The 144,179-nt window shown below is 40.2% G+C and overlaps 4 protein-coding genes, 1 long non-coding RNA gene and 1 pseudogene across 13 annotated transcripts in view; 3 read left to right on the top strand and 3 right to left on the bottom strand.

Moving 5' to 3' along the window:
- RTF1 (RTF1 homolog, Paf1/RNA polymerase II complex component) overlaps window positions 1-33,268 on the bottom strand; it is a 50,610-nt gene extending 17,342 nt beyond the window's left edge. Inside the window, exons 1-5 of the mRNA XM_049613401.1 lie at window positions 33,057-33,268; window positions 21,300-21,410; window positions 7,673-7,820; window positions 5,168-5,372; window positions 112-226 (exon numbers count right to left, since the gene is read on the bottom strand). Of these exons, the coding sequence (XP_049469358.1) occupies window positions 112-226; window positions 5,168-5,372; window positions 7,673-7,820; window positions 21,300-21,410; window positions 33,057-33,254 (777 nt within the window). The 5' untranslated portion in view covers window positions 33,255-33,268. The remainder of the gene's footprint in view (window positions 1-111; window positions 227-5,167; window positions 5,373-7,672; window positions 7,821-21,299; window positions 21,411-33,056) is intronic.
- Window positions 33,269-48,075: 14,807 nt separating this feature from the next.
- Window positions 48,076-99,241, top strand: NDUFAF1 (NADH:ubiquinone oxidoreductase complex assembly factor 1). 4 transcript variants are annotated; one of them, XM_049613395.1, is made up of 6 exons: window positions 48,076-48,239; window positions 52,904-53,549; window positions 57,826-58,011; window positions 71,512-71,586; window positions 72,339-72,496; window positions 99,153-99,241. In XM_049613395.1, the coding sequence occupies exons 2-5, from the start codon at window positions 52,974-52,976 to the stop codon at window positions 72,486-72,488; spliced, it is 987 nt and encodes a 328-aa protein (XP_049469352.1). In that variant the 5' UTR covers window positions 48,076-48,239; window positions 52,904-52,973; the 3' UTR covers window positions 72,489-72,496; window positions 99,153-99,241. The 4 variants fall into 4 exon arrangements, with proteins under 4 accessions (XP_049469352.1, XP_049469351.1, XP_049469354.1 ...); XM_049613394.1 differs by lacking the exon at window positions 99,153-99,241 and having other exon boundaries at window positions 72,339-73,153; XM_049613396.1 differs by lacking the exons at window positions 48,076-48,239; window positions 99,153-99,241 and adding an exon at window positions 51,978-52,071 and having other exon boundaries at window positions 72,339-73,153.
- Window positions 73,654-117,728, bottom strand: NUSAP1 (nucleolar and spindle associated protein 1). 5 transcript variants are annotated; one of them, XM_049613389.1, is made up of 11 exons: window positions 117,536-117,728; window positions 107,992-108,060; window positions 102,089-102,232; window positions 101,176-101,332; window positions 99,117-99,218; window positions 92,201-92,310; window positions 87,848-88,023; window positions 83,829-83,986; window positions 80,854-80,970; window positions 75,740-75,848; window positions 73,654-74,589 (listed from the first exon to the last, which is right to left on the bottom strand). In XM_049613389.1, the coding sequence occupies exons 1-11, from the start codon at window positions 117,638-117,640 to the stop codon at window positions 74,496-74,498; spliced, it is 1,341 nt and encodes a 446-aa protein (XP_049469346.1). In that variant the 5' UTR covers window positions 117,641-117,728; the 3' UTR covers window positions 73,654-74,495. The 5 variants fall into 5 exon arrangements, with proteins under 5 accessions (XP_049469346.1, XP_049469347.1, XP_049469348.1 ...); XM_049613390.1 differs by having other exon boundaries at window positions 101,188-101,332; XM_049613391.1 differs by having other exon boundaries at window positions 101,176-101,290.
- Window positions 117,729-117,865: 137 nt separating this feature from the next.
- OIP5 (Opa interacting protein 5) lies at window positions 117,866-129,643 on the top strand. 2 transcript variants are annotated; one of them, XR_007453794.1, is made up of 6 exons: window positions 117,986-118,326; window positions 118,576-118,642; window positions 122,851-122,973; window positions 126,542-126,623; window positions 127,383-127,503; window positions 127,832-127,998. XR_007453794.1 is itself a non-coding variant. In XM_049613400.1 (5 exons), exons 1-5 carry the CDS (start codon window positions 118,002-118,004, stop codon window positions 127,925-127,927), a joined length of 693 nt encoding a protein of 230 aa, XP_049469357.1. In that variant the 5' UTR covers window positions 117,866-118,001; the 3' UTR covers window positions 127,928-129,643. The 2 variants fall into 2 exon arrangements, 1 of the variants encoding a protein (XP_049469357.1); XM_049613400.1 differs by lacking the exon at window positions 127,383-127,503 and having other exon boundaries at window positions 117,866-118,326; window positions 127,832-129,643.
- Window positions 129,644-130,239: 596 nt separating this feature from the next.
- On the top strand, window positions 130,240-130,789 carry LOC125909886 (60S ribosomal protein L34-like; annotated as a pseudogene).
- Window positions 130,790-139,800: 9,011 nt separating this feature from the next.
- The window catches only part of LOC125909887 (uncharacterized), a 10,988-nt gene continuing 6,609 nt past the window's right edge, over window positions 139,801-144,179 (bottom strand). Inside the window, exon 3 of the long non-coding RNA XR_007453795.1 lies at window positions 139,801-140,065. This is a non-coding gene — a long non-coding RNA (uncharacterized LOC125909887). The remainder of the gene's footprint in view (window positions 140,066-144,179) is intronic.

Below are 144,179 nucleotides of genomic sequence, written 5' to 3'. Positions count from 1 at the left end.
TAGGCTGATTTATATAAAACCATTAAAAAAAATAAAACCATCTTTTACATACACACACACTCAAAGCAGAGGTTTATTTTTTGGGTAAGCAAGAACCACTGAATTTCCTACCTGAGATTCTTGAATCTGTGTCAGCTTTTTCTTTTCCTGCTCCTCTTCTTGTTTTTTCTTTTTTTCTTTCTTTTCTTTCTTTTTGGCTGTTTTTAGTTTTTTCCTGATTTCAAATCTGGTTAAAAGGTATTTGGTTTTTAGATGGCAATGAAATATTTACAAAAACTGATTTCTATTAGATACGAGAAAGGAACTACTAAGGGGGAAGGAGTTAAACTTTCGGTTTCCTCCAAGAAAACTCCAATGTTCCTCATAAGTACATTAAAAATATTGAACCTAAGTACACCAAACATAGTTCAAAGCATTAAGTTGGAATAGACTTAAAATCAGAGAAAATATTTAGGATACTGTTGTATCCTGTTGGTAACACATAGCTCTTCTTCAACCTTCACATAACAGTTGATTTCTGGATAAGTGTAATGATGTCCTATTGGAAACAGAATGAAACCACAGAGAGCCACTGTCTAATTTTAAAGGTGTTCAGGAAAAGGCTGTATCTTAAAAACACCATTCTTGGGATGCCTGGCTGGCCTAGTCAGTAGAGCGTGAGACTCTTGATCTCCGGGTTGTAAGTTCAAGCCCTATGTTGAGTATGAAGATTACTTAAAAACAAAATCTTTAAACAAAAACAAAAGCAAGGGGTGCTTTGGTGGCTCATTTGGTTGAGTGTCCACCCCTTTATTTTGGCTCAGGTCTGGTTGTCACAGTTTGTGAGTTCGAGGCCCCACATTGCGTTCTGTGCTGACAGTGCAGAACGCTGCTTGGGATTGTCTGTCTGTCTCTCTCTCTCAAAAATAAGTAAACCTTAAAAAGGGGGGGCACAAAAAAACCCCACCACTTTCCATCTTTCATTAGGAAAAATGCCACAATGCCACCTCCATACCAGCAAACATAATGAATAAACATCCTGTTGTCTTTAACAAATGGTAATCTAGGCTCCTTTCCTATAACAAAAATCAGGCTTTTATAAAACAAAACTATTTTTTTGTACGTAAATGTAAGGAACATTATGGAAGGAATAAAGGAATATAAAAAACACTAAACTCTTTCCATAACCCTTTAAAATAACCCCGTCAATTTTTTAACTTAATTTTTAACACAGTACACAAATTTCTTTTGTTATGTCCTTTTCATTCATAATTAAGGCTGTTAATGTACTTTTATAAGGGAATATAAAAGAGAACTGTTAATGAATTTACTGCTTAAGATTCTCTTTCTCTCTTCCTCTGCCCCTCCTGCACTCATACACTCTGAGGTGTGTGTACACATGCTCTCTCTCAAAAAAATAAATTAAAAAAATTAAAAAAAAAAAAGAAGATGGTGGCCGGCTGGCTCAATTGGTAGAGCACGTGACTCCTATCTCAGGGTTGTGAGGTCAAGCCCCATGTTGGGTATAGAGCTTACTTGAAGAGGAAGAAGAGGAGGAGGAAGAGGAGGAAGAGGAGGAGGAGGAAGAGGAGGAGAAAGAGGATGAGAATGAGGAAGAGGAAGAGGAAGAGGAAGAGGAAGAGGAGGAGGAGGAGGAGGAGGAGGAGGAGGAGGAGAAAGATTTCAAATCAGTAACTTAACCTGTACCTTAACAGAGTGGAAAAAGAAGAGCAAACTAAATGTAAACCAGGCAGAAAAAAAGAATTAATAAAGATTATGGCAGGAATTAATGAAACATGGAATTGGAGTACAATAGAGATAATCAATGAAACCAGAAGTTGACTATTTGAAAAGATCAACAAAACTGATAAACCTTTATCTAAATTGGCGCAGATAAAACGACAGAAGATTCAAATTACTAAAATCAGGTATGAAACAAGAGACAACACCATCAACCATACAGAAATAAAAAAGATACCATAAGGGAACACTATGCACAACTGTATGGCAACAGTAGGTAATTTGGATGGAATGGGAAAAATCTCTAGAAAGCCAAAAACCATCAAAACCGATTCAAGAACAAAACAGAAAAATCTAGACTAATCTGTAATAAGAGATTGAAATAGTAATTTTAAAACTTCCCACAAAGAAAAGCTTATGCCCACATGGTGTCCCTGAAGAATCCTCCTAAACATTTAAAAAAAGAATTAACACCAATTCTTCACAAACTCTTTCAAAAAAAAAAGAGGAAACACTTCTCAAATCATTCTGTGAGGCCGGTATTACCCTGACACCAAAACGAGACAATGACATTAAAAGAAAAGTATAGCTTAATATCTCTTACGAATACTGACATAAAACCAGCAGAAAATGAAACCCAGCAACTTATAAAAAGGATGACATACCATGACCAAGTGGGATTTATCCCAGATATGCAAGGTTGATTCAACATAAGAAAATCAATCATTGTAATATATCGATTATTAATAAAGCACAAAAATTTCGCAACTATCTCAACAGACCCAGAAAATATTTTTGACAAAATCCAACAACCTGTCTTGATAAAAACTCTCAACAAACTAGGAGTAGAAGGAAACTTCCTCAAATGGACAAAAGCCATCTATGAGAAACCCACAGGTAATATAACACTTAATGATGAAACACTGAACGCTTTCCACCATAGATCAGGAATAAGACAAGGATGCTCTCACACTTCCTCCACAACATGATACAGGAGGACAAGAAAAATAAAAGGAATTCATATTTGAAAGGAAGAAATAAAATTTATTTTTAAAAATTAATTTTAATGTCTTAATATTTATTTTTGAGAGAGAGAGAGAGAGAGAGAGATAGAGAGGGAGAGAGAGGGATAAAGTGTGAGCAGGGGAGGGGCAGAGAGACAGAGAGACAGAGAATCCAAAGCAGGTTCCAGGCTCGCAGCTGTCAGCACAGAGCCTGACTCAGGGCTGAAACTCACAAACTGTGAGATCATGACCTAAGCTGAAATTGGACCGTTAACCAACTGAGCCACCCAGAAGCCCCCAAATTTATCTTTTTTTGCAGATAACATGATCTTATGTATAGAAAACCTAAAGGAATCTACTAAAAACTAATAAATGATCTCAGCAAGTTTGGAAGGGGAAGGATCAATATACAATAATTAACTGTATTTCTATATATTACAAGGAGCAATCTGAAAATGAAACAAAGAAAACAATTCAATTTATAATAGCATCCAAAAGAATACAACATTTAGGAATAAACTTAACAAGTGCTAGCCTTCTACACCAAAAACTGTAAAACAGTGTTTAAAGAAATTAAAGAATACCTAAATAAGTAGAAAGATACCAGGTTCATGGAAAGAGTTAATATTGTTAGGATGGCAACATTTCCAAATTTGATATATATACAGATTCAACACAATTTCCCAACTGTAAAAATCCCAACTGCTTTTTTCACTTTTGCAGAAATGGACAAGCTGATATTACATATTTCATATGGAAATGCAAAGGGCCCCACATAGCCAAAACAATTTTGAAAAAGAAAAGCAAAGTTGGAGGACTCACACTTCCCAAGTTAAAAATGGACCACACGGCTATGGCTACAGTAAACAAAACCATGTAAGACAGACATATAGATAAAAAGAATAGAACTGAGAGGTAACAAATAAACCTATATATGTAAGGACTGATTTTTGAAAAGTGTGTCAAGACTGTGGAAAGGAAGAGTCTCTTCAAGTGGTATTGAGACTAACTGGATGCCTAGATGCCAAAGAATAAAACTGGATGCCTACCTCACAACACATAAAAAAATGATCTAAAAATGGATCAATGATCTAAAACTCTAAGACTCTTGGGGCGCCTGGGTGGCTCAGTCCGTTGAGCGTCCGAGTTTGGCTTGGGTCATTGTCTCACAGTTTATGAGTTCAAGCCCCACACTCGGGCTCCCTGCTGTCAGCACAGAGCCTTTTATGCTACCTACACACCCTTAAAAATTTTTTTAAAAGAGGCAGCCCTACAATAGGTGAAGAACCTAACAAGGATCTCATTACTGAACAGAGGATCTCACTACTGGTGCTGTTGGTTATAAAGTGGGATGCTAATGGTGTTTACATATAAAGATCATTATTAAGATTAAATGAGATCCACATAAAAACTTATTAAGTGAAAAGGAGAAAGTTACTGAGTTACACCACTGCACTGTCATATAGCTAAACAAATGAACTACAAAAAAAAAAATCTCAATTTTCTGTGTATGGCTCTGAGCTTCCATCTTATTTATCATTTCTGTAAACATTTCCTCTAGTCACTAAAAAAAGGCACTGACTCAGTCAATTGCCTCATTCATATAAGGTGAAAAATATAAAAACCAAGCTGGAGATAAGCCACCCCTTACTCTCGAGTTACTATGTGATTTTAATATAGGGCTTTGATGGCCTTATAGAAGACCCTCTGCTCTCTACTGTAAAGAAATACAAACTTTAAGTCATCCCTAACCATCTGGGCAATTCCAGCAGTTTCTTCTGTCCTGTTTGTTCCAAAACAGGTAACCTCAGAAGCATTTATACTCAAAACAAATGTCTATTACTTGCAGCTGACTGAAAGCCAAACATTCTTGCTTAGGATAACTTACTATACTTAATATGGTCTCCACAAGGGAACCCAGGCTCCCAGATGAAATGGAACTAACTGCTATCAGAACAAATTCTGTTTTTCTTTCATGACATTAAGTAGGCAGAAAAGGTTCCTACTTCTGAGGACAATTTTATCTCTAGAGACAAAAAGCACGTTTATTTCTTTAAAAAAATTTTTTTTAAGTAATCTCTACACCCAACATGGGGCTTGAACTCACAACCCCGAGATCAAGAGTCACATGCTCCACTGACTGAGACAGCCAGGTGCCCCAAAGCATGTTTATTTTTACCGTGAGATTCTTTTATGAGATAAGGAAGAACTTTTACCATTTAAATAAGGCAAAAGTAATTCAGAAAACAACGAAGCAGCTTTTGACTATCAAAAAGCAATTTAATGTTTGAGACTTTAAACAAAAATACATAAACCATGCTGAAAAGATGATCAGATATGTAACTCACAAATCATAAGAAGTTCTAAGTCTTGAATCCTGGGATGATGGGCTGCAAATGTGAATTTTGGAGAATTATTTTATCATTAAGAAGTCACAACCTTACCTTTTTTTCAACACCTCCCTCTTCTCTATGCGGTTGAACAGTTCTTGCTCTCGCTCCTTCTCTGTCATCTGCTCCAGACGGGCCCTGTCTTCCTCATCACCCATGAGGTCTTCTCCATAGCCATCATGGAACTCTTCATCTTCTGAAGAAGAGTCTGAATCTGAACTGGAGGAGGAGCTGTTGCTATCAGAGTCTGACACTTCACCTACAAGGCCGAAACGCAAGATTAGGTTATGCTACAGAAGACTAGGGCCACACAGGGGAACCCCCCCCCCCAACCCAGTGTTGATAATCACTATCACCTCTGCTTTCTTCTTTTTTTTTTTTAATGATTTTTTTTTAACGTTTATTTTTATTTTTGAGACAGAGAGAGACAGAGCATGAACGGGGGAGGGTCAGAGAGAGAGGGAGACACAGAATTCAAAACAGGCTCCAGGCTCTGAGCTGTCAGCACAGAGCCCGACGCGGGGCTCGAACTCACGGACCGCGAGATCATGACCCGAGCTGAAGTCGGACGTTTAACCAACTAAGCCAGACAGGTGCCTCATATGCCATTGAATCTTTGAAGAGTATAAGCCTGAACTATCTAAGAAAATTCTGTGAGGTGATAACGAAAATACTGTCTATCTGAACAGAAGCCACGTGTGGCTACTGAGCAATTGAAATATGGCTAGTACAACTCATTGAAAAACTCAATTTTAAATTTTATTTAATTTTTAACTAATTCAAATTTAAATAAATTCTGTTGTCAAATGTTCTCCAACTTGGGCTGGCTGGTTTCAACAACACACTATTCAGGTTACGAATTTTTGGCAATAATCCATAAGTGATTTTTAAAGTATCTTTTTAAAATATTTCATCAGGAAGCACCTGACATATGTTTGTTCTATTAGTAGTGGCAGTAATTTGGATTACTTGGTTAGGTAGTATCCTCCAGATTTTTTCCTTTGTAAAGGCACCCTTTTCTCCTTTGAGGTTAAGAAGATACTTTGAGACTGTGTAAACAGCTTGTTCTCCAACAAACTTTCATCCAGTGGTTTTAATACTCACAATTCTTAAGTAAAGCAATTGTTACCATGATGGTTGAAAAACAGTGATCTTCTATCATTTCTTCTACATCTATTAGTTAGTATTAAAAAAATTCAGTGTTTTAATGAGTCATGACACTGACTGGTGAATTCCCAATGAAACTGGATCTTGACAGGATAAGTGGTGATGGAAAAAGGCAGTATACATTACAAATGAGTATAAAGTTAAACTAGCAATTTAATAAGAACTCTGCTTGACTCAATTTGATCAAACCTTCACAGGCATGTGCTTAAAACCAGGTTGGACTAATTCTATACAAGCCAGTTTGTACATACATGTTATTTCTTAAAAGAAATGTAAAGTTTATCATTCTAGTCTTGGAACAAGTTCACCTTCATTCTAGTATTAGCAAAAATTCTGCACTTGATTTCAAAATAAGAACATTAAAAAAATTTTTTTTTAATCTTTATTTATTTTTTAGAGAGAAAGAGAGAGAAAGCAGGGGAGGGGCAGAGAGAGAGGGAGACAGAATCTGAAGCAGGCTCCAGGCTCTAAGCTATCAGCACAGAACCCAACACAGGGCTTGAACTCATGGACTGTGAGATCTTGACCTGAGCTGAAGTAGGACACTCAACCAACTGAGCCACCCAGGTGCCTCAAGAACATTTTTTTTTTTTTTTTTTCAAACAGAGTTTGTATCTGGTTCAGGGATTTTTCTCCCTGGCCAGACTATGCATGTGTAAAGGAAAAGAAATGAAAGGGGCGCCTGGGAGGCTCAGTCGGTTAAGTGTCTGACTTCAGCTCAGGTCATGATCTCGCTGTCTGTGGGTTCAAGCCCCGCATTGGGCTCTGTGCAGACAGCTCAGAGCCTGGAGCCTGCTTTGGATTCTATGTCTCCCATTCTCTCTGCCCTCTCCCGCTCTGCTCTGTCTCTGTCTCTCAAAAATAAAAAACATTAGAAAGGGGAATACACTCAGGGTAAAGTGGGTTGAGACTCTAATGCAGGAAGTCCTCATAGGTTTCCTGAATGGGCTTCAGGGGTCTCACTAACCCTTTGGAATTGTATCTGTTTTCCTTGCTTCATTCAGATTCTCAAAGGATCCATGACCACTGAAAAGGTTATGGACCACTGCAATAAAGACAGGGGCGATGAGGGGCGCCTGGGTGGCTCAGTCGGTTAAGCGTTCAACTTTGGCTCAGGTCACGATCTTGCGGTCTGTGAGTTCGAGCCCCGCGTCGGGCTCTGTGCTGACAGCTCAGAGCCTGGAGCCTGCTTCGGATTCTGTGTCTTCCTCTCTCTCTGACCCTTCCCTGTTCATGCTCTGTCTCTGTCTCAAAAATAAATAAACGTTTAAAAAAAAAAAAAAGACAGGGGCGATGCTGTAATGCAGGCCCCTTCCCCCCCCATTTCTGACTCTGTAGCTTCAACCTGGCAAGAGTGGGGGTTCACTCCCAGGTCTGGGCTGCTTGGCTCACCTTCCTCAGGGGCTGAGCTCTCAGCAGAACTGTCTTTATCCGAACTGCCCGAGGAAGCAGTTTTGTTGGCTTGTTTCTTCATGGTTCCTTTCTTCTCTATTTTTCTGGCCTTTCCTTTCTTCTTATTTTTATTGCTCCCAAATGTCCACTACAAGCAGAAAAGAAAAAGGAAAACTGAAACAGGCACTTTATTGGGAAAAGCTAGAAAAGTCAAGAGTTGAGTCTCTGATATTCATCAAAATGATTACAAGAGTCTCTACTATTTTTGACCCAAAACAAATATACTTTATATGAAGAACGGTATGGATTTTTGAAACCCTGGTTTTAAAACTTCAGAACTCCCAATTTGTAATTTCTGAGAGATAGTAGATAACGGATATAATCAACATAAAATTTAAGTAATGTTATTTTTTTTAAATCACAACAGAAATACAAAGATGTGAAACTTAGGGCAAATCAACTGAACTAAGTTGGTACAAAACACAGCTTCTAATGCTTCCTGTGGCAGAGAGGGAAGTAATTGCTAGGGGCTGGTATGTGCGGGTTTTATACACAGGATGGTTTAATTCTGGAATGGGTCCCAGGAAGGCAGGGAATAAAGCTTGTTAGCAGGAGAAAACTGTACAAAGCACAGAAAGGATAAGGGCCGATCCCTGGCATGGATGGGAGCACTGGTACCAAGTGCAAGGAGGCAGAGAGTAGATTGTTAAATATATATACATGTGTTTATTTTTCTTTTTTCAACCTCAATATATAACACTACAACATGATGTTTAAATTGTATCATCCACAGGAGATGTTACGTCTAAATAGAAGGATCTTGAAATTTGTGTTATCAAATAACAGGCAGGTAATACACAATTACCACAAGGCCAATAAAATTGCCTTCATCAAGCACTTTAATTATAAAAGGACTATGTGATTACTTTAAAAATTCACAAATACTATTTGGTTATGTTAAACCATACCTCTTTATTTTATGTACTACAAAAAATAATCCTTGTCTTTCCAGCATCACATTGAATAGATCCGGTATTAATATAAAATGTCTACGTTTACTATTTAACAAAGTCTTTGCTTCTTCTATAATGTAATCATAAATTAATCTCCTACCTCACAACAGTTAAGATCAGAAGTAAATTTATTTTCGAGGTGTATTTTGGGGGCAGGGGGAGGGATAGTTCTGATGGTGTTTCCATCTTAGAAATATTGCTGTGGGTGCCTGGGTGGCTCAGCTGGTTAAGCACTGGACTCCTGATTTCAGCTCAGGACATGATCTCATGGTTTGTGAGACAGAAACCAGCACTGGGCTTTGAGCTGAAAGCGCATGTGTTTGCTCTCGCTCTCAAAAATAAACAAACTTAAAAAGAAAGAAAGAAAGAAAGAAAGAAAGAAAGAAAGAAAGAAAGGAAGAAAGAAAGGAAGAAAGAAAGAAAAACGTTCCTTCTGAGCTATTCTTTTTTTTTTTTTTTAATATGTATTTATTTTTGGGAGAGTGCAAGTGGGGGAGGGGCAGAGAGAAAGGGATAGAGGATCAGAAGCGAGCTCTGTACTGACAAGGTGACAGCAGTGAGCTGGGTGTGAGCCTCGAACTCATGAACTGTGAAATCATGACCTGAGCCAAAGTCGGATGCCCAACTGACTAAGCCACCCAGGTGCCTCCTTTATGAGCTATTCGTAAGAACCCACACACGGCCAGACTAAAATATTGTGAAGGGGATTTTAATCTTTTGATTTTTTGTTTTAATTTACCCTCATTTTAACTGCTACTTATTTGTGTACTTAAGAGTTAGGAAGAAGGGAAAAGTGGGGGTAAAAAACCCAGCCACATGTTCTAGAATGATATATTAAACGAATGGACAGCAACTCTCCTTTAGAAGTGAATTTACCTCTCAAGCTTTAACATTTCAACACCTACATCACTATTTAGAAAGAAATCCCAATGCTTCTCCTCTGAAGCCTACTTTTCAACCATTTCACATTTTAATCACTCAAGGAAGATAATTTTTAGGTCAGTGTGAAAGAATCCAAAAGAGGCCAAAGGGTTCAATTTCTTAGTTAACTGAGTTAAAATGTATCAACTTCCTATGCTGACAATATGTATCTTTCTACAGGCAATAATGCATAAAACACCTTTTGTACTGTCTTTGGTTATAAGAAATAGCACAACAACAAACATAATAGGTAGTCAATATTTATTGGTTAGTTATGAAACCTCTTCCAGTGTCTTGGCCCTTTGTACTTCTACCACTGAGAATATGAAGAGGCTGAGAGGGTAAAGGTTAGCTACCAACATCACACATGTGTTAAGGGTGGCTAGGTCTTGGGGCACCTGGGTGGCTCAATCAGTTAAGTAACCAACTCTTGATTTCAGCTCAGGTCATAATGTCGTGGTTCATGAGAGCAAACCCCCTATTGGGCTCTGCACTGACACCGTGCAGCCTTCTTGGGATTCTCTCTCCCCCTGCCTCACTCTACCCCTCCCTGGCTTGAGCACACGTGCACATTCTCTCAAAAATAAAAAAGTAAATATTACCAAAAAAAATAGAAGAAAATAAAATGTTTTCACTTAAAAAGGGCTTTCCTGACCTGGCTAAACCTGAGCAAGCAAAGGGAACCTCGTTTTTTTCCTTCCTACAATTTCAAAAGAAGTGAGACAATAAAGCAACCTCATCTCCCATGACGCTGACTCAACAGGGTCTGTCATGCCACTGGCGAACAACCAAGTTCATTTATATGTGACAGGGTTTTAGGGGAACTGTAATAACATAGGTGACTTTACTTTAAAAGGTACAAATTCTAGGGGCGCCTGAGTGGCTCAGTTGGTTAAGATCTGGCTCTTGATTTCAGCTCAGGTCATGATCTCACAGTCATGAGATTAAGCCTGTCAGGCTCCGTGCTGATAGCATGAAGCCTGCTTAAGATTCTCTCTCTCCCTTTCCCTATGCTCCTCCCCTGCCGATGTGTGTGCAAGCTCTCTCTCACAAAAAAAAAAAAAAAAGAAAAAAAGAGAGATTTTTTTTTCAAAGAACACAAATTCTTACAAATGTGCCTTTCAGGACTGAGAGGCTGGACTAAGGTGTTTGTATATTTACTTTCTAAAAAAGTATCCAATTTTCGATAAATCTTTAAAATCGAATTTTAGGGGCACCTGGGTGGCTCAGTCGGTTAAGCGTCCGACTTCGGCTCAGGTCATGATCTCACGGTTCATGGGTTCGAGCCCCGTGTCGGGCTCTGTGCTGACAGCTCAGAGTCTGGAAAATGTTTCAGATTCTGTGTCTCCCTCTCTCTGTGCCCTTCCCCCGCTTGCACTCTGTCTCTCTCTGTCTCAAAAATAAATAAACATTAAAAAAATTTTTTTAATTAAAATAAAATAAAATAAAATAAAATCGAATTTTATTTTGGGGTACCTGGGTGGCTCAGTCAGTTAAGTGTCTGACTTCAGCTCAGGTCATGATGTCACGGTTTGTGAGTTTGAGCCCCGCATCAGGTTCTGTGCTGACAGCTCAGAGCCTGAAGCCTACTTCGGATTCTGTGTCTCCCTCTCTCTCTGCCCCTCCCCCGTTCATGCTCTGTCTCTCAAAAATAAATAAAGATTAATAAGAAAAAAATTTTTAAACCTATTTATTTTATTTGAGAAAGAGAGACAGCACGAGTGGGGAAAAGGCGGAGGTGTGGGGGAGGAGAGAGAGGGAGAGAATCCTAAGCAGGCTCCATGCCACCTGGCCAGCACAGAGCCTGACTGGGGCTCAAACCCAAAAAAACCACAAGATCATGACCTGAGCTGAAACCAAGAGTCCAACCCTCAACTGACTGAGCCACTTAGGAGCCCCAAAATCTAATTTTAAAAACAATGTATGTTCATTATATGAACCTTTGAATACATAGGAAAGCATTTTTAAAGTTAAAAAAAAAAAAGAAAAAAAACAACAAAAAACACTTGTAGTTCACCACCCAAAGATAAACAATCACTTAAAATCTGGGGGCCAGTCTCATTATTACTCATGTATTATTATTTCATAGAGAAAGACTTCAAATGAGTTCCAATAATCTTCCAAAGATTTTTTTTTTTTTTCTGGAGAATAGATCACATTTATTTTTGTTATTTTATTTTATTTTGATTCCAGTATAGTTAACATACAGTGGTATATTAGTTTCAGATCACATTTGTCATATTTTACATTTACTCTCATAAACCACAGGTTCCTGAATGTTTCTGGTCTAAGCACCTATTTAAAATATTTACTCAGCATCTCTTCTCCCAAGATCACAGTCTCTGATAAACCATAAAGGACAGTGTCAAGGCTTATGGCAAACAACATCAACAACAGCAACATCTGTATTTTTTTAATACAGAAATATCTTAATCCAGTTATATCGCCCAGAGATTGCTCCCCTGTCCCTGCAAAAGCCTTACTCTGTTGACTCTAAGACAGAAGGAATATTCTTTCACTGTCAGAGTGTGGTAGGTAGTAAATGGAAGTCTAAAGAGTAAAGGACAGGATTAAAAGGGATACTTTTAGGCTTTCCCCATCCAGCAGAGAGTACAGGAAATGATGAGGCATTTTAAAATTTGTTTTGGGAACTGTGACTCTACTGAAAGGCAGGCTCTGCTCTGACCCTAAAAATGCCCTAAAATGCACCACACAGAAGGCAAGAACAAGAAGATGAATTCCTGCTGATGGGCATCTGAGTACAAAGGCCAGGGCACCCCCCCAGTGACAGGTGTTCAGAAACAATCTGGGAAAGGGCAAGGATATATATGTTACCAGTCAGGACTGTCATATACATGACTTCCTGTTCTCTCAGGCATTCTACATGGAGGTGGGCTGACACACACCACCAAGAAAGCATCATGTATGCAGGCAGTCAAGAAAACCTAAAACAGAGACTGGAATGAAGGTGTTTTCTTAACTATTGAAAGAGATTAGCACTTTGACTCTCACTGATGTAATAACTACTATAATGGCAGCATTATCTAATGATATAAGGGAGGTTAGTACTACAACCCTGTGCCAGCCTGAGTATGTGAGGGTGGTATAAGCAGGTCCTACTCTGAGAAGCAGCTGACCTCATTGGCACCCAGCTGACAGACAGGAAAGAACATGAGATGGCAAGTGGTTGCTTTTGACTTGGATAGATGGAGAGGCTGAGGACTTTGAACATCCTGAGGCAGAAAAGCAAAGAAACTTCAAGATTTCAGAGAGGCTGGGTACCTGGATGGCTCAGTTGGTTAAGCACTTGACTCTTGATTTTGGCTCAGGTCATGATCTCGTGGTTCGAGAGCTCGAGCCCTGCATCAGGCTCTGCACTGACGGTGCGGAGACTGCTTGGGATTTTCTCTCCCTCTCTCTGCCCCTCCCCTGCTCTCGTTCTCTCAAATTAAATAAATTAAATAAATTAACTTAAAAAATAAATATATTTCAGAGAGGTTATCTCTAACGGGCAAGGAAGATCATATTCTAGGTCTCAGAATCCAGAGTAGAAACCACTGCAGGCCAGTTACTCTGAAATGAATTTACAAGTAAAATGAAATACACTGAGGTGAGTAGTATTCAAGAACAGTTGGGCTAGTGATAAACCACACTGAAATTGGGGGTAAATGGAATTCAGCCCTAACCCTCAACCTGAGACTACTTATCTCTAAAGTAGAAATAATAATACTGCCTTGACCACCTATCAGGGTGGTTTGAGACTCAAAGGAGACAGAATAAGAGAAGTACACAGCACACTCCAGAATCCAGGAAGTTCTGTATTAAGGCAGGATACTACTATTTTATGATGGGAAAAGGAAATCAGAACTTCTGTTAGCCTGTTTTCATAAGTGAAATAGGGGAATCCAGATCTCTATGACTGTGTGGGTTTTTAAAGGTGTAGGATTCTTCATAAACTGAGTGTTATACTAAGTCAAAGCAACTGTCTAAAGGATTCTGTAATCATTATTCTAGACCTTGACAATGGCCAGCAAAGAGGTATATGGGGAGGACATGGTTCCTGATTTATGTTTTTTTTTCCCCTGAAGGTAGATAAGGGTCAGCAGAGTTGAAAAGTAAATGCAATGTAACAGAATATTGAAGAGTATGAAAGATATAAAGAATATGAAGGATAGCTCGGCTTTCTTTTTCCTTCTACTGTGTAATTAATCCGACAAAGTACAAAAGATACTACTGTATTCTGTAATCAGGCATCACATGTATTTAACTGGAAAACAGAGAATCCCTAAATGCAGTCACAAAAACTTACAGTCTGGTATAGAGACAAAAACAAAAGTGAAACAGAAGTCATAAAAAAAAAAAATGTGAAAGATAATCAGTACCTCCATTCCACTGTTTGGTGGAAGTGCCAGAATGTAAACAAGTCTGAGCAAGTGGTCCATGAAAATCACTTCATTTTTCCAAATTCTAATGATGAGATTTTATGGTGTGTAGATAAAAGAGGTGCTACTGTCTGGTTATCTACATAGCCGAGAACCAAGAAGTATGTTTAAGGGAGGAAAAAAAAAAAAAAAAAAGGGTGTAAGCAATCCAAATAGCTGTCGCTAAATTCAAACACTAAAGCAGAGTTTTCCAACCTAAACTCTAGAGGGTCATCTGGTCTCCTGACCCCAGAGCAGATCAGATGCAGGAAGATGGGAGCAGAGAGACTACCAAGAGGGGAGAACGATAGCCACTTCTTACCTACGTTAACAGAGGAGAAAGATAAGGCATAAAATGCATAAACTACACAGCTCAGTTATTTTGGAAGTCCATATTTCACAATACAACTGCCATTCATAATAGTTGACTAAATCAGCAAGAAAAACTTATATACTAATACCTATCAAAAATTTCTTCCTGATCATGGTATCTCCCCTGCCAGGTAAGTATTCAAAAATTTCTTCAAGTATAGTGATTTTATATTTTAAATTTTCAAAGATTTAGTTTCAGTACTGGGGTAATTCGTCTATGTGGAGCATCTTGTTCCAGAGATATGCTGTGTACCAAAACTTCAATAAACCAATGTACACACAGGGAAATATTAGCTTAGCAGTGAAGGCCTTTCTTGAGAGCATGTGCTAATTAGGTATTACCTGTATGGTAAAGCGATCACAAAATGCTCTTGGATAGCTAAGTCAACTTCCTAGAGGAGCTGTTACTAAATGAATTTAAAAGTAAATAGTTCATCGTATAGGTAAAAGAACATCATGGGATGCTTGGGTGGCTCAGCTGGTTAAGCATGTGACTCTTGGTTTCGGCTCAAGTCATGATCTTGTGGTTTTGTGAGTTTGAGCCCCGAGTCAGGATCTGTGCTGGCGGCGTGGAGCCTGCTTGGGATTCTCTCTCCCCTACTCACACGGTCTCTGTCTCCCTCAAAATAAATAAATAAATAATTTAAAAAAAAGTAAAAGAACATCAAACTGTTATAGTATAAAAATACTGGAGGGGCACCTGGGTAGCTCAGTCAGTTAAGCGTCGAACTCTTGATTTAGGGTCAGGTCGGAGCTTGCGGGTCATGGGATCGAGCCCCATATCAGGCTCTAGGCTGAGAACACTCTCCCTCGCTCTCTGCCCCTATCCTGTGCACATGCTTTCTCTCTCTCAAAATACATAAACTTAAAAAAAAAAAAAAAAAAAACTGGAGGAGCACCTGGGTGGCTCAGGAGGTTGAATGTCCAACTCTCAATTGTGGCTCAGGTCATGATTTCATGGTTTGTGGGATCAAGCCCCACATCAGGCTCTGGGCTGACAGCTCAGAGCCTGCTTGGGATTCTCTCTCTTCCCCTCTCTCATGCGTGTGTGCGCTCATGTGTGCTCTCTCAAAATAAACAAGTGTTAAAAAAAAAATACTGGAACCAGCCAAGAGATAACAGAGTGGGGAAAAAGAGCAAAACTAAATCCAAATGAAAGAACCTGAAAGATCAGATAAGAAAAAAAGAGAAGGAAGAAGCTTCAGAAAGAAATACAGTAGAGCAAAATGAAATGGGAGAAAAGCAAGAAGAGCAAAGTCTTCCAAAAGGCAAGTGGGGGCATAACCACCAGCAGGAAGATGGACAGAAGTTCTGGGGAATAAAAAACAGGTGTGACAAGTACTGAACTACAGGGCTGAGCCAAATGCTTTTATTTCTCAAAAATGTTGAAAACAAGACTATACATGAAACTTTTAAAAATAATTCTTGCTTAGGCAGAGGGTATTAGAAGATAATTCAGCTATCTCCTTACTTTGACTAATGTAGTTTTATTCAACTCTGAATAAAAAAGGATTTTCTTGGTTTTTGATGTGATTTTTACAAGCAAGAAAATTGAAGCTTCCTTATCTAGTTTCAGCTGTTTCTAGGAGATCCACTGTGCTTTTTTAAGATTTTTAAGTAATCTCTACACCCAGTATGGGGCTTGAACTTACAACCTCAAGATGAAGAATCACACGCTCCACCAACTGAGCCAGCCAGGCGCCCCAAGATCCACTATGTTTTTAAAAAGGATTCTGAACTACTTGATTTAGGACTCAGTTCCTCCTAACAAATGGACTTTTTTGTTTGGGCCTTTTTTTTTTTTTTTTAAACCTCATCTTGTCAATGAGCAATTGCTAGCTCTCTCCTCCTGACCTTGTTATTTTTCCTCTCTGCCACTCCTGTTTGCACCCTTACTGGCTCTTTCCCTATCAAATGCTTTCAGGGACAGGAAATGACAGCACCCAAACATCACACTATAGCACTGTGACCTACCTACCACTGAGCTGTGCGTTCCAATTTCTCAGCTTGGTCAATATAAACCTTACATAAAGAGTCCTGCTTCTTATTTTTACACGTGCCCCCAAGATATCACTGAGAATAATCTCTTCACCAAAAAATAATACACAAGTATATTCTCTTTCATTAAATTTAGGTTTTCCTCCCTGCAAAGATACTGTATGCGAAACATCTACTACTCCCTCCCTACTTGCACCTTGCACTTAATGTACAACGTGCCCACTTTTTTCTGCATAGGAAATGTCCATAACTTCTCTTTATCCCCCCCGCCCCCACACCTTCCCCTGCCCCAGGTCAATTAGGTAGATACTTTCAGGCTCTAAAGTCAGGGCATGTCTCTTCTTATAACAAACCACCCATTAACCTTCTAACTCAGTTGTTCTTGACCAGTTTTCTGTCTTAGCAAATCTGAGGGGACCAACATACTTCTATCTGTATTCATGGCTTACTAATGACAAGAAATAATAAAAGAGATGGAAGGGGAGAAAGGATGGGAGATGTATTTAAAAAAAAAAACTCCAGAGTAGCCTCTGGTACAGAGTTCAGATCATAGGCTCCCCACCTGAGAAATGCCACTCTAACAATCAAATTTCAAAAAAGCTAGGTCATAAGGATATAAGTGCCATAGCAGAAATCAGAAGACATAGAAAATTAGTTTAGTATGTGAAGTAATACAAAGATGTATAAATATTTATTGTGAGAGAGGGAAAAATAAGAGGCTCCATCTCAAACTTCACATTCTAAGGATCTCTCAGAAGTCCCCTACCGACCTTAGAATATCTTTAAGGCAGCCATAAATCTGAGTTCACAGTAATACCACTGAGTTTTCCAGTAGTTGTCAGGATTTTAAAAATATATATTTTAATCTTTTTGGACAGTTCGCTTAACTGTCCAAAATAACGAAATACTCACCCTAACTTTGAGGTGATCTGTGCTAAGCTATTAGCTTGGGTGAAAGACTGATGATAATGCAAACCAAAGTGGCACCTTTCAGAATGACTATGTTATAGAGGCTGCTATTCCCAGTGGGGTGGGGGAGAAAGTGAATGGAGTAGAGTTGCCAGCAGCAGGTGGGCCTGGGACCCGGAGGCAACAGCAAGAATTAAGAACTTTGTGAGGGAAAGTCACTCAAAGTTTCATTCCCCACTGAGCAGGGTGCAGCTTGTGTCTCGGCTTTTTCTCTAATAAGTGCATAAATTGTTGGGTAGCATTCTAAGGTGAGGACATTCAGACTTGGTTAAGGAGCTATGAATGACAAAGGGAACCATAAGCTGTAAAGGTTTTTATAGACGCTGGATGACTCTAGTAAACGTTTTGGACTCCTCTAATGCAGTGGGGTTGACACAGACTCTACCCTCCCGGTAGAAGCAGTTAAAAAGGATAAGGGGACTCCCTACAATAAGTGCATACCTGGGACTCTGATCTAAGACAGGAATATGGAGAACCAAATACCTCAAAGGATAGTTATTGCTTGTATCTTAAGAAAATGCAAAGACCAAAAACATATTACAGGGTATTCCAGACTCAACACGAGTTCAAACTTCACAGGATATTGTCAGGGGGGTGGGGAGTGGAGGTGGGGGACAGACTCACAGAAGCTGACTTTTGAAACATGAAAAATAAAACTAGTTGATGTAGGAATAGTGGGAAAGGGAATTATTTCAGGATTTTCCTGTACTATCTAAATATTTTTTAAGAAAAATGAAAAAGCAAAAACTTATTTCAAAGAGCCCACTGCTTTTCTAACAGATTTATTTTACCAATTTGAGAGGAATTATAGTTCCACCATTAAAAATAAACAGAAAAAAACTCACACTCACTACCTCTTGCTGTGGAAAACAATTTTAGGTCTATTAAATTATTTAAGATTAAGAGAACTTAACTACAGTCGACCAGAATGCAATCATTCCTAATTTAACATATGCAGGGCACTGGTAAACACTGTTCTGTTAATTAAACTTCATTATAATAAAAACATGTTTTACTTTAGTGGAACTTTAAAACAAAGTAAGTACTCCATTAAAAATATTTCCTAGCAGAAAGCAGGAAAAAATCTCTCTGACCTCAGCCGCAGCAATTTCTTACTTGACACATCTCCAAAGGCAATGGAATTAAAAGCAAAAATGAACTATTGGGACCTCATGAAGATAAAAAAGCTTCTGCACTGCAAAGGAAACAATAAAAACTAAAAGGCAGCCGACAGAATGGGAAAAGATATTTGCAAATGACATATCAGACACAGGGCTAGTATCCAAAATCTATAAAGAGCTCACCAAACTCCACACCGAAAAAACAAATAATCCAGTGAAGAAATGGGCAGAAAACATGAATAGACACTTCTCTAAAGAAGACAACCAGATGGCCAACAGGCACATGAAGAGATGCTCAACGTCGCTCATCAGGGAAATACAAATCAAAACCACACTGAGATATCACCTCACGCCAGTCAGAGTGGCTAAAATGAGCAAATCAGGAGACTATAGATGCTGGAGAGGATGTGGACAAACGGAAACCCTCTTGCACTGTTGGTGGGAATGCAAACTGGTGCAGCCGCTCTGGAACACAGTGTGGAGGTTCCTCAAAAAATGAAAAATAGAACTACCCTATGACCCAGCAATAGCATTGCTAGGAATTTACCCAAGGGATACAGGAGGACTGATGCATAGGGGCACTTGTACCCCAATGTTTACAGCAGCACTCTCAACAATAGCCAAATTATGGAAAGAGCCTAAATGTCCATCAACTGATGAATGGATAAAGAAATTGTGGTTTATATACACAATGGAATACTACTTGGCAATGAGAAAGAATGAAATCTGGCCTTTTGTAGCAACGTGGATGGAACTGGAGAGTGTTAGGCTAAGTGAAATAAGTCATACAGAGAAAGACAGATACCATATGTTTTCACTCCTATGTGGATCCTGAGAAACTTAACAGAAGACCATGGGGGAGGGGAAGGGGAAAAAGAAAAGTTAGAGAAGGAGGGAGCCAAACCTTAAGAGACTTTTTTTTTTTTTTAATTTTTTTTTTAACGTTTATTTACTTTTGAGACAGAGAGAGACAGAGCATGAATGGGGGGAGGGTCAGAGAGAGAGGGAAACACAGAATCAGAAGCAGGCTCCAGGCTCTGAGCTGTCAGCACAGAGCCCGACACGGGGCCTGAACTAGTGAACCACGAGATCATGACCTGAGCCAAAGTCGGACACCTAACTGACTGAGCCACCCAGGCGCCCCCATAAGAGACTCTTAAAAACTGAGAATAAACTGAGGGCTGATGGTGGGTGGGAGGGAGGGTAAAGTGGGTGATGGGCATTGAGGAGGACACCTGTTGGGATGAGCACTGGGTGTTGCATGGAAACCAATCTGACAATAAACTTCATATTAAAAAAAAATATTTCCTGGGGTGCCTGGTGGTTCAGTCCGTTAAGCGTCTGACTCTTGATTTCAACTTAGGTTATGATCTCATGGTTCAGCAGATTAAGTGCTGAGTCTGCATCTGCGCTGAAAGTATGCAGCCTGCTTGGGATTCTCTCCCTCCCTCTCTCTCTGCCCCTCCCTTGTGCTCTCTCTAGTTCTCGCTCTCTCCCAAAATAAATAAGTAAACTTAAAAAATATATACATTTTCCTAGACTGCAGGGTTTGAGATTCAACAGAAAGGGGGTATCTGGCCTCTCTCCAGGAAATTACTAAAAGGAACAAAGTACTTACTTACTTTATTTATTTATTATGATAGAGACAGAGCGTGCACATGCAAGTAGGGGAGAGGGGCAGAGGGACAGAGAATCTTAAGCAGGCTCCACACTCATCATGGAACCAGATGCAGGGCTCAATCCCACGACTCTGGGATCATGACCTGAGCCACACTCAAGAGATGGGACACTCAACCAAATGACATACCCAAGGACGCCTGAAAAAAAATATTTTAAATCAAAAGAGGAACATGTAGGAGGGCTTCAAAGAACTTTCCCCTTGTCTCTCTCTTCCATTAAAGTTCTAGATCTTTTAGGGCTTTTTTTGGTGGTAGACAGTTTGGGAAAGTCACCTTGGTTTAAACAATGAACAGCTGGATTTTCTTCCTTAAAAGTTACAACCACCACTCTGAGGGCATCAATTCAATCCATCCAAAGAAAACTTATCTTGCTAAAGTATTTCCCACTAACATATGGCATTCTTTTTTTTCTTTTTTTTAACTTTTTTAAGTAGGCTCCACACCCAACGTGAGGCTCAAACTCACAACCCTAGGATTAAGAGTTGCATGTTCTGCCAACTGAGCAAGCCAGGTGCTCCTAACATATGGCATTCTTGACAGAATTTCTCTTCCAAGGGGGCTCAGTCAGTTAAACGTCCAACTCTCGATTTTGGTTCAGGTCATGATCCCACGATTAGTGAGACTGAGCCTTACACTGGGTTCTGAGAGCACAGAGGCTGCTTGGGATTTTCCATCTCTCTCTGCCCCTCCCCTGCTTGCAAGCTGGCGCATGTGTGCATTCTCTCTCTCTCAAAATAAATGAACACCTAAAAAAAAAATAATTTCTTTTCTAACACGAACATGGAAAGAAAAAGTTGAAATAAATAAATAAATATAAATAATAAAATAATAAATAAAATAAAATAAAACAAAGAGATGAAGACTAACAGGCTGTGCCTCTTCTTTTGCAACAGGGCTAGAAATAAGCAAGTAAACAATGGCCACATGTGCTCTGTAGAGGGGCCCACTAGGTAAATGACAGTACAAGGTAACATGACAATTCAAGAGCTTTCTTTACACCATTTTCTTTCCCTAAGTTCTCGCAGATCTTAGGTAGTAAAATCTCAGGTTAAGGAACAGCGGCTGTCAGAAGCCACCAGATCAGGACCCTCAAATACCACTCAGTCCCTGGGGCCAAGCCCCTGCACACCCACCTCATCATCGCTGTTGGACGTCTCAGAGTCTGAGGAGGCTGCAGGCTGACTCACAGGTGGCTCTTTCTCCTCGGAATCACTGCGCTTCCGCTTTGCCAGGGACAAAAGCTCCTAACAGGGCAGAAGTAGACACATGAATTTTGTTCAACAGAGAAAAACATTCAAGGACAAGAAATGCCCACCTTCCCTAGATCTCTTCTACCTTTTTGTGCTTTCCATCGAAAAATGTCACCATGGGAACTTTTACCACACAAACAGACTAAGTGCCAGTATTCCTAAGCATTAAAGAAATGTTTTCAAAAATCTGCCCCTTTCTTCTTAATGGGAAATGTATGTCTGAAATGGAAAAGTGACTAGAAAACTGAACTGGAGGGTACCCCCAAATTGCAACCTGCTACATAAGCACCAATTCTGAGGAAATGATAGAAGAACCATGTTTTCAAAGGTAATCTGCTCATTGATCTTACTGGTATAGCTAACTAATACTCAAAGCATCCTCTTACTGTAATTCATGCGAAAATTAGCATTTGTGGGCTGTTCTGAATAAGCTGACAAACTCCAAGGTTCTAAGATCATTTCTTATTTTGAATGCTTGAATCAGAAAAAACGAGGTATATTTTTGGTGTTTAACCCCAAGTCTGATAACAAGCAGTAAGTGTGCTGGCTTCTACATGAGAATCCTAATTTGATAACCCAAATGTTTCCATTCACCACCTCTGCCTTGTCCTGGTCATTGTGACAGATTAGAAGGGGAAGGATGTGCCAATAAGTGTCATGACTACAACCAGAATTTGCTCTCTTACATGGTTCCTTTCTCCAGTTACTTCTTGCCAACTCAGACCAGTCACCCAAAAATGCCACGAAAGGAAACTTCTCTGTTTCTTGATCTCTGTAATATCAGTACCAGTCCAATGTTATACTGTACTTACTTGGCGTCAGGTGCTTTTCTAAGTATCTAACATTTAATACTCACGACAACCTTGAGGTAAGTTCTTTTATCATTCCCATTTGAAGATAAAGAAACCAAGCAACAGGAAGGGTTAAGTAACTTACCCAGGTAACACAGCTAGTACATGAGAGAGCCAAGATTCAAACTAGTGGAAGATAGAATCCTAGCTCCTAATTCAGTCAAGGTCTACCAGTCTAAAACATTTTTTCCCTTCTGCCAAAAAAGAGAAAAATACAACTAATAAATACTAGCAGTATTATTTCTTGATGATGATGGTGCTATACAATTATACGTCAAGTGCAAAGATGGATTTTAAAATAATAGACTGCTACAAAGTATCTATTTTCTTCTTCCAGTCTCTTTCTATTTTAGGAGTATACTCTCCTTGGCCAGAATGAGAAAATGACCTTCTCAGATTAACAGCCGACCCGCTCTCTTCTTCATATGCAGTCATGAAATGTTACTCTTCTCATTTCATTAACGAGAGCTAGCATACCAACTTTATGAAAAGGCTGAAGATCGTAAGCACATTCTACTTATTCACTCCAAAACAATAACTTCTATTTACCAAATGCAAATTACAGCAATATGTGTATGTGTTTATGGTCTTTTAAAAAACTTGAGGGGGTGCCTGGCTGGCTCAGTCATTGGAGCAAGTGACTCTTGATCTCGGGGTTGTAAGTTCGAGCTCCACATTGGGTGTAGAGATTACTTAAAAATAAAATCTTTAAAAAAATTATAAACTTGAGATATAATTTACATAAAGTACACTTTATCCTTTCTTAGGTATACTATGAATTTTGACAAATACAGTTTAACCACTCCCACAATCAAGATATAGGGCAGTTCCATCATCCTCACAAATACCACTGTAATTTGCATTTGGTCAACTGGAGTTACAGTTTTGGTGTTAAAAAAAAAAAAAGACTGTTCTTTCAGGAAATTACTGCTCCTCATATCCTTTCCTCCATCCCACAACAACCACAGACCTGTTTTCTGACCCTACAGACAGATCTACCCATTGTAGAATATCATATAAATAGAATCATATAGTATGTAGCCTTTCGAGTCTGGCTTCTTTACTTAGCAAAATGCATTTGATATTCACCCATGGGGCGGTATATATCAATAGTTTATTTCTTTTTATTGTTAAGGAGTATTCCATCATGTGGATGTACCACAGTTTATTTACCAGCTGAAAAACATTTGGGTTGTTTCCATTTTGGCGCAATTCATGTTCATATACAGGTTTTTGTGTAAATGTAAGTTTTTATTTTACTTGGGTATATACCTAGAAGGGGGATTTCTGAGTTATATGGTAATTGGCAGATGGCCTCTACTATTATCTCCCTTGCCACATTACCTTAATGCAAGTTTATAAAATTCAGAAAGATTTCTGATACGTTATCTCTTTCCTGAGGTTCACAAATGCCCTAGAAATCTGTTTTAACACCAACTCACTATAACAGGGATTTGGATACCTAGCAATCAAATCCTACCCTGAAACATTAACTATTACAAGCGGCAGGCATCCATTAAAAGTTACTGTAACTAAAGTGTTAAAATGTTAATACTGCCTTCCTGTTAAAGAAGTTCCACTCTAGAGGCGCCTGGGTGGCTCAGTAGGTTGGGCGGCCGACTCTTGGTTTTGACTTGGGTCATGATCTCATGGTTCGTGAGTTCAAGCCTGGCATCAGGCTCTGTGCTGTCAGTGTGGAGCCTGCTTGGGATTTCTCTCTCTCCCTCACTCTCTGCCAATTCCATGGTAGAGTTTATGCTCTTTCATCAACAAACAATTGCATCTGATAGACACAGTCCCTCTTCTCCTAAGACATTCAATACCATATTAACAATAGTATGGTGACAGCAAAGACCTTCCTAACAGTGTGAAAGACACCCTTTCCACAAGTTAAGAATTGCACAAGAAGTTAATGGGGGAGCACATGGCAAGGCTACTCTACAATTAAGTCCCTTAGTCTACTGAGGGCTTGTCAAGTACAGCTCAACAGACCAAGGTGCAACGGAAAGTCTTTCCAACATGCATACGTGAAGAAACCATCATCAGATTTACTACTTGTAGGGGATGACGGATCCAACACATGGACTTAAAAAGCCAATCTAAAACTGACTCATGCACATGCATGGGTCCAGCTGCAGCTCTCTCCTGCCAGCCCGATTCAACTGTACCACGCTGGTTGAGATGTTTCTGTGTGTCCAGTGGTTCTTTCTCACCACTGCCCCTGTGTTTCATCTCATCCAGTGAAAACCTTCCGACTTATCGCAGTATTTGTCTAAGGGGATGGCAGTCACGGGTGCTAGCATGTAATATCAAGTTTAAGATGAACTAAAGATCTGCTTAAATTAAGGCCAATGCCCAACATAGTATACGTATGGCTGTGCAGGATACCACATCTGGCCTCTAGAGCAGTTTCCTCAACTTTGCTTAAAAGCGATATTTAACATTAAATCAGATTGCCAAAACCACGACACTAAAATAAGGTAAGTCTAACTGCACTAACGTAATGTTTATTAAAATAGCACCATTCCGGTTAAGATTAGAATTCTAATCCACCAATACATGAAGACTCGTAAACCTTAAGATTTCATTCCCCAACCCCATCACTCACACTGCATGTTTTGTGATGTTATGCTGGGATCGATCAGTAATAAAGCAACTTAGCTCTCTCTTACTTACTTAAAGGAAATTAAATCTCCTCTTTTTAATCAAATCTCCCATGATCACATGAAAGTGGGATACATAGTCTGCACCCCACAAGTGAGAATAAAAGCCTACAGGGATAAGCCTCAGAGGTTTTTATGGCTAATTAGCATGCTGAACTCTTTCTCACTTATTCATTCCACAAATATAACTACTGTAAACAATTACTACCGGCTAGTGTGACCAAACATCTTGGTTTGTTCAGGACTGTCGTGGTTTTAGCACTGCAAATCCTGAAAACTCAATTCCTCAGTCCAGGCAAACAGGGACACCCTATTACGAGTACCTATTATGTACCACCAAGCCCTGTAGACAGTCATCAAAAAAGAGGGGGCACTTGGATGGCTCAGTCGGTTAAGCGTCCAACTCTGGCTCAAGTCATGACCTCGTGGTTCCTGAGTTCGTGTCTTACATCGGGCTCTCTGTTGTCAGCACAGAGCCTATTTCAGATCTTCTGTCCCCCTCTCTGCACCTCCCCTGCTCTCTCTCTCAAAAATAAGTAAACATGAAAAAAAATTTTTTTAAGATATATAGTCCTTGACCTCATGGAATTTAAAATTGAGTGAGGGAGACAGACAATAAACAAGAAACAATTCACTATATCTTATGATAAGTGCTAAGAAGGAAGTGAATCAAGTGAATGAGGAATGTATCAAGATACGGTGATCTGTGGAGGCTTCTCTGAGGCAATGGTATTTAGGCTGAGACTAGAAACTCTGAAAGAGGAAACAGAGGGGCAGTTTTCTGGACAGAGATCTCCAGATGGAATAGCTAAGGCCCTGAAGCTGGCAACAGCTTGGTGTATTTGAAGAACTGAAAGAGAACCAGTGTGACTGGAGCTTAGCAGGCAACGGGGAGAATGGAGTAGGACTGGTGAGAGGTAAAAAGAAACCAGATCATTTCAAGGTTTATAAAGCAGTATCAGGAGCATGCATCTTATCTGAAGGCAATGGGGAGCCATCAAATTGTTTCAGGGGGAGTAACCATCTTCAGACGGTTTTTAAAAGAGCACTCTAACAGAGTGGATGGTGACCTGGATAAGGACAGGGAGAAGAGGGAGGACTAGAAAGATACTGAGGGAAGAGTGGTAATTCACACAGGTTTAAATTTGCGATGTTAATTCTTATTCTTTCTTTCCTATCAAAACTGTAGGTAGAATAAGATTCCAATGGTGACACTGGTTTACTTTTCAGGAGTAAGAAATGGAGCCATTGTGTGTATGTATGTTTTTGAGGCAGGGAGGTATTTCTGGTTTGTTGGAAGTGTCTCAACAAGCATCTACCATTTTTTTTTTAAGCATCTACTATTTTTATTGAAAGAAAACAAATTAAAACAATGAACATATACACCAAAACCCTTCTGAAGTAATTCCAAAGTGGGAGTATAAAAATCCTTTATGTTTCTCATGATTGGCACTAAATGTGGCAACGTATCCTTCATATTTCCAGCCAAGTAATTATAACTGTAGATAAAATACTGAGTTCCATATATGTCCACAATGTTATAAAACTAACAAAATCACTTTTCAGCCTGTTCAAAATGTACATTAAAAAAATTCTATTGTTACTTGTTCTTATCTAGTTCCCTCTTCTAATATACTTTCTAAGTAATGCACATTTCTTCTACCCCTTAAAGGGATATTAGTATTAAATCAGAGGGGTTGGAGCAAGAACTCCCAAACTGACACTATCTCCTGTCTCTAACTCTTCTGTAACCAGAAAAGTCAAAAAACTTTCCACTGTGGATATGCCAAGAAGCATTTGCATATTCAACAAAGGTTTATTAAGTGCCTACTCTGTGTCAGGCAGGCATTAATATTATTATTTTTAAAAACCTTCTCTTTAGTGGCACCTGGGTGGCACAGGTGGTTGAGCGTCTGACTCTTGATTTCAGCTCAGGTCATGTATCTCATTTCGTGGGTTCGAGCTCCACATCAGGCTCTGTGCTGACAGTGCAGAGTCTGCTTGGGATTCTCTCTCTCCCCCTCCCTGCCAGCCGGTGTACATGCTCTCTCTCTCAAAACAAATAAACTAAAAAAACAAAAACAAAACAAAAACCCAAAAACCTGGAGAGACGGGAATATAGACAAGATTTTTTAAAATGTTTATTTATTTATTTATTATGAGAGTGGGGGAGGGGCAGAAAGAGAGGGAGAGACAATCCCAAGCAGGCCCCACGCTGTCAGCACAGAGCCCAACGCAGAGCTGGAACCCATGAACCTCAAGATCATGACCTGAGCTGAAGTTGGACGCTTAACTTACTGAGCCACCCAGTTGCCCCTCCAGCTTTTTTTTTAACGTAGGCTCCATGCCCAACATGGGGTGTGAACTCATCACCCCAAGATCAAGAGTCGCATGCTCTACCGACTGAGCCAGTCAGGCCCCAAGCACACATTATTTTCAACTACCCACTTGACATTTCCACTTAAATATCTCACAACTTTAATCTCTACATCCAAGAGTGAATCCATTTCTTCACCTTTTTTTTTTTTAACGTTTATTTATTTTGAGAGAAATAGAGAGAGAAAGAGTGTGCCCACGCAAGTTGGGAGAGGGGCAGAGAAGGGGAGAGGATCCAAAGTGGGCTCTGCACTGACAGCGGAGCGTCCCATGCGGGGCTCAAACTCACAAACTGTGAGATCATGACCTGAGCCAAAGTTGGACGCTTAACCAACTGAGCCACCCAGGCACCCCCCATGCTCTTTACCTTTAAACCTGCTCTTTCCCAAGGTTCCCCATCTCAGGCCAGAACCTCCTCTTCCTCACCTTCAACATTCAATCATCAAGTCCTCTCATTTTATCCTTAATATTATGTCCAATCAAATCTCCTTTCTGCTGTCTCTGTAAGTACCATACCAGTACAAGTCAAGCATTCATTTAACAAACATTGACAGGGTATCTGCTGCATACCAGGCACTGTCCTAGGTGCAGGAATACTACAGTGAACAAACCACCTTGCCTACCTGGAACTTCCATTCTAATTGAACTTCTGCTCTACACCATCTCTCACCTGAACTCCTCTCTCTACCACCTAACTGGTGTCCCTTCTCTAGGTTACTCTCCACGTAACAGCCTGAGGAAACTTTTTAAAAGACGAATCTGAACACCTCTTCTGGCTTAAAATCCTTCAGTGATTTCTCATTACATCCTCAGAAGCAAGTCCAAAGTCCTTAAAGTTGCCAACATGGCCCTACCAACAACTTTAAAACTTTTTAACCTGTAAGATCAATGATACCTCATGAGCCAGTATACAAGAAACATAGGTTTCAGAAAACAATACTCCTTTTTACTAAGTCTGACACATGATGTTTTCTTTTTAAAAAATTTTTAGTTTTTAAAAGTTAGTATCTATACCCAACATAGGGCTCAAACTCACAGCCCCAAGATCAAGAGTCATGTGCTCTACTGACTGAGACAGCTAGGTAACCCTGATGTTTTCCATTTGATTCAATTTCATTTTCATTTTTAATGCTGGTTGTGATTCATTAAACTGACTTTTCCATCTTCAAAGGGTCCAAATAGAGACTACTGCAGCTTCATTTGTACCTTCTCTCTCCAACTTGTTATATTCCAGTCACTGTGTGTTTCTTTCAGTTTCATTAGGGTGCTAGGTCCTTCCTGCCCCAGTGCTTCTGTGCATGCTGGTCCCTCAACCATGAACACTCAACATGTCTCTGTGCTCTTTGGTCTCCTAATCTTTTCCTTAACACATATTCCAGGTTTCAATTTAACTGTTACTCCCTCCAGGGTCACACTCTCACAATATCCTCGCTCTTCCCTCATAGCCTCTAGCAAAACTGAGGAAGTGACTCTCTGAGTGAGCAGTGTTTGCTCTGCCACAGGCTCAGCCCTGCCCTCTCCTCTCCTCTCCTCTCCTCTCCTCTCCTCTCCTCTCCTCTCCTCCCCCCCATCCCCCCACCCCTCCCACCCCCCACCTTTCTCTAAGCTCCCTGAAGGTGGAAACTGTTTCCATTTTGTTCACCCAGTAATTGCTCTGGTGCCTAGCACTGTCTAGCACATTTATTGAAAGATAAACAATCTCTGCCCTTGAGGAACTTATAGTCTAGGAAGGGAGCAATAAGTGGTACGCCAACAGATTTGGGGGTGAAAGATCTGTTTTGAATTTTTCTTAAAAGCCTCTCTGTTAAAGCTCCCATGGGACTCTATCTTCTCTGCACAGAAAAGGTGAGTGAAATTAGCAAAGGAGTTACATCAAGCTGAATGCAACACTATGACACAAATTAAAAAACTTCAGTAGTCAACAATGACACGTCTCACAAGTTCTTCATCCTAGACTTCTACCAAATTCTGCTCTAATATAAAGAAGACTATATGAGAGGCACAACTTTTAAAGTTCCCAACTTTTATGGGGAAGGTTTACGGAAGGATACTTTATAACAATGGTATTTTTTACATATGTCTAAAGATAACTCCTTAGAAAATACTTAGGGGCCTATTCTTTCAAAGACAAACTTAATTATTGCTACTTCAAGTATCATGAGCAGAGAAAAAGAGGACATGACAACATAATCACCATTTGAAACAAGAAAGGAAATTATGAAATAAAGCGTTCTAGTATGCATGTAGCTCAATTTTTTTTTCTTGAGAAAGGCAGAGTAAAGTTTTTATAAATACTGAGTAGTATTGATCTGAATAAAGAACTCTTATTACTTTATTACCTTTGGATACTTTCCATTTTCTAAGACCCACTGCATAAATATTATTCCATTAAGAGTGACACACATTATTTCCATGGAAGTACATGATGGGGTAAACAAACAAACTAGGTTTGTCTCAAACTCTTTTCCAAGAGGTGCCAAAACCAAGTATCTTCAGGATTTGCAATTCTAAAATGTTGAAGAAAGGGTGTGCCCAACATAAAAAAAATAAGGTCACTAACAGGTCATATGTTAAAAGAAATCCTTCAAATTCTCAAAGGTCTGAGTTTTTAAAATCTTTTAAAGTTAAAACAATTTTAAACTACTTCGATTCAGTTACTACACACCTTCCTTCCCATCATGAAGAAAGGAAAAAGAAACAGGCCTCAACAAAAAGTATCCCAACAATTCAAATAGCTTCAGAGATTTATAAAAGCCAACAGCTTTGCCATCTCAAACATCTCTGTTGAGTTTCTTCGGTTCTGCACACACTATGGCCGGGAGAGGAAGCTATTTCTCTCCCAAACAAACTACTTAGAGTGTCTTATTAAAAAGATTAACTGCACGTAGACAGCGGTCTCAATCATTCACAAAAATAAGTACCTGGGCTGTTCCTAGTAAAAATGCAGAGTCAAGGGCTCTATCCAAAGAGGGTCTGATGGGAGCCCCTGCAAAGTACATTTTAAATAAGTAACTCAGGCAGCTTCTGACACAGGTGGTCCTCCTCCCACCACCAGGAAGAACCTGTATAGAAGGCTCACCTGCCTCAGTTTCAGCAAGGACTAAGACGGATGTAATATTTCTAACATAATGGCTTAGGTTCCCACCGGGAAAACCCAGGGACAAAGGACCTCCTTTCTAACTGTGCTTCACTCACACTAGACCTCAGATTTGTAGCAGTATGGTCTTTTCCACAAGAACCTTACACTAGACAGCAAACATGATGTTACACCCCCAATGAAGAGCCAGAACCAGATGGAGCAGCCCAAGGTTATCTTGGTTATAAAGGCCCAGGATGCATTAATTTTGTTCTGAGGATTCCAAAGACCCCCAAACCAGCCTGACTTGGGACTTCTGCTAAAGGTCTCTGGTGATAACTTATGGAAGGCAGAGATCTTTGTTTTTGATTCCTCTGAGAGTCTGACACAGCACTGAATAGATAGATACAAGGCACTGGTGCCTCTGTTAGGATGTGCAGGGAAAGGGAATTTTGATCTGGTTCCCATCTGATAAAAGAATGCCAATGAGAGTGGTTGCAGAGGAAAAAGTTGAAATTGCTGTTAAATTGTATTAGGTATTACTTAGAAATGTTACGCTAATTTCTTTTTATAAATAGATAAAGCTGGATTTAAAGTTGCAATCCCTTCCAGTGTCCACTACGGATAGGCTCTTTGTGGATCAGGTAGAACCTCTCTATCAGAAAAGGAAACTCTCAATTCATTTCATTTGTTAGAATTCTGTGGAAAATCACTACGGACAGAGTAATTTGCAGCTTAGTTCATTCATCATCAGTCTCAGAGCGCTTTACTAAGGAAGTGCCCAAATAATCTTTTTAAGTGATGTAACAATATCCTCCAAACTATTCAATGGACTTTACAAACATGGATTCTAGCAACATGGAAAATGATCATGAAACATCATTCTCATTTTGCACTATAAAAAATTAAAAGACTAACAGATTAAGTTGGTATAGTGAAGAGTATGGGCTTTGCAGTCATGCGGATACAGAGTTCAAATTTCAACTCTACCATTGACAAGTTGTGTGAATCTAGGTAAATTACTTCTTCAATCTCCATTTTCTTCATATGTAAAATTGAAAATATGGTACCAACTTCACCATCATTTGAAAACGTGACAATGTAAATAAACTACTCAATTGAGGTTGACTAGTTCACCCCAAACACTATGTAAATGGTAGCTGATGTTATTATTAGAAATACCTACATTTCTAGATCAGGAAAAAAAAAGTTCTAATCCTAAGTGCCAGTCTAAAATTATCAACCAAACTTTTCCAAACCAAGAATATATTTTTTTCCAAGAATATATTTTTTATATTTTTGTAAATTTCAGGAGCCTTTCAGTTCCTACCCCCAAACAGGTTTTCCTCCTTTGATAAAGCCCCACTACTTTCCCACCTCCTTACCACCATTTTCAAAACAGTCCTCTTTTCAATACATTTTCAGCCCCCCCCCTCAAAAGTCCACCCCTTTCATGCCTTAATACTTCAGTCCTGAGACCTGTGGCCTAATACAAACCCCCCAACAAGCCATTTATACAAAAGCCTTAGTTTGCAAGTGCTTGTACCAATATTAATTCTTACAAATACTTGATCCTTGTAATAGCCCAATTAGATACTCAAGGTTAATGTTGTATCTAGATTTTACAGTTACAGCCAAAAGATACATAGCTAAAAAATAGCATGGCCAGCCTGGAACTCAAAATTTCAGATTCTAAATTCACTACTCTCTCTACTCAACTTATAAAGCTACTACTTCTTGAATATTCTTTCTTCATACCATTTGTTCACAAAACATGGCAAGAATCCTCTTTGAATCTTCTAGTATCACTAGAGCACTGCTATAAAGGACAGCTCCTCCCTACAGTATTTTCTAGGATATAAAAACAATTCAACCTTAAGACAGTGAGACCAAAAGTTACTTTCAATGGCTCCTGCACAATCTTCAAATAAGAAAGAATTCTGGGATGTTCCATGAAAAGAGCCCGGAGACCTCAGCCATAGTCCTTCCATATCCTTCTATATATTTCTCCACTTCTGCCCACTTTCCTCCTCCCAAGAGTTTTCTTCGGTCTGACATCTCAACAAGAACCCTTCTCAACTACAAACGACCCTAGTTGCCAAATAGATTTGTGCCTACAGCTAAGTCTTTCTCGTCAAGCACGGCAGAGGTTCCCCGGAAGGTTTAAGAGTGTCTCTACTCTCGGTCTACACCCCTTGTCTGAAAAACTTCATCTTCCAGAGCCCACACCTTCTCTCCCCCCACCCCCACCACCCCACACTCACCCTTGCACCTCCTCCCAAATCTCCCAGGCTCCTGGGTTGGCGGGCAATACTTCCTATCTCTCCGGGCTCGGATCGCCCGGCCTGCAGCCCGCCGCCCGCCGCTCCGATCTGGCCCCAGCAGATCACGGACCGGTCTGGTTCCCCAAGCCAGAGGCCCACCAGCCTGGTCCCTGCCCCGCCTCCCGGCCCAAGGCGCCAAGTCCTCGGGGCTCCTTCTCCAGGCCCCGGCCGGACTCCGAGGGCCCCGGGCGCTGCGGGGAACACAAGAAGGAGGTGGCAGCGGAGGTCAGGGCACGGGGCGGGCCGGGAGCTCGGGCCGGGAGGCCCCGGGCCCGGCCAGCTCCCGGCTCCCGTGGCCCGGACTCAGCCCTCCCGCTCCGCCGGCCCGCGCCTCCGCGGCCTGCCCTCACCTGATCGAGGTTCTCATCGCTGCCGCTGTCCTCCGTGTCCGAGTCGATCACGACGCGGCCTTTCCGCTTCTTTACCATGGTGGTCCCCCGGCTCCCACGCCGGACGCCGCCCGGACTCCCCTCTTGCCCGCCTGCCAGTGGGACCGCCACTGCCGCCGCCACCGCCGCCGCTCGACCCACACAAAGGCGACCGCGCATGCGCGCTCCGCTCCGCCCCTGGCCCCGCCCCCCGCTCGTCGCACGCCGTTCGCCGGCGCCCGGCACCCCGCCCTACCCCACCCCCGACGCAGCGTGGGAGGCGGAGCCCCGTACAGGGCTGGGTTCCGGGCAGTGGACAGCGGTCCCATACCCTGCGCGGGCGCCGGGAAATCTTGGGTGTGTCTCTTCTACCCGCCCGAAGATTGGTGTGCTACGTACCTATCGTGGACGGGGCCTGCGAGCATCTGGGTCCTCTCTGACAAGTCTTTCAACTGGCCCACACTGATTGAATGTCGGGGCGATGTCAGGGACCTCCCGCCTGTTAGACACAAGTTGGCTGGACCATCTAGAAGGCATCCGTCGGGGATTAAGCCTGCCTACCTGGGTTGTGCAAATGACACCTGTGCTGGAACCTGGAGGATGCATCCGAGTTACCCAAAAGAAGACTAGAAGGAAAGATGTTCCAAGCAGAGAACCGCGTGGGCAAAGGCCCGTAGATAATTGAAAAAAAAATTGGGTTCAGGGATAAAGTTCATTATGGAACACAGAATATGATGTATGTGGAGGAACGCAGCGGCCACATTATTCAGTGCCGAATAAGCTATGATCAGAATCCTGAACTTCAGTATTGAAAAATTTTAAACTGAAGGATGACGTTATTAGATTTGTGTTTTAAAAAGATTACTCTGAACGCAGTTTGATGAATGAATTAGAAGAGAGGGAGCCTAAGGGCTAGGAGACCACTTAGGCTGTTGGCATTATGGCAAGAGATGATGGTGCCCCAAACTAAGGAAGAGGCAGTGGAAATGGAGAGAAGTGGATGGATTCTGGATAATTTGGAAGACAGAATTCCCAGGAATTGAATATTAGTTGGAAGAGGGGTAAGACGAAGTCCAAAACAAATAATGCTTAGAATTTGGCTTAGGAATCTAATCTTATTGGTGGTGAGTGGGTGCTTCATCAAGATAAGTAACATAAGTGTAAAGGAAGTTTGGAAGACTGGTGTATGCAGGAAATAAGTTCAGTTTTTTACCTGTTGAGGTCAGCTGATTAAAAGGACAACTTCAGAGACACCTGGCTAGATCAGTAGATAGAGCATGCGACTCTTGATCTTGGGGTTATAAGTTTGAGCCCCATGTTGGGCAGAGAGATCACTTAACAAAAAAGGGCAATTTCAGAAGTGATTTCTTTGTGGGATTTTGAATATAGGGTAGAGAGCATAAGCAATAAGAATTTGAAAATGTTCTCAAAACTTTTTGGGAGACCATTAATTCTTTATTCTGGTAGTGAATTTAGGAAGTAGACCCCAGTCTTTTCTAGGCATTACTGGGCACAGGCAGGTTGATGAATCCTTGCTCTCTGGCTCCCTTTTTCTTTTCCCTTATACTGTATAAATTTTATTTTCTCCCATAAGCTACAATACATGTCACAAACATGCATGCCGTAAAGTGATAGTAAAAGAAAATATACCAGACTTAGAGGAATCCCTGGAAGTAAACACATACCTAAATGTCCAATTTGCTTCCAGTTAGCTTGAAAATGTGTTCAGGATTAAGGTAGAGAAAACAACCTAGGGTCCAATTACCTCTTTACTCCAAAAGATTTTGAATAAGATATAACCCCTAGGCCACTCTCCTCCAACATATCCTTGGAACTGAGCCCATGGCCAGAATGACTCAAAATGACCAGGCTAGTTTCTAGCCACCCTGAATTTCGGTGGCTTTCTGTGAGGACCCTCTTTAAATGTGTTAATAGAAGAAGACCAGGAGCGCCTGGGTGGCTCAGTTGGTTAAGCATCCAGACTTCTGCTCAAGTCATGATCTCATGGTTCATGACTTTGAGCCCCACACTCAGTATGGAGCAGGGCTCCATACTGACAGTGGGGACCCTGCTTGGGATTCTTTCTCTGCCCCCCTCTCTTTCTCTCTCTCAAAAAAATAAACTTAAAAAAAAAGTCAATGTCCCTTGACTGCAATTAACAAACATATGTTCTAGGGCACCTGGCTGGCTTAGTTGGGATAACCTGTGGCTCCAATCTTGAGTTCATGAGTTCAGGCCCCATGTTGAGTGTAGAGATTACTTAAAAACTCAAGAAAAAAGGGTATGTTCTTTCTTTGAGTGAAATCTGTTGATTTCAATCTTTCTGTAAGGGATCTTCTTTTTTTTTTTTCTTTTAATTTTTTTAATGCTTATTTATTTTAGAGAGGGAGGGGAGGGGCAGAAGAAGAGGGAGGCAGAGAATCTGAAGCAGGCTCGGTGCTGACAGCAGAGGCTCAGCGGGACTCAAACTCAGGAACTGTGAGGTTACAACCTGAGCTAAAGTTGGATGCTTAACCAACTGAACCACCCAGGTAGCCCTTCTAATAATTCATGGGCTGGAGTTGGTCCATATTGAGCCTAGACGGTGTCTAAATTGAATGAATAAATATGCTGTGCTCTAAACTTCCTCTTCATTTGGTTCCTGGAGAACCCAACCTGTGAAAGTTTTCCCTCAGTAAATGAGAATAATGATAATACCTGCCTCTTTGGGTTGTAATAAGGTTTAGGTTAGTTAACATATGTAAAAAAGTGCTGAGAATACTTCCTTGCATCAAGTAAGCCCTGGCATAGAGTAAGCCCTCAATAGATGTCAGCTAGAATATTTTTTCCTGATTGTAAAAATTATTCCTACTGGGGAACCTGGCTGGTTCAGTCCATAGAGCATGCAAATCTTGATCTCGGGGTCATGATTTCAAGCCCCATGTTGCGTGTAGAGATTACTTTTAAAAAAAGTATTCCTACTGGGGTGCCTCGGTGGCTCAGTCAGTTAAGCATCCTGAACTCCGCTCAGGTTATAATCTTACAGTTGGTGAGGTCAAACTCCACATCAGGCTCTCTGCTGTCAGCACAGAGCTTGCTTTGAATCTTGTGCTCCCTGTGCTTGCTGCCTCTTCCCACTCATTCTTTCTCTCTCTGCCTCCCTCAGATAAATAGATTAAAAAAAAAAAAAAAGCAAAAAACTTAGGGGCACCTGGGTGGCTCAGTCAGTTAAGCAACCAACTTTGGCTCAGGTCATGGTCTCGTGGTTTGTGTATTTGAGCCTCACACTGGCCTCTGTGCTGACAGCTTGGAGCCTCGGGCCTGCTTCAGATTCTGTGTCTCCCTCTCTCTCTGCCCCTACTCTGCTTGTGCTCTCTTTCTCTCTCTCTCTCAAAAATAAGTAAACATTAAGAAAAAATTTTAATAAAATAAAAAAAAATTTACTTAAAATATTCCTATTTATTGTAAATAAATTGAAGGACAGAAAAGTATAAAGGAGGGGTGCCTGGATGGTTCAGTCAGTTAAGAGTCCGACTCAGGCTCAGGTCATGATCTCATGGTTCGTAAGTTCGAGTACTGCATCTGTGCTGACAGCTCAGAGCCTAGAGCCTACTTTGAATTCCATCTCTGTCTCTCTGCCCCTCCACTGTTTGTGCCCTCTCTCTCTCTCTCTCTCCCTCTCTCTATGTATATCTATATCTATATCTATCTATCTATCTATATATATATCTAGATATAGATATAGATATATAGGTATATAGATATATAGATAGATAGATATCTCAAAAATAAACATTTAAAGAAAAATTTTAAATAAAAGTTAAAGAAAAGTATAAAGGAAAAAGAACTATGTAAAATTCTACATCCCAAGATATCCGCCCACTCTACCAAAACAACTGTTTGCATGTGCATATATTTATTCAACACATACTTACCAAGTACCTACTATATGCCTTACCTCAGGCACTGAGCTAGATACTGAACAAGATGAATAAGTGATCAAGACAAGATCCTTGCTCTCAAGAGCTTACCTTTATACACACGCACACACATTACAAAAGGCATGCACTTAAAAAAATATTTTTTTAATGTTTATTTATTTTTGAGAGACAGAGACAGAGCATGAGCGAGGAAGGGGCAGAGAGAGAGGGAGACAGAATCCGAAGTAGGCTCCAGTCTCTGAGCTCTCAGCACAGAGCCTGACACAGGGCTCAAACTCAAAAACCGTGAGATCATGACCTGAGCTGAAGCTGGACACTTAGGGGTGCCTGGGTGGCTCAGTCGGTTAAGTGTCCAATGTTGGCTCAGATCATGATCTTGCAGTCCTGTGAGTTCGAGCCCTGTGTCAGGCTCTGTGCTGACAGCTCAGAGCCTGGAGCCTGCTTCGGATTCTGTGTCTCCCTCTCTCTCTCTGCCCCTCCCCAGCTCACACTGTCTCTTTCTCAAAAATAAACATTAGAAAACAAACAAAAAAGAATACTGAAGTTGGACACTTAACTGACAGAGCAACCCAGGCGTCCCAGGCATGCACTTTTAAAATGCTCGGAGAACCTCCCTTTTTATGGAGACCACATCAGAGCACAAAAGACATTTTTAACATCTGTTGTTTAAGAAAATGCATAATGACAAAAACTATGGATTCACTAACAATTTTAAATGAACTTGTATTCTGTTCCTTACAACCATATCTAAAAATATACTTGAAAATGGTGATACATAGGGTGCTTGGTTGGCAAAGTCAGTGTGACCCTTGATCTTAGGGTTGTGGGTTCGAATCCCACATTGGTTGTAGAGATTACTTAAAAATAAAATCTTTAAGGGGTGCCTGGGTGGCTCAGTCGGTTAAGCGTCCGACTTGGGCTAAGGTCATGATCTCACAGTTCATGGACTCAAACCCCGTGTCAGACTCTACACTGACAGCTTAAAGCCTGCTTGAGATTCTTTTCTTCTCTCTCTCTCCCTATTCCCTGCTCTCTCTCTCTCTGTCTCTCTCTCAAAATAAATAAATAAATAATAAATAAAATCTTTTTAAAGAAAAGAAAGACAGAAAATGGCCATGTATGTATGTGAACGTTGAGAGAAGGACGGGGGAAACCATTACTGGATATGTTTGCTATGGTGTTGCAAGGTCCTCCTTTTGGTTACCTGACCATCTCTTAATTAATGAGTTCAGGGTCTGAAAACTGGCTCAGATCCAAAGATGGGCAGGAGTGTCACTTTTCTTTGGAGCAACTGCCCTCAGCCTCTGATCACCCAATCTTGATTTCTTCTGATTGGAAATTGAGGAGAACCCCTGATAGTCCTTGCAGATGCTGTATTCTGTTAACCATCTCCATAGTTCTTTGAGGCTCAGGACTCCCTGGCTGGCACTGCACCCTTTCTGCTTATTATAACAATTGCATCTGCCTGGTTTCTGGTAGTTAAGTGCTGCCATATGCCCTCTTGTTTCAAGTTCCTATCACCCCATTGCTGTTAGTGAGCCTAGTTTTCTAACAGTCTCTTCTGTCAGTGCTGGCCTGCATTTTTAGTATGACTGAACTTTCAGTGATGCCCGTGCACCTTTTTACCATCCCATTCCCTATGGCCTTGGTAAGTGGAGTATCCTCTTAATCTTCCCATGGAACGTCATCATTCAGTGGGATTTCCAATCTTCTCCAGTACATCTACTTCACTGTTGTTCTCTAAGTTTTTAAATCCCTTTCTACACTATCTTGTGTTAGCTTTTTTTTTTTTACTTCGTGTGGACTGTAGTTTTCCATGTTTCTATAGAGTCATTCTCGTAGCACATTTGCACCATTTCCTGGGTCCTTGGCAGAGTGATAAATGCTGTAACTCAGGAGAATGCTCCCTAATCAATAAACTCTCCCTAATCCAATTTTATGATCTGGTCCTCGTGATCAAGCACCTGCAGAATCCAGTCCCTTGCTACCCTCCTAGCTCCTGCCATTACATGCTTGGCTAGTTCTTGCAACTTCTTTGGGGGATAGTGCCTTAATGTGTTCCTCCCTTATGAGGCCCAATATGTCCCCCACTGGGTTATGTAGTGTTTAACCCTGGTTATCTACCTAGTATCCCTGAGGGAGGTGAGAGCAGATTTTGAGAAGGGTACATGCAGTCTTACATGTACAGGGTATAGTCTTCTGCATTGTCTACAAACAAGAGGGTAGTGCTGGGTGATGGACTATTTTTGCATGTTCAGAGGGTTCAGGAGAATCTAGGAATTCAAGATCTTCAGGGGCACCAATCAGATATCTCCATCCCATATATCATGTCCCATTATTTCCCATTGTGGGTCTTTAGCCAAATTACCTTACTTGGGAGTTTAACATTATTGGATCTTAGACTATTTTGATGATTATTCTGGGCCTCAGCTTTCCCTGCCCTCCCACTATAGGTGTTGAAGCCCTCTTCATACGCCATTAAAGAGGCCCTCTGGCTTTCACACTTGGCTTTCCATAACAGTGACCCAATTTCATTATTCTTATAGTTAGTATGGCCCCCATATTTTATCTGATACCTCAAACCAGCTAGCACATTCCCTTCTGCCAGCATAGTATCCCTATTCAACAATGATAAAATATTTAACAATTGGACCACCAGATGTTCACTTCCAGCTGTGTGGTAAGTGACCCTGTTTCTAAACATTTTATTGCCTGCTTTCTCAGATCACCCCTACCAATCATTGTAAGTTGGGTTCTCCGAAAAGAAGACTCTGAGATGGAGTTTAGTGTGCAGAATATTTATTAGGGAGTGTACCTAGGACTGACAACCATAGAAGGAGGGAAAAGTGGGAGAAGTATAGCTGCAGTGTGTACCTGACAAGTGTCAACCAATCACATGGGCAATCCGAAGCCAAAACAGATGGTCAGTTGTCCCACACTGGGTTGAAATGGCCAGAACTTTATAGCCCTGCTTTAGTCATTCATTAGATGTAGGCCATGTGGAAAGGCTGTGACCTTGAATACAGGGTCTTTCTGGAGCATAGCCAAATGCTGAAGTATCTGAAAGCTACAGGCCATTTTTGGGCCAGCAAGTCCCTCCTTACTGGATATCAAATCTCTGTGTCCTTCCAGAAACTGAGGCATGGAGAGGTTCCCAAAGCCACACAGTTAGTAAGTAATGGAACAAGTCTGACTCTAGGATGGTGCTCTTAAAATTTTTTTTAACATTTTTATTCATTTTCAAGATACAGACACTAAGCGCCAGGTGGGGAGGGGCAGAGAGAGAGGGAGACATAGAATCTGGCTCTAGGTTCCAGGCTCTGAGCTGTTAGCACAGAGCCGGACGTGGGGCTCGAACCCACAAATCATGAGATCATGACCTGAGCCAAAGTCGGACGCTTAACCAACTGAGCCACCCAGGCACCACACTAGGATGGTGCTCTTAACCACCGTCAGCAGTTCTGTGCCTCTCCCTGGTCGGGTAGACAAGCAACTACAGCCTGCTTACCTAAGGCAATCAGAACCAGCACAGTGGAAATAACTTTAGTGTAAAACAGGTGGAGGAGTGAGATCATACTTGTGGTCAAGACGGGGTAGGGAGGTATAAACATAGTAGCCAAAAGTGGGTCTAGGGATGGGAGAGTTTTCTAATGCCTTCCCAGGGCCGCAGGAGAGGGGCCCTGAGCCCCTAGTCACATTCTCCTGCAAGCCCGCGAGTGACATTCTAGACTTTCATAGTTTGGAGAAAATGTCACTTCACAGCCTCCAAATCCATCTGCATCGAAGCCCCTGTTCTCTAAGCAGCCCCCTAATCCAAGAAGGCTTTCCCTCATGGGGATAGACATACTTGGCAGACTTGGCAGACAGACATACTGCTCATGGTAAATTGTTAGTCAATATTATAAATCATTCTGTCTTTGGTTAGTAGGACTGGTTTACCAGAGCCTGATCACTTTTCAGTGATAAAATGAGCAGGCAGACTTTGAGGAGAGGTGGCCATCTGGGGAGACTCTGAGCTCAGTGTTCCCTTCAGCATAATGCCATGCTTTTCTCTCATGGCTCCTTCCTCTTTCTCCCCTCTTACTTCTCTGCCTTGGACTGGACGACTGTCTTTTTCAACCTGAAATCATCCTCCAATACCCCATTGTGTGAATTAAATCATATTTTCCTACCCACTCCTCTCATGTACTTCCGTGTTTCTGTATTACTCCAGGAGTGTGGCATGGTAAAACTCTTTTGCTGCACTGTGGATTGATTGATTGATTTAGAAGAAGAAGAAGAAGAAGAAGAAGAAGAAGAAGAAGAAGAAGAAGAAGAAGGAGGAGGAGGAGGAGGAGGAGGAGGAGGAGGAGGAGGGTGATGAGGAGGAGCGGGAGGAGGAAGGAGAAGAAGGAGGAGGAGGAGAAGAAGAAGAAGAAGAAGAAGAAGAAGAAGAAGAAGAAGAAGAGCCTAAAAGAGGAGGAGAGAGAAAAGAGGAAAAGATGAAATCAAAAGGGAAGGAAGAAGGTAAATTCCTGCTGTATTGAGGGCAGAGCTTAAGTGTCTCCTCTAAGCTCTTTCTTTATTCATTCAACAAGTGTTTTTTTTGTTTTTTTGTTTTTGTTTTTTTTGTTTTTTGATATTTTTTTAACGTTTATTTATTTTTGAGGCAGAGAGAGGCAGAGCATGAACGGGGGAGGGTCAGAGAGAGAGGGAGACACAGAATCGGAAGCAGGCTCCAGGCTCTGGGCCATCATCAGCCCAGAGCCCGACGCGGGGCTCGAACTCACGGACCGCGAGATGGTGACCTGAGCTGAAGTTGGACGCTTAACCGACTGAGCCACCCAGGCGCCCCAACAAGTGTTTTTTTGGATGCCAGGAAGTGCTACATCTGTTTCTAGGTTTTGTTCCCTTGAGTAAAATATAATTTGGAGAGTTGCGGGAGAATGTGAGCCAGTTTCAACCACTCCCAGGCCGTTTAAAATTTTTTTTTTTAATTTTTTTAATGTTTACTTTTGAGAGAGAGAAACAGAGAGACAGAGCATGAACAAGGGAGGGAGGGCAGAGAGAGAGACAGACAGACAGACAGACAGAATCTGAAACAGGCTCCAGACTCTGCACTGTCAACACAGAGCCCAATGCAGGGCTTGAACTCACAAACCGTGATATCATGAGGTGAGCCGAAGTCGGATGCTCAACCAACTGAGCCACCCAAGCACCCCTAAATTTATTTTTTGAAATAAAAAATTAATGTATATCGATTATAAATAAGAAATATAAATACAGAAGTTTATAAAGTAAAAAAGAAGCTCTCATCCTCATTCCCCTTCTCTTCCAATCTCATTCCCCAAGAATAACCCCTAGGACCAGTTTGGTATATATTGTTCCAGGCCTTTTAGGACACATATGTAAGCACATCCAAAAACAGGATCATGCAACATGTACTATCCTATAATGTAACCTCTCCCAGCAGTGTTAGTCTGGCCTGACAGCCAGGCCAAGGGGGCATAAAGGAATCAGAAAACACTATGTGAGACTACAAGTTAACGTCTACCTCCGTCAGCCTGAGCACATGACTAAGTTGTACATATCCAATGAACCTGGGACTTCCTTGCATGTAAGTGTTCCCTCTGGTGAGTGAGAACTGATTTTAAGATGTTATGAGTCCAGCCCTCTCTCTGGCCTCTCTCAGTATAGCTGCATGATTAATAACCTTTTGTTCCTACCTTAGCACACATAACAGATGTGTATATTTGGTATGTACATACCCTGATGGGTCCTTTGTACTCAAAAAACCCCCACAAAACCCTCTAGAAGGCATGTCAGAATGCCAGGAAGTGAACAGTATGTTTCCATAAGGATAACCTTATATCTTTAAATTTTTTTAAATGTTTATTTATTTTTGAGAGAGAGAGAAAGAGAGAGCACGAGTGGGGGAGGGGCAGAGACAGAGAGATACAGAATCTGAAACAGGCTCCAGGCCTGTCAGCTGTCAGCACAGAGCCTGACATCGGGCTCGAACTTGGGAAGAGTGAGATCATGACCTGAACCGAAGGGGGATGCTCAACTGACTGAGCCACCGGGGTGCCCAAACCTTGTATCTTTAAAATTATTTTTATAGGGGTACCTGGATAGCTCAGTTGGTTGAGCATCTGACTCTTGATTTCAGCTCAGGTCATGATCCCAGGGTCATGGGATCAATCCCTGCATCAGGCTCATGCTGAACATGGAGCTTGCTTAAGATATTCTCTCTCTCTCTCTGCACCTGGGTGGCTCAGTCAGTTAAGCATCAAACTCTTGATTTCAGCTCAGGTCATGATTTCGTGGTTCCTGACATGGAGCCCCATGTCAGGCTCTGTGTGACAGCATGGAGTCTGCTTGGGATTCTCACTATCCCTCTTTCTTTGTCCCTCCCCTCCATGCACATGTGCTCTCTCTCTCTCTCTCTCAAAATAAATAAATAAACTTAAAAAAAAAAAGATTCTGTCTCTCCCTCTGCCCCTCTCCCCCATTTGTGCTGTCTCTAAAAAATTTAAAAAATAAAATTATTTTTGTAATTATTTGCCAACTTTTTTTAGTATGATTATTCTTGAGACCTATATCATAAGTGTAATTCAGAAACACTAATACAAATGAATTCCATAATTTAAATTCTTTATCAAAAGCCAAACTTGTGGCTTATTTAGCAACAACCAGGATTCCCTGACTTATTACATTCTGGTGTCAATCATTCAATTGAGCACCTGCTCTGTGCCAAGCACTGAACTGGGTGCCAAGGAAACAAAGACGAACAACACATTATCCCCATTTATGATCTAATAGAGTGGTTACTGAACTTTACTGAGAAGCACAGCCAAGCTTACTTTCACTCGTGCAAAGTCTGCTGTGGATCTCAGAGACGCTCTGGGGCAACCGTCCTCTTCTTGTTGGATTAATGATGCGGGTTGTTTCGATGCTATGGTGCATCAATCTCAGTATACACTTTCACAGTAACTGCAGCAGGGGAAGAGAACGTTGGATAGTCTTAAAACTGAAATGAAACACTGGCCTGAAATTGATAAATGTCATGTCTGTTCACAATCCATTGGCTAGAACTAGTTGTATAGTATGGCTGCCTAATTGTAAGGAGGCTGACAGGTATAATCCTCCAATATGCCTGGAGGGGTAGAAAACCTGGATGGAAAACCCTGGAAAATTCTACCTTATTAATATGTGTGTATACACTCACTCATAACAAATTTAATTTCTTTTTTTTTTTAAGTTTTAAAATTTATTTATTTATTTTGAGAGAGACAGAGACAACACTAGTGGGGAGGGGCCGAGAGAGAGGGATACAGAGAATCTCAAGCAAGCTCTGTGCTACCGGCACAGAACCTGATGTTGGGCTTGAACTCATGAAACCATGAGATCATGACCTGAGCCGAAACCCAGTGTTGGACACTTAACTGATGGAGCCACCCAGGCGCCCCGACAAATTTCATTTCTTACTGTGGGTCACAGTAAAAAAAATCTTTGAGAAACTACTTTACTGCTTCCTTCCCTCTGCAGGGTCCTCACCACACCCTGCAATCCAAAGAAGTGCATAGAGTTGCCAAACTTGCATTCAGAGGCCAGTTCTACCACCTCTCTGCTTCTGTGGACTTAGTCGGGTCACCTAACTTCTCTGAGCTTCATTCTCCTCAGAGGTGAAAAAGTATCTGCCTTACAATATTGTGGTAAGGCATAAAAGACATGATATAGTAAATATCTGGGTCTAGGCTTGACTGTGGGTGTTAATTTAGTCAATAGAAATTGTCACCGTTCTGCCAAGCAGAATTCTTACATTTCTCCAGATATAATGTCTGTTGCATAATGCCATGCCTTTGCGCATGTGTGCTTCCTTCTCTGGGTTGATTTTCCTCCTCTCTGCCTGTTAAATGCTTTATCATTCAACACTCATCATGTCCTTCCCCTCAGAACTGTTCCTTAAGGTGAGCAAATAAGCAGATGTGATACAAAGTAGTGGATAATGAGCATGTACCCTGGAGATAACTGGCAGTCATGGTGTGAATCCCAGCTCCACCATTTCACCAGCTATGACAGGCCTGCGACCAGCAAGTTACTTAACATCTTTAAGACTCAGTTTACTCACCTGTGAAGCAGGTTTAATATTAGTACCTACTTTGCAGGACCACCGTGAGGATTAAGAGGGAAAATGCCCCCAAAATGTTAACTTCAATGTCTGGCCCATAAGTGTTCATTACACTCTTCATGACCCCGTCCCTGTATCTGGTACCTGCCTCTGCTAGAACTCCTCTCAAACTGTGCTGTTATTATTCGTTTGGTGCCATGCCCTATACTAGACTATGTCTTGCTGAGACTGTCCCAGAGTTCAACAATAATAGCTAGGGTTTTTTTTTTTTTTGAACACTAATAAAAAATCCTAAGAAATATGCTAAACACTTTACATATATTATGTCAATTAATGTTAATTGGAAAGTATATCAAGGTCCTCCTACCTACTAAGGTTGGCCAGGACCGGACAACACTTTTGCCTCTTTTCTCTCTGCAACATAGGTAACTGCAGGGCTTTACTCATTCATGTCCTGATGCACAGCAGCTACAATGTCCTCTGGTTCCACGTCTCCAGATGATACTTTTAAGGTCCATCTCACTTTGAGTGAGAAGGTCTCTCTTTGCAATGGCTGTTCTTGGTCTGCTTCACTGTGTTTCTTTTGTCATGTTATCATTTCAAGGCATTTGGCTGCCTTATGTCTATAAAAAGACCGTCCTCTGTTGGCTCCATTTCTAATTTGGATGGGTTTTAGTTTTGTTATGAACAAAGCTACAGTTAAGTTCTGGTAAAGCCCACTACCTGGGAGCTCCTGGGAGGCTAAGAAAGAAGGCAGCACAGACCTGGCTGGATTAACCAAAATAATAATTTCTCTCAACCCTTTGTCTTTATTCTCTCCCATAATGCCTCCACCCTCTCTTTTGCCTGCCATTCTCACATCCTTCCTTCTTGATTTGATCAATTTCCCTCCCTTCAGCCTCTCTTTCCCCACTGCTAAGGAATACCCATGGGGTTTCATACACTTAAACAGTTAATGAATAGGGAAATGCAAATCAGAACCACCATGAGATATCACTGCACATACTTTAGGATGGCCCTTCTAAAAAAAGAAACACAAACAGAAAATAACAAGTGTTGCTGAAGAGGTAGAGAAAATGATTCTTGTGCATTGCTGGTGGAAATGTAAGATGGTGATTTCTCAAAAAATTTTTAAGTAGGCTCCATGCCCAGTGTGTGGCTTGAACTCATGACCCTGAGATCAAGAGCCTCATGGGGCACCTGGGTGGCTCAGTCGGTTAAGCGTCCGACTTCAGCTCAGGTCACGAACTCACGGTCCGTGAGTTCGAGCCCCGCGTCTGGCTCTGGGCTGATGGCTTCCGATTCTGTGTCTCCCTCTCTCTCTGCCCCTCCCCTGTTCATGCTCTGTCTCTCTCTGTCTCAAAAATAAACGTTAAAAAAAAAATTAAAAAAAAAAAAAGAGCCTCATGCTCTACTCACTGAGCCAGCCAGGTGCCCCGATTCCTCACATCTTAAACATTAGAATTACCATATGGGTTTAATAACCAAAAGAGTGAAAGCAGAGGCTTGAACAGATATTTGTACACGTATGTTCACAGTAACATTGTTCACAATGCGCAAAAGGTGGAAATAAGCCAAGTTGCCATCAATAATGAATAGAAAAACAAAATGTGGTAAGTACATGCAATGGAATATTATTCACCCTTAAAAAGGAAGAGAATTCTGGCACATGCTACAGTACGGTTGAACCTTGAATATATTATACCAAATGAAGTAAGTCAGACACAGAAGAGCAAATATTGTATGACAAGGCACCCCTGTCATATACTTTAAAATATAGATCTTTGGGGCCCTTGGATGGCTCAGTCTGTTATGTATCCAACTCTTGATTTCGGCTCAGGTCATGATCTAATGGTTCATGAGATCGAGCCCTGTGTCTGGCTCTGTGTGGACAGCACAGAGCCTGCTTGGGATACTCTCTGCTCTTCTTTCTCTCCCTCTCCCTCTCCCTCTCCCTCTCCCTCTCCCTCTCCCTCTCCCTCTCTCTCAAAATAAATAAATTTTATAAAAATATAAATAAAAAATAAAAAAAACTCTTAACAAAAAGAGGTTGGAAATATATTCTGGGATTTAGGGAAGATGAAATTGTACATAACTTATATCTGAAACTAAAAAGAGTCAGTGGTGGAGGCAGCTGTGGAAGGTTCAAGGCGGTAGGATAACCAGGCAAGTGTCAGTCTAGAAAAGTCAAAAGCAGAATTTCAAGAAGTAAGAGGTGGTGGAATGGAAACAAGTGGTAGGGGAAACTTGGAAAAGCCAATTGTATTCGGTGAGGCCTTTCGGAACCTTGGAAAAGACTGGAATTAATTGCCGGGGGTTACAATTCATTCGAATACTTGCTAAGAGCTTAATTCCTGCTAGCACAGTGCTAATTGCTGAGGACAGAAGAACAGCATAAGTCTGGACCCAAGAAGCTCACAGAGTGGCAGAGGCAGTGAGAAGTGAATACTTAAGACACAATGTTGAAAGTGCTTAAACAGCGGTGTGCAATAGATACAGAAGTTCTGGAGAGTGGGCGGCCCCATTGTGCAGGATTTGGGTAGGACTGGTAGGACGGTTTGCTGTCCAGGTGCGTGGTGGGTCTCCAAAGATTCCGGGGGCGGGGGGGGGGGCGATTCCAAGGAGATCCAGTCCTCTGAGGCCATGGGCAGCTTTTAGGTGCTTGCGGGGAGAGGCGGCAAGAGGGGACCCTGGCGCCCGGGGGCGAAAGGACGTTAGCAGTATTTGGGTCCTGTTTGAAAGATGCGAGGTGGAATTTGCAGCCTGAAGCAGGGATGCATAAAGGGAAGGAGAAAAGCGTCTCTAAACTCTCCGCCACTTTCTCACACAGGGCAGAAAAGATCAGGAGGGGGTAAGCGGAGCCCTTTGGGAGGCTGTTCGACCAAAAGCCTGAATTCGCCGGGCTCCGGAAATCTCTTCCCCGGACTGCGCCTCGGCCGGAACTCTAGTGCCCTAGGGTCTGGTTTGGCGCCGGACTGGAAAAGCAGACGGACGCACACGAAGAAAGTGGAGTACCCGGTCGGGAAAAGCGGAGATCCGGGTGGAAGTCACTCGCGCGCTCCGGCGGGGAGGCCAGCAAGCACCGGCAAGCTGTTAGCGCGTCCGGGACGTGGGAGGGCCACACAGCCCCAGCAGGTGAGGCCTGACGGGGCTGCCTCTTCGTGGCACGGTCCCGACCGTTCCCCCCGAATCAGATCCGGAGTTAAAACACAGGGGTCGAGGGTTAGTTTTGCCACTTACTAGCTGTATGACCTCGGTTAATTTATTCTTGGAACCTCCGTTTCCTCGTCTTTGTAATGGGAACAGTTATAGCACCTCTCTCAGGGTTGTTGTGAGGAGTCAATGAAATATACTTAGAACAGTTTCTGGCACATGGTAAACCCTGGGTATATAATCTTTACTAAGACTACTCTCTTTTAGCTCAGTGGGTTCCGTTGCCGTCAGAATTCATCAACTTCGGCATCGGACCATCCATTTGATGGGTTTTACTTTATGTTTATTGGTAAAAATACAAAGCAAAATTTTATAATTAAATTTATGTTATTAGAGAAGTAACAGCACTATTAAGAGTGTGGAAAATAGGGTGAATAATGTTACTCATAATCCCATCCTATATACAGCTTTAAGCCTTTTTTCGCCACCCAAAACTTTTTTGTCTCTGCATTTTTATGCTTGCAATATTTGTATATATGCAGTTTGGATTTCTCCTTATTTGCCACTTAGTAGTGTAGCCTATGGTTGGGGTTCTCGAGAATCTTTTATGGTTGTACAAATTCCATTTTGTAGGATTATCATTTGTTTCCCAAATTCCTTAATATATGGAGATAAAATTATTTAAGCACAATCGGTGAGGGAAATTGAAATATTACCTGTGATTCCAGGACCTCAGATCAACTGTTTTTAATTTCCTGGTTCCCTTCTTTTTTTAGTCCATGTGAAAATATACTGTTTGCGTGGTTTTCATTTATTCAGCAAACATCATTGGGCATCAGTTATGTTTAAGCCATGGTCCTTATGATTAAGGAGGTCACACTAGTGAGGTAGACAGATAAAAGTGATATTCTAACATTATGTAAGGGCAAAAGAGGGGTATGCACGGATTGTCAGGAGAATATGGAGGAAGAGTAATGTCATTGCCCCCTGATGGAAGGCAACCAGGAACATGACTATAGTTGAACATGAGCTTATTACTTCTTACAGTGAGAAAAAACACATACCATAGGAAACCATGTAACATCTAAGTAAGAGAGTGTTAAAAGGGATTTATTATTGGATTTAGGTTTGTGTTAAGTGATTTGGGGGAAAGTAGTCTGGAAGTGGAGGTAATTCTATGACTGGGAATGTGAAGTCTTATCTATCTAGTGTTAGGCTAATGCCATGATTGGTCAACATATACCAGTCATTCAGGGCACCTGGGTGGCTCTCGGTTAAGTGCCCAGACTCTTAACTTTGGCTCAGGTCATAATCTGTTTGTGGGATCGAACCCTGCATCAGGCTCTGCACTGACAGTGAGGAGCCTGCTTGGGATTGTCTCATTTCTTGCTCTCTGCCCTGCCCCCCTCACTCACAGACTCTCTCTCTCTCAAAATAAATAAACTTAAAAAAGATATGTTAGTCATTCATATTAGCCAAGATAGTAGAATATTTGGTCATTTTTGTGGTTTCAACAGTGGTTTTTTTTTTTTTTTTTTGTATGTATTCAGACAGGATTATAGTTGGTCTTTTTAAAAAATTATTATTTTTTTAATTTTAGAGAGACTGTACACAAGCGGGGGAGAGGGGCAGAGGGAGGGAAACTGAGAATCTTAAGCAGACCCCACACTCAACACAGAACCTCACAAGGGGCTTGATCCCATGACCTGAGCCAAAATCAAGAGCTGGACGCTCAGCTGACTGAGCCACCTAGGTGCCCCTACAGTTGGTCTTGATGGAGCTGAGGTTATTGCCCATAGATATGAGTCAATAGATCGGGACTTGGGCACATTTTGGAGGGCCTTGTGTACTATTTTAGGAGTTTGAATTTCTGGGGAGGAATTGCTGACTTATTATAAGGGGAGTGCAGTCAGATTTAGACAAATCCCTTTTGTTGCCTGTCAAAGGATAGATTGGGAGAAGTAGAGGAGATCAGAGTCAAGGAGATGTGTTAGAATTTTGCTACTTAAAGAGTATCCTATGGACCAATGACAAGGGCATCGTTTGGGGGCTTGTTAGAAATACAGAATCTCAGGCCTTATCCTATACCTACTAAATCAGAATCTGCATTTTAAAGTGATTTAAGAAAAAAATTTTAATGCTTATTTTTGAGAGAGAGAGAGAGAGAGAGACAGAGCACAAGTGGGGGAGAGGCAGAGAGAGAGAGAGAGAGAGAGACAGAGAGACAGAATCTGAAGCAGGCTCCAGGCTTTTAGCTGTCAGCACAGAGCCTGATGCGGGGCTCAAACTAATGAATCGCAACATCATGACCTGAGCCAAAGTCAAAAGCTGGATGCTTAACCCACTGAGCTACTGAGACGCTCCAATTCATAGGCACTTAAAGTTTGAGAAGCCCTTTGTTGGGAAGTTACAGTAGTCCTGGTAAGAAGCAATAAGACCCTGAACCAAGACACTGGTTGAGAAAGTGGGGAATTGTGGAGGTATTATTTAACATATATTACAAGTCTCCTGCATGCCTGGCACCATCCTGGGAGCTGGAAGTGCCACAGTGAGGATGGTCTCCCTCGCCAGACTGGAAGTGTCTTGATGGAAGAGACTAATGAAGAAATTGCAGTAAACTGTAGTAGGGAAAGTATAAGCCCAGGATGCAGTAAGATTACATCAGAGGGTTGCAGGTGCTGGTGAAGTTGAATCGTCAAGGAAGGGTTCTTGGAGGGGTAAGGAATGTTGAAGCTGAGTTCCAAAGGATAAGGTAGCTAGGCAAAATCTGTGGAGGGCATTCCTGGCCTAGGAACAGCAATCAGCCAAAGACTGAAGCCCAGAGAAGGGAGTACTGGTTGGCACTTGGTGGAGCACAGGTGTTTAGCCAGGATTGGAGTAGAGAGTGGGATGTGACTAGAGGTGAGGTTGGGGAGATGAATGGAGGCCAGATGTGGAGTCTTCTAGACCCTGTGGAGAAAGTTGGCCTTTATTCTGAAGACCATGAGGGAGCCCCACATGTGTTTTAATCAGAGAAGATAAATGATCAGTTTTATGTTTTAGGCCCTTCTAGATGCTGAGAGGTGGGATGAGGTAGAGGTGGTGGCAGCAAGCCTGGAGGCAGGGAGCAGAGTGCAGTGTTCTAGAAGAAAGAAAGTGGTGATTCCCCTGATGTGAGGAGTGAGGGAGGAGGGGCACTCTAGAAGATTGACCACTCCTTGGTTGTAGTTAGGGTGGTCTGGGCGCCATTTAGTTGTAGACTACTAGGCAGTTGAAGCAGGTGAGCCAGATTGTTGGATTTTGGCATTTTTGAGGCTTTTTTTTTTCTTTTAAGTTTTTAGTGTTCTGTTTATTTCCTCATTCAGCACCATCTTCTGACTAGTGGATGAATTTTTGTTTTTGTTTTTCCTTTCTCCTGGTCTTTGGGCCAAGATAGGAGAAAGACAAAGAAATTGGCATTGCATCTTTTATTTCCTCTTAGGGGTAGCTGGAGTAAGTAGGAGAGAGAACTGTTTAGCCAAAGTTGTTATTTTACTAGAGCTATAGAACTTGTGTTGCTGATGTTTTTACTAGAAGCAGCAGCATCTAGTGGAAGGACTCAAGGCTAGGGTTCTAGTTCTAGCTTCCATGCTGATTAGCAGTGTGAGCTTAGGCAAATCATTTCACCTGTTGGTGTCTGTTTCCTAGAGAAAGGAAATATCTCCCTGGCTTGTCTTACAGGAGCCTTGTGTGCCTTAAATGAGATAATATATGCCAGGTGGTTTGAAAACCTTACTGGATCAGAGAATGCTCTTGTAGCCTTCATTCCATCTGATCTTCAGAAGAATACCTTATGGTAAGTAGAGGAGGTGTTAACACAGCCTTACCCCTGAGGAAATGGAGGCTTCAAAAGATTAATAGCTTTACCAGAGGATAAAGAGCTTTATTAGGTTTAGCCGTATGAAATTGCCAATATTCACAATGTTCATAACCTAATAAGTGGGCATGTTTTCTGACTCCACATACAATGTACACTGTAGTCCCTGTTTGTATAGATGAAGTGCTAAAATGTTTTCAGTTATCCTAGGTCCTGGAGTGAATTAGTTGAGTATTTTATTTTAGGTGTCAATGATTTCTTTAAAAATCCAGCATAAGAGCACCTGGGTGGCTCAGTCAGTTAAGCATCCGACTTTGGCTCAGGTTGTGATCTCAGGTTTGTGAGTTTGAGCCCCACGTCGGGCTTTGTGGTGACAGCTCAGAGCCTGGAGCCTGCTTTGGATTCTGTATCTCCCTGTCTTTCTGCCCCTCCCCCACTCATGCTCTGTCTCTCAAAAAGTAAATAATCTTTAAAAAATTAAAAAAATAAAAATAAAATAAGAATCAGCATAAAAATTTGGTTTAAGGTCAACACAACCTTTTGAAGTACATACTTGAATTATTTTGAGGTAATAATTAACTCCATGAAGGGGGCCTGTGTTTCTCTTCCTCTTCTCATTTTTTCACTAGGCAGGGGGATACTTTCTTTACATACTGCGTAAACAGGCTTATGTTCATAGTAGGCCCTGGGGAAGTGTTTATAGAATTAGAAAATAAGTTCATGAATTTCACAACACGTGTCTTTGTTGAATTTGAAATTGTGATGCAGTCATTGCTACCCTGGTAACTCTTCAATGTCTTTTCCTTTCTAGGTGGAATTGAGCTATTTGCTGAAGCTTCTTTCCTTTGTAGCCCAGGGAGAAATTTACATTTTATCTTACTATGGCTTTGGTTCACAAGTTTCTGAGTAGCGCTTATATTTTCAGAAAATGCCTGAAGCCAAGTGTTTCCTCATGTCCATTTTTGGGTAATCGCTTTGCAGACTATTGTTCTAGTAGTCTTCAGAAACCTGTGGCTGCTCCTGGCAAAACGTCCTCTCAAAGGAATACTGAAGGGGATTTGCAAGGACATCACCAGAGAGAAGTTGCTTTGGATATAACCTCTCCAGAGGAAAAGCCGGAAGTTAGTTTTGATAAGGCAATTAAAGATGAAATAAAGAACCACTGTAGGCGTTTGAAGGATGATATTGTGAATTATTGTATCGGCCCTGAAGGCCGCCCTCTGCATGAGGTCTTGCTGGAACAAGCCAAGGTTGTCTGGCAATTCCGTGGAAAAGAGGACTTAGATAAGTGGATGGTGACTTCTGATAAGACAATTGGAGGCAGAAGTGAAGTGTTCCTGAAAATGGGCAAGAATAATCAGAGTGCACTGCTGTATGGAACTCTGAGCTCTGAGGCGCCTAAAGATGGGGAAAGTGGCCACAGTGGGTACTGTGCAATGATATCCAGGATTCCAAGGGTAAGTGAAGTCCCAGAGCCTCAGTTTCCCAGTGAACGGGGGTGAATTTCATTGTAGTATGAACTGTAGCAGATAGCTTTTTTTGTTTTTTAAACAAAATACTTTTTTTTTTGAAGTTTATTTATTTTGAGAGACTGAGAATATGGGTGGGGGAGGGACAGAGAGAAAGGGAGGGAAAGAGAATCCTATTGCGCCGCTTGAACTCAGGAGCTGTGAGACCATGAACTGAGCCGAAATCAAGAGTTGGACGCTTAACTGAGTCACTCAGTTGCCCCTACAGATAGCTTTTGTTTGTATGAATGAAAACACCTGGTGGGTCATCTGTGTCAGTGGGGTTAAGTAACTACGGGGCACAGGTGTAAAAAGCAAAAGCATAAGGGGGAAGTGGTTCCTGAGGAGGGGGCACTTGTTTCTGGGCATCACTTTGGGTCAGGGTGGGACATTCTTATGTTTGAGGAGCTCTGAGAAGTCAGACATTTGAACAATGATCTCGGGAGATATGCATCTTCTCTAATAGACCACAGACCCTGTGATGACCAGAGGTTCATTAGGGTGGATGTAGGGTCACCATGTAGTTTTTATTTGGTTTTTTAAGTAAACTTTTTTATTTTAGAAAAGTTTTAGTTTTACTGAAAAATTGTGCAGATAGTACAGAAGACTCCATATGCCCCTCACCCACCTTCTCCAAATGTTGCTATCTTAGATTGCTTTCGTACATTTGTCACAATTAGGAAACCAACATTGGTACATTACTATTAACTAATTCCAGACACTATTTGTATTCCAGTAGTTTTTCCACTTGTACTTTTTCTGTCCCAGGATCCCAGCCGGGACACCACATTATATCTAGTTGTCATGTCTCCTTAGGCTCCTCTACCATGTAATAGTTTCTTAGTCTTTCCTTATTTTTCCTGAGGATTTGAGAAATCCTGGTCAGGTAGTTTGTGGAATAATCCTCAATTTGGGATTTTCAGATGTTTTTTCTCCTTGTAAGACTGGGTTTTTGGTTTTTTAGGAAGAATACCACAGAGCTGAAGTACTGTTTTCATCACATCATATCAGGAGTACATGCTAGCAATGTGACTTATCATTGATGTGTTAACCTTGATCCCCTGGTCAGGATAGTGTTTGCCAGATTACTCTGTTGTTACTATTTGTTTTTCTTCTTTCCATACTCTTCTTTGGAAGCAAGTCACTAAGAGCATCCTACATTCAAGGCATGGGAGCAGGGCATGGGGTTAAGTTCTGTCTCCTTAAAGGGATGGTATTTTCATATATTATTGGGTATTCTTCAGAGAAGAAGTTTTGTTTTTCTCCCACTTTATTTAGTCAGCCAGTCATTTTGTATGGACTCATACTTCGGGTTATAATCCAGTGCTATGTTATTTATTTTGTTGCTCAAATTGTTCCAGCTTTGGCCATTGGAAGCTCTTTCAAGTTGGTTTTTGTCCTTTTGACATGCCTCCATTTTTTTGTTTTTTAGAACTTTTTGGCACTATAAGATGCTCTAAGCACATTTTGTATTTTCTCTGTCTCAAACCTAGAACTAGCCATTTCCCAAAAGAGCCCTGGTGCCTTTTTTTGGAGAATGGTATTAGAAACCCAGATCTGGGTGCTGAGTATGCTTGTTGCTACTGGGTTGACAGTACTTCAAGGACCTCTCAACGGACACAGCAGGAAATACAGGGATGTATACCAATCGTGGAAACACGTCTGTAACTATTTCTGTACAAGCCAAATAGGAGTTCATACCGTGCTGACTCTAATATAGTACCATGTGGTTCATTTTCAGCTTCTCCCTCTTCTTATCTATAACTTCGTACTGTAATAATGTGAGAAACCTGTCTCCCATTATTTACCATCAACTTACCTGTTAATTCAGCCCCGTGTACATGCAAAACAGTTTCAGAACTTTTAAATTTTTTTAATTAAAAATTTTTTTAAAATTTATTTATTTTTAATGTTTATTTTTGACAGAGAAAGAGAGTGTGAACAGGGGAGGGGCAGAGAGGGAAGGAGACAACAGAATCTGAAGCAGGCTTCAGGCTCTGAGCTGTCAGCACAGAGTCTGATGCAGGGCTCAAAATCATAAACTATGGGATCATGACCTGAGTCAAAATCGGATGCTTAACCAACTGAGCCACCCAGGCGCCCCAGCAGTTTCAGAACTTTTAACCCATAACCCTGTAAGAAACAACTTTACCAACTAGAGTACACTGGGTATATATAGTTTCCTTTGTCTTTAGTTTTACAGTTTACCATCAGAACATTATTTTCTAGAGTTACTTAGGTTAGCTTCTTTGTCTCACAACCAGTCTATGGCTTTTTGCAAATTTGCTGACTGGATGTTGTTTCAGGGCTACCTGGACAGGCTCTCATGCCTGGCCTTGGCCATAGCCTCTGGATGTTTGCTTGGCTATTGTACTCTAAGGAGAAAGGCAAATGTTAGTTACAAGGGTCCCTCTCTCCAGAGAATGATGAGAAAGAAAGGTATGTGTTCTTTCAGAGACAAGTATGCATACAAAGATTTTTTTTTCTTTCTAGTGCCTGAAATCCACAGAATGGATTTGGTCATTCCACAGTAGAAAATAATTCTATGGCTGGATAAACACTGTGGAGTAATGAAAATAGGTGATAAAATTTATTAAGTGTGCCTTGCCAGTCCTCTTGCTACTTTCTGTGTGTGTGTGTGTGTGTGTGTGTGTGTGTATACATATATACATACATAAATACAGATATATACGTATATATACATATATATGTATACATATATATGTATACATGTACATATACATATATACATGTATATACATATATCCCTTTAATTCCTCACAACAATCCTGTAAAGTGTGGTCATCCTAATTATACAGATGAGGAAACTGAGGCTTTGGGAGAGTTAACAACTTGTCTAAAGTTACACAGCTAGTAAATAAGATAGTTCATATCTGAGCACTGCTATTCTCAAAATCAGGTTACATTTGAGAATGCTGTAAATAAACAGCATTTTTAAATGTTTAAAACAGTTTTTAAATTAACACTAAATTCCATTTTCCATGAGAGACAGTATAGGTAGTTATTAAAAATACAGGTTTTGGAGGGGCACCTGAGTGGCTCAGTTGGTTGAGTGACTGCAGCTCAGGTCATGATCTCACAATTCGTGAATTCGAGCCCTGCATCGGGCTGTTTGCTGCCTGCTTCAGATTCTGTGTCTTCCTCTCTCACTCTCAAAAATAAATAAACATTAAAAATTTTTTTTCTGGGGCGCCTGGGTGGCTCAGTCGGTTGAGCATCCGACTTCAGCTCAGGTCACGATCTCGCGGTCCATGAGTTCGAGCCCCGCGTCAGGCTCTGGGCTGATGGCTCAGAGCCTGGAGCCTGCTTCCGATTCTGTGTCTCCCTCTTTCTCTGCCCCTCCCCCATTCATGCTCTGTCTCTCTCTGTCTCAAAAATAAATAAATGTTAAAAAAAAAAAATTAAAAAAAAATTTTTTTTTTTTCTTTTTAAATATAGATTTTGGAATTAAATGGCACTGGATCTACCATTTCCTAGTTGAGTGCTCAGTTTCTTCATTTGTAAGCTGGAACACAATGATAGTATCTATCTCAGAGGGCTGTGAGGGATGAAATTATGCATTCACAGTGCTTACTGTAGGTTTTCAGTGGATGGTAGCTATTGTTATAAAACAGCAATTTTAAAACTTGAGCTCTTTCATAGTTTTCTGATTTATAGGAAGGCAGCTGTCGCTGCCCACTCAGAATCCATTACTTGATAGGACCAGGGGAAAAAAAGGTACATACAGCAATTCATTTCCATTCATTGATACATATGAGTGCCTACCACATATCAACACTGTCCTGGGCCAATCATGTCCTGAACATTACCTTTGAAACATAAATACGGGGCGCCTGGGGGGTGCATTTGGTTAAGTGTCTAACTCTTGATTTCGGCTCAGGTTAAGAGTTTGAGCCCTGCGTTGGGCTTTGTGCTGACTGTGTGGAACCTACTTGGGATTCTCTCTCTTTCTGCCTGTCCCCCAATTGTGCATGCATACATGCTTTCTATCTCAAAATAAGTGACCATTAAAAAAAAGAGAAACATAAATACTATGTCAGTATTTTATGCTAAAAAAATAATCCCCAGATTTATCTGCCTCCTTATGGTAGAAAGCCAAACTAGGTAGAAAAATGCCAGTGGATCCTTTTGATACTTCAAAAGATGACTAATTTTGCTAGTAGTGGAAAATGAGATGAACTTAATTTTCCTTTCTGCACCTTAGGGCCCTTTTGAGAGAAAGAGGTCTTATGATTGGTCCCAGTTCAACACTCTGTATCTCCGTGTACGTGGAGATGGTCGGCCTTGGATGGTGAATATTAGACAGGACACGGATATAATCCAGAGGAAGGATCAAATGTACAGTTACTTCATGTTCACCCGTGGGGGGCCCTACTGGCAGGAGGTCAAGGTAACAGCATAAGTCTTTATTGTGTATGAAAATGAAGTCTTTTGAAATCATGGCTATCCTGTAGTTTTTTTTTGTTTTTTTTTTTTTCCTTATTAATCCCTTTTGGAAGGTGTGGAAAGAGAAAGAAGGAAGATGATCTAGGGGTGAGATTTATATAAGTGATTTTTTTCTTTAATTAATATAAATGTTAGTTTCCTAACCAGTAAATATTTCTCATAAGGATATGGCCAGGTCCATGGTAAATCATGGGTACATCTCTGCTCTGTGCCCAAGTAGATGTTTCTTCTTAAGTTTCCACCACATCCCCTCTTCCAGGCAACTCTATTAAGCTAGTATCCCTAGCTTAGGAGAAAGTCTTCTTAGGAGCAATAAATACTTCATATTTTACAATCATCAAAATTTTTATTCATTTTTTGGTAATATAAGGCACTGTTACTTTGTGAGAGTAAGCTTTAAGAAGGTAAAAATGTTCACCCAGAGGAAAAGAGGTAGAAATTAAGGGAATGAATTTCAATTTCCCATTCTTTTCTTCTGTCTACTGAAGGTTTTTAATACATAAACTCCAAAGAAAGTTCCTCTTTTGCTTATACTTAAACCTAAGGGTCATTCTAGATTGCTTTCTCCCTTACCCCACATATAGTCTGTTTAGCACATCCTGTCACCTGTACTGTACCCAGAGTCTGACCATTCTAGCCATCTCTCCCACTCACCCTATTCCAGGCCCTTGGATTTACTACAGCAGCCTCTTCATGGTTTTGCCCCCTAAAATTCACTTTCCACTCAGCTGTCAGAGTGATCTAACACAAAGTGCAGACTACATCAGTCACATGCTTAAAACCCTCCAGTGGCTTCTCAATGCAATTAGAATAAAGCCCAAACTCCTTAACATGGTCTACTGGGCCTATAGTATCAGACCCCTATCTTTATCCTCAGTCTCCCTGCCTACCTTCTTCCTCCATATTGGCCCCTTTTCTGTGTATCACACCCAACAAGCTCACCTCTATCTCAGAGCCTGTGTACTTGATGTTGTATCTGCTTGGTATGCTTTTCACCTGCTTGTTCTTCCTTATCACTCACCTCTCAGCTCAAAAGGCCTCAGAGATGCCTGACCCCTGTAGCTAGAGTTGTATCCTCTAACCCAGTCACTAACACTACCCTGTTTACTTTTTTCATAGAACTTATCACTAAGTAAAATTATTTTGTTCATTCACTTGTCTCTTTATTATCACTTTCTACCCTGTGCCCCTGGAACATAAATTCTGTAAATTTGGAGAGCAGGGACCTTGTCTGTATTGTCTCCCCTGCTGTCTCCCCTGCACCTGAACAGTGCCTAGCATATAACAGACACTTGATGCATATTTCTGCATTAATATAGTTACATAAGCAAAAAATTACTACATGTGTAACACTTGTATACGAATAGTATATATAACAAGTTATTATTACTTTAAAATGTTTAGTTTTGAGAAAGAGAAAGAACACGTGAGCAGGAAAGAGGCAGAGAGAGAGGGTGACAGGATCTGAAGCAGGCTCTGTGCTGTTAGCCCAGAGCCCAAATAAGGGGTCAAACCCACGAACCATAAGATCATGACCTGAGCCAAAGTTGGATGCTTAACTGACTGAGCCACACAGGCGCTCCAATATAATGAATTATTAAAACTAGGATTTCATATAGAAAATTTGGAAAATCCCGAAAAGGAAAAAAAAATTAACCACTACCCAAAGGTAAAATACTTTTGGTGTGTACCTTCCAGATCTATTTTTTTTTTCTTTCTTTCTTTCTTTCTTTCTTTCTTTCTTTCTTTCTTTCTTTCTTTAATTTATATTAAAGGTTAATATAAATAATTTATATTATTTATATATTTAATTTATATTATTTATAAATAATAATTTAATTTAATTTATATTAAAGGTTAGTTAGCATATAGTGCAACAATGATTTCAGGAGTAGATTCCTTAATGCCCCTTACCCATTTAGCCCATCCCACCCCCTCCTACAACTCCTCCAGCAACCCTCTGTTTGTTCTCTATATTCAAGAGTCTCTTATGTTTTGACCCCCTCCCTGTTTTTATATGATTTTTTTTTAATGTTTATTTATTTTTGAGAAGAGAGAGACAGAGCATGAGCGGGGGAGGAGAGAGAAAGAGGGAGACACAGAATCTGAAACAGACTCCAGGCTCTGAGCTGGAGCCCCCCGATGCGGGGCTCAAACTCATGGACTGTGAGATCATGACCTGAGCCGAAGTCCGACGCTTAACCGACTGAGCAACCCAGGCACCCCTGTTTTTATATGATTTTTGCTTCCCTTTCCTTGTGTTCATCTGTTAAATTCCTCATATGAGTGAAGTCATATGATATTTGTCTATCTCTGACTAATTTCGCATAATACCCTCTAGTTCCATCCATGTAGTTACAAATGGCAAGATTTCATTCATTTTGATTGCCAAGTAATACTCCATTGTGTGTGTGTGTGTGTGTGTGTGTGTGTGTAGATACATATACACACACACACGCATGCTCATACACATATATTACCGCTTCTCCTTTATCCATTCACTCATCGATGGACATTTGGGCTCTTTCCATGCTTTGGCTATTGTTGATAGCCAATGTTTACTGCTGTAAACATTGGGGCGAATGTGCCCCTTCAAATCAGCATATCTGTATCCCTTGGGTAAATACCTAGTGTAATTGCTGGGTCATAGGGTAGTTCTATTTTAATTTTTGAGGAACTTGCATACTGTTTTCCAGAGTGGCTGGACCAGTTTGCATTCCCACCAGCAGTGCAAAAGAGATCCTCTTTCTCTACATCCTCGCCAACATCTGTTGTTGCCTGAGTTGTTAATGTTAGCCATTCTGACAGGTGTGAGGTGGTATCTCATTGTGGTTTTGAGTTGTATTTCCCTGGTGATGAGTGATTTGGGCATTTTTTCATGTGTCGGTTGGCCATCTGGATGTCTTCTGTAGAGAAGTTTGTCTTTTGCCCATTTCTTCACTGGATGATTTGGTTTTTGGTTGTTGAGTTTGATAAGTGCTTTATAGATTTTGGGATACTAACCCTTTTTGATAGGTCATTTGCAAATATCTTCTCCTATTGCCTTGGTTGCCTTTTAGTTTTGCTGATTGTTTCTTTCCCTGTGCAGAAGCTTTTTATCTTGATGAGATCCCAATAGTTCATTTTTGCTTTTGTTTCCCTTGCCTCTGGAGACATATTGAGTATGAAGTTGCTGTGGCCGAGATCCAAGAGGTTTTTCCTTGCTTTCCCCTCTAGGATTTTGATGGTTTCCTGTCTTACATTTAGGTCTTTCATCCATTTTGAGTTTGTTTTTGTGTATGGTGTATGACAGTGGTCCAGGTTCATTTTTCTGCATGTCGCTGTCCAGTTTCCCAGCACCATTTGCTGAACAGACTGTCTATTCCATTGGATATTCTTTCCTGCTTTGTCAAAGATTAGTTGACCATACTTTTGTGGGTCCATTTCTGGGTTCTCTATTCTATTCCATTGATCTGAATGTCTGTTTTTGTGCCAGTATCATACTGTCTTGATGATTACAGCTTTGTAATACGTCTTGAAGTCTGGAATTATGATGCCTCCAGCTTCAGTTTTCTTTTTCAAGACTGCTTTGGCTATTTGGGATCTTTTCTGGTTCCATACAAATTTTAGGATCATTTGTTCTAGCTCTGTGAAGAATGCTGGTATTGTTTTGATAGGTATTGCATTGAATATATAGATTGCTTTGGGTAGTATTGACATTTTAACAATGTTTGTTCTTCCAATCCAGGAGCATGGAATGTTTTTCCATTTTTTGTGTGTGTTCCTCAATTTCTTTCATAGGCTTTCTGTAGTTTTTAGCGTATAGATTTTTCACCTCTTTGGTTAGATTTATTCCTAGGTATTTTATGGTTTTTGGTGCAATTGTAAATGGGATTGATTCCATGATTTTTCTTTCTGTTGCTTCATTATTGGTGTATAGGAATGCAAGTGATTTCTGTGCATTGATTTTATATCCTGCAACTTTGCTGAATTCATGGATCAGTTCCAGCAGTTTTTTGGTGGAATCTTTTGGGTTTTCCAAATAGAGTATCATGTCATCTGTGAAGAGTGAAAGTTTGACCTTCTCCTGGCTGATTTGGATGCATTTTATTTCTTTGTGTTGTCTGATTGCTGAGGCTAAGACTTCCAATACTATGTTGAATAACAGTGGTGAGAGTGAACATCCCTGTCTTGTTGCTGACCTTAGGGGAAAAGCTCCCAGTTTTTCCCCATTGAGGATGATGTTAGCATTGGGTCTTTCATATACGGCTTTTATGATCTCGAGGTGATCCTTCTATCCCTACTTTCTTGACGGTTTTTATCAAGAAAGGATGCTGTATTTTGTCAAATACTTTCTCTGGATCTATTGAGAGGATTCTGTGGTTCTTGTCCTTTCTTTTATTGATGTGATGTATCACATTGATTATTTTACAGATCTTGAACCAGCTCTGCATCCCAGGTATAAATCCCACTTGGTTGTGGTGAATAATTCTTTACTGTATTGTTGGATCCAGTTGGCTAGTATCTTGTTGAGAATTTTTTATCCATGTTCATCAGGGAAATTTGTCTATAGTTCTCCTTTTTAGTGAGGTCTTTGTCTGCTTTTGGAATCAAGGTAATGCTGGCTTCATAGAAGGAGTTTGTAAGTTTTCCTTCCATTTCTATTTTTTGGAACAGCTTCAAGAGAATAGGTGTTAACTCTTCTTTAAATGTTTGGTAGAATTCCCCTGGAAAGCCATCTGGCCCTGGACTGTTGTTTTTTGGGAGATTTTTGATTACTAATTCTATTTCTTTGGTGGTTATGGGTTGGTTCAGATTTTCTATTTCTGCCTGTTTCAGTTTTGGTAGCTTATATGTTTCTAGGAATTTGTCCCTTTCTTCCAGATTGCCCATCTTATTGGCATATAATTGCTCATAATATTCTCATATTAATGTTTGCATTTTTGCAGTGTTGGTTGTGATCTCTCCCCTTTCATTCTTGATTTTATTTATGTGGGTCCTTTCCTTTTTCTTTTTGATTAAACTGGCTAGGGGTTTATCAATTTTGTTAATTCTTTCAAAGAACCAGCTCCTGGCTTCATTGATCTGTTCTACTGTTTTTTGGGGGAGTTCGATAGCATTTCCTGTCTTGTGCTGGGTTTGGGTTTTATTTGCTGTTCTTTTTCCAGCTCTTTGAGGTGTAAGGTTAGGTTGTGTATCTGAGACCTTTCTTCCTTCCTTAGGAAGGCGTGGATGCTATATACTTGCCTCTTATGACCATCTTTGCTGCATCCCACAGGTTTTGGGCTGTGGTGTTATCATTTTCATTGGCTTCCATGTACTTTTTAATTTCTATTTTAACTTCTTGCTTAGCCCATTCATTCTTTAGTAGGATGTTCTTTAGTCTCCAAGTATTTGTTATCTTTCCAAATTTTTTCTTGTGGTTGATTTCAAATTTCATAGCATTGTGGTGTGAAAATATGCATGGTATGATCTCAGCTCTTTTTGTACTTGTTGAGGGTGATCTATTCTGGAGAATGTTCCATGTGCACTTGAGAAAAATGTGTATTCTGCTTTAGGGTGAAATATTCTGAATATATCTGTTAAGTCCATCCAGTCTAGTGTGTCATTCAAAGCCATTGTTTCCTTGTTGATTTTCTGTTTAAATTATCTGTCCATTGCTGTAAGTGGGGTGTTGAAGTCCCCTGCTATTATGGCAATGAGTTTGTTTGTGATTAATTGATTTATATATTTGGGTGCTCACACGTTTGGAACATAAATGTTTACAATTGTTAGGTCTTCTTAGTGGATAGACCCCTTAATTATGATATAATGACTTTCTTCATTTCTTATTACAGTCTTTATTTTAAAATCTAGATTATCTGTTATAATTATGGCTACTCCACCTTTCTTTTGGTGACCATTAGCATGATAGATGGTTCTCCATCCCCTTATTTTCAATCTGTCTAAAATGGGTCTCTTGTAAACAGCACATAGATGGATCTTGTCTTCTTATCCATTCTGTTGCCCTGTGTCTTTTGATTGGAGCATTTAGACCATTGATGTTTAGAGTGAGTAGTGAAAGATATGAATTTATTGCCATTGTGTTGCCTGTAGAGTTGGAGTTTCTGGTGGTATTCTCTGGTCCTTTCTTTTCTTTTTTTTTTAAATTTTGTTTAATGTTTGTTTATTTTTGAGACAGAGAGAGAGCATGAATGGGGGGAGGGTTAGAGAGAGAAGGAGACATAGACTCTGAAGCAGGCTCCAGGCTCTGAGCTGTCAGCACAGAGCCCAACGCGGGGCTCGAACTCACGGACTGCGAGATCGTGACCTGAGCCGAAGTCGGACGCTTAACCGACCGAGCCACCCAGGCGCCCCTCTGGTCCTTTCTAGTCTTTGTTGCTTTTGGTCACTTTTTGTTTTGTTCTGTTTTGTTTTGTTTCATCTTTCCTCCCATCAGAGAGTCCCCCTTAAAATTTCTTGCTGGGCTGGTTTAGTAGTCGAACTCCTTTAATTTTTGTTTGCCTGGGAAACTTTTTATCTCTCCTTCTATTTTGAATGACAGTCTTGCTGGATAAAGAATTCTTGGCTGCCACTCTTTTCTGGCCTGCCAAGTTTCTGTGGATAGACCTGCTGTGAACCTGATCTGTCTTCCCTTGTAGGTTAAGGACTTCTTTTTCCCTTGCTGCTTTCATGGTTCTTTCCTTGCCTGAGTATTTCGTGAATTTGTCTATGATAGGCCTTGTTGGTGGTCAGTTTTTGTTGAATCTAATGGGAGTTCTTTGTGCTTCCTGGATTTTGATGTCTGTGTCTTTCCCCCAGGTTAGGAAAGTTTTCCGCTATGATTTGCTCACATAAATTTCCCTTTTTCTCTCTGTTCGTCTTTTAGGAGCCCTAGGATTCTGATGTTACTCCTTTTTTTTTTTTTTTTAATTTTTAAAAAAATGTTTATTTTTGAGAGAGAGAGACAGAGAGCGTGAGAGCATGAGCGGGGGAGGGGCAGGGAGAGAGGGAGACACAGAATCCAAAGCAGCCTCTAGACTCTGAGCTGTCAGCACAAAGCCTGATGCGGGGCTTGAACTCATGAATTGTGAGGTCATGACCTGAGTGGAAGTCAGATGCTTAACCTTAACACTGAGGTACCCAGGTGCTCCTGATGTTATACCTTTTTAATGAGTCACTGAATTCTGTAATTCTTATTTTGTCCTCTTTTGCCTAGCTGCCTCCTTTTTTTCTACGTCATTATTCTCCATAAGTTTGTTCTCTATATCACTGATTCACTGCTCTGCCTCATGCGTCCTTGCCACCATGCCATCCATTCACGATTGCAGCTCAGTTATAGCATTTTTTTATTAGATCCTGACTAGCTTTTACTTCTTTTATCTTCGCAGAAAAGGATTCTAATCTATTTTCAACTCCAGCTAGTATTCTTATTATTGTGATTCTAAATTCTGGTTCAAACATCTTGCTTGTATCTGTGTTAAGTCCCTGGCTCTCATTTCTTCCTGTTCTTTCTTTTGGAGTTTTGTCATTTTGAAGGAAGAAAAGGAATTAATAAAGTAAAAAAAAGAAAAAAATTTAAAAACAACACAAAGAAATCAAATGAAGGATGGTAGATCTTAGGTGTGTTTTTGTTTGGTTGTTGAAAGAGCTTGATAGAGAAAAAAGGGAAAGATAAGAAAAAAATGGGAAAGAAAAAAGGAAAACGTTTGAAAATTTGAAAAAATGAATACAATAAAATAGAATAAAATGAAATGATGAAAGTAAAATAGAATTTTAAAAATTTACAAAAAAGTAAAAAATATCATAGAAAAAATTAAAAATATTTTTAATAAAAATGGAAAATAAGTTCTTTCTCTTGTATTCAAGAAAAGAAAAAAAAATTGAATAAAAGGGCCAGCGAACAGAATAAAATACTATTGAAATTACATCTGGTTTCCTGTAGAAGTCAAACGATGAAGCACTTTATAATCTGTAAACTAAGCTGGTGGAGAGACTTGTGTTCCTGAAGAGCACGGTTGGCCTAGTTAGGTGGGGCTTAGTGAATGACTCTGTTCTCCACTAGATGGCGCTGCTTGCCTTACTGGGGTGGATTGTTGTGGTGTGTGCAGGTGTGTGGGGTGAAAATGGCATCACCCATTTCTCCCCAACCAGCAATCAAGCATCCCTCCTTTGACTAGGGATTCTGTCCACTCCCCACTTCTACACTGTCCATGACCAAGCTGTCAGGCTGCTAGGTGGCACCTTCCTCCTGAGTTTTATTTCAGATGGGGCTGTGTTTCCCAACACCTCACTTCTAAGGGACTGCAGCTTTGACCTGCTCAGACCCTCTGGGGGAGGGTCTCGCTGAGCAATGGCTGGGTTCCAGCCTGCTCCTAGGAATGTTCTACAGACTGTGCTGCTGTTGATGCCCAGAGACTGCAGCTGGGTGCCAGCCCATCCCAGAAAGTTTGCATGATTGTGTAGCAGCAGTGTTTTAGGGATTATGGTAAATAACAACACACATCTGGCACCAGGCTTCACCCTTAATGACCTTGTTCCAGCACCAGGGAATGTGGTTATTCTCTGGGGTCCTTTGGGACCCCTTTGGGACCTTTGCCTGTGGGGAGGCTGCACAGCCTCTACCAAATGTCCTCCCAGCAGGGGAACCACCTCTCCTCGTGTGGCCTGAGGACCCCTTGGACCTCACTCTGCTCCTGGGGATTTGCTCTTCCAGGTATCCAGAGCTCCACCAGGTATCCAGCTATGAAGTTTCAGACTCTGCACTCCAGCTGTTTAGAGTCTTAATGGAATTTAAGCCCTCTCCTTTCTCCCTTTTTTGTTTAGACTCTTGTGGCTGTTTCCACTCTTCCTTTTTCTCTGCAGCTGCTTTTGGAGGGGGGTGCTTTTCCTATACTCTCCCCCTGTCTTTGTGCTCTCTCTGCCAGCAAAAACAGCTCCCTGCCCTTGGTGGTTTCTCTCTCCTCCATTTTACCTCTCCGCACTGCATACCTTGCAGTTCTGTGGTTCAGGTTGTGCAGATTGTTGTGTTAATCCTCAAATCAGTTTTCTAGGTGTGCAAGATGGTTTATGGTTGATTTGGCTGCATTTCAGGGATGAGAGATACAAAAAAAACTTCCATGCTCTTCCGCCATCTTGGCCCCTCCCCCCAGATTTTTCTGTTTCCGCTTCAAAAAATTTTTTTAACAAAAATGTTATTGTGTCAGTGCTGTTTTATAACATATATTGTTCACTGAATTTCATATACAATTTCCTGCTGAGATACATTTTTATATCATTTTAAATTTCTTTATGATATTTTACTATATAAATAGAAGACAGTTTAGTTAGTTGTTCCCCTATTACTGGACATTTAGATTGTTTTCAGAGATTTTCACTGTTGTGCCAAACTCTGAAGTAAATATCCTTAATTATTTTCTTGGGGTATATTCTCGGAAATAACATACCTAGAATAAATGGTATGTACATTTTTTAGGGCTTGCACACTGACAAATTATTCTCTGGTATTATTGCTATTTAATTGTTAACAATTACTTTCTTTCCTGAAAATACATGTAGTCCTAACTTTGGCCAGAAGGAATAGTTGTTTGCAACAGCTCTCTTTAAATTATTAAGGGAAAGTGTTGGGGAAGAGATTTTTTTTTTTTAATCGAAGTGTTATTGACCTACAATGTTAAATTAGTTTCAGGTATACAACATAGTGATTCACCATTTATATACATTACTCAGTGCTCATTACAATAGGTGTAGTCACAAGAGGTTTTTAATTAAATGTTACTAATTGCTGTTAACTTCTGCATGAATAATTATCCTTTAGTAAATAGAAGTGAGATGCTTAAGTACTTACTCTGATTACAGGGAGAAAACAGAGGAAAATGATGGAAAAATTATAAAATTTAGCTTACTGTCCCTTGGAAAGAGAGAACAACTGTTCATCCTTTTCTTTTTATGCAAGCTTTTAATGCAAGATTTAATGTTTCCTCTTAGCTTTTTTATCCAGCTAAAAAAAATCCAGTTCCTTTGATGTAGACAGTGTTCTTAGAGAATTGTGTGTCAAAAAGATAGAAGAGATTAGTTTGAGGGGACAGTAGGGTGGATGACACATGTTCCTTGAATGGCAACCAGGTAGCCTTGATTCCATTTCCAAAATATGTTTTGAATAATGAGGTAGATGAAGTGTGAAACTAGGGTGCAAAATGAAAAATTGATGGGGGGGTTCCCCCCAGGTTTGTCTGACAGGAATGAAGAGAGCAGGTGAAATAGGATGTGACTGCATTTAAATCTGCTATGTGAGCAGTGTGATCTACTGCAGTGGTGGGTTGGAATCTGAGCTTTGAATTGAGACTTTTATGTCCACAAGTGTTTTTGGTGATAAGTAATCTGAACAGCACATTAATTTTTTGGTTCAAAAGTCAAAAATCTAAAATGATGTACAGTGAGAAGCCTCACTCCCACTCATGTCCCTGTTGACTCTTCCTGCCCACCCGCTCTAGGGAGCCGCTCTGTAGTTTCTTGTGTAGTTGGCATTTTTGTTATGCAAATATAAGCAAATGTGAATACATGTTCTTATTTTGTCTAATTTTACTCAAAAGTATAAATAACAAACTTTGTACATCTTTAGTGTTTTTTTTTTTTTTAATTTAAATCCTAGAGAGCTTCCCTGTCGCTTTGTGGAGTTATTTTTCATTATTGTTATTTTGTTTGACATTAAAAAAATTTATTTTTTAACGTTTATTTATTTTTGAAAGAGAGAGAGAGTGGGAGGGAGCATGAGCAGGGGAGGGGCAGAGAGAGAGGGAGACAGAATCTGAAGGAGGCTCCACGCTCTGAGCTGTTAGCACAGAGCCCAATGCGGGGCTCGAACCCACAAACTGTGGGATCATGACCTGAACCAAATTTGGACTCTTAACCGACTGAACCACCCAGGCACCCCTGGCATTTTCTGTTAAATGGAATTCCCATAGTTGATGCCTGTATTAATAGACACTGGGTTGTTCCCATTTGCTGTGGTAAATTGTTTTGTTTTAAGTTTATTTTGAGAGGGAGACAAACATGAGTGGGCAAGGGGCAGAAAGAGAGGGGTAGAGAGAGAATCCCAAGAGGGCTCCACACTCTCCACACAGAGCCTGGTGTGGGGCTTGAATCTGTAAACCGTGAGATCATGACCTGAGCTGAAATCAAGAGTCGGATGCTCAACCTACTGAGCCATCCAGGAACTCTCCAGTTGCTCTAGCAAATTTTTTATTATTATTTTTTTGAGGCTTTTTAAAAATTTATTTTTATACTGTGTATTCTGTCTAGATTTTTCTTAATTAAAAAAATTTTTTTAAACATTTATTATTGAGAGACAGAGACAGAGCATGAGCATGGGAGGGACAGAGAGAACGGGAGACACAGAACCTGAACTAGGCTCCAGGCCCTGAGCTATCAGCACAGAGCCTGATGTGGGGCAAAGTCTCACACCGCAAGATCATGACCTGAGCCTAATTTGGATGCTTAACCGACTGAGCCAGCCATGCGCCCCTTAATTTTTTTTAATGTTTTTATTTTTGAGAGAGAGAGACAGACAGACAGACAGAGACAGAGCACAAGCGGGGAAGGGGCAAAGGGAGAGGGAGAGACAGACTCTGAAGCAGGCTCCAGGCTCTGAACTGTCAGCACAGAGACCGACGTGGGGCTTGAACTCACAAACTATGAGATAATGACCTGAGCCGATGTCGGACCCCCAACCGACTGAGCCACCCAGGCGCCCTAGATTTTTTTTCCTAATACATTGTAGAGGTCTGCCATTGCATCCTGTGTAGATCTACATGAAAAGAAACAGCTGTACAGTATTGAATTGTGTGGATGCAATGTAATCTTTTAACCATTCCCCTATTTTTCCTTTTTTTTTTTTTAATTAGAAAAAGCTGTACCATTACATATTTGTCAGAGTCTATCTGTAACATAAATTCCTAAAAGTGAAGTTGGTAGGTCAAAGTTACAGCATTTCAAATTTCGCTAAATATTGCTGTTTTCTATTGCTGTGAGTGATTACCATAAACTTAGCAGCTTCAAAAGACCCACATTAGCTCACAATTTGATGGGTCATGAGTTGGGACTTGGTGTGGCAGAGTTCAATGCTCAGGGCCTTAGAAGGCTAAAATTAAGGTGTCTCCTGGGCTGTATTCCTTTCTGGAGGCTCTGGGGAAAAATCCACTTACAAGCTCATTAAGGTTATTGGGCAAATTCAGTTCCTATGATTGCAGGACTAATGTCCTGGTTTCTTGACTGGTTGTCAGCTGAGGACCACTCTCAGCTCCAGGGAGCTGCCTGCATTCCTTGCCATTTTGTTTCCTCCACCTTTAGAACAAAAAGTGGAGGATCTCCCCCACTGAATCGCTCATGCTTTTAGGCTCTTTCACCAGTCCCTCCTATAGGCTCAAGTGATTAAATCGGGCCTACAGTGGATAATCTTCCCTACATTAAGGTCTGCTGCTTTAGGACCTTACTTGTGCACAGTCCCTTCTCAGCAACAGAGGTTAGCATGAATACCTGGAAGAGGGTGTGTGTATACAGAAGGGGGCTTCTTGGAGTCCTCTTAGACTCTTGCCTCCCAGTTGCCGGCCACTCTAAGAGTTGTACCAATCTGCACACCTACCCGCTGTATACAAGTGGGCCCGTTTCCCCTCTTCCCCGTGTTTCTATTGGTTATTAAACCTTAGTTATTTGTGAAAGTTTTGTGTTTAAGATATTAGAATTTTGTTCATAAATGTTACACATATTTATCCTTTGTCTTTGCTGTCAGAAGGTTAAATTGTACTCTACTGTATCATTTTTCCTTTGGGATTTCTGGCTTAGAAAGGTTTTTATCTGTTTTCTTCTAATACTTCATTTTTTAAAAAAATGTTGGTTTATTCTTGAGAGAGAGACAGAGACACAGAGCCTGGGGGGGGGGGCAGAGAGAGAGGAGGAGATACAGAATCTGAAGCAGGTTCCAGTCCAGGCTCTGAGCTGTCAGCACAGAGCGCAACCCGGGGCTCGAACCCCCACCAATTGTGAGATCATGACCTGAGCTGAACCGATGGAACCACCCAGGAGCCATCTAAAGTTTTTAAAAATTTTTTTTAAAGATTTATTTTTGAGACAGAGACAGAGTGCAAGTGGGGGAGGGGCAGAGAGAGGGAGACACAGTTCAAAGCAGGCTCCCAGGCTGTGGGCTGTCAGCACAGAGCCTGATGTGGGGCTCAAATTCACGAACCGTGAGATCATGACCTGAGCCCAAAGTCAGATACTTAACTGAGCCACCCAGGCGCCCAACTAATACTTCATTTTTAAAAAATGTATATCTATGATCAAAATGACAAGCCACTTGTCATAACTGCATGTATTAGAATTATAACGTTAGAATTAAATAACATTAGCATTAAACTATTATCGTTGCAATTCCATACAACTGCCTCACTTGCTGACATTTGAGATGTTAAGTATATGGTTTCTTTTTCAGATTCCTTTCTCCAAATTTTTCTTCTCTAATCAAGGAAGAATCCGGGATGCCCAGTACCAGCTTCTGCTTGATAAGGTAACATTTTCCTGTACTTTCACTCAGAACTGTTCCCTTTAGTGAAACAGAACTCCTGTGAGGATCATTTCAGTTCATTTTTGAGGGCTGGCAAATGAAAGCTAAAAATTCTTGAGGCCATCCCTGTTACTCCCATATGGAGGTTGACTCAGACATATCTTGTGAGCCAAACCTCCATCCTGCAGGAATTTCCTATGGTCGTCATCACTTCAGCCTGCTCACATTTTATTTTAGCTCCAAAATAGTGAAAAGTATTGAAGTATAGGAGGGCTACAAGGAACCCCCATTAGACATCCATGCTCACCTTACCAGTCTGAAGTGGCACTACTTTGGAGAGGGAAGAGAAAGTAGAAGGTAGAAAATCAGCCCTGCACTTAGGATTTGCTACAGCATTTGAGAACTCTGGTGTACTTGCTAAGGGCTGATAGTGTAAAGACCCAGCTATGTTAAATTCTTTTTTTTAAACGTTTTTGAGAGAGTGGAGAGTGAGCCCTGTGCATCCATGCTAGCAGAGAGAGACGGAGCCGTAGAATCCAAAGCAGGCTACAGGCTCTGGGCTGTTAGCACAGGGCCATGTGGGGCTTGAACCCATGAGCTGAGAGATCATGACCCGAGCCGAAGTCGGACGCTTAACTGACTGAGCCACCCAGGTGCCCCAAGACCTAGTTATATTAATCACCTCAGGAACTTCAAAACTCCAGGAATGGTATCAGTATATGAGATTTTGATCAATTTCTGTATTTTCAATGTAGATCTCTTCTGTTGGATTCACCCTAGCTGATAAAGTGGATGGTCCATTCTTCCTGGAAATAGATTTTATTGGAGTTTTTGCTGATCCAGCCCACACAGAAGAATTTGCTTATGAAAATTCTCCAGAGCTTAACCCAAGACTTTTTAAGTAGTAGAGATGGTATGGTAATTTTGTACTACCAAACTGCATAGTATCATCCATGATGACAGAGACAAAATATTTAACAGCTTCCCATTAACGGCTGGGATGTATTCCCTGAGACAAAGCTAAATGCTATTGCCAAGAAAGGCCCCATAGTGGGAGACACAGCATGAAACCAGGTTCTAAGCTGTACTTCAGCTTAAAGAATGCAAGTCCCGATGTGGAGATAATAGGTAAAGAACTTAACTGTTTTGGGTTAGAATGATTCCTGTTAGGAACTATTCCTGCCCAAGTTGGTATTGTCAAAGCAGGGTGTCTCTAAGATGATTGTTGATGTCTTTGTCTCTCTCTGTTCCTCATAGGTTTCTTGTGTTTTCTAATCCATCATTTAAGGAGACTGTTAAAGATTGCTATACAATTTAGTGATTTTTTAGTATATTCACAGAATTGTCAATCCTTACCATAAGCTAATTTTAGAAAATTCTATCAAGCCTAAAAAGCAACCTTAATTGAGTGCCCTTTGCAGGCACTCATTCTCCCAGCCCAGGTATCTATGGATCTACTATCTTCATGGGTTTATCTTCTCTGGATATGTCTCCTACAAATAGAATCCAATAATATGTGATCTTTTATGTCTGGTGGTTTTTCATTTAGCATAAATGTCTTTGAGATTTATCCATGTTGTATCATGTTATGGTGTACTAAAAAAGAATGAGGTGCTAATAATTTTTAATCCATTCATCCATTAATGGACAGCTGCATTTTCTCTACTTTTTGGCTACAATGAATAATACTGGTGTAAATAGTGCATACAAATTCTTGTCTGGACATGTGATTCTACTTCTCCTGGGTGTGTGTGTGTGTGTGTGTGTATATATATATATATATATATATATACACACACCTAGGAAAATTGCTGGCTCATATGATAGACATGTATTTAACAAAATACCAATCTGTTTTCCAATGATCTCTACCTTAATAGCAAAATCTGAATATATTCAGCACCCAGGAATATATCAGTGTTCTCTGGGCTCACATATCTAACGGTAAGTATAACAGAATTGGTATGTGCTGTGAAAAAATACAGAAGGAAGACATGGTCATTTCTTAGGGTGGGAAGAGGTGGTCAGGAAAGAATGCACAAGGAGTACAAGTAGACACCTGTTAACATCTTAGCTGGTCAACTCAATCTTGGAAGCCAATTTATTTACAAACAATCCATCTACCACCATGAGAAAACAACTATGAAAATCTTAATTAGTACAAAGCTCAGAAGCTCCAGTTAGGTTCAACAAGCATGGCTATGGTGCTAAGCAAGTCGTCTTTTTCCATAAAGTGAGTAAAAGGTCTGTTTCACAGAGCATAATGATCCTCGAAGCAGCAATCCTCAGATTTCAGTATGGCCCTGTATGTTTTTAAATAAGGCTAGAATGAGCAATAGAGTTTTTAAGAGTATGTTGAGTGACAGATGCCAATTATATTAAGTGATCTGAACTAATGTGCATAGGTAACCAGATACTTCACATACGTAGAATATTAATGCCATAACCAACCCAAATGGCCCCCAGTTTGATCAAGACTACTAGATTCTCTAGAGGAGCAAGAAGTGAACTTTCTCAACTTACCCTATTCATAACTTTTTATTGGTGCAATTTCTACTAAAGCTTGTGGTAGAACTACCTACCATCAGGGTAAATGCTGTTGGCTAGAACAGGATTGCAATTAATATTAGAATCAGCACACAGAACTTGACATGAAAAATCTAGGTCAAGAATCTATAGGAGTCTCAGTTCAAAAGTGAATTGTACAGAGACTTAAGTAAAAACCACGTCAAAGAATATGTGAGCCTTAAAGTTAATGTCTTCGGAGATGTAGCATGTTAAGAACGCACTGACACTACATAAATAGTGAACAAAGAACAGAAAAAGGTTTTTTGACTAAAGCAGGGAAGACAGTAGAAAAATATTTACAAAAAGTGTTCAGAATAAGGTAATATTTACAAGACATCAAAAAATTAATCTTCAGCCATAATGAGGCCTCTTCGAGCTCCCAAAACCTTTGCTTTCTTCTCCTTTCGTTTTTGCTCATGTTGCTTCCGTTGTTCTTCCCTAAAGAGGGACAGGTACCCATTAGGCTCTAGTGAAGCTCAAGAATCCACCTGTTGTCACACTCCTGTCCAAGCTTACACTGACCTCCTGCACACTTGCACAGAACACACTCTCATCGGACACTGTCCTCTATCTAGTGGCTTGTCTGATAGAAGCCATATCTGTAAGTCATTTGTGTTAAAGGGCTACCAACTGGTATTTTTCCTTTTATGTTAATGCAGCACCCTACAATTAAGCATGAAACTGGGACAGAAGGCACCTTGGTGCCTTAATTTGTTTTAAATGAGAAATCTCTACTTTTGGAAGTTAGAGGTCAGGTTCAAAATCATATAGTGTGGTGAAAATATTTGAACTAGAACCATAGTCTACTGAATTAAGCCATTGTACTTTTCTGTAAGGAACTGGGGATTCAGACAGGGAGAGTCAGGATTATATTAATGATTTTTTTTTTTAAGTTTTATTAAAGTAATCTGTACACCCAATGTGGGGCTTGAACTCACAACCTGGAGATCAAGCGTTGCATGCTCTTCTGACTGAGCCTGCCAGGTGTTCCTATGTTAACAATCTTAACAGCAAAGTGAGTAAAGGTCTTAGTGGCAGCTGGCTATAGGCAACTCAGATGATGGGCAACCCTGCATCAGTAGAGTTTTATTTGGGGAAAGGACTCCACCAGCACCTGCCACAGCCCACTGCAAGCTCTGGCTTTAACTTGGTTTTCAAGCAGAAGGAAGCCGCTTAGGATCATCCTGGGATCTCCCCAGGTGTAGCCTAGTAACCCAGGTTTCCCTGGGAGTGAAGAATTACATCTATCTGTATACTTAGATGCTCTGGGCACTTGGATTAGGGGCTGGAGGGTTGTCCAGGTGTCCTGTTGGGGCCAATAGGTCATGTGAGAGAACAGTGTCCCCTTCTGTATCACCTACAGAGCTTTGTAAACAGTGCAGTTACTTGGGCCCCACCTCCCACTTACCAAATTAGAAACCATTGTGGTGGGGCTTAGGCACCCATACTGTTAGGCAGTTCTATATGTGATTCTACTCCTACTCTTCCTAAATACCACTATTATCAAAACTTTCTGTCCCTCAGAGGCTTTTTATCTATAGTCTTTCAACATTAAAAGAACTATAGACCTGCATAATTATGTACTCACCTAGTCTGGAGAGGAGGTTGTTTGTAAGTTTTCTTGTGGAAGCTAACTCTGTTTACATGCTCCTTCAGAGAATTATTTTCTTTAGATTGTCCCCATGGTTTCAGTTTTCCTAGTTTAGGAAAGACAAAGAGTTAGGAAGATTCCTGTATTTATAGTCCCAATTTTATTCTCTATCTGGGACTACTCCTTTTCAGTATTTACACTTCGTTTTTATAGGTATTTGCCAGCATAGTTCTATTAGCTTTAATTTCATATTCCACGGATCCAATTTGCATTTTTTTCTCCTAAAAATAAAAGTATGTCCTACTTTTTAATCCTTGGAAAGTCACAGATAGTCCTCATACTACAAAAAAAAATCTTAATACTAAATCCAATTACATAGCACATTAAAAAAAGCCATCACAACCAAGTAGTTTATCCCAAGGTTAAACGTATTTAATATTATAAAGTAGTATTTCATCTAGGCAGTATGTTATTACTGTTAGCCAATAAAAAGTATTTGGAATGGAATGAATGGGAATACTTTGTTAGCTTTAGAACTGGGACCAAATTTCCAGAGGTGTATGTTTTACTTTATTTGTATAGTTAATGACCTATCTTTGAGTGCTGAAGATTATTATTTGCAGTTTCTTTCTTTCTTTTTTTTTTTTTTTTTTAAGTTTGTTTGTTTATTTTCAGAGACAGGGAGGAAAAGAGAGAGACTCCCAAGCAGGCTCCCCACTGTCAGCACAGAACCCCACTTGGGGCTCTAACCCACAAATCCCAAGATCACGACCTGAGCCGAAACCAAGATTTGGACGCTTAACTGACTGAGCCACTCAGACGACCGTGTAGTTTCCCATTTTATGAAAAGGAGTTTCACAACCATCTAATCATTTGATCCTTCAAAAAAAAATGTAAAGTTTTTTATAAAATTTTTTTTTAATGTTTCTTTATTTTTGAGAGAGCGAGCAAGCAGAGGAAGGGCAGAGATAGAGGGAGACAGAATCCAAAGCAGGCTCCAGGCTCTGAGCTCTCAGCACAGAGACCAATACTGGACTCAAACTCAAAAATCGTGAGTGAGATTAGGACCTGAGCCCAAGTCGGAGACTTAACTGCCTGAGGCACCCAGGCACCCCTCATTTGATCCTTTTAGTAACTGATGATGTAATATTTATTTTTCCTTTCCTTAAGGAACTAAATGACTTGTCTAGGGTATAAAAATAATAAGCAGCACAGATGAAGCTCTAAGCCAGGTTTTCTATTGTTAGTGGAAGTTACTGGAGGCCAGAATCATTCCTTAAACACTTTCTGAGCACCTGGTATGTGCCAGGAACTTTTCTAGGTGTTGGGGACATAGCAGTGAAGTGAGAGCAAGGATTTTTGACTGCTTAATCGAATTCAACAGCATATAAAAAGAATTATTCACCATTATCAAGTGGGATTCATTCCTGGGCTGCAGGGCTGGTTCAGTATTCGCAAATCAATGTGATTCATCACATTAATAAAAGAACAGAACCACATGATCCTGTCAATCGATGCAGAAAAAGCATTTGATAAAATACAGCATCTTTCTTAATAAAAACCCTCAAGAAAGTCGGGATAGAAGGAACATACTTCACATATAAAAGCCATTTATGAAAAGCCCACAGCTAATATCATCCTCAATGGGGGAAAAACAGAGAGCTTTCCCCCTGAGATCAGGAGCACAACAGGGATCTCCACTATCACCACTGTTGTTTAACCTAGTGTTGGAAGTCCTAGCATCAGCAATCAGACAACAAAATGAAAGAAAAGGCATCAAAATTGGCAAAGATGAAGTCAAACTTTCACTTTTCACAGATGGCATGATACTCTACATGGAAAGCCAAACAGACTCCACCAAAAGTCTGCTAGAACAACTGAGGCATGAATTCAGCAAAGTTGCAGGGTACAAAATCAATTCCATTTAAAAGAATTTTTTTTATATTTTTACATTTATTTTTGAAAGAGTGAGACAGCATGAGTGGAGGACGGGCAGAGAGAGAATGAGACACAGAATCTGAAGCAGGCTCTAGGCTCTGAGCAAGTGTTCAGCACAGAGCCCAATGCGGGGCTTGAACCCACCAACTGTGAGATCATGACCCGAGCCGAAGTTGGACACTTAACTGACTGAGCCACCTAGGCGCTCCAGAAATCGGTTGCATTTTTATACACCAATAATGAAGCAACAGAAAGAGAAATAAACTGATCCCATTCACAACTGCACCAAGAACCATCAAATACCTAGGAATAAACCTAACCAAAGATGTAAAAGATCTGTATGCTGAAACTATAGCAAATCTTATGAAGGAAATTGAAGAAGACACAAAGAAATGGAAAAATATTCCATGCTCATCGACTGCAAGAATAAATATTGTTAAAATGTCAATACTACCCAAAACAATCTACACATTGAACGTAATCCCAATCAAAACTGCACCAGCATTCTTCTCAAAGATAGGAACCAACAATCCTAAAATTTGTATGGAACCACGTAAGACCCTGAATAGCCAAAGTAATAATGAAGAAAAAAACCAAAGCAGGAGGCATCACAATCCCAGACTTTAGCCTCTTCTACAAAGCTGTAATCATGTAGACAGTATGGTATTGGCACAAAAAGAGACACATCGACCAGTGGAATAGAAAACCCAGAATTGGACCCACAAATGTATGACTAAATAATCTATGACAAAGCAGGAAAGAGTATCCAATGGAAAAAAGACAGTCTGTTTAACAAATGGTGCTGGGAGAACTGGACAGCAACATGCATAAGAATGAAACTAGACCACTTTCTTACACCATTCACAAAAATAAACTCAAAATGGATGAAAGAGGATAGGAAACCATCAAAACCCTTGAGGGAAGGGGAAGGCAAGGGAATTAAAAGCAAATATGAACTATTGGGACCTCATCAAAATAAAAAGCTTCTACACTGCAAAGAAAACAACAAAACTAAAAGGCATCCGATGGAATGGGAAAAGATATTTGCAAATAATATATCAGATAAAGGCCTACTATCCAAAATCTATAAAGAACTCACCAAACTCCATACCCGAAAAACAAGTAATCCAGTGAAGAAATGGGCAGAAGACACGAACAGACACTTCCAAAGAAGACATCCAGATGGCCAATAGACGCATGAAACGATGCTCAAGGTCACTCCTCATCAGGGAAATACAAATCAAAACCACACTGAGATACCACCTCATAATGGTCAGAGTGGCTAAAATTAACACATCAGGAGACTATAGATGCTGAAGAAGATGTGGAGAAACGGGAACCCTCTTGCACTGTTGGTGGGAATGCAAACTGGTGCAGCTGCTCTGGAAAACTGTGGAGGTTCCTCAAAAAATTAAAAATAGACCTACCCTATGACCTAGCAATAGCACTGCTAGGAATTTACCCAAGGGATACAGGAGTACTGATGCATAGGGGCACTTGTACCCCAATGTTTATAGCAGCACTTTCAACAATAGCCAAATTATGGAAAGAGCCTAAATGTCCATCAGCTGACCAATGGATAAAGAAGATGTGGTTTATATATACAGTGGAATACTACTTGGCAATGAGAAAGAATGAAATCTGGCTATTTGCAGCAACATGGATGGAACTGGAGGGTATTATACTAAGTGAAAAAAGTCAGTCAGAGAAAGACAGATACCTTATGTTTTCACTCATATGTGGATCCTGAGAAACTTAACAGAAGACCATGGGAGAAGGGAAGAGGAAAAAAAAAAGTTACAGAGAGGGAGGGAGGCAAACCATAAGAGACTCTTGGATACTGAGAACAAACTGAGGGCTGATGGGAGTTGGGGGAGAGGGGAAAGTGGGTGATGGGCACTGAGGAGGGCACTTGTTGGGATGAGCACTGGGTGTTGTATGGAAACCAATTTGACAATAAATTTTAAATAATCCTTGCTCTCTCGGGCTTACTTTTCAGTGGTAGAGATGGATTATAGTCAGGTAACATGTATCAGGTGAAAGTAACATGCTATGAAGAAACAGAAAACAGCAGTGTGTGAGGCAGGGAAGGGAGGAAAGCCCTCTGAGTTGGTGACAGTTGAGTGAATGCTGCATTAAAACAAGGGAGGGAGCTGTGCAAAAGGGTGTGGGACTAGTATTCTAGGTGGACCAGAGGGATAACAAGTTCAAAGACCTGGAGGTGGGAATGAGCTCAGTCTGTTTGAGGGGGTGAAACACCAGTGTTATTGGCACAAAGTCAGGGGAGAAGGTGATGAAATCAACTTGGGGGAGAGATGAGAACTCTTAGGAGGTTCTGAGCAAATCAGTGACATGCTCTGATCTGTTTTTCAGGTTGGAGTGGGGCCTAGAGGCTATTCCAAAAGTCTAGGAGAGATGATGATGACCCGGATGAAAGGGAGTTGCAGTGGAGGGTGAAAATAGTTGGGGTCAAAGATCTATATCAAAGGTAGAGCTCAGGACCAGCTGATGCACTAGGTATGGGTTCTAAGAGAGCGAGGAGCCAGAGGACTCCTAGGTTTCTCCCTGACAACTCAATGAATAGAGGTGCCAGGGCCACATATGGGAAAAAGAGGGGAGGGCTGCGGGGTGAGAGGAAAGTAGTTGTTTTGCTTTTGGACTACAAATGACTTACCTCTAAATAAGATTTGTTTACTAATTTAAAGATAAACACTATTGGACATGATTTGTGGGAAGTCTTCATGTTTAAAGTAATTTTAGAATCACTGAAAGATACAGATACTTTAACATATGCCCAATTGATATGGGCATTTATATGGCCAGTAAAGGTCCCAGGTTGTTGGACTGGCAGATTCCAGTCTGGAATCACTTGAAAGTTGTAAAAAAAAACCATTCATTTACCCACAGGCCAATTTCCAAGTTTCTTGATTTTGCCTGAAATTTTCTTTGCCCTAACAATGATTACAAGTTATGTCTTTGGATTAACAAAAATGTAGGTCAATCAATTATTTAGTATTTGCTTACTGGACAGTCTTTTAATCATGGGTCATGTGGGCCCAAGGGGAAGGAATTCTAGGGGGTCAAGTGTGAGAATCTTTCACATCCTCAGATCAGCAGAACTATTTAATCTTAAGTCTATTGCATGTCTTGTATCTCAGAACATTCCCACATACCTTTGTGTGGCTCGTAGTTGAGGGGACGAGACAGACTTGCTTTGAGATCAAATATTGGTTTCTTGTTGGAGACTGGAGTCTGTGCTGCTTCAGTTGTCAACTTGAATGGGGTAACAACTACAAAACCAAAGAACAACCCCCCCAGGGCTTAATTAGAAAAAAGATCTATAAAGTTCTTTATTGAAGTACCACTTCTCAATATTAGGAATATCATCTATAGATCATCAGTTTGGTTAAAAAGCAAAAGGGGGAAAAAAGAATAACCAAGGAAAGCTAACCACTGAGATTTGCTTGTGACCAGCTCCCCAAATAGTCTCAATATTATGGTATTTCCTAGGGTCAGCTGGGTGTTGAAAATCCTATTTAAAGAAGTGGGTAAATTTTCAACCTGTGTCCCTGATATTATTTATCCTTTAAAAATATTATACATTAGGTGTATATTATACATTGAGGTGCCTGGGTGGCTCAGTCGATTGAGTGTCTGACTTCAGTCGTGATCTCGAGGTCTGTGAGTTTGAGCCCTGTGTCGGGCTCTGTGCTGATGGCTCAGAGCCTGGAGCCTGCTTTGGATTCTGTGTCTCGCTCTCTCTCTCTGCCCCTCCCCTGCTCATGCTCTGTCTCTGTCTCAAAAATAAATAAAACATTAAAAAAAAAATAAAAAATATTATACATTAGTAGTAACGTTTTCTTTCACACAAATAGATATAAAGCCTGCAAGGAACCTTATCACATATAGATGAAAAGATCCGTGGCTCCGGTTGTTTTTAATAAAACTTATTAAAAAATGTGAATTCTTTAAAAAAATTTTTTTTTCTTTAACATTTATTTTTGAGATAGAGTGTGAGTGGGGGAGGGGCAGAGAGAGAGGGAGACACCGAATCCGAAGCAGGCTCCAGGCTCTGAGCTGTCAGCACAGAGCTTGACACGGGGCTTGAACTCGAACTGTGAGATCATGACCTGAGCCAAAGTCGGACGCTTAACTGACTGAGCCACCCAGGCGCCATAAAATGTGAATTCTTGTACCATAAAGTTAATATACAAAGATGGTAGGACTCAGCCCAATTTATACTAGAGTTGGGCACATTTTATAATTCTTTTCCATCACAGGCTGCACTTGGCTATTGTCCTATGTTAGCACTTGCGTGTATACATGAATAAGCCACCAGCGTCTAGGACCACTCAGTTAAATCCAAAAATCACAAAACCCCTGTGCTTAAGAGATCTCATTGTGTCACTATCAGGTGCCAGTGGTGGTGGGAAACACTGGGGCTGCCCACAATGCTGATGAGAGTTTAAATGGGTACAATTTGACCTGTACAGTAGCCATCTGCAGCCCTGCTAACAGCAGTCCATCCTAGGTCTACAGAAGCTCTTATATGTGTATGGGAGACATGGTTAATAAGAATGGTCCTAACACTATACATAACAACAAAAGCTGGAAATATCCACATGTCCATGAGGAGTAAAACAGATACATTGAAATACATCCGTACCAGTGACGATGAATAAACTTTAGCTCATTTATCAATATGAATGGTTCTTGAACATTATGCTGAGTGAAAGAAGCAAATCACAGGGAAAAGAAATCATACAATTTTATTTCCTTTACATAAAACTCATATCTGATAGTTGGGGAAAAAACTATCCCATCTTAACTGGGCACACCCCTGAATTACCATGAGGAGAAAGCTCTGAATATGGTAAACATTTAGTTTCTGCCTCATGTCCTTATCTGTGACCATTTCTGAGTCCTTTCTCATTATGAGGTAAGGGCTGCTACTCTGTGACCCCAGCTCTCTGTAAAATAACACAGTCATATCTTAGCCAAGTCCACTCCATTTTTAGTACTGCCCTCTGCCCAGTCCCCTTTCTCCCATACTGTAAGATTTAGAATGTTATATGGACTGGTGCCTAGATGGCTCAGTCAGTTGAGCATCTGACTTCGGCTCAGGTCATGATTTTGTGGTTCGTGAGCTCGAGCCCCACATCAGGCTTGCTGCTGGCAGCACAAAACTTGCTTTGTATCCTCTGTCCCCCTTTCTCTGCCCTCCCCCTATGTGTGCTATCAAAAATAAACATTTAACAACAACAACAACAACAACAACAACAAAATATAATGTTATATGGAATGTCTGCTTGCTGGTGTAAATTAAAGGTTAGAATGGGAATTAGCTCATTTAAGGAGGAATCATAAACTTACTGTTCCCACCATTTTGGACCCTTTTAAAATATAGTTGTCAGTCTCATTATTCTATCTTTAAGGTATGACGAAATTCTCAACAGTCTCCACACTGATTATTAACGACACTGTACTCTCCTTTGGTCTGAAGCTCCAGCTGGATTGCTCTAGTCTTGGGCAAGCTGGCAACCCTTTCTATGTGACCAAGGCTCTCTCCTGACACATTCAGTAGGACTCTCCGGAGAATCTTGACATACTTAATTCTAATACAAGCCTCAATCTGCTGGTGGGACTTTTTTAAACTTCATACCACTATTGCAGTATTCTTTTGAAAACCAACTGGTCAATGTAGGTACTAATTAAGTAGACTTTGTGTAGAAGAGTATCCATATGGCTTATTCTGGCTTACACAATCTACTGGTCCATAGTGCGGCATTTATTCTATGAACTCTGGAATCCTGTTTCAGAGTCCCAAAGGACCAAACAGAGGCTATAATGCATACTCTGATCCTCCTTCTCATCCCTGAGTTCGAGAAGGAGCTGAATGCTCTTCAGGGAGGGTTACCATCTTAGGACTCCTCCTAGACAGGATGGAGTCCTCTCAGGTGGTAATCACTTTTTTTGTTTGTTTGTGTGTCTGGCATTTTCCTCACCAATATAAAATGAAAAATATGCTATGGTCTAATTTTTGCTTTTGATTTTATGGATATGGAGTAGCTTTAAGTAAACAGATATAATACTTAATTTCAGGAAGTTACATGCTTAAAGATGAACCAGAGTTTTTGTTCTGTTTTACCAGAAGCAGAATTCCCCTTTGTGGTCTTCAGCTTGCATGTCTGAAGCACAGCCTGGCCTTTTGGGGTACTCCCAGACACAGTCACATGCGGAGACTTCCTGGCTGGAGTCTTGGTCAGTGACCGTTTATGCTCATTATCTTTGGTAGCAGCTGAAAACCTAAACAGGACAGTGGGGTACAAGACATTAGTGCTTATGTCAAGAGTAACTTGTATCAAACACACACCTGTCACCAAGTAGCAAAAGGACTCAATAAATATTTATGTGAATGAACCTCGTTTGCAGAGTAAACATTTTAAAACACTGATACTAAAGCAAATCATTTATCAACTTTTCTGGTAAAATATGGTTTTGTATTCTCTGCTCTCCTTGCCTTGACCAATACAGGACAAAGCAAAGCTCAAAGGAGCTGCCGGGGGGTTCAAGTTACAGTTTAGGAAGTACTTTCTCCTCCTGATGATGTCAAGTCAGAGGGAACAGGAGACTGCTATGCCAAATAAGTAACGGGAACAGATCTTACATCTTCCTAGAAGAATGCCATTTATTTGAAATGTACATAAGCCCATTGTCTACTCTTGGCAAATTGCCATAAAGACATTTCACTGTTTCTATGATGCACAGTTTTTCTACATTTTAATGTCTGAACTTGGGATGTGTTTAATAATTTGTAACACATCATAGCTGGCAGTGATTTTATTTTTTAACGTTTATTTTGAAAGGAAGAGAGCACAAGATGGGGAGAGGAAGAGAGAGAGGGTGATAGAGAATATCAAGCAAGCTCCACACCATCAGCACTGAGACCACTGTGGGGCTTGAACTCACAACCGTGAGATCACGACCTGAGCTAAGAACAAGAGTTGGACACTCAACCAACTGAGCCACCCAGGTACCCTGGCAGTGATTTTTTTTAGTGGTCCCTATGATAATGGTGAATCTCTGGTTGATGGGGTCCTTAGATTCAGTGAAATTCAGAAAGGACAGATATTAATATACATGGTGGTGATGGTAGAATTAACAGATGAGAACTTCTGGACTTCTACTAAAGATGTAGCGGTAATCCTGAATCAACCCTCAAAATTATTACAAAACATTTTACAACACAGTTAAGAAAACTGAATGTTAGGAGAAGTGCCGTGAAATCCAGGCTGCTCCGTATACTGCAGTGTAGCAACAATTTACCCCTGACCATGGTGTCCTTAAGTAGTATTAAATACAATCCAAACTGCCAACTATAGCTACCTCATATTCCAAGCTAACTCAATAAATAGAATTCTAAACTTCAGGGCATTTTTAAACTCTAAAAACTACGTCAGGGGTGCCTGGGTGGCTCAGTCAGTTAAGCGTCCGACTTTGGCTTGGGTCATGATCTCACTGTTCATGGGTTCAAGCCCCGCGTCGGGCTCTGTGCTGACAGCTCGGAGCCTAGAACCTGCTTTGGATTCTGTGTCTCCCTCTCTCTCTGTTCCCCCCCTGCTCTCACTCTGTCTCTCTCAAAAATAAATATTTTTAAAAAATTAAAAAAATTAAAAACTATGTCAAATAACTGCATGTGTTGGGGGAAGTGTTACCAGGCACCACCTCTATTAGATGCTGCAAATGCCCTTGAAAAAGGAGAGAACCAGGGATACGTGGCTGACTCAGTTGGTAGAGCATGCAGCTCTCAATCTCAGGGTGTGGGTTTGAGGCCCACATTGGGTGCGGAGATTAAGAATTAAAAAAAAAAAAAAAAAAAAAACAAAACAACAACAACCTAGGAATAAATTTAACCAAAGAGGTGAAATATCTATACAATGAAAACTATAGAAAGCTTATGAAAGAAACTGAAGAAGACACAAAAAAATGGAAAAAGATTCAATGCTCCTGGGTAAGATGAACAAATATTGTTAAAATGTCAATACTACCCAAAGCAATCCACATATTCAATGCAATACCTATCAAAATAACACCAGCATTCTTCACAGAGCTAGAACAAACAATCCTAAAAATTTGTATGGAACCAGGTAAGACCCCAAATAGCCAAAACAATCTTGAAAAAGAAAACCAAAGCTGGAGGCATCATAATTCCGCACCTAAGATGTATTACAAAACTGTAATCATTAAGACAGTATGGTACTGGCACAAAAACAGACCTTCAGATTAATGGAATAGAATAGAGAACCCAGAAATGGACCCACAAATGTATGGCCAACTATCTTTGTCAAAGCAGGAAAGAATATCCAATGGAATAAAGAGAGTACCTTCAGCAAGTGGTGCCGGAAAAACTGGACAGCAACTAGCAGAAAAATGAACCTGGACCACTTTCTTATACTATATGCAAAAATAAACTCAAAATGGATGAAAGACCTAAATGCAAGACAGGAAGCCATCAAAATCCTCGAGAAAGCAGGCAAAAAACTCTTTGACCTTGGCTACAGCAACTTCTTAACACGCCTCCAGAGGCAAGAGAAACAAGAGCAAAAATGAACTATTGGTACCTCATCAAAATAAAAAGCTTCTGCACCACGAAGGAAACAATCAGCAAAACTAAAAGGCAACCGATGGAATGGGAGAAGATATTTGCAAACGACCTACCAGGTAAAGGGTTATTATCCAAAATCCATAAACAACTTGTCAAACTCAACACCCAAAAACCAAATCATCCAGTGAAAAAACAGGCAAAAGACATGAATAGACACTTCTCCACAGAAGACATCCAGATGGCCAACTGACATATGAAAAAATGCTCAACATCACTCATCATCAGGGAAACACAACTCAAAACCACAATGAGATACCACCTCAAACCTGTCAGATGACCAACATTAACAACTCAGGCAACAACAGATGTTGGCGAGGATGAGGAGAAGAGGATCTCTTTTGCACTGCTGGTGGGAATGCAAACTGGTGCAGCCACTCTGGAAAACAGTATGGAGGTTCCTCAAAAAATTAAAAATACAACTACCCTATGACCCAGCAATTACAGTACGAGGTATTTACCCAAGGGATACAGATACGCTGTTTTGAAGGGGCGTAAGCACCCCGATGTTTATAGCAGCACTACTGACAGTAGCCAAAGTATGGAAAGAGCCCAAATGTCCATTGATGGATGGATAAAGAAGACGTGGTATATATATACACATATATGTATATAATGGAGTATTACTAGGCAATCAAAGAGAATGAAATCTTGCCATTTGCAACTATGTGGATGGAACTAGAGGGTATTATGCTAAGCGAAATTAAAGAAAGACAAATATCATATGACTTCACTCATATGAGGACTTTAAGACATAGAACAGATGAACACAGGGGAAGGGAAGCAAAAATAATATAAAAACAGGGAGGGGGACAAACATAAGAGACTCTTAAATATGGAGAACAAACTGAGGGTTGCTGGAGGGGTTGTGGGAGGGGGGATGGGCTAAATGGGTAAGGGGCATTAAGGAATCTACTCCTGAAATCATAATCATTGTTGCACCATGTGCTAACTAACTTGGATGTAAATTAAAGAAAAAAAAAGTTTCAGTATTAAACAAAAGGGGCCTGAACATCTTCATCTCTGTGATGCTTATACTTGATGGCTATCTTGCTATCAGGAAAGGCACAAGAAACAAGAGGGATCAATGAGGCATGATGGCCATGACACTAGTACCCAATGGGTTATAATATTTCTACTTTAGGACGAGTCAATTTAGTTCACTGCATTGAGAGATTTTCTGTAGGAATTTAGCTTCAACTTTACATTTAAGTCAATGGAAAAATTTTATGTATCTTTGCAGGCATGCATTAAACTAATAAAATGAATATCCATATATATTTTCTATCTTATGAACCAAATATGAGCTTAGAGAAATTTGATAAAATAAGAAAACAGAACACAAATTTAAAGAAAGAAAGATTAGAATTTATAAAAACCATCTGTTGATCTTTCTGTTCTGATCCTCTTTGCCTTCTTTTTCACCAACATTGAAACACATTTGATGTCATCTACCTGAAATGTACAGGAAGCAGTAAAGCTTTGAGATCTCGTCCTCTTCTTACCTGACGTTCATTTTAGTTGCTGACAGAACAGGACGCTTGGTGGACCCCTTCCCGCACAAGGTGCTGCGGCCTGCGGCCCCCTGCGAGCGTTGCTGGCTGGTGGGAGTACAAGCCACAGGGAGTCTTCCCCTGAGAGGAACTGGGGTCGCCACTTTTCCCTTAGTGACAGGAGGCTTCTGAAGAAAGACACCCACAACCTTGTTCAAGTTTGGCTTCTTAGAGGATACTGTCTCCAGAACACCCCCATTCATCCCCTTGTTCTATCCCAATTTTAACCCCACTTGTTATCTTTCCTTCTCACCACCTCATCCTATTCCTACCTGCCAGGTGGGCAGTGCCTTGCAACTTGCCTTGGTATGGTAACTGAGTTAGGAGTATGGTAACTGAGTTAGGAGTAACTTCTGGTTGTGCTGAGTCATGTGTGACAGAAAGCCTTTCCAAGCTGCCATGAACCCAGGTATTTTCTGACTGGAGGATGTGGCTATACAATCCCCTGTGGCCAGAAAGGAGGATAAGTAGCTTCCCTTGGACATATGGTATCTTTGAGAAGGTGATACGCAGTTTATTAAATATAAACTTGAAGAACCACCTATTACATAATTAGCATGAGTAATCTACAAGTAACTCCACCCCTACCCCAATTATCCTCCAGTGGTTTCTTAAAAAGTTCTTTCAAGAACAAACAAAGAAACAAAAAAACTAAAACCTAGGGGCGCCTGGGTGGCGCAGTCGGTTGGGCGTCCGACTTCAGCCAGGTCACGATCTCGCGGTCTGTGAGTTCGAGCCCCGCGTCAGGCTCTGGGCTGATGGCTCGGAGCCTGGAGCCTGTTTCCGATTCTGTGTCTCCCTCTCTCTCTGCCCCTCCCCCGTTCATGCTCTGTCTCTCTCTGTCCCAAAAATAAATAAAAAACGTTGAAAAAAAAAAAAAACAAAAAACTAAAACCAAATGAGGGAGAGAGGGGGAAATGCTCCCTTTGAAATGACTGGGAAGAGTCCTCCTACCTTATCTTTTTTTTGATATTGTCAAGGCACAAAGAATAACAATGTCTTCCTATCACTAGTTTAAACTCTGTTGCAAGCAGAAGAAATACAACTTTGTTAACGGACAACAGTGGTGGGACTACTGAAATTTTAAGATAGAAAAATACTGATTATATCCTAGGAAATAAAGCAGTAAGAGAATTATGTTAACTTCTCATCTCAACATACAAGCAGAAGAGATTCTTAAGTGAGACAAAGTTAAAACCAAAATATTTACTAAGTACACATCTGTACCATAAGCCAAGAGCCCAGGTTAGACGTAACAAGCACGCTCTTCTATTTAACCACACTTTTTATGTCTATCTTTCCCCGAAGATTCCCAGTTTCCATGCTGTGTCTCCTCACAGTTCACCTGGTGTCAGGACCATCAACTCTACACCTTTGTTTGAGCAACTTAAATTGTAGAAATGATCCTACTAGCCCTTATCAATCTTTCTGACTTTTTCTTCAGGTAGAATATTTTACCATTGATTGTAGTAGTACTAATTCATTTTGTTAACAATGCATGTAATCAATTCCTCCCTTTCTTTTACCAATAAAAATCCTCTTCAGTCTTAACAAAGCAAAGAGCTCAATCATACGTCTACACAAAGATGTGGGTTAAGGATTAAATATAGGGGAAAATAATAAAAGCAGTAAAAATAAATAAGAGCTCATTTTTATGATTTTTGGAATAGGGGGGACATAGCAAAAAAACTCAGACCCTTAAAAGGAAAAGGTGGGTAAATTTAAAAAAAACCTTTCACGAGATAAAAGACACCATTAATATAGTTAAAATATAAACTGTAGGGAAGTATTTGCAATATATTATAGCATTAATATAAATGGGTAATAAATGCATTAAAAATTGAGAAAAAAATTCACCAAAAAACCCTCAGCCAATTATAACATATAATGATGAAAGAAATGCTAATTCAACTGGGATTTTTTTCACATCATATTAATAAAGATTTTAAGATTTCATCATCTCCACTGTTGGTAAAACAAACATGCATCTCGGGGCACAATGTTTCTGATGTTTGTAGAAAAAGCTTTTGGTGACTAAGTCAAATAGGTTTCCCTGCTCTAATTATCAAAGTCAAGATCCTGTCTAGGATCTGTTATTTATGATTATCTAACACCATCCAATGACCAATCCCAAAACAGGTCAACTGTTAATAACAACTTCCTATCAGCTATAGTGAAGTCACTGTAATTATTTTTTATTTTCCAGTTTCCAAACAGATCATACCAAATAACCCATGATAGATCTATTCCTTGTACAATGGGGAGTGGGCATGAGATTTTAGAAATAAACTCATTCAGATGGGGTATCAGTAAAAAATAATTTACTCATGTATTCAACACATCTTCAGGCCTACACACAAGTTTCTGGTTGAGGTAGTTGTTCTGCCCTTAATTTTCACCTGGAAATTAATTCACCCATATTACGTAGTATAGACAACTTGACTTTCAATCAAGTATTTAAGTAGACCTAGCTTCATGGTAAGGGAAACGACTAGCCCGTTGCAGGCATATTTGCAGCTAGCTCATGCATATACAAAAAAACGAACTACATGACTACTTTCCGTAAAGCATCAGTATGGACCTCCTGTCCAGGTATTCAACCCTTGCTAAAGTTTAAGAAAATGTTACTATGGGACACTGAGTATCTCTTGTCTGATTCTCCACCCAGGGTGTTAGCATTCAAATGCCATGGCTTGGCTTTGCCATTGTTAACTGGTTGATAAATGGTGTCTTCAACTATGTAACAGTGGTTTTATAAATAGTTTAAATGAATGTTTGTTACTGTAGATTCAGCTTCTCACTAAGAAGCTTATGGTTTATGTTTTTGTTTTTGTTTTTTTTTTTAACTTTTTTAATGTTTATTTTTGAGAGAGAGACACAGAGTGTGAGCAGGGGAGGGGCAGGGAGAAAGGAGACCCAGAAATCAAAGTGGGCTCCAGGCTCTACAATGTTAGCACAGAGCCCGACATGGGCTTGAACTCACAAAATGAGATCATGACCTGAGCCATAGTCGGATGCTTAACCAACTGAGCCACCCAGGTGCCCCATTAAGAAAAATTTTAAATTCATCACCCAGTGTCTTTCTCTATTGGCCTATGTATCAGAAAATACAAAACTCAACGGAGTGACTGATACAGCAGACACTGTCCCTGCTAACAGTGTTCATGTTCTGCCCCTTTTATTATTTTTTAAAAGATATTATCAGAGTTTGAATCTTTTAAGTTTATTTATTTTGAGAGAGAGAGAGAGAGAGAGAGAGAGAGAGAGAGAGAGAGAGAGACAGCATGAGTGGGGGAGGGGCAGAAAGATAGAGAGAAAATCTCAGTGCAGAGCCCAATGTGGGGCTTGAACTCATGACCCATGCAATCACGACCTAATCCGAAATCAAGAGTCAGATGCCACTGAAGCACCCATCTTGTTCTGCCCCTTTTAAATCAATTTTATATTGTTTTGTGTTGTAACACCACAGACTGCCTCCAATTATTTTTAATAAGCAGGTTGTATGTATTATTAAATTCGAAAATAAATGTCTCCCAGCCCTCTGAGTGGCACCTCTTTAATACCAGATACCATGTAAGGCCATAACAGGATGTCATCAACTTACTGCTCTGCTAACTCAACCTTGAGGTTGAGTTCACCTTTTCTTACTTGAAGGGACCTTGAGTCCAGCAGGACCTGTAGAGAGGCCCCCAGGGAGCTCAGTTATCAGGAAGCCTCTAAGTTAGCCAGTAAAAGTGATTCACTTCTTTTTTTTTTTTTTTTTTTTTTTAACATTTATTTATTTTTGAGAGAGACAGAGCATGAGCTCAAGAGGGGCAGAGAGAGAGAGGGAGACACAGAATCCAAAGCAGGCTCCAGGGTCTGAGCTGTCAGCACAGAGCCCGATGCAGAACTCGGACTCACAAACTCGAGATCATGACCTGAGCCAAAGTCGGATGCTTAACCAACTGAGCCACCCAGGCACCCCTGGAATTCATTCTTTATAGTGAGGACTCCCTGTTTTATTTGGAGAGTTTTGAAAATTCTTACGGTGGGGGGAATCAATTTCAGATGATAAATATACATTAAACTCAAATCCATTCCAATGGTAGAGTAATAAAAAGCTGGCTGTATTAGCTAAGGTACCAAGATTAAGATCAAATGGTTCAGTACCATTAAGAACATAATTTTAGGGACACCAGGCTGACTCAACTGGTAAAGCATACAACTCTTGATCTCGGGGTTGTGAGTTTGAGCCCCATGTTGGATAGAGATTAAAAATAACAACAACAAAAAGTAAAAAAGTATACAATTTTATCGGCATACCTTCAGTTCATTAAATGAATTGTGTTCTTCAAAATGTTTCTTTTTTCTCTCAATATATTGATCAATGGACTCCATTTCCTTAAAATGAGCCTCATGAAGCTTCTTAAAGTCTAGAATGTTCCCCAAAATATGAAAGTTAGTAACAAGACAATTCCATTTATTCATCTTCCCTTTGTCTTTCTGTTAATACTTATTCTCTTCTCTGCATCCCTGTCAACTTCAACATCATCTTTGCTATAACTTTAATTTCAAATATTTTAGTTCTTGGAAAGTCAGGAACAAATTATATTCATCTCATAACCTATCAAACACTTCCATTTTTCCATTGTCCATTTTACTCCTGATATTTTGTTTAATCTAGAGAATAAGAGTAATAGGTTTGCCTCCCCCCTCACCAATTAATCAAATGGCTGCTTTTCCTTAGTCATAAATTTGACATTTTATAATGCTTAGAAAGCTTGAGATCAAGGATTGACAAACCTTTTCTATAAAAGGTCAGACGGTAAATATTTTTGTCTTTGTATACATATGTATACGTGTGTGTGTGTGTGTATGTGTATGTGTATGTGTGTGTATATATGGTAGAGATCATACCATATGTGGCCCCAAAGACAAAAATATTAACCATCTGAACTTTTATAGAAAAGGTTTGCCAATCCTTGATCTCAAGCTTTCTAAGCATTATAAAATGTCAAATTTATGTGTATGTATGTGTATATATATATATATATATATATATATATATTTTTTTTTTTTATAACCCTTTAAACCCTTTATAATCCTTTAAAACCATAAAAACCATTCTTAGTTTAAGGGTTTTAAGGCAGGCCATAGTGGGCAGTACTTGGCTGATCCCTGCTTTGTGCTATTCTGATTAAGAATATCCTAGGGGCGCTGGTCAGTCTGAAATCTTGAGGTCATGTGTTCAAGCCCCAGGTTGGGTGTAGAGGTTACTAAAAAATAAACAGTAAAAATAATACACATAAAAATATCAACATTAAAAAAAACAAAACATAAACTTTCATTCTACCTACATTTGCTGAAGGTCAAATAAGCTCATGTTATCTCTGTTCCAATTTGTTAACAAAACAAATGACTTAAAGTGATGGTTAATTTTGTCTGTCTCAAAGTTTCCATGGGTAATTGTTCAGATAGCTTTCAAAGTCTTTGGTAACCTAAAATGTTAAGGTTTTGCTTGCACGATAAATTCAGATTGAATTCATTGGATATCTAACCAGATAGAGGCTAAAACATGAATTACTAGATATAGGTTTGTACTTGACTTGTTGCAAAAAAACTAAGGATATTTGGAACTGTTGAAAAACATGCTTTTTGCTTAATGGATTCATAAGTTTGCCATCTAAAAAAAAATTCTGATGTAACAGTTCACGATTGGTTACTACTTAGGTTTCACTGGAGACTAAGGTTTCTAAGAGTTAAAATTCTGCTAAATGTAGTTAAAGTTGATAAAAATAAGAAAAGCAACTCTGTGTGTAGATAAGTAGGAGATATGAAAGAAAGATATAAGAAATGTAAATGTATTTTTGTTGAAGGTAAAAGTAAGTAACTTTGTCCTAAATGAGACTGGTTATCTGGAGCAAAAGGGCTTGGGACAAAACCTAAATGCAAAGAAAAGTTGTAGAAGGTTCGTGAAGGAAAATCTTTAAAAAGAAATTTTATGTGTGGTCAGGACAGAGTAAGGTTAAAATAAATGGATTTTAAAAGTACACAGGGCTAAGATTAAAATTCCTTCTTTGATCCAAAGGCTGGGAAAATAATGGCAATACTCTTGATGCCGGCCTCCAAATCCTCCACATTTGTGTTGTTCTTGTTTAGCAGAGGAACGGATGCCTCTGCCATATGAGGGATGGGTGATATATGAAGGGCTTTTACTAAGATACTAAACTTAACCCACTGTATGCCAAAAATGGATATCCACATGGCCGAAACATATTCATGTGGGCATTGTTGAAAAAGGCAGGGAATAGACCTTGACTTTGGCCCTTTAACCCCTTCCCTCAATGGCCAATGATTAATATATAAGTTACTGTTGGGCCAAAATAAAATTAGCACATTGTATGACGACCAGGAAAGTCTTGCTTGGTCACTCACAGTCAGACTTCAGCTCAGGTCATGATCTCATAGTTCCTGAATTCAAGCCCCGCATCAAGCTCTGTGCTGACAGCTCAGAGCCTGGAGACTGCTTTGGATTCTGTTTTGTTTTGTTTTTACTAATTGGGTAAAGGCCTTCCCCTACAAGACAGAAAAGTCACAAAAGTAAGAAAAATTCTGCTTTATAAAATAATACCCAGGATTGGCTTATCTAAAAATTTGCAAATTAATTATGGTAAATGGCTGCCTTCACTCTTTCTCTAGAACTCCTGGCTCTTAAAAAAGTTTTACACATTAAAATAAAGTAGACTGTCTGCTTATACTCAGCCAAAACTCTAAATTAAACACCTCACAGGCATCAGATGCTTTAAAAAAAATTTTTTTTTAATTAAGTTAGGGCCAAACTCTTGGAAATAGAGCCACCATTGATTACTTACTGCTCCTGCTTCTCTATCATTTGGGTTATGAGAGATTCCCTGACATACGTTGTTTACAAAGTCAGGGTCTCTCCTAGATTATTTGACAGGTTTGGAAACTGTAGACATTATCTTAAGATGCCATCTTGCTGGTCAGTATCATCTTTACCTTGTGTTTTTCTCTTTGTGTCTTCTAATGTTTATGCCGCCTTCCTGTACAACTATACTGTGGGCCACTCGACCAACCTTTGGGTAGACTCTAACTGCTGTACCCCTACACCATCCCTTATCAGCTTGAAGAAGCCAGAATGTTCATTGTTCCTGTTACCTAACAGTAGTTACAGGCCCTATTCCAGGGGAGAAATAAATAGGAAAAGAGTTAATATTAGGCAGGGAGAGATAAGGGATCTTCAGGGAAAAAGACTGTAGCTGCAAATCGGAGGCGTCCCCCCACCACCCCATTATCAAGGGCATAAAGAGGGGATCTAAATGAGATAGACAGTCTAATCCTAAGACAACAGATGCGGGCCCTTGGGTCTACCCTAACCACCTTACACCAGTGGGTCAGGGAACGAGTACCTATGAATCTGACCACAGATGCTCACCCCTTTAAACCAGGAGATGCAATATGGATAAAGGAATGAACTGTTCAACCCCTAAAACCTCTCTGGAGGGGACCGTTCACTGTCATTTTGTCCACCCCTATTGCAGTAACGGTAGTAGAAGTGGGTCCCTGGATTCACTACAGCAGAGTGAAGCCAGCATTTCAAAACTGGGAGTGCATTCCTGATCCATCAATGCCATGCAAGCTGACCATATGGAAAAAGCAATCTGCAACTCTGGAGCCTCCAGGAGACTGCAGCCCTGCTCTAGTCACTCTGGAAGCTGACTAATCCACGCATGGCAGAAGCTACAGGAGTTGACGGTCCAATGAAACAAAAGACTATCCTTACCTTCTCTATGTTTCCTTACTGTGATGCACTGTCAGACCTTGTTTCTATTATTGTGATTTTTGTTCTACTGAGGCCGCCACAGCCAGCTAGAAATGTGGTGAGAAGTTTCTGTTAACACTCACCTTCCTTTTGTGGACAGGATACTTCGTTGGTACCAACAAGGGGAAATGATGGCCGTAAGAGACTATAAAAATTAGATCCCCACAAACCTTATAGTAAAACAAAATACCCCAGTCCTACTACCAGGGTTTGGCTTCTCAAAAGCCCAATTATTGGGAAAAACTGTCTTGCCTAGTGGAGAAAAAGTTCATCGTCATCTCTGTTAAAAACTTAACATGCCTAGGCCAAAGATTTTATAACTCAACTGCCAGAAAAACCCAATGGTGGGGGACCCCAGATCACCTTGAGCCAGATCCCCACCCCTTGTCTAACTTCTCTCATCTCCGACAGGCCTGGGACAATGTCATCGCAGCTATCAAACGGCAGGCCCCAGGTGGACTATACTAGATATGTGGAAGGACAGCCTATATAAACCTCTAAACCAAGATGATGCTCTTTGACCCTAAATAGAGGGGTCCAAACATCAAAGTAAGGAAAGAAAAAAAACCTCAAGGCAATCTAGCTATATGCCCACGTGACAATAGCCCTCACAACCTTGTAACAGGCAACCACTTAATAAGACTGCATGTTTGTGTGTTACCATATATGGGAAACAAAGAAGTAAAAAATATATAAAAAACTATGCCACATGGTGTTCGGGGCTCAGTTCTTTGGGTACGAACCCAACTGAGCGGTGCCGGTAGGAATAAAGTTGCTTCCTGGAAAGAAAAGCCTCGGTATCACTACTCTGTGCAAGAATTTTGCTACAGTTACACTAATCAACAGATTTGCAATGTACATGAGACAGCCTTCTATTGGAAAATGTCATCTAGGACTTTCACAGCTAGACAGAAGTCAATGCTTGGCTTTAAAGCTTCAAAGGACAGGGGCACCTGGGTGGCTCAGTCAGTTGAGCGTCCGATTTCGGCTCAGGTCATGATTTCATGGTCCATGAGTTCAAGCCCTGCGTCAAGCTCTGTGCTGACAGCTCAGAGCCTGGAGCCTGTTTCACATTCCTTGTCTCCCTCTCTCTTTGCCCCTCCCCCACTCATGCTCTGTGTCTCTCTCTGACAAAAATAAACATTAAATAAATAAATAAATAAAAATAAAGCTTCAAAGGACAGGTGGACTCTCTCATTAGAAGTTACTGCAGGCCAATTGGGTGGCTCAGTCAGTTAAGCATCTGACTTTGACTCAGGTCATGATCTCATGGTTGGTGAATTTGAGCCCTACCATCGGGCTCTGTGCTAACGGCTCAGAGCCTGCTTCAGATTCTCTGTCTCCCCCCGACACTCTCTCTCTACCCCTACCCTACACACGCTCTGTCTCTTGGTGTCTCAAAAATAAAAATACATTAAAAAAAAAAGTTACTGTCTGGGGTGCCTGGGTGCTCAGTTGGTTAAGGGTCTGACTCTTAATTTTGGCTTAGGTCATGATCTCAGTTTTTGAGTTCGAGGCCCACATTGGGCTCCATATTGACAGCACAGAGCATACTTGGGATTCTCTCTCTCCCTTTCTCTGCCCCTCCCCCACTTGTGCTTTCCCGCTTTCAAAATTAAAAAAAAAAAAAAAAAAAAAGTTACTCCAGCCGGTGACTTGAAGTTGAAGCCAATGCTTATTTACCATGTGAAAATCCTAGGGCTGTTAAAAATTATATGGCACTTACTCTGCTTATGGTCTATAAATGGAATATAGCCTTGATGATAGCACATCTGTTCACAACATGATTTACTGAGTATTTTAAGCCTAGTATTGAGACCTACTGCTCAGAAAAAAAGATTTCTTTAAAAGAGTGACTGTTTATTGACAATGTACCTGGTCACCCAAGATCTCTGTGGGAGATGTACAAGATTAATGGTAGTTTCTTTCTTTCTTTCTTTCTTTCTTTCTTTCTCTCGCTCTCTCTTTTTAACATTTATTTTTGAGAGAGAGGCAGAGCGTGAGTGGGGGAGGGACAGACAGAGAGGGAGACACAGAATGTGAAGCAGGCTCCAGGTTCTGAGCTGTCAGCACAGGACTCGAACTCACCAGCTGTGAGATTGTGACCTGAGCCCAAGCTGGCCACTTAACTGACTAAGTCACCCAAGCGCTCCAGATTAATGGTATTTTAATGCCTGCTAACATAACATCCATTCTGTAGCCCATGGATCAAGGAGTCATTTAGACTTTCAAGTCCTATTTGAGAAGTACATTTTGTAAGGTATAGCTGCCATAGACAGTAATTCCTCTGATGGACCTGGGCAAAACTGAAATCCTTCTGGAAAAGATGCACCATTCTAGATGCCATTAAGAACATCTGTCATTCGCCGCAAGTAATCAAAATATCAACACAACCAAGTTTGCAAGAAGCTGATTTCAACCCTCAAGGATGACTTTGAGGAAACTTCAGTGGAGGAAGTAACTGCAGATGTGGAAACAACAAGAGAACTAGAATAAGTGGAGGCTATATACATATAACTGAAGGCTATATACATATAAGCTGCAATCTCATGATAAAACTGTAATGGGTGAGGAGTTGCTTCTTATGGATAAGAAAGTGGCTTCTTGAGATGGAATCTACTCCTGGTGAAGATGCTGTGAAGATTGTTGAAATGACAACAAAGGACTTAGAATATTCCATAAACTTAGTTGATAAAGCAGCAACAGGGTTTGAGAAGATAGACTCCTCTATTTTGAAAGAAGTCTATTGTGGGTAAAATGCTATCAAACAGCATTCATTGCTACTGAGAAATCATTAGTGAAAGGAAGTCAACTGATGAGGCAAACTTCACTGTTGTCTTATTTTTAGAAACTCCATAGCCACTCCCAACTGCCATACCAAGCATTCAACAGTCATCAATACCGAGGCCAGACCCTCCACCAGGAAAGAGATTACTACTCGCTGAAAGCTCAGATGATAGTTAGCGCTTTTTAAGCAATAAAGTATTTTTAAATTAAAGATATGTGTATGTTTTTTTGAGACATAATGCTATCACACACCTGACAGACTACAGTACAGTGTCAACATAACCTTTACATGCACGGGGGAAACAAACTCATTTGATTCACTTTACTGCAATAATTGCTTTACTGCAGTGGTCTGGAACTGAAGCCACAGTATCAGATATGTCTGTATCAACCTGATGAAAAAGGTGGTATAACCCACTCCCACTGTAAGCTGAGGAAGTGAGTTTACTGAGGATAAATTGCCCGTGGTCTCACAGTGAGAAAATTAGAGAATGAGAATGCAAGCCCCAGTTCCAGCATTCAAGGTTTCAGCTGTTATGGTGCACCGCCTATTTGGAATTAGCCTGAAGGGGCCAACTATTACTTTGTTTCTTTGTGTGCAAAACTTACTTGGAGTAGTGCTTACAGTTCTTTTATTTTTTCCAGGTTTGGAAAATCCATCTGTGTAGAGCGGCCTCTTTTTTTCCGAAGGAACCTTTGAATCTTCATTACCTGAATCAAAAGATACACAAATGATGAAAGATTCCAAAACAAGTTCTTCCAATTAAGAAATATCTAGAAGTTAACATGGGGCATTTTCATTTGACAGGGTCTGCCAAAGTGGTGGAAAAAATGAGCACAAAGAATGAGTTACAGCATCACTACAATTTTAGCTCATATGCTTCAAGTAGCCAAAAATTTTATGCTTCCTGTACAGAGGTTATATAAATATATCAGAAATTTAAGAACACTTTTTCAAAATTTTGCTATGAACAGATTATTGTTATAACAAGAATGATACAATCACAAAATCCCAGGGCACCTGGCTGGCTCAGTTGGTGGAGTGTGCGACTCTTGATGTTGGGGTTACGTTCAAGCCCCACATTGGGGTGTAGAGATTACATAAAAACAAAATCTTGGGGCACCTGGGTGGCTCAGTCGGTTAAGCGGCCGACTTCGGCTCAGGTCATGATTTCGCGGTCCTTGAGTTCAAGCCCCGTGTCGGGCTCTGTGCTGACAGCTCAGAGCCTGGAGCCTGTTTCAGATTCTGTGTCTCCCTCTCTCTCTGACCCTCTCCCATTCATGCTCGGTCTCTCTCTGTCTCAAAAATAAATAAACGTTAAAAAAAAAAATTACACAATCCCATCACCCGAATAAACACCATTAGCATTTTGACATATTTCCTCAGGTCCTCTGCTTCTATACTTGTTTTGTTTTTGTTCTTTAAATCCAGCTGAAATCATGGTGTATACATTTGTGACTTTCCCTCACTGACTTTCCCTCCTTCACCACTTTCCACATTCTGCCATCTTTTCAATTTGAGGCAATCTACTAAAAAATATCCAGGGGTGCCTATGTGGCTCAGTCAGTTAAGCGTCCAACTCTTGGTTTCAGATCAAGTCATGATTTCATGGTTAAGGAGTTCAAGTCCCACATCCGGCTCAGGGCTGACAGCAGGGAAGCTGCTTGGGATTCTCTCTCACCCTCTGCCCCTCCCTTGCTCTCTCTCAAAATAAATAAACATAAATAAATATCTATATCTCTATCTATCTATCTATCTATCTATCCATCCATCCATCCATCCATCCAAGTGGATTTTCAATAAATGGTACTTATTTATAAATATGTCACTCATCCTGAAGGTGACCCAATACATCCATAAAATATACAAGAATGACTGGATAGAGCACGAAGGACTGCAGGGGCTTCTGCTTGGACCTTGGCTCTAAAACCAGAAAGGAAAAGTTCCATGAAATAGAGGATATTTAGAGTCAGAATCACTCCTCACCAGATTATTATAAATAATAAAATATTATAAATAGAAAAATAGCAACTTCACAAGGAGCAACTTACCAGTATGATAACCTGCTAACAAGCCACCACCTGTGCCTTCTACGGGTGCTGATGGGAGGACCACCCTGCGGAATTCCTACCCTAAGTGCATGATCCAAATCTAAACCTCAGCACACATTAGACAAACCAAGGCAGAGGACTTCCAAAACTGACCTATGTTAAAAAATATAAACTGTTAAAAAACTATTAAAAAATTTAACTGTTTGGTTGACTAGGCAAAAGGTCTTTGTACCTGTGTCTGGAGTAGGCCAGAAGGAGTTGATGGACAAAATATGAACTCTCCTCATCAAGAAGCAATCAACTACCCTAAGCTTTCCAGCTACCACTCTTACTCTGGTTTTTCCACAATATGGAAGAGGTCTCAAAGGCTTAAACTTTTGCTTTCATTGCAGACACTTAGGAGTTCTACAGCATGGTGTTATGGGTTGAACTGTGTTCCTCAAAAAGTTATGTTGAAGCCTTAACTTGTAGTAACCATGATGTGACCTCAAGAAAAAGGGTCTATTTTGTGGTACTTTGTTATGGCAGTCCTAGGAAATGAGCGCACATGACTACCCCCCAGGAATTTCAGGGGCTTTTTTGTTTGTTTTTTTGGTTTTTTACTTATTTGACATACCATCTGTTCTACCTTTTCCTGAGGAAACTGCATTCTCCTCTCCTTGGCTCTTGTCTGGTGGTGAAGGAACTTCTCCAACAGTTCTGAGTTTCTGGTTTTCCTGCTTCTCTTGATTCTGGAATTCAATGGGATCACTTATCTTTATCTCTGAATGATCCTGGTACAATTTTAAAAGGGAATGAATTATTTAAATCAGAAGTCACCACTGCCTTCCAAAAATAGGCACCCAAATTGCAAAGAAGGAAGACAAGTAGGAGAATTAGGTTTCTGAGTGACAGATTGGCTCTTGAGAATGTGAATTTGGGAATAGGACATATGAGAGACCACTGAAAAGCATAAATGGCAAGATTAGATCTCTTAGGGATGAGAAATTAACAAATAATCTAAATGGATAGTCTAATGACTGAGGGAGTATACAGAGCTAGAAAATAAAAATTAGGACTGTGTCTTGTAAAGTTATATTTGCATAAGAAGATTAAAAAGAAAAAAATCAGAGTCCTCCCAAGGCAAGTGAAGCAAGTGAAGGAAGCCCCTGGCTAATCATGTGACTATTCTGCTGAAAGATCAACCCAAGAGTGATCACTAGGTCTGAGGCCAGTTGAAAAGAAAAAAAAACCCACCTTATTTGATGCTGGTTTTTCTTTCCTTCTTACTTACTACTCATCATTAAGTGAATACTTTCATATTTATTCAACAAATACTTAATTTGTGCTTAATCCTTAGTAAGTGCTTCCCAAGAGCCAGTACTCAGAGTGTGATGAGGACCAGCTTAGACTTGGGTCTGAGCTTTCATGGACCTCACAGCATGCAGAATTTACAACCATCTGGTACCATAAAAGAATTCAGAGAAAGCTTCTTAAGAATACACCAATTTTGAACAGGGAGTGCCCAAAATGGTCACACTTCTATTCACCTGGGAGTCAGGGTTTCTGTGGACTGTCCTGCGCCTTCTCCTCATTTTGGTGACATGGTCAACTGGCAACCTCTCAGCTTGTTCCTGGCTGCTGATCTGCATCTCAGCCTCATCACAAGAGGATGCAGAAATTTGACTTCCATCCTGAAGAGAAAGACATTAATCTGCCATGTCCTATTTTTAGAGTTATAATGTTCACGAAGAATCAGAATCTAAACTGAATAAAAAAACTATTTTACAAAAGGTAATTTTAATACTCTCTTGTACTGAATTATAGTCCAGGACAAGAATTTTAGAGTATTCCAAAAGAAATAATCACATTTAACATCCCCAGCTTGAAAAAAATAGGGTAAGAAAGCATTCAATGTTTTCTTAGTGTAATTAAGCCAATTAGCATTAATTTTTTGAGTATATGCTATTTGACAGGCAGTATGCTCTAACTAATAATTACAGCTAATATCACATCTTTACTGGGCTTAGTGTTTATACAAGTTAACTCATTCATTCCTCAAAGCCTAGGACATAGGTAGTAACATTATCCCCAGTTTACAGATGGAAAAATTGAGGCTCGGAGTCCAAAGTAACTTGTCAAGGCCAAAATAAGGGAGTAAGGTAAAAACAGCACCTGTACAACCATAAACTAAAAGTAAAGAGCTAAATTATCACAACAGTGTGATAAAGGTACCAAAAGATAACATACAAACTTGCTTATTTTATAAGAACTCATTGAGGGCCTGGGTGGCTCAATCGATTAAGCATCTGACTCTTGATTTTGGCTCAGGCCATGATCTTGCTGTTTGGGAGTTCAAGCCCCATGTTGGGCTCTGCACTAACAGTGCAGGGCTTGCTTGAAATTCTCTGTCTCCCTCTCTCTGTGCCTGCCTCTCTCTCTGTCTCTCAATAAATAAACATTTAGGAAAAAAAAAAGCACAGTATAATATTTGCACTTATTAGTATTAATGGCGGAAGACTGGATTCATTATTCAACACATGATACAGAGACAACGATGCTTTTTATCTTTGTGGGGTGGGCAAGGAATCTTAGTTCTTTCACACCAAAAGGAAATGTGGATGGGTACAAGATTTAAATGTAGAAAGGAAACTATAAAAGCACTAGGAAATTGGGGTATGTGGGTGGCTCGGTTGGTTGAGCATCTGATTTCAGCTCAGGTCAAGACCTCACAGCCCATGAGTTCGAGCCCCACATCTGGCTCTGTGCTGACACTTCAGAGCCAGGAGCCCTGCTTTGGATTCTGTGTCTCCCTCTCTCTCTGCCCCTCCCCTGCTCACTCTCTCTCTCTCTAAAATAAAATAAACGTTAAAAATATAATTAAAAAAAAAAAAAGCCCTAGGAAACAAAATAGGTGAATATATTATCATGAGTATGAGGAAGGCCTTCTTAAACATGTTCTCTTACCTGAAGACTATAAAGGATAGGCTTGATCTGTTCCTGGTGTTTTTGTTTTTAAAAAAATTCAAATGTTTTGAAATAAACTAATATTATACACATACGGCTAAAAAAAAAAAATCCAGTAGTGAAAAGATTATAATGGAAAGCAATTGCTTCTCTGCCCTACCCTTCCCATTTCTAGGGCTTAACTTCAGGTAGTCACTTGTGTATCACTCGTGATTTGCTAGTGGGATATTCATTTGTATTTTCAGTCGCTATGTTTAGTGCCTCTCATATACTGAAATCTAGCTCCTGCCCCACTCTCACCTCCCATCTTCTTCCTGACAGCATGCCACCACCTCAGTCATTCTACGAGTCACCTTTGCTGCTTTAAAGATTCTAAGCCTTTCAATCTTGTCTCACAACTACACAGTATATCCTGTAAATTCCAAGTGCCGCATCCTTATGCTTCCCTTCATTCTGTCCTCCTTTTCTCGCTGTCATCTATTTCTCTTTAAGTTGTGAACATTTATAGCTTGTTACATAACCTTAATTGAACCATCTGTTCCTTGTCTGTGTGCCTGGATTCCAAGAGCTAACAAATCATTAAGTTCTTAAAGCTTTTGTTGTTTTCTTGGTCATCTCAGTCTCCTTTAGGGTCTTTTTATTTATCTTAAGCTCTCTCACACTGGTGACTGGTGCTGTCTATCCTATTTCAAAACAAGGAAGACCTCATTAGAGGCTTGGATGTGTGGGAGGGCCTGTTACCTGGTGCAATCTGATGTACAAGGGTCCTTAGGTGGGGAAGAAGCTATTATGTAGAGGAATCCTTGAATGCCAGAAGGCAGAGGACTTTGCTTAATAACACTGACTTTCCTTACTGAGAAACCTTCCAATATTACAAACCGTAGTTTGTAGTGACACCTGGTGCTCTGCTTGTGGAAGTGGTGGGGGTGAATGTTTTATATCCTGATTTTTCAATCCATTTCACTATGGTGCCTGGACCCCACCCCCTGAGAGTTGATTTGGTTGGCCTGGGTTTGGTAAGACCTATGTATCAGCATATTTTATTTATTTTGAGAGAGAAAGAGTGTTAGTGGGGGAGGGGCAGAGAGGAGGAGAGAAGGGGAGAGAGGGAGAGAGAGAGAAAGAATCCCAGCAGGCTCCATGCTTAGTGCATAGCCCGATGCAAGGCTCAATTGAACGACCCTGAGATCATGACCTAATAGGAAATCAAGAGTCAGACACTCAAATGACTGAGCCACCCAGGTGCCCTAATTTATCAGCATTTTAAAAAATCTCCCCAAATGATTCTCCCATGCATCCTGCAATAAGAACCATAATATAAAACAAATTTATGGGGAGGCAAAGAATAAGAAGGTTTTGAGAATGCCAGGTTTTAGAGGTAAAACATTGCAGAAGTAAAATAGTTCCAAGTCATAAAAGGTCCAAGATATGCTAAGGAAGAGGGGGAAGCAAAGTTACAGGAGTGAGGGAACAAGCAGGCAAGGACAGTAAAGAACATCCAGATGGACCTGTGAATTCATTCCAAAGAAAGTCAGGGCATGAGGGGATGAGGAAGAGAGCAAGACACCAAATACCAGAAAGCAACCAGGGAGTCGGCAAGTGACAGCTGAAAACAGATAAGCATAAATTCAAAGAAACAAGGATACATGAGAATAGGAAGATGCTATCTGTATCCCACCTCCCAACTCCCTGGATAGTCATGGGGAAGCAAAAGAAACTGCTTCCACTGTAAAAGTGTTGCCCTTGGGTTACCTGTATTGCTGGAATCTAAAGAGATACTTTTTTTAAGTTTACTTATTTGTGAGAGAGAGAGTGACTGAGTGAGAGAGCAGGAGAGGGGCAGAGAGAGATGGAAAGGGAGAAAATCCCAAGTAGGCTCTGCACGGTCACACTGTCAGTGCAGAGCCCCACAGGCGTTTAACCGACTGAGCCACCCAGGGGCCCCAAGAGATGCTCTTAAAGTACTTATTTATCTCTCCTACAGGGACTCCCTTATTAACAGAGTGCAAGACAGGTCCCCTAATTGTCCTTTTTATTTTATGTTTTAATGTTTATTTATTTTTGAGAAACAGAGAGGGAGGGAGGGAAGGGCACATAAGCATGGGGGGAGGGGCAGAGAGAGAGAGAGAGAGAGAGAGAGAGAGAGAGAGACAGACAGACAGAATCCAAAGCAGGCTCCAGGCTCACAGCTGTCAGCACAGGGTTTGAACTCACCAACCTCAAGATTATGACCTGAGCCAAAGTTGGATGCTTAACCAACTGAACCACCCAGGCACCCCCTTAACTGTCCTATTTAGAAGCCTGTTAGCCCAACTCCCAGAGATTGCATATTTTTCTTTAATGTTTATTTTTGAGACAGACAGAGATAGCACAAGCAGGGGTGGGGCAGACACAGAGAGGGAAATACAGAATCTGAAGCAGGCTCCAGGCTCTGAGCTGTCAGCGCAGATTTCAACATGGGGTTCAAACCCACAAACCATGAGATCATGACCTGAGCCAAAGTCAGAGGCTTATCTCACTAAGCCACCCAGGCACCCCTGAGATTGATTGTTTTAATCCCATGCATTTTATGTGAGTCTGGGAGGCTGACAGTGATCAGGAAGGGTATGTTCATTCCTGAATGCACCATGATGTACCTATAATACACTTGTCTAAATCCAAGACTGATGAGGCGCACCTGGTTTAGACACGGAATCCTTGGCACACAGCCACACTAACCCACATACAGCACTTCCCCAACCCATATAGGTAAGGCTGACCTACAGTGTGAGAATAAGGCTTCCAAAATGTGCCATGTCCCACTCACTCAGATGTGATCCATACCTGTGCACTCCCTAGGTGATGATTTGGGGGGGTCTGGAAGTTTGCACGTCTGTCAATCCTTGGTAACATTAATGATCTCTTTGCCATGCATTTGGACTGTGTTGACTCTTTCTGTAGCCTTAGTAAATAAACTCTGTCTATAACAGGTCCTCCCATCAATCTAAGCTCACTATTGATATATTAAGAATTCTTGGGGCTCCTGGGTGGCTCAGTTGATTGAGGGTCTGACTTCAGCTCAGGTCATGATCTCAGAACTCTCTCTCCCCACCCCACCCCTGCCCTTTGCTCTACTTCCTTGCTCTCTCAAAATAAAGTAAAAAAAGAATCCTGACTTAGGAATTCTTTATCTGATTTATGCTTTTGTGAAATTTTTTCAAAATGAAATGGCCCAAAATGCAGAATTTGAAAATAGGATAATTTTATTTTTTTTTTAAATTTTTTTTTTCAACGTTTTTTATTTATTTTTGGCACAGAGAGAGACAGAGCATGAACGGGGGAGGGGCAGAGAGAGAGGGAGACACAGAATCGGAAACAGGCTCCAGGCTCTGAGCCATCAGCCCAGAGCCTGACGCGGGGCTCGAACTCATGGACCGCGAGATCGTGACCTGGCTGAAGTCGGAGGCTTTAGCCGACTGCGCCACCCAGGCGCCCCAAAAAATAGGATAATTTTAAATTTCGTCCATTAATTGTTATCCAAACTAAAATCTTGATTTCAAATGGCACCACAATCAAGTATCCTATATATGGAAGCGAGGGAGGGAGGAAAGAGATGGGAAGGGAGGGGAGGGGCAAATGGGAAGATGGGGGTACAGGCCGGGTGGTGGGGGGGGGGGGGGGGGCAAGGGGGGGGGGGAGATTGAGAGTAATATGATGTAGAATCTTAAAGCTAGAATTCAAAATTAATCCTTTTTTTTCTGTTTTAAGTTAATTAAACCAGGAGCCAAAAGAATTTTAAATATTAATAGTTTTAAATGTTTATAACTTGGAATATAGTTATAGAGATGACAAATACAGAGAGGGGAAAAATTACATTTTTGGTTTATTTTTATATTTACCTTCATTTCCAGATAGATAATGGATGCTCTTCAAAGCCCGGGGCCTTAAGGCCTTTCCCTATTTTCCTCCATTTCAAGTTTAGAATCCTGGCTCTGTCAAAACCTTTGGTGTAGGTCTGACACAGCCAGGACAGGCTCTCTCCCATTAGCTCTGGTTTACAGTTCACCACACAGGGCACTTTCACAAGCCCAACTCACAGACCCTTTGACTCTTAATATTCAATTCAGCCAAGCAGATGTTATTTCCATTTTAAAGAACAGAAAACTAAGAATCTAGTCACTTGAGTTTTCCAAGATGACACAAAAAGAAATGACAACTGCTATTTAACCTGGGTTTTTCGGGTTTCAAATCCTGTTCCTTCCCTGCTCATACCAGGCTAGTTCTTGTAATGATTGCCAACTAATAATTAACCTTTGCATTTGTATGAGAACATCTTATTCAACAGATTACTTGCTATATGCAGTTTCTCTATAACAAACAGTTATTATGAAAGGATTTATTATTACCAGTAATTATCTCTTTGGGGTAAATATCATGTCTTAAGTCATCACTCATTAACTAAATATAATTGTTTTAATATTTAATAGGTGATAAAAATATTACTTACCTGATTCTCATTTTCTTTTTTTGCTTCATGTTGAAGGTGGGCTTTCAAGGCTTTTAATAATTTGCCTGCCTGCAGGAAGGTTAAAGACTTTATCAGTAGGGCCAAAAATCAAGTAAGCAAGAAAGATAATAACCTATCTTTCCCATTTTTAAGGACAATTATTCTCCTGGTCTTGTATTCCTCAAGGCAGCCTCTGGGAACAGGAAGATGACCAACACAGAATTGGCCCCACATAGATTTCACACCAGAACAGGGAAGTGAGACAGGGAAAGAGGAAAGGACCACAGAGGCACGGGGCTAAGAACCAGCATGGGGAGGCCTAGGCTATTGTACAGAAACACAAATGGGCACAGTCACCAAGATCTGGACCACGAGTCAGGGTCAACTTCAGGAGGTAACCAGACACACCAGTTCTAAGACAAAGACATGATGTCTATAGCTGCTGAGGTGTGAAGGATGAACAGGACAGCAGTGGCTACAAGTAAGAGGTAAATAAATCACATGGGAAGGCGAGAATGAGGGTGGTTTGTGGAACTCGAATTCAAAGTGGCCAGAGCATGGAGCTGCTGGAGGGATGGTGAGAGAGGACCCTGGGAAAGTGGGCAAGGACCAATCCTGCCAGGCCTTATAAGCCTCTTGAAAATACAAACTTTACCCTTAGAGTAAAGGGCATTGTCTGAAGAGTCCGCAGCAGCACAGCAGCACAAAATTTTACCAATTTTGCTTTATTCAAAATTGTCCTACTCTGGTAGGACATTGTGCAGGATGCACTTGATGGCAGGAAGACAAAGTCAGGAAAGCATCTGGAAAGCTGTTGCAGGAAACTAGAACGGACTGTGGCCTGAACTAGAGCAGGGTTAAGGCAGTATGGACAGATTCAAAACCTTTTTAAGAAGTAAAATCAGTATGAACATAGGGGTTGAGGAATAGTGAAACTTTCTTACACCTAGGTTTCTGCTTGGGCAGCTCATGGAACATGGTGGGGGTCTCTCAGATGAGGAATGCCAAATACAGGCAGGCTTAGAGAGGAGGATGGTTAAAGGGCTCCTGAGGAAAGGGACTCCTATTTTCTCTTTCCAGTCCAGGAAACCTCCCATTCTTGAAAGAGAAATATCAATCTGACTGGTTATGTTTTCTTGTGCTGTAAAAGATCAAGCATATTGGTTATGTTGTCTTTTCCTTCTCCTCCACTCAGCCAGGCAGTTGAAAATCAGAGATTTCCTTCTCAAGGTGGGCTCAGCCACCACTTCTCATACCATTTATCATTGGCCATGTGTCCAGGAGAGAACAGCAGAGATCCAGGTTTGGTTTAGGCTTTAGGGGACAGGAGAGGCTGCGCTTAGGGTGTGAAGCCCATCCTCCAGCCCAGTTCACCAGTATGCCCTATAAGTTATTAGTCACCATACTGGCTAGTAATAGAGTGGTACCTATTTTCTACTTGCTGTTGTTTCTTGAACCTCTCTAAGGGTCTTCTCTGTGAAGGGGATGATTGGCATGGCAAAATTGAGGCATTCTTGGTTCTTCTATCAAATTTTGCCAACCACTTCATTGGATTTTATCTTTTTTTTTTTTTTTTTTTTTTGGTAGTGAAAACGCTTCACCTAAGATCTACCTTAGCAAAATAATAATAATAATAATTTAAGAGGTAAAGAGAATGTAAGTTGGGGGAGAGGGGCAACGGGAGAGAGAGAATCTTAAGCAGGCTCCACGCTCAGCACAGAGCCTGAAGCAGGGCTCCATCCCATGAGCATGAAATCATTACCTGAGCCAAAATCAAGAATCGGACACTCAAACAACTGAGCCACCCAGGTGCCCCTAGCTTAGCAAATTTTTAAATATATGATACAATATTTTTTGTCATAGGTTCGAAGTTGTACAGGTTTCCAGAACACTCCTTAAAATGCCACAAAAATACCAAGCTTGTGATAATGATAAAACGAGGTGCCTGTGGCAGAGCCAAGTCAGGGTATCTAGCTGACTGATGTTATGGGGTGATGCTCACAAGAACCAAGCAGGAAGTGCAGGTGTTAGTATACACAGGCATTCCCTCAACAAGCACTTATCATGCTGTGCACTGTCCCAGGCACTGGAGAGAGAGTGATAAATGAGATGGACAAGGTCCCCACTCCTCAGGAACCTCTACTGGTGGACCAGTGGGGAAACAGACTTTCTTAAAATTTCATTTAAAAAAAATTTTCCCCCCAATGTTTATTCACTTTTGAGAGACAGAGAGAGACAGAGTGTGAGTAAGGAAGGGGCAGAGAGGGAGACACAGAATGCAAAGCAGGCTCCAGGCTCTGAGCTGTCAGCACAGAGCCCAATGCAGAGCTCAAACTCATGAACTGAGATCATGACCTGAGCCCAAGTCGGATGCTTAACCGAATGAGCCACCCAGGCGCCCCTAGAATTTCATTTCAAGAGAAAGAGAGCTCGAATGGGGCAGAAGGGCAGAAGGCAAGAGAGAATTTCAAGGAGGCTCCATGCTCAGCACAGGGTCCCACATGGGGCTCGATCTCATGACCCTAGGATCATGACCTGAGCCAAAGAGTCAGACACTTAACTGACTGCTGAGCCACCCAGATGCCCCAGCTGTTTTCTTTTTTAAACATTTCCCTCCAAATCAGGATCAAACCAAGTATGTCACCTTACATCTGCAGGAGTCTGGATTTTATTTTAGGTGTGAAGGAAGTCAATCACCTTGATTACCAAGAGACTACTACATTGAGTCAAGAGTACAGGTGGGAAAGCAGCAGGCTGAGGCAGTGGTCAAGGGAAGAGGGTGTGTGGCCCAGGTCTGCAGCACTGGAGATGGTGTCCAGACGTCAGATTTCAGGAGTAATTGGGAGGAAGAGGCTACGAGGATGGATGTGGATCATGAAGAGAAGAATCAAGAGTGTTCTAATGTGAGACCCCACTAAAAAGGAGAACTATAGATCCATTTCCCTCATGAACATGGATGCAAAAATCCTCAACAAGATATTAGCCAACCAGATCCAACAATACATTAAAAAAATTATTCACAACGATCAAATGGAATTTATTCCTGGGATGCAGGGCTTGTTCAATATCTGCAAAACAATCAATGTGATTCATCACATCAATAAAAGAAAGGACAAGAACCATATAATCCTCTCAATAGATGCAGAGAAAGCATTTGACAAAATACAGCATCCTTTCTTGATAAACACCCTCAAGAAAGTAGGGATAGAAGGATCATACCTTGAGATCATAAAAGCCATATATGAATGACCCAGCGCTAATATCATCCTCCATGGGGAAAAACTGAGAGCTTTCCCTCTAAGGTCAGGAACAAAACAGAGATGTCCACTCTCGCCACTGTTATTCAACATAGTATTGGAAGTCTTAGCCTCTGCAATCAGACATCACAAAGAAATAAAAAGCATCCAAATCAGCAAGGAGGAGGTCAAACTTTCACTCTTCGCAAATTACATGATACTCTATGGAAAACCCAAAAGATTCCACCAAAAAACAGCTAGAACTGATTCATGAATTCAGCAAAGTTGCAGGATATAAAATCAATGCACAGAAATCACTTGCATTCCTATACACCAACAATGAAGCAACAGAAAGGGAAATCAAGGAATTGATCCCATTTACAATTGCCCCCAAAATCAGAAAATACCTAGGAATAAATCTAACCAAAGAAGTGAAAAATCTATACACTGAAAACTACAGAAGGCTTATGAAAGAAATTGAAGATGACACAAATAAATGGAAAAAGATTCCATGCTCCTGGATAGGAAGAACAAATATTGTTAAAATGTCAATACTACCCAAAGCAATCTACATATTCAGTGTAATCTCTATCAAAATAAAACCATCATCCTTCACAGAGCTAGAACAAATGATCCTAAAATTTGTATGGAACCAGAAAAGACCCCAAATAGCCAAAGCAATCTTGAAAAAGAAAACCAAAGCTGGAGGCATCACAATCCCAGACTTCAAGCTATACTACAAAGCTGTAATCATCAAGACAGTATGATACTGGCACAAAAACAGACATTCAGATCGATGGAACAGAATAGAGAACCCAGAAATGGACCCACAAACGTATGGCCAACTCATCTTTGACAAAGCAGGTAAGAATATCCAATGGAATCAAGACAGTCTCTTCAGCAGGTGGTGCTGGGAAAACTGGATAGCGACATGCAGAAGAATGAACCTGGACCACTTTCTTACACCATACACAAAAATAAACTCAAAATGGATGAAAGACCTAAATGCAAGACAGGAAGCCTTCAAAATCCTTGAGGAGAAAGCAGGCAAAACCTCTCTGACCTCAGCCGCAGCAATTTCTTACTTGACACATCTCCAAAGGCAAAGGAATTAAAAGCAAAAATGAACTGTTGGGACCTCATCAAAATAAAAAGCTTCTGCACAGCAAAGGAAACAATCAGCAAAAATTAAAGGCAACCAACAAAATGGGAGAAGATATTTGCAATATCAGATAAAGGGTTAGTATCCAAAATCTATCAAGAACTTATCAAACTCAACACCCAAAAAACAAATAATCAAGTGAAGAAATGGGCAAAAGACATGAATAGACACTTCTCCAAGGAAGACATCCAGATGGCCGACACAGGAAAAAATGCTCAACATCACTCATCATCAGGGAAATACAAATCAAAACCACAATGAGATACCACCTCACACCAGTCAGAATGGCTAACATTAACAACTCAGGCAACAACACATGTTGGCAAGGATGAGGAGAAAGAGGATCTCTTTTGCACTGCTGGAGGGAATGCAAACTGGTGCAGCCACTCTGGAAAACAGTATGGAAGTTCCCTGAAAAATTAAAAATAGAACTACCCTATGACCCAGCAATTGTACTACTAAGTATTTATCCAAGGGATACAGGTATGCTGTTTCAAAGGGACACATGCACCCTAATGTTTATAGCAGCCCTATCGACAATAGCCAAAGTATGGAAAGAGCCCAAATATTCATTGATGGATGAATGGATAAAGAAGATGTGGCATATATATAATATATAAATATGTATAAAATATATAAATGTGTATATAAAAATTATATATAAATACATAATGTTTATATATAAATTATTTGTATATATTTATATATAAATTATTTATATTATTTATATATATTATATACATTTATATAAACATATGTAAATATATATCATACACACACACACAATGGAGTATTACTCGGCAACGAAAAGGAATGAAATCTTGCCATTTCCAACAACATGGATGGAACTGGAGGGTATTATGCTAAGCAAAATTAGTCAGAGAAAGACAAATATCATATGACTTCACTCCTATGAGGACTTTAAGATACAGAACAGATGAACATAAGGGAAGGGAAGCAAAATTAATATAAAAACAGGTAGGGGGACAAAACATACAAGACTCTTAAATATGGAGGCAAACAGAGGGTTATTGGAGGGGTTGTGGGAGGAGGGATGGGCTAAAAGGGTAGGGGGCATTAGGGAATTACTCCTGAAATCATTATTGCACTATATGCTAACTAATTTGGATGTATATTAAAAGAGTGTTCTAATGTGGGTCTCAATCATCTACTGAGACTGGGAAGAGATCTTAATTGTTTTGAAGTGGCCATGTTGTTTAAGATGCACTTAAAGATATGAGTCAGCACCTCAGGAGAGAGGTCCCACCAGAGATATGGAGTCATGAGTTCAATATGAATTTAAAGTTATGATAGTGGATAAGGTCACCTGGGGGAAAGCACAGTTAGAGAAAAGACAGAACTCTGGGGCACTCTGCATTTAGAAATTTAGCAGAGGAAGAAGCAAGAGAGAAGGCTAGAAAGAAGTGCTGGTAAGATAGGAAAAAACTTAACATCAAATAAGCCTCAAAAGAAGTGGTTTAAGGAAAAAGGAACATTAGATCCTGCCAAACAGCAGAGGAAGATAGAGATGAACTGTACGCTTGGTAAGGTGCAGAGCATGGTGGCCTTGGTAAGAGCAATTACAGTGAAACAGAACAGAGAAATCAGGCAGCAAATGAAGGACAAGGTGTCATGAGAGAGCTTTGTTTTATTTTAAGATGGGGGATATTAAGACTTGATTGCATATATCATGGAAATGAGCAACCAGAGTGGGAAAAACTGATGTAGGAGAGAGGAGCTAACTGCAGGCACATAGCCCTGGAAGAGGGAACAAGATCCACAGCACAAATGGCAAGGCTGCCCTCACACAAAGACAGAGGTCTTGGGGATTGGGGACAGGCGCGGGATGGCTGGATAGTTTGATGGTGGAAAGAGGAGGTAATTCTTAGCTGATTGTGTCTATTTTTCCATGACCTATGAGGAAAAGTCAAGTGAGGGAAGGGAGCCAATTTGAGGTGAGAGGATATGAAATAATGGTCCTCAAAAATAGAGAAGTTAATGACTACCAAGGGAGTATAGGGGAATCAAATGCTCATTTTATGATTTATGGTCATAAATTTAAGTTCAGTCAGCAAAGTCAGGGGGTTTTCTCCAGGCAGAGTCAGCTGGTTAGGTACAAAGATTAAGCACCTAGCCAGGTTTAATCAGGCTTGGAATTTGGGCAGGAGAAGAAGGGGAGCTACAAGAGAATGCAGATGGCGCCAGTCTTTGTAATCTAGGCTTGTTTGTGAGCAGGAAAGCCAGGGCAGGAGTGAGAAGGACCAGTGGCCACACAGTAAATACCAGTAACTGACTCCTTCATTGAGACACTACTCTCAATGATAAAGCACAAAAAAAGGGCTAAGATTTTTCCTTCTAAATTTATTTTGAATGTTACCATTCTGATGGAATTTATTTAAATCTTATTCTGTTTAGTGTTTTAAAATAATCAAAAAAGGGCTGCCTGGGTGACTCACTTGGGTAAGCATCTGACTCTTGATTTCAGCTCAAGTCATGATCTCAAGGTTCATGGGATTGAGCCCCTTGTCTGGCTCTGTGCTGACAGTGCAGAGCCTGCTTGGGATTCTCTCTCTCTCTCTCTCTCTCTCTCTCTCTCTCACTCCGCCCTTCCCCTGTTTGGACACACACTCTCTTTCTAAATAAACATTAAAAAAGTTTTTTAAATCATCAAAATGATCATCTAATCTTGATCACTGCTTAGAGCAATTTGTTCATATTTTGCTTATATACTCTGAACTTAAAAAGCCAACTGATTTAACAAGCTCCTAAGCTGTACAAATTGTAAATAATTTAAAACATTTTAGTTATAAGAAGTTACAATCACATAAAAAGTTGAGAGCATAGTCTAATGAACTCCCATGTATCTATCACCCAGTTTCAACAATTATCAACATTCTGTTGTTCTTACTTCATCTTATTACCCTCTCTTTGTCCTAGAATATTTATAGCAAATCCCAGGGGTCATAACATTTCAGCTGTAAGTACTTGGCATGTATTACAAGAGAGAAGGCCTTAAAAAAAGGGGGGGGGGGGGGGGGGGCGCGCCTGAGTGGCTCAGTCGGTTAAGCGGCTGACTTCGGCTCAGGGCATGACCTCGCGGTCCGTGAGTTCGAGCCCTGCGTCGGGCTCTGTGCTGACAGCTCAGAGCCTGGATCCTGTTTCAGATTCTGTGTCTCCCTCTCTCTGACCCTCCCCCGTTCATGCTCTGTCTCCAAAATAAATAAATGTTAAAAAAAAAATTTTTTTTAAAAAAGAGGGGGGAACATAACAATACCATAATACTCCAAAAAATTAACAATATCTTAATACCTAGTCCAAGTTTAATTTTCGTCAACTGTCTCAAAAGTCTCTTTTTATAGTTGGTTATAATCAAGTAGTGTATGGTCAACTTTGGGGAAACAATACCTCTCAAGAAATATTTATTGAGGGGTGCCTGGGTGGTTGGGTCAGTTGAACATCTGACTCTTGATTTTGGCTCAGGTCATGATCCCAGGGTCATAGGATTGAGCTCCACATCCAGCTCCGTGCTGACCATGGAGCCTGCTTAAGGTTCTTTCTCTGTCCCTCTGCCCCTCTCCCCTGCTTGCTGTCTAAAATAAAAAATAAATTAAAATTTTAGGGTGCCTGGTGGCTCAGTCGGTTGAGTGTCTGACTCTGGCTCAGGCTGTGATCTCACAGTTTGTGGGTTGGTTTGAGCCCCACATGTGGCTTTGTGCTGACAGTGCAGAACCTGCTTGGGATTCTCTTTTCTCTCTCTGCCCCACCTCCCACCCCCGATCGTGCTCTCTCTCTCTCAAAAATAAACATTTTAAAAAATTTAAAAAATATATTTATTGATACCTACTATGTGCCAGATAATGTGTGCTAGAAAGGCAATGGGGTCTGTGGTGGCCTGAAATACTTTACTATGCCACTCTATAAAAACAGGTGACTAATCAGCTAATGCAGATTAGGTGCCTCAAGAGACTACAGGTGAGGCTTTTAGGAATCTATCTCTCTTGGAATAGCTCTTTAGAGATCCAAATGGTTGTGGGGCCTTAATGTCATCCAGAGCTCTGAACTCAGCAAGCCTCCACTGTAACTCTCTTGCCACCCTGTAGGGCATTATTCTAGCACTGCCAAGAAGTGATTGAAAATAATTATTCAGCATCTCCTATATAAAATGCACTGTGCTTAGTGTTGTAAGACTTCCAAGGGACATGGATGAGAATCTTGTTCAAGGAATTTAACTTTTAGTGAAGATAATTTAATACACAAATAACCAGAGGTGAAAGCCTAAAAGTGCTCAAAGAGAGTACTTGAAATTAAACTGCGTTAAAAGCACATACAGTTCCTGGAATTACTGGGGGTAGTGGACCTATGGCCAAGGAACTGAAGAGGAGGAGACCAAGTGCCAAGTCAGTGATATTTCTGATGGACTCTGAAGAGCATTTGAAAGTTATTAATGCAAATAAAGAAGAGGGAAAGACAAGGGGATATGGGGCCAAAGGATCAAAATTAGCAAAGACAGAAAGATGGACAAAGGTGTCAGGTGTTCAGAGACCAGTACAGTTTGGATGCTGTCTTGGATAAGATTCCAGCCAGAATGCAGAAAGCTGATGGGATTTAAGGTAAAGAATTAAGGCTTTATGAAATAGTATTGGGGAGCCATTAAAGACTAAAGCTCAGAAATATCTCCAAAGACACTCCTTTATTTAAGCCCCAACAAGTACCTGGGCACTAATTATTTTGTTTTAATCACTTAAAACCATTTGTAATACCTAACTTAGGCATTCACTCTGTAAATACCACACCCACACCCTGCAGAACAAATCTCGAGTACCCTAAGAATTTTGTGTGAAAACTCCACTGAAGAATATATAAACCCCACTCCCAAAATGAATCCGCACAGTTCCCCCTCAACGTTTTACAGCCTCGGAGACAAAATTCCAGAGTACGTCCAATAAAACCAAAACAAACGCTTGCGAAGTCAAGGCCTATGTGAGCCCCAGAAAAGTCAGCCTCAAAATAAGGTGAATACTATGGCTCCCTCTCCGTTTGCCCAGCTGGAGGGACAGCCGCCTCATCCCCCGAGGTTCCCGTTCGGTCTCTTCCCACCACCTCTCCGAGAGCGCTCAACCTGCCCCGCGGGTTACCTGCTACGTACCCTCAGGTTAGCCCGGAGGCCCAGACTCTTGGCCAAATTCTGCAGGTCGCTGTATTTGAAGGTGTCCAGCTCCTCAAAGGAGGGTACAGTCATGTCGAGCTGCATCCAAGCGACCTGGATAGCACAGACACTCTAAACTAAACAGCGCCGTTCAAAGCTCTGGCGCCACTTTAAGCGTTGACTAAACCGAACTTTATAGAGAGTTTAAATTGAAAATGCTATACGTCTATTGGTTAAAAATGTCTTGAAGGCGGGGTCTCCTGGCGTTGACCAATAGAAACGAAGATTCCCCTCCCAGCAGGCCTGCGGTTTTCCCCCACCCCTCATTAACGCTTTGGCGCCGAAGGGCGTGTCCAGAAAGCATGCGCAGGGCAAAGCCTCGGCTCACAGTGTCCAATGAGGATACAGGAACCGTGTGTGGGCGTGGTCAAGTGTCTGTTCGAAGCTGAGGCGGGGCTGCAAAAAGATGGCCGCTCGGCCGAGGCGGCGTTGTCACTCACTTTATGCGATGCTGTCGCAGGGTAACGTTTGTGATGGCGCCAAGAATTCAACTGAGGAACTCTCTTGTACAACTTCTATGGAGTGGGACACGCAGGTGGTGAACGGGTCCTCGCCGCTTGGCCCCGCAGGCTTGGGGGCGGAGGAACAGCCGTGCAGACCGCAGCTGCCGTCGTGGCTGCAGCCCGAGAGGTGCGCCGTGTTCCAGTGTGCACAGTGCCACGCAGTACTCGCTGACTCTGTGCACCTCGCCTGGGACCTGTCGCCGTCCCTCGGGACCGTGGTATTCTCCAGTGAGTGGGGACGGAGTCTGAAGAAGACAGGAGGAAGGCGGAGAGGGTGTTCCCGCTTTGTCACGGGATGGGTGAGAGCAAGGTGGTGAAGAAAATGGGGTGAAGATTTGTAAGGAAATTAACGCCTTTGCCAAGAGTGGGGGCAACTTTTCATGTTTTTTGTGGCCATGGTGAATCTGTTTGTAGCGGGTAGGTTTTCCTTTTCAAGGCTTCACAGGTATTCATTCTGACCTCTATTTATTTACCCAGGAGTCACAAACAACGTGGTTTTGGAAACTCCCTTCCTAGTTGGCATTGAAGGTTCGCTCAAAGGCAGGTATGTATTGAGAGTTCTCCATTGGTTTCTAGCCCCCATATTAATAACACGGAGAAGCGGGGAACCGACGTGCACAAAGGAACAAGAAAAGTTTATTCTATCCATACAGTGTATTTGAGGGATGTTCCTTTTACCTGTTTGAGACTTGTAGGAACTTGTCAGTGAAATGGAAAAGTTGGTTGTAGTTGTGTGCACATTTTAACATCTTTCTGAGGGCCACATCTCCCTAGTGGTTTGTGCAAGGGAAGTGAGGCTAAGAAAGTAATGTCCAGTAGGGAAAAAGGGAGAAAAGTACCTTTTGGTGTGTAGCAAGAATCACCATAAACTACAATCCTTTGAGATAAGTAAAACTTTTAAATTTGTATTTTATCTGCAGTTCGTAATAAGCCATGGCAGGACTAATTCTTCTGTAACCTGGGAACCTGGGGAAAAACACAAGTTGAATGTTATGTACTTGAATACTTCAGGGTAAACTTCGCATCCAGTCTCTGCTGTGATCTACAAGTGAAAACAAAGTACTCAGATAATTTATTATTAGAAGGCTTCTCAATTTTGAGTGTTGGCTTTAACGGCAAGACAGTTCATTCTGACCACAGTTTGGTTCAGTTTTTGGGTTAAAGTACGGGAATTGTTACTTTACCCAGTAATTGAAAAGAGCTTTGCAGCTCCCTTTTCCCAATTGAAAGATACTTACCAGAGTGTCCTCTTCCCACCTAAAGGGAACAGGTAGGAAAAGAGTGGTGGCTTGCTTGGAATTGGGTCATTTGGGGCCAGAAGCAGATGTTCTCCAAATATCTTCTTAAAGTAGGATAAGGCATCTAGGCACATGGTATCCAGTACTGTGACCATTAGCCACATGTAGCTATTGAGTACTTACAATGTGGCCATCCTGAATTGAGAAATGCTATGAGTGCAAATATACACTAGATTTTGAAGACTTCATACCAAAAAATTAATAGTTTAAAAATATTGGGGCGCCTGGGTGGCGCAGTCGGTTAAGCGTCCGACTTCAGCCAGGTCACGATCTCGCGGTCTGTGAGTTCGAGCCCCGCGTCAGGCTCTGGGCTGATGGCTCGGAGCCTGGAGCCTGTTTCCGATTCTGTCTCCCTCTCTCTCTGCCCCTCCCCTGTTCATGCTCTGTCTCTCTCTGTCCCAAAAATAAATAAAAAACGTTGAAAATTAAAAAAAAAAAAAAAATATTGATGACATGTTGAAATGATATTTTTGATATATTGGGTAGCATAAAATGTATTAAGGCTAATTTCACCTATTCCCCTGAATTTAACAAGACTAATAGAAAATTTTAAATTACTTATGTGCCTCACATTATGTCCCTTTTGGGCAGTACTGATGTAGATGGTTTAGAAAACACTGGAGGGAAATTCCCATGTGTTTGTATACTTTTAGAATAAGGAGAGCCATGGGACTTGGTAAGAAGAGATTTATTATCAGGAAATGGTTCCTGTGATTATGGAGGGTGAGAATTCCCAAGAGCTGTAGTTGGCAAACTGGAGACACAGGAGAGCCAGTGGTTTAGATCTAGTCCAAGTCCACAAGCCTGAGAACCAGGAAAGCCAAAGGTGTAACTTCCAGTCCAAAAGCCAGAAGGGTCTAGACAGAAGAAGAGCCTACTTTTCAGTTCAAGTCCAAAGGCTAAGGAAAAAACCAATGTTCCAGCTTAAATCAGTCAGACAAGAGGAGTTTCCCCTTATTCCTGAAAGGGTTAGCCTTTTTGTTCTAATTCATCAGACCTTCAGCTGATGAGATGAGGGCCATCCCAAATCAGTCTACTGATTCAAATGTTAATCTCATTCAAAAACACTCTCACAAACACGTTCAGAGTATTTGACCTAACTGGGCACCATAGGACCTAGTTAAGTGGACACATACAATGTAACTATCACTTGTTAACTTGGCAGCCACACGCATTTCCTAAAACCATACAAGACTGCAAATAAAGACAATACCAAGGTCATAATTCTAACATGTTACAACTGTCCTGCATACAACTGAAAACATACTAATCCCTTCTCTGGAAGAGGAAATAAAGTCCTTGAGTGATGTTTACATTTCTCCTTGATATCTCATAATTTATACTGTAAAGTAAAATTAATAATAAATAGTTTGATATAGTATGATATAATAGTATGATCTTATGTTACACAGTAAGGGAATAAGAGAGAAGAAAAGAGATAAACATGCAAAAACACAGACATACTCATAACTAAGGAGGAAATACTCATGACAATCACAGTCCTCATTTCTGTAACTGGTTACTAGGTCGTAGCTGTTATTTATAACTAACTTCTTCCACTACCCATATATATCCCCTTGCCTTCAAGCACTCAGCTGGTCATAGTTCTTTGGTGTGGTAATGCATACCTTCATTTTGAAGGACTTGAGCCATTAGCAGACTAATATTCAATGAAATATGTTATATTGCACACACAAGCATATTTTGGGAATTTTTTTCACATTTTGCTCTGTTCCATATATTAGTTTCTCTGAGACATTTTTCTATAGGTACTGTGATTTGTCTGATACCATTAATTCCTGCATAGGAATTAATTTAAATTAATGCAACTTTCTTTCTTTCTTTTTTTTTTTAAGTTTATTTATTTATTTTGAGAGAGAGAGAGAAAGTGGGAGAGGGACAGAGAGAATCCCAAGCAGACTCTGCACTGCCAGTGCAAGAGCCCAATGTGGGGCTCAAACTCATGAACTGTGAGATCATGACCTGAGCTGAATATCAAGAGTTGGATACTTCACCGACTGAGCCACCCATGTGCCCTGATGCAACTTTATTTCATGGCTTGCTTTTTGGTTACTATACTCACAAATATACAGTACTACATGTGTGGTATGGGACTTAATTTACCAATGAATTTGGGATATTACGTTTATTTTTTTTAGTGTCCGTTGACATGAATTTTTTTTAGTCAAGTGATTTTTATACTCTATTAATGCAATTTTACTGCATAATATATTATGTTTACAAAAATAATTTTTTCCTGTATCAAGCTACTTTAAAATTATTTTCAAGGGGTGCCTGGCTGGCTCAGTTGGAAGAGCTTGTGACTCTTGCTCTTGGGGTGGTAAGTTCAAGCCCCATATTGGGGGTAGAGACTACTTAAATAAATCAATTTTAGACTGAGAGAGAAAACACACGCAGTAGAGGGAGAGGGAAAGAATCTTAAGCAGGCTCTGTGCCCAGTGTGGAGCCCAACATGAGACTCGAGCCCATGACCCTGAGATCATGACCTGAGCTGAAATCAAGAGTTGGACGCTTAACTGACTGAACCACCTAGGAACCCCAATAAATAAAAAATTAAAAAAAAAATTGTTTTCAGTACATGCGTGATGAAACACACTTAGTTTTTTCTTAAAACATTTCTTTGTATTATTTGAATATGTCTTACACACCAGTAAATATGGTTAGTGACTTACCCAAGTGGTGTAACTGTTTCCTCATCCAGTAATCTTTCAGAGGATAAAAAAAAAGAAAAAAAAATAGATGCCTTGGCTAGGGTAATAGGATTTTTTCCCCCCCCCCCCCCCCCCCCCCACTCTATTGGCATTTTGTCTGGGTACTTTTAAGTTAATTTTTTGTTACATCTGCATAAGAAAATTCTTGATTTGAGTTCTGTTAATTGTTTAGTAAGCCCCAATCAATTTAATTATTTTCCTTATACTGGAAATTGGTTTGATGGTAGCTAATTTGTATGGTTATGTGTAGTTTGTGGGGTTTTTTGTTTATTTATTTTTGAGAGAGAGAGAGAATCCCAATCAAGCTCTCCTCTGTCAGCACAGAGCCTGAGTCTCCTGAGATCCTATCATGACCTGAGCTGAAATCAAGAGTCAGAGGCTTAACCTACTGAGCTACTCAGGCGCCCCTGGTCATGTATAGTTTTATATGTTTAAATATTAATCTGATTAGTTAGCTCTTTTTCTGCTTTTCAAATGTAAATTATTCTATTGAACTGACAATTATACATCCATAATTGCTTTTGTGGCCAGAATCCACAAGAGAATCTGTAATCTAGGATGTAATTTTATTAAAACCTGAGTTAACCTTTTGTGAATGTGACATTTCTTCAGGCTCGGTCCTATTATAGCATAGTTTTTAGGAGACATAGTTTCCAGAGACTGGTTATTTTATATTTCTTCTCTGATTTTTTTTCTTACCCATATTCCATTTTTTCCTCTAGCATTTACAACCTTTTATTCTGTACTTCCTGTGGGATTCCCATTGGTTTCCATTTGTATTCTACCCATGCTGCTCTGGCTGCCTTGAGAGGTCACTTCTGCCTTTCCAGTGACAAAATGATATGGTGAGTAGACTTAGATATTCTTTATCAAATACATATTAAAAGAACTTCCTGAAAAAACAGAATGTGTGTACCAAAGAAAATGCTAAAGCCAGGCATTGTCGTTTACACAAAAAGATGGGCAGTGGGACCAAAATAAAGTCTCATAATGTTATGCTCATTTTAGATGTCTTGTAATCATACCATGTCTTATTAATCATACCTTGGAATAAATGAGAGGATATTCTTTCATTATAGAAACTTCTGGACGTAAGCTTTTGCAAAATAATGTTGTAATAGACACTGATGTGCCCAGCCTCTGTTTCTCTCCCCATAGAGTGGGACCTTGTATCTTTATTTTTATCATGTGTGATAGATATCATTCCCAGGTGATGGGATCAAGAATGAATACCTCACCTAAGCTAAGCAAATTAGGCTTTCTACTCTAGGAATTTGAAATAAGGACCCAGAGACATTGGTCATTTGTAAATGGTACTGGTGCTGAAGTTGGGAAATGAAAGCTCTAGGTTTAGGATAGCTATTTTCTATGTTGTACATGTAGATGCAGAGAAATCTTGTCTGCAGGAAAGTGATGCAGATAGATACCCACAGGAAGGTAAAAAAAAAATACTGACCATGTGGCCTCATAGAATCAGACAAAGTACACTACTTATTATTCCTTCTTATGTAGTATTTTGGATATTTCTTTATCTTCCTAATACTACTTTCACTTAAGCTTACTTTATTTATTTATTTATTTATTTATTTATTTATTTATTTATTTTACATTTATTCATTTTTGAGAGACAGAGATAGAGCACAAACGGGGGAGGGGCAGAGAGAGAGGGAGACACAGAATCCGAAGGAGTCTCCAGGCTCTGAGCTGTCAGCACAGAGCCCGACGCAGGGCTCGAACCCATGAGCTGTGAGATCATGACCTGAGCCGAAGTTGGACGCCCAACTGACTGACCCACCCAGGCACCCCTACTTTTTTTTTTTAAAGCTTACTTTTTTAATGTTTATTTTTTGAGAGAGTGCACACGTGTGCAAGCTCAGGGGAGGAGCAGAGAAAGGAAGACAGAAGATCAGAAGCAGGCTCTGTGCTATCAGCACAGATCCTGATGTGGGGCTCAAACTCACGAACCCCTGAGACCATGACCTGAGCTGAAGTCGGACACTTAACCAACTGAGCCACCCAGGTGCCCCTCACTTAAGCTTTTTTGTGTATTATAACAAATTGAAACATCTATTATAGTCTTTTCTTGATCATTTAAAAAAAAAGTGGGGGAGGGTTGCCTGGGTGGCTTAGTCGGCTGTGCGTCTGACTTTGATTTCAGCTCAGGTCATGTTCTCATGGTTCGTGATAGAGCCCCATGTCAGGCTATGTGCTGACAATGAAGAACCTGCTTGGGATTCTTTCTTTCCCTCTCTCTGCCCCTCCCCTGTGTGTGCACGTTCTTTCTCTCTCTCAAAAATAAATAACATTGGGGCTCATGGGTGGGTCAGTCAGTTGAGTGTCTGACTCTGTTTTGGCTCAGGTCATGATCTCACAGTTTGTGGGTTTGAGTCCCACATCGGGCACTGTGCTGGCAGCAGGGAGCCTGCTTGGGTTTCTCTCTCTCTCTGTCTCTCTGTCATAAATAAACATTTAAATTAAGTAATTTAAAAAAATAGCCATTGATGACCTACTTTATGTGTTTATGCCAGATATTAGGCTTACCTCACTTGAGTTCTTAATAGAAGAACACTGGGTCTCAGAGAGGGGAGCTGAGATTTTAATCTGTCTTAACTCTAAAACTCATTTTCCTTTCATTAAACATGAAGTTTCCTTTTTCTCTTTTTATGTTTTTACTTATTTTTGAGTTAGAAACAGCATGAGTGGGAGAAGGCCAGAGAGGGAGAAAGAATCTGAAGCAGGCTCTGCACTGTCAGCATGGAGCCCATTGTGGCTCAAACTCACAAACTTCATGACCTGAGCCAAAATCGGACCCTTAACCAACTGAAGCACCCAGATGCCCATCCTTTTTCTCAATGTGCTTAGATAGGTGTTTCTAGGTGAGTTTTGGGTGACTAAACAATAAAACTCATAAAGCCCATCTTTCATTCACAAGGTTGTTCAATGTGCATTAGGTATACTATTTGTTCCTCGGTGCAATTTTTTTTCTTTACTGCAAATTTTCAACAGAAAATATATACTTCAGATGGATTGATAATTTACTTTCATTTTCTAATTTCTTAAGTAATTTCTTAAAAAAAATTTTTTTTTAATGTTTATTTGTTTTTGAAAGAGAGAGAGACAGAACACAAGTTGGGGAGGAGCAGGGAGACAGGGAGACACGGAATCTGGAGCAGGCTCTAGGCTCTGAGCTGTCAGCACAGAGCCCAACACGGGACTTGAACCCCCCAGACCGCGAGATCATGACCTGAGCCAAAGTTAGACCCTTAACCTACTGAGCCACCCAGGCACCCCAAGTAAGACCTAAGTTTAAAGAGGGTGAAAAGTTATTTCTAACTGTGTGCTATTCGTAACCTCAAGTCTTCTTCAGAAAGTTATAAGTAGTTGTTCCAGGTGAGCTGTAATTGAGTTTTTGCACAAGGAAGTTTTTAGTAACAAAAATTTTTAATGTAAATTTTAAAAGTATAATAGGATTTTAAGTAATTTCTTTAAAATAAGGAGTTGGGACTCAAAGGTCAGTATATTCTTTTTGATTAAGTAGAAATTAGGAAAGTATAGGTAGCACAAGTCTGGAAAGATAATAAATCTATGTCTTTGTATGTCAGAATGAATTTGGTTGCTAGGAAAAATTAAACCTGACTGATGGTGGCTTTAACAAGTAAGGGTAGGGGTGGTTGGCCACCCCAGGAGTCTTCTAGTGGGTTAGCCACAATAGAGCTCTGAGTGAGCATCTCTGGTTTTCTCGGCCTTTTCTTCTTGTAGGCTGTGACAGTTATAAGCATTACATTCATAGACAATAGCATCCCTAACTGGAAGGAAAAGGATATGGGAAATGGGAACACAGTGAATGGTCTCTTTAGCAAAAATTTCCTTATTATTGGCCAAACTATGTCCCATGATTGCCTTAAGGCGGGAGAGCAAATATGTGACAGTGGAGAGTAAGATTGCACACTTGGCTCAGAGCAGTTATTATTCATCTCCTACTATTGGGCATACTCCTGCCCTAAATGAAATCTGGGTTCTGTTAGCCAAAAACAAGTTAGGAATGGCTACTGGATAGGCAACCAACAGTGTTGTCACAATATGATTACTTTTCTTCTAACTGCTACACGATCTACTGGTGGACTGTGAAGCTTATACTCATCAGAATTCTTCATAGGACCCTGGTTTTTGTCTTTAGTTTGTTGTGGGGTTATTTTGTCTCCTGGCTGGCAAGGGGTGAGATAAGACACACAGTCTCTCTGATTTCTTAGTTGAGGATTTGTTTTTCCTAAAAGACACATTATGAATGCTGAAATGGAAATCTGTAAGAAGGCGGTCCTTGCCCGATGTGTTATTTTAGAGGGCAAGTTTGGTTCACTAATAATCTTATCTGTAGTATGATACTAATATTTTCTTTATATATTTTCTATCTAGCTATCTCTTAAAAACAAAGGCCATAGTAAATGCATCTGAGATGGATATTCACAACTTATCTCTACCAGAAAAGATTGCAGAGGTAAAATTTCATAATGGTTGTATATTTACTATAATACAGGCATACCTCAGAAATATTGTGGGTTCAGTTCTAGACCACCAGAATAAAACAAATACCATAATACAAAGCAAGTCAGATTAATATTTTGGTTTTCCAGTGCATATAAAAGTTATGCTTATACCAAACTGTAGTTTACCTAAGTGTACAATAGCATTTTCTAAAAAAAACAACATGCATACCTAAAAATTCTTTGGTAAAGGGACTAAATAGCAGAAGAAAAGAGAAAGAAGTAGAAAACATGTCCCAGGAAATAGTTGAAAAATTCCCAAATTTGATGAAAAACATAAATTTCCATATCCAAAACCTCAATGAGCCCCAGGTAGGATAAACACAGAAGAGATTTATTTATACCCCAACATATCATAGTAAAAATGTGGACAAAAAAAAAATCTTGAAAGCAGCAATAGAGAAATGATTCACCAATCCAAGGGTACCCCCAAACAAAGGAGAGGCTCTAGAGTTACTTGTTTAAGTCATAGTTCCTGATGAATTTTGATTGTTTTTGTATCTTGGATGATAAAAATGAGATTTAGTGTATGGTGCAAATTATGTCAGAAATAAGACTTTTATTAACCCGACTTCAACAGATAATCCTCCGTAATTCTGTATTTCATATTTTATGCTGAATAATACCACTAAGTTTGGTTCTAGATATAGCTATTCATAGGTGAAAGAACTATTGAAAATTGTCTAATTACACCAAACATATGTTCTTAACAGGGCTACTTTTGAAGACCATTGGCAGAATATCAAACAAAATCATTTGTTACCGGAAACAAAGGAAAAAAGTTAGATTCTTGCCACTAGGAAAGGAAAGGAAGACTAGTTGATGCTTCTCTCCGTAAGCTTTCTTACTCCACCTTATTCTTGTCTTCCTTTCCAGTATTTGGAGTTTAAATCTGGTGATAAGAGGTAGATAGGAGAGAGACTGAAGCAGTGACACTCAGCAATGGCTGGTCTTTTTTCACATGAACTTTGTATCTAAGGATCTCATTGTGCTCTGAGTTTGTACCATAAAGTTCTTTCAGAAATAGAAGAAACATATTTATGAAATATGTTGAGACATTGCCAACTCACAATCACTAGTTTAAATTTGAAATGGCTTTTAGAATCACTAAATTGAGTGTTAAGCTTAAGATGCCCTGATGCCTATTTATTTTTCTTCCTAGCTGAAAGAGAAGATAATGTTAACTCATACTCACTTAAATTCACTGATGAAGATTCTGAAGGAAGTAACTCCTGACCAGCCCAAGCCAGAAAACTGATCCAGAATCAGAGTTTAAGTATTAGGGTCGGTAAATAAATAAATTAATAAATAAATTTTTTTTTTAAAGTATCAGGGTGAGTCCTTGTTGCTGTCTTCAACAACAGGTGCTATTTTATCAATTCGCAAGAAAGATTGGCTTCAAGAATGGATGAGAAATGTGGTTTATTAGGATTTTGTCTAGGCCGATTGTCCAGATGATTTGTGAAGCCTGTTCTAGAAGATGAGAAACTAAAGAGCCTTCTGTCTAGCTTTTGTTTGCTTGTTTTAATGTTTATATATTTTGACAGAGTGAGCAAGCATGAGCGGGAGAGGGGCAGAGACAGAGAATCCCAAGCAGGTTCCACACTGTGCTGTCAACGCGGAGCCTGGCATGGGGCTGGCTCCCACAACTGTGATATCATGACCTGAGCCGAAATCAAGAGTCAGACACTTAACCAACTGAGCCTCCCTGGCCCACCCTGTCTAGGTTTTATAGCTATTTGTCTTAAGAACTGATTTTAGCTTGTAAATTTCATAAATGTTTATTTCTGAAACCCTCTTTTGCTGCAAATTTAGGTTGATGGGGAGGCAATGTCCCGTGAATGCTCTGATATAAAGATGTACAGTTGTTAGGTAAAGAATGAGAAACCACTTTTTTTCTTATGTAAAATACAGGTACATACATATTTTATAGGTAATATTCAATAAGTTAACTGGAAAATATACAATTTATCTTTCTCTTTTCATTTCTAAATTGAGCTTAACCAGGTAATAAAGGAATGATAAACATTCACCAAAATGCTGTTTTTTCATATTTTGCTTTATGTAGCACATGGGCTCAGTAGCTTATCATATTATTCAATAAAGATATTATACTAGCTTCTGGGGATAACAGTTAAGCCAAAACAGCCACTCTCTACCTGCACAGAGCTTATTGTCTCAACAGAGATTGACATTCAAATAACCACATCAATACATGTGAAATTACTAGTGTAGTAAGGATTTTGAAGAAAAGGGACATAGAGCTACAAGCACATACAGCATGTAACGGACCTGGTCTGGAGGTCAAGAAAGACCTCTCTGAGGAAGTGACATTTCAGCAGTGGTCTTACAGAGTAGGAGTTAATTAGGTAATGGAGGGAGAAACGTGCAAAGGCCCTATATGGTCCATAAAAGAAGGCCTGCAGGAGTTACACCAGTGGTCAGAAACCAGCGGTGCGAGGACTTACTGTCCTCCTGAAGGATGGTGGTTGTTATCACAAGAACAGTGGAAGCCCTTGAAGAATTTTAGAGGAGGCCTGTGATAGGATTGGTTTTACTTTTGTAGAACCTTATTATGGTTGTCTTGTGGAGAATGGGTTATAGGTTCAGCAAGCAGACCACTGAGGGACTGGCAAGAGCACAATTGAGACATGATATAGCCAGGTTGACTTGGTTCAGCTGTAGCTAGCAGCATTTTTTAAAAAATTTTTTCCATTTTATACTACATAAAGGACATTTCCCTTTAAAAGTATTTTAAATTTGGGATGCCTGGGTGGCTCAGTTGGTTGAGTGTCCAACTCTTGATTTCGGCTCAGGTCATGATCTAGAGCTGTGGGATCAAGCCCTGTATCTGGTTCCACACTAAGCATGGAGCCTGCTTAAAATTCTCTCTCTCTCTCTCTCTCTCTCTCTCTTTCTTCTGCCCCTGCCGTTTGCACCCTCTCGCTCTAAAAATTAAAAATTTTAAACAAAATTCTGACTTGCTTTATGCTTTTGAGTTGCAAAATCTGATTCCATAAACAAGGGTGAAACCTCTGGCAACAAATAGTACCAGAAAAACTCTTATTTTCTACTCAAGAATGAGACATAAGAAATTAATACTGTATTGAATTATCCTGTTGTGTGTGTGGGGGGGGGGGGTGGGGAGGTATGTTCTTATGTAGCTATTTTCCATAACCTCTGGATTTGCTGATTTGGCAGACAAATAGAAATTTAAATGCTCGAACTTTACGTCAAATTAAGCTGGCTGGTTTTAAATAGGTTTTTTTTCCCCAAATACAAATTATGTGCTTATTCTAGAAAAAAGTTCAGACATAGATGTATGACAAAGAGTGAAAACTACACTTCCTTTCCACCTTTGAAAAGCATGGGATAGCAAGCTAGAAAGTGAGCATGCTCTGGAACCAAACTATTTGGATTCCTATCACAATAGGATAGTGATACTTCTAGTGATACTTTGGATACTTCTAGCCATAAATGTAAAGAATTTACATAAGCTCTTATAAAATAGGGATTAAAAACTAGGGCTGGTTTTTCCCTCTTCTGGAGATGGCATCATAGGCATTCACAATGGTCCAGCATTTGACATCCCATCTTATGCTGTCCTACAATACAGCCTCTAACAAAACTTAAGGTGTCCCAAATCCCTGGAATAGAATAATTTACTGTTACACCAAGAAGACTGGGAAAGCATCAGAATCAGCGTGTGGTATGTGCTCAGGCTGGCTTCAAGGAGTTCATGCTGTGAGACCTACAGTTCTTATGAGGTTGTCTACAAGGAGAAAACAGCAGGGTCTGGGGTGGTTCCACATGTGCTAAGTGTGTTTGTGATAGGATCAAGCATGCTTTCCTTATTAAAGAGCAGAAAATCATTGTAAAAGTGTTGAAGGCACAAGCACAGAGTCAGAAAGCTAAATGAAAAAATGAAGCTTTTTGGTCTGGGGCATCTGGCTCTCAAGGTCATGATCTCATGGTTTGTGGGCTCAGGCCCCACATTGGGCTCTGTGCTGGCAGCATGCAGCCTGCTTGGGATTCTCTCTCTCCTGCTTCCTCCTCTTGCTTTGTCTTTCAATATAAACTTGAAAAAAATTGTTTAAATCAAAAGGCTTGTTCTGTTAAAAAAAACCAAAAACTAGGGCTGGGGGCGCCTGGGTGGCTCAGTTGCTTAAGCATCCTACTCTTTATTTCGGCTCAGGTCATGATCTCGGTTTGTGAGTTCAAGCTCTGCGTGAGGCTCTGCACTGACCATGCGGAGCCTGCTTGGGATTCTCTTTCTCTGCCCCTCCCTTGTGCTCTCTCTCTCTCAAAATAAATTAAAAAAAACAAAAAACTATGTAGTGAAGAGTAAATTAATTAATGAATACATCTAATGTAATTACAGCAGTGCTTAGCACATACTAAGTGTTCAATAATCTTTATGCATGTGGATATACATATATAGACATAAAGGCAGTTATATCTTTCACATTATTCTACCATCTGCTTTTCTCAACTTTCCATACCAGCCCATATGCAAATTATTTAATATCTGCATGATTCAATGATATGAATATATCAGAATTTAACCATTTCTTATATTGGATCCTTGTATATATCTTTGCATAGTTGTACTGGTATTTCTGTAGGAGTGATTACTAAAATGGGCCAAAGGGCATATGCATTTATAATTTTGATATTATGCCTTCCATACACTAGTTGATACTCACAAATGGCTGAATTTTTAAACCCTTTTAAATGATACTTTTAGGTGGTATGAGTCCCTATGAAAGTCTAACAAACATCAATGACTGATATTAACAGATTCTAAGGCTACTTTGCTACAATTTGTTACTGAGCATTGTATATATATTGAAAAGTCTTTTCAGAATTCCATATAGTCATGAGAATAAAACTACATACTAAAGTTCCTCCTGAGTTGTAAGCATTTAAGCTCCTGAGTTAACAAAAACTATTTCCATTTTTGTAATCCCAACATCTAGTACAGTACCTGGGAATGGAGTATATCAGTATATATCAGTGTGTGTTAGTCAAAAATCAAAAGAATGATTACATTAAGTAATCGTACCTCAAAAACCACATAGCTTTTGTTCCTCTCCATTTGACAAGAGCCAATCCCAAGGAAGTTTGTAACATCTACTTTTTAAATTTTTTAATGTTTTTTTAATTAATTTTTGAGAGAGACAGAATGTGAGTAGGGGAGGGGCAGAGAGAGAGGGAGACACAGAATCCAAAGCAGGCTCCAGGCTCTGAGCTGTCAGCACAGAGCCTGACATGGTGCTTGAACTCACAAACTGTGAGATCATGACCTGAGCGAAAGTCTGAATCTTAACCAACCTAGCCATCCAGGAACCCCTACTTTCTTTAAACTTGAAAACACTTTCCCCTAAATTAAGAAGCATCTCTTCTTACAGTGTTAAGCCTCTTTAGTTAAGGTAGCTAATGTTTAAATACTCAAATGTAAAAGCATTTTAAATGTGTTATATATTTCAGATAGGAAGGATTCTCTGCAATAGTTTTATCATTATTGTACTTAGCTAAGTAATTCCTTACCAGAAACTAAACATTTGTTCATACCTAGCCCTAAAGGTGGGAATGACAAGAGTTTAAATGGGATGCCTCTTTGTTCAAATGGCTGCCAGTCCTCTTGGTCTACAGCAGAAACTGCTACAATAGGTTATTGACACCCAGGTCTTGTCTTTTGTCTTTTCTGACATCTGGAGCCTACCTCAGCCTACGTCTCTGGTTTGGCTCCTCCCATTTTAGTAATCTGCATTATTAGAAATTACCTCTTCCAAGTAATGAGTGACACACAGTGAAGTTTCAGTGCATTCTCAGCCCATGCTGCTTTATTGCCAAAAAATACATATATACACACAGGTACAGAGTTTCCAACTCGTATAGCAGTTCCCTTTTACATCAAAGAATAACATTTCTTCTGAAATCCCAAGGATGCATAGATTAAACAAAGCAAGCTGCCTTTTGTAATACTTTCAACATTCAATGAAATCCTTTTAACATTTTACCAATGGTGCAAGTGAAGAAAATGCAGAACAGCAAGTAAAAACAACTGTACTTGTAGGACAGTAAATAAAAATATGTGAATGATACCCTAATATGACTGTAAAGGATGGGTGGTTTTAAGGTAAGTGCCAAGACTATTACTGTTGTTGAATGGCTGACGATAATGTATTGCCACAATACTGTTCTTATACCTGGGAGAAAAACTGATGGCATGGCATACTATCACCAAAGGAGAAAAAACCTTTTGAAAATTGCAACCTTAAGAGATCTACTTTGATTTTAAAGGAGGTTTAGGAGTTAAGAGTTCCTAGAGAAATCTGTGATGCTTGGTTTTCCAACTATTTTAATATGCTTTTGTGGAATAATGGGAACAAAGAGAAACTTTCTTCGTATCTTTACTGGTTTCATTGGTTGGCAGCATTATCAGTAAGTGGCAAAGAGAAAATTTATATATGGGATATGACATCTCACTTCCTGTACTTAAGTGGAGACTAAACACTGCAATGACTATAAGTATAATTCAGTTCTGAACTACTAGAAAGTCACAATTTCCACTTAAGCATTCCTAAAGGTATTTAGACCAAAACCCCACAGCAAACAGGTTAAAATGACTTTAGAAAAATTATTTTTCAATCAAACATGAAACTTGGGAGAGGCCTAGTGAGAATCATCTATTCTAATTCTGAATTCTCTTCTGTTTAGGCCACTCAGATATGAATTCCATTTGTACATTATTTTTCATGATCATTTGCACTTATAATGGCTATTTCTAAGGAATATTCTCAAAAGTTTTAAGCTATCACAATAAACTGATCTATTTTCCACATCAAGTAAGAAAATGAATGGCAAGGATTTTTGCTGTTGTTTTTATGAGAAAACCTGTTCCTGTTCACCTGGGATCAAAAGCTTTAGGCAACAAATTATGCAGTCTAAGCAAAAGATCATGGATAAAGCCCTGGCTATAAATTTTAAAAACACAATACATTTATATAATATAGTAACAAAAGAGAACCCAAGTCACAGATTTGTCAACATTTTTAGCACTGTTTCTACAAAATCGAACAGTCTCCTTTGCGGGAACCTTTAGGACTGGTCAGTACTAGTACCATTCAGAAGAGTTGGCTGGTTACCTGAAAATGCTGGAATATCTGAAATAGGATACTGAATTCCAAGATACTAGTTTTAAGAGATCCAAACTTAAGCCACATAAATTTTATCAGACAAATCCCCATACTTAACATTACTTTCTATAATCTACACTGGTATTCCCTACTTTCCTACGCTTTCTGAAACTCTGCACCTTTCTGATTACTAGAGCCATAGCAGCTTACTTATTTATTCCACATGCTTAGTTTGTGCCTTAGTTTTGTTTTTAAACATGCTTGGGGACTAAGGGAAGCAGGCAAGAGGTGAGAGGGTGAGCACTGTCATGCTCTCTATTCCTGACAGTTTGAATGTCTTGTGGTCGCCCCTGTTTATCTTCTAGCTCCCATTTTCAATGGAAGTTATGATAATCTTTAATTAGAAAATGAAAACGAATAATCCAAACAGTAAATTCAGGCTATTGGTTTAAGTCTCTATTGCTTCATTAATAAATGCATATATATATGTATCTACTAGTCACCATATAACACTGGACATTTTCAATCATGCATTAAAATATTAGTACTCTAAAATCAGAGTTACGGGCCTGCCACTATTGATTGCTTCCACTTTCATTCAGACCCAGTTTTAATAAACATGCAGAAAAGACCCCTTGATTCAGAGGAATTAGGAAAAATAACAAGCATGCATGCCAAATTTCAACTGAAAATGTGGGTTAATAAAGTGATTGCTTAGAAATGCAGGCAGGGCAGGTGCTCCACATCACAATGCTATCTCAATAGAGGTACAAAAGTCACACACAAAGAGGTTAAAATCAGGACCACTACTCAATTATAAAAGGCTTAATTGCAAATCCTGGCCCTTTTGGGTAAAGAATGATGTAAAAACTCTGGGAAAAGAAAGAGAATTGAGCAGTTAAGTTTTCTTGGCCATTTATTGACACCTATAGCATAGAAGAGCATAGGTGGTGTAGTGATGAAGATGTTTTTAGGCAGAATGGTTTCTGATTCACATTAATGAGCTTTATCTGCACAGCCCCCTCGGGAAAGAGAGTTTATGAACAGCAGAGCTAATAAAATGTAAACTCAAAATCAATGCCCTGAAATTTAGCATAGACTTCTGCTTTTGAAAACTGTTGACCAAGGGATCCTTCCAAATAGGGTATGGTTAATAGCCAAGCAATGTTCTGAATAAACTAGAAGCGATTTGCTTGCAACAGCAGCACCATGAGAATGTAAACTCCTGGAGGCCAAGGGTCTCTTCATATTTTGCATATCACAGGTACACAAAGAGTAAACATGATACCACAACATTAAAAATAACTGCATACTCAGGGACTACAAAAACTTGTAACACATTTTAGCATTTACAACTATAACGTGGCTGTTAAGAGTAGTCTTTAATTGTTCTAAGTAACTAAGTTGACATCACTATAATACACAGCGGTGTCCTCATGATCGTGCAGATGAGTGAATATTGCTTGGTTATTCCAATGTCTCTAACACCAACTGCTGGCGTAAGACATTAAAAGAGGAGCTATAATCAATTTAATATAGCCTTCTCCCCATCCTTTGGAGTTGCCATATAAGAATTAAATATTCAAGAGGCACTATTTTCTTAAATCCACTCCACTTTTAGTTTTTTCCCTGGGAAAACAAGGGAACATAGACCCAATCTTTTCAAGGAACTTCAAGGTGCTAATGGCCAAAATGAACTATTCCACTATTATAGCCCGATGTGAGGTGTGTGATTCCCCAGATCAAGAAACTAGTTTGCTGGGCTCTTTATTAAATTAAAATAAACAGTCACAGGCCGAAGTCCTCAGCACAGCTACATGAGACAAGGTTTAAAAAACCAACATACTGTGTTTGGCTATTCCCTTCAATCCTTTGCTTTACACCTTTAAATTCTAACTCCCCTACCACTCCCTTACCACAGTCATAAGGAAAACCCAGCTATCCAAGTTCTTGGCTTGTTTTTAACCCAAACATACACACACAACAAACTTTTCATTTTTTAAAATGCACCCGGAAAACTAATGGAGAAAAGAAGAGGTGACAAACAACAAAGTATGCTATTCTGTAGATGCCTGTTGCTGACAAGAACATCAAGCAAAGTCCCCACATGATGGCTTCAGTGGAGCTACATCAGTAATACATTTGTTTCCAGGTTAACCACTAGAAAAATTTCATTCAATGGCTCTAACCCTCTGCTTTAGGAAACAAATAGGGTCTCTAACCTTTAAACTTACACAAAAGTTGCGAATTCTCACACAATGATATATTCATATACATTCAGTTTTATAAGTACCTTTTATATGTTCTTTGTCTAAAACATCTTTTTCCTTTTGTGCAACTCTGTTGATCGCAGAGCTTCACAACCTCAAGTAATAATATTTATTCAACTGTACAACTTTGCTAATACAATTTACTATACATGCAAAACTGTTATTGCTACTAAAATTCTACCTCTTGAAAATTATTCATTTTATGGCTTTTATTTTTTATTTTTTGCAATAGGAAGTATCCTTTCCTATATACTGTGCTATTTTGATATTTTGCATTCATTACCTTTTCAGAGGTATTTTTAAAAATGTTTAAATGCTTTTCAGAAATGGATTCTCCCAGGTAATAAACTTCTTGAGCCAAGAGTACAACTACTTTAAATACACTATGAGAATCTAAACCTGGGTCCCTGGATATCTGCTGCTGCAAAGTCTATTTGTTTAAGCTTGCTTCTGTACAGGAGACATACCTCATTAGTTTTGCATTTCACATCATGGTAACTGTAGAACCTGTGTCAATAAATCCTGAACTCTCAGAATACTGAGTTTTAAAAATCACCTCAGAAAACTGCCCTTTCCAAGTTCTCAAGGCAGCTTTTAGAGGTAGGAATTTCTCTTCCACAGAAAGCTATCTTAGGCTTTCAGAACAAAACTTTTATTTCCACAAGGAAAGTAGAAAAAAGTGAAAGCTGTCTGAGGTGGCTTACTCTATCTAACCAAGCAAAATAGATAGTTATTACAGGGCAACCTGGGTAAGCTCTATCTAGCTACATTCCAATTCTCATAAAAAGGTCTGGAATCCCATCAACACACGATTCAGATTCTGAAACAGGAAAAGCCCGTGACAAATTAATGAAGGACACTGAACTACTGACCAGTGTTCTTCGGTAACAAGTAGCATGCTGCAGACAGGAAATGTAAATTGTCTGCAGATTAGAAAAGCACTTGCTTAACATAGCATCTGAGTAAGACATGCAAAATATAAAAGAATTTCTTGATGCAAAAGGAGTGGATTAAATAATAAACCTACGAGACATACAGTGTGAAAACAACCTAAGAACAGTTTCATCTCAAACAGAGCAAAAAAGCAGAATCATGAAATGGGGACTCATTTTGATTTGAGGCTTCTTAAGACACAAGGGCAGCTGGTTTCCAGCTACCTCAGAGAAAGCTTAAATAACCTCAAACATAGTATTTCACATTGTGATCCCACATTTCTATTCATAAATGAGTCTTTTTGGCCTTAATCGTCTTTCCCCAGAGAGAAGATCACGATTGAGATATTTATGAAAAAAGAAAAGGTCTCAATTTTCCACTCATTTTACACTATTGGTTATTATCAATAATTCATCCTGAAGTTTAAATTATTACTAGGCTCATGCACTAACCCCTAACATGGCACTACAATATGCTACCAAGCACTAATGCTTACAAAACTATACACATCTCAAAATGGAAGACATTGGTGATTTTGTTGTTCTTAAACAACTTGTAACATTTGTCCACAAGTATTAAAATATACATATATATATATATTTCTATTGCACATATCCCGTTTTTGTTGAACTTTTTAAAAAGAAAAACGGCCAGGTGACATGGATGAACAAAGGGAACGAAGTAGGCATATTCTCGCCTAAAATTACAGCCTTTGCCATCAAGAAGGGGACAAAATAGACCAGGGGAGGGGGGGAAACGTAGGTGTATTTAGTAAACCCTGGGCTAGTACAATTGGCATGTACCATTTTGGTAGATGCCATCTGGTGACAACAATTAAAGATGCAAGAACAACTTGAACGAGATCATTCAGCAGTGGTTCTTTTAGGTATGAAATAAAAAATACAAAGCAAATGGAGAAGATGAGTCTGATACATATTCAACAAGTGGGCCAGAGATGGTTTCACTGGTGCTGACCGTACAGAGTCCCTATCCCCTGGGCCAAATGACCCTACCCAAAACACTGCAAAAAGGACACAGGGCAGATGGATAACAGACAACAGAAGATATAAATTCTCAACATACCAGTGAGATTCATGTATGTAGGTTCCATTCTGTCTTTAACAATTCCAAAATACTAAAGGAAAATATAAGTTGGCTAAGAAGTCAGAGAAAAATTTAAGTTACCTTTATCCGAAGTTACTTCTATGCTTTACCACTCAGTATTTATCTTCAAAGGAAATTATACCTTATCTATATTACGTGAGTATTTTACTAAAAAGCTTTCTTATGACAATTCAAATAGTTTGACCAAGTTAGCTAATCATTAAGCGTTCTCAACGTTTCCCATTTTTGGTCATTTCTATCACTGGTAAATTTTGGTAAATCTGCTCTAAGTTTTCAGCATCACAGCATGTATGGCCCTAGGCAAATTCCCTAAGTCACAGACAGGCTCTAAGAAAATGTGTTCTTAATTGCATCTAAGAAGTTTTAAGTTCTTTCTCACAAAGACCCATACGGTTTTATTCTTTTTATGTAAAGACCTGACAATTCAGACACTGGTCCTCTGTTGATATGGAAGCAAGAACAGCTTTCTTTACACAATAGTCTGTTCATCATATGGTGCAGGTTTTAAGAGAAAGAAGGAAGATCCGTATTTCTTATTGAACTATTTTTCTTGTTTGAGGTTTTTTCCAGACCCTGAACTTCTTCTACATCAACAACAAGTTTGGGAACATTGCTTTTGAGGTCCATTCTCTGATGAGAAAGTTCAGTTCCAACTGCGTAAAGTTACCTGAGTCCCAGACCTGACAGCCTCACCTAGAAAAACAAAGTAAACACTTGAGTACCCACCTTGGATCAAAGGAAAAAGGCTATTTAAATTTTTAGAAAAATCAAGCTACAGAATGTAAAATGCCATGAAGTCAGATGGAGCTGCATAAGGCATTTTTGCTTCTTTTTCTCAGGAGAAAGGAATCTTATGGAGACTCTTCTCATTCCCCTGCCCTCCATTCCTCCATGTCCAAAATTGAAGGCAGGTCATAATGTAGGATCCACCATATTTTCTGAACAGAAAAACCACTTAAGCCACTCTTCTTCCTGCCTTAGCAGTATGGAAAACCAAGTCTCAAGTGTTATGTAAGACTGCACAAAAAAGAATGAAGTAATTTGAAATATAACAGCCTCTCATCTGAGCTAGATGAACAGGGTTCCATCACTGGACTTGAAGTTGTTTTGTTTCCTTTTCCAACCTTTCAGTAAACCCAAGCATGGATTCACAGGGTTAACAAATGCACAATGTGGTCCAAAGACTTCTGAGACAGAAGCCAACAACAGCTTCCTTAAGAGAAAAATCCCTCTTCTCATCAAAATGTAGATTTACACATGTGAAAATGTGTAGTTTACAGAGACTCTGTTAACCTTGCATTATCTTGTCTTTATTTATAATGACTTATTATAAATGCTTCTTTATTACATCAAAGGTTTTACTGCAAAATTAGACCTTTGTTCTTTTCCAGCAAATGTACTTCACAGGATGAATTTAGATATTTAATATGTTAATTTTTAAGCATCTCTTTCATTTCATATTAGAACACATATTTGGAATTTACTCTTGCAGATTCAACTGTGCTTATGACAGTGGCTGAAACTGGAAGACATTAAAAAAAAAAAACCTTATGTCATCCATACTTGCTATTTATTTAGTCTTCTTGTTTGGAACAAAAGGTAAAGAATTTAAAAAATGCCAACATCTAAGCACCTGTTTGAAATTAAACATCAGCCCCAGCTTCCAAAATAATTTCTTTATAATTAAGCAAAAGCAGAACATGCATGTCAGTTGCTTCTTTCTTCCTGGAGCGCTCAGCAAGACGACTGCATCCTAGGAGCTTCTCTATGTTGAATCTGAGAAGTGGAACCAAAAGAAAAGCAGCTTTTTCCAATCCAAATCATGGAGGTAAAACATGTAGAGAAGAGATATCCACATTTCAAGAATAGGGAAAGTGGCTGGGTAAAAGAAGAAGGACTACCTACTCCAGGAGAAACACAGAATACCTGGAAATACAAAATAAATTAAAAACAGGGAGGTTAAGACAGGTACTTCTGCATGAGCATACTTTTAAAAATATTTAAAAACACAAAGAAAACATACTTTAGATTATACACTGTCTAAAAGAAAACGTCCAACCATAACATCGAATTCAGTACTGTCATCAGAAAAGCAGAAGCATTAGTCAGAAAAAATATATAAGCACAACAGAAAAAAATTACATTTATATAAAAACTTGTATTATAAAACAAGACACACACATATCCATTTCATATTATGCAAATGGAGTAAGGTGCCTCAAGTTTTTATAGCCCTGATTCTACACAGAACATGTGTGTTTAAAAGCAAATAAACCTTAAAAAAATAATAAAGTAATAAAAGCAGCTGTACTCCCAATTTGATAGAACTACTTGTACTCAAAGCTGTATGTATCATCTTACTTTGAAAGAAAAATTTTTTTAATGTTTATTTATTTTTGAGAGACAGAGTACAAGTGAGGGAGGGGCAGAGAGAAAGGGAGACACAGAATCCAAAGCAGGCTCCAGGCTCTGAGCTGTCAGCACAGAGCCCGACATGGTATGAACCTGTGAACCGCTAGATCATGAGCTGAGTCAAAATCGGACGCTTAACTGACTGAGCCACCCAGGCACCCCTGTATAATCTTTACTTTGAATTATCTTCAACAACTTAAGACTAACAGTGAACAATAAAAATTTTGTAAAATAGAGGCGCCTGGATGGCTCAGTCTGTGGAGCATGTGACTCTTGATCTCAGAGTTGTGAGTTCTAGCACCACGTTGCCTGAAGAGATTACTTAAGTAAATAAAACGTAAACTTTTTAAAAAAAAATTTTTTTTAATGTTTATTTATTTGATACAGAGCATGAGTGGTAGAGGGACAGATAGAGAGGGAGACAGAATCCAAAGCAGGCTCCAGGCTCTGAGCTGTCAGCACAGAGCCCGAAGCGGGGCTCGAACTCACAGACGGTGAGATCATGACCTGAGCCGAAGTCGGTCGCTCAACGGACTGAGCCACCCAGACACCCCAAACTTAAACTCTTAAATACAAAGAAGAGGGGCACCTGTGAGTTTGAGCCCCGCGTCAGACTCTGTGCTGACAGCTTGAAGCCTGCTTTGGATTCTGTGTCTCCTTCTCTCTCTGCCCCTCCCCCACTTGTACTCTGTCTCTATCAAAAATAAACAAATGTAAAAAAAAAATTTTTTTAGAAAAAGTACAGAGAAGAAACTGAGGGGGAAATGGGTAATGGGCATTGAAGAGGGCACTGTTTGGGATGAGCACTGGGTTTTGTATGTAAGCAATGAATCACAGGAATCTACCCCAAAAACCAAGAGCATACTTTACATACTTTATATGTTAGCCAATTTGACAATAAATTAAATTAAAAAAAAAAAGAAAAAAGACAGGGCGCCTGGGTGGCTCAGTTGGTTAGGCGTCTGACTTCGGCTCAGGTCATGTTCTCATGGTTCGTGGCTCAGGCCCCGCGTCGGGCTCTGTGCTGACATCTCAGAGCCTGGATCCTGCTTTGGATTCTGTGTCTCCCTCTCTCTGGCCCTCCCCAGCTCATGCTGTGTCTCACTCTCTCTTTCAAAAATAAATAAATATTAAAAAAAAAATTTTTTTTTTTTAGGGGCGCCTGGGTGGCTCATTCAGTTGAGCGTCCGACTTCGGCTCAGGTCATGATCTCACGGTTCGTGAGTTCGGGCCCCGCACTGGGCTCTGTGCTGACAGCTCAGAGACTGGAAACCTGCTTCCGATTCTGTGTCTCCCTCTCTCTGGCCCTCCCCAGCTCATGCTTTGTCTTACTCTCTCTCTCAAAAATAAATAAACATTAAAAAAAAAAAAAAGAGAAAAAAGAAATGCAACTTATTAGATAAAATCAACTTGTATCAAGTTTGATAATACTTTCATGGTACTGTTACTAGAGAGCAACAAAACTAACACTGTAATAAATGAGGTTTTGTGATAAAAAAAAAAGAAAAATTACTTAATACACAGTGTTGCCAAGAATGCGATGAAACAAGAACTATCTTAGGCTGGGACAACCTATTAAAAACATTTTCTGTAATGTGTAGAAAAACATGCATAAGGTAGATCAGAATTGCACTGTTTGTAATTATAAATAACAGTAACATCCCAGATGACCTTCTAGTCAGAACTGGCTACATTAATTATGGTACTTGTAGGCAGTTGGATACTATACAGCAGTCAAAAAGAATAAAAAAAGTTCTCTGTGTAGTACTATGAAAATTTGGTAAGAGAAGCAAAAAGAAAAATATGGATCAAAGTTTGTCATATTCTCCTTTTTGGATAAAAGGCAAGAAGTGGGAAATGTCTTTGTATTTTATTTTATTTTATTATTATTTTTTTTTTGTATTTGATTTTATATGTGGAAAGAAACTCTGGAAAGGTACATAAGAAATTAATAAAAATGGTTTTTTATTTAGTAGTAGCAGCTGCAGAAACTGAACCAAAAAAAATTAATAACAATAATAATAATAACACTTAAAAAATGTTTTTGTAAAATATAACCACAAGTAAAACAATGTGTACTATACCATGGTCACCAAATAGAAGTATGTAAAATTATCACCAGTTCATTGCTAAATATAACACTTTTTAAACTGCAAATATGTGCAAAAGTAAATCAAACAAACAAGGACAATATTAATGTAATTCCATGTACATGAGGTACCTAAAACAAAGTAGAAGAGGTAACTAGGGACTGGGGGTAGTGGGGAAGGGAGTTAATTAATTTCTGCTTGGGATGATTAATAAATTCTGGAAACAGTGGTAGTGGTTACACAAATATACATTTTTAAAAAAATGTTTACTTATTATAAATACACTTAATGCCACACAATTCTACATTTAAAAGTGGTTACAATGATACATCTTATGTATTATTTTACAATAAAAAACATGTAACAAATGCTTATGAAAAGCTGAAATAAATGAGCTTACAAAAATGGCCAATAAGCAACTGGCTAACTCGTCTTCCTGGGCCTCCATTTTTACTATGTCACATAAAAAAATACCTCAACTCTAAACTGAATTTGAGTAACCCAGGTTGAAGACAAGACAAAGTCTTAAATCAAAAATCACAAAAGGAAAATTTAAACTAACTTTAACATGGGGTTCCTGGGTGGCTGAGTCGGTTAAGTGTTAGACTTTGACTCAGGTCATGATCTCATGGTTCTTGAGTTCGAGCCCTGCATCAGGCTCTCTGCTGTCAGCTCAGAGCCCACTTGGAATCCTCTGTCTCCCTTGTTCTCTGCCTCTCCCCCTGCTCATATACACATGCTCTCTCGCTCTCTCAAAAGTACATAAACATTAAAAAAAAATTCTCTAAAATAAATTAACTAATTTTCACTATTTGTAGATGAACCAAATAGTGAGCACCAGGGTGGCTGTTGGTTGAGCAGACTTCAGCTCAGGTCATGATCTCAAGGTTCCTGAGTTCGAGACCCACATCAGGCTCTCTGCTGTGGGCGCGGTGCCCACTTCAGATCTTCTGTCTCCCACCCCTCCCCCTCCCCCTGCTTATTCTCTCAAAACTAAAATAAACATTAAAAAAATAATAATAAACGCAAAACTACTTTTCTGGGGGGGGGGGAACCCTAAAGACTCCAACAAAAAATTACTAGAACGTTATGATGTATGAATTCAGTAAAGTCTCAAGATACAAAATCTAAGAATACAAAATCTGTTGCCTTTCTATATACTAATAATATATAGTAATAATAATATATATAATATTTAGTAATAATGAAGCAGCAGAAAGAGTAATTAAGAAAACAATCCCATTCACAATTGCATCAAAAATAATCAAGTACCTAGGAATAAACTTAACCAAAGAGGTAAAAGACCTATACTCTGAAAACCACAGAACAGTGATGAAAGAAACTGAAGAAGACACAAAGAAATGAAAAGACATCTCATGCTCATGGACTGGAAGAACAAATAGTTTAAAAAAAAAATTTTTTTTTAATGCTTTTATTTTTGAGAGAGAGACAGAGCTCCAGTGGGGGTGGGGCAGAGAAAGAGGGAGACACAGAATGTGAAGCAGGCTCCAAGCTCTGAGCTGTCAGCACAGAGCCCA

The sequence above is a fragment of the Panthera uncia genome (assembly GCF_023721935.1).
Source record: "Panthera uncia isolate 11264 chromosome B3 unlocalized genomic scaffold, Puncia_PCG_1.0 HiC_scaffold_1, whole genome shotgun sequence".
Classification (NCBI taxonomy): Eukaryota; Metazoa; Chordata; class Mammalia; order Carnivora; family Felidae; genus Panthera; species Panthera uncia.
Note: the sequence above shows the minus strand (reverse complement) of the source record. Positions and strands in the feature narration are given on the sequence as shown.

Coding starts and splice junctions, on each gene's coding strand:
- NDUFAF1 (XM_049613395.1), top strand. CDS start 52,974: ATGGCTTTGGTTCACAAGTTTCTGAGTAGCGCTTATATTTTCAGAAAA. Junction 53,550..57,825: donor TGATATCCAGGATTCCAAGG/GTAAGTGAAGTC, acceptor TCTGCACCTTAG/GGCCCTTTTGAGAGAAAGAG. Junction 58,012..71,511: donor CCTACTGGCAGGAGGTCAAG/GTAACAGCATAA, acceptor TTTCTTTTTCAG/ATTCCTTTCTCCAAATTTTT.
- NUSAP1 (XM_049613389.1), bottom strand. CDS start 117,640: ATGCAGCTCGACATGACTGTACCCTCCTTTGAGGAGCTGGACACCTTC. Junction 102,233..107,991: donor AAAAAGAAAATGAGAATCAG/GTAAGTAATATT, acceptor CTTTCTCTTCAG/GATGGAAGTCAAATTTCTGC. Junction 75,849..80,853: donor CAACTACGAGCCACACAAAG/GTATGTGGGAAT, acceptor TTCCTAAACTAG/GAAAACTGAAACCATGGGGA.
- OIP5 (XM_049613400.1), top strand. CDS start 118,002: ATGGCCGCTCGGCCGAGGCGGCGTTGTCACTCACTTTATGCGATGCTG. Junction 122,974..126,541: donor TCCAGTGACAAAATGATATG/GTGAGTAGACTT, acceptor TTTTCTATCTAG/CTATCTCTTAAAAACAAAGG. Junction 126,624..127,831: donor TACCAGAAAAGATTGCAGAG/GTAAAATTTCAT, acceptor TTTTCTTCCTAG/CTGAAAGAGAAGATAATGTT.